At 37.3% G+C, this 144179-nt stretch overlaps 2 protein-coding genes and 1 pseudogene across 3 annotated transcripts; 1 reads left to right on the plus strand and 2 right to left on the minus strand.

Annotated features, from left to right (window-relative positions):
• Positions 1–19333: 19333 nt before the first annotated feature.
• On the plus strand, positions 19334–50173 carry PSIP1 (PC4 and SFRS1 interacting protein 1). 2 transcript variants are annotated; one of them, XM_027862769.1, is made up of 15 exons: positions 19334–19526; positions 22543–22619; positions 31788–31926; positions 33245–33349; positions 34975–35037; positions 38376–38478; positions 40028–40103; positions 42193–42421; positions 44228–44346; positions 46148–46203; positions 46710–46780; positions 47003–47104; positions 47210–47423; positions 48101–48212; positions 48652–50173. In XM_027862769.1, the coding sequence occupies exons 1-15, from the start codon at positions 19455–19457 to the stop codon at positions 48710–48712; spliced, it is 1599 nt and encodes a 532-aa protein (XP_027718570.1). In that variant the 5' UTR covers positions 19334–19454; the 3' UTR covers positions 48713–50173. The 2 variants fall into 2 exon arrangements, with proteins under 2 accessions (XP_027718570.1, XP_027718571.1); XM_027862770.1 differs by lacking the exons at positions 46148–46203; positions 46710–46780; positions 47003–47104; ... (1 more) ...; positions 48101–48212; positions 48652–50173 and adding an exon at positions 45290–45704.
• Positions 50174–51943: 1770 nt separating this feature from the next.
• Positions 51944–91257, minus strand: SNAPC3 (small nuclear RNA activating complex polypeptide 3). The gene is made up of 9 exons (XM_027862771.1): positions 90961–91257; positions 89604–89681; positions 86827–86911; positions 86112–86216; positions 83593–83742; positions 63228–63310; positions 58797–58961; positions 57005–57112; positions 51944–52312 (listed from the first exon to the last, which is right to left on the minus strand). The coding sequence occupies exons 1-9, from the start codon at positions 91239–91241 to the stop codon at positions 52165–52167; spliced, it is 1203 nt and encodes a 400-aa protein (XP_027718572.1). The 5' UTR covers positions 91242–91257; the 3' UTR covers positions 51944–52164.
• Positions 91258–95106: 3849 nt separating this feature from the next.
• Positions 95107–136261, minus strand: LOC114043829 (annotated as a pseudogene).
• Positions 136262–144179: the final 7918 nt, after the last annotated feature.

Here is a 144179-nt window from a genome sequence, read left to right on the forward strand (position 1 = left end):
GATATAGTTCTTGTTTTAATGGTTAGTCTACAGATTCTCTAGTTTTATCCATGACTGACTTTATCCATCACTGAGTAATGCATAATTTTACCTGATGCAGATCTTCCCCTTCTGTTACCTGTTTTTGATGTGCAAATCTTTACCTGCCTCTTTTACCCTCTCTAAAATTTCCATGGTATTCATCCTGCTGATGTAATTAAAACCTACCTAAGGAAGCTCAAAATGGCTACTCAGGACCCAGTAGGCTGGGTCTATACTGAGAGTATGGACCAGTTTAATAAATTGGTCTAATTAACCAGTTATTAAACTGTTTCTTCATGTTGATAAGTACGATTGGCAGTAATACCTATCAATACATCTTTGGACAATTTTTATGTCACTCCCACATCTATCTGAATTCCTCATTTTCAACAATTCTTATGGTACAATAACATTCTATTACATTTGTCAATTATAATTTGGCCATTCTCCGATCAATGAATCCAGACTTTATTTTCTGGTTCTTTACTACCACAAAAAGTGCTACAATGATTGTCCTGGTATGTTTGGGAACTTCTGTCTTCGATGAACTCAGGGTAAATGGGTCTAGCGGTGGATCCCGAGGCAATATTTTAAAAGGGAACCATAGGACTCAGAGCTCGAATGGATGTTAGAGATCATGTGGTCATCTCTCTTACAGAAGAGGAAACTTAGGCCAACAGAGAAACTCATAGATCACACAGGTACTAAGTAGCTGAACATAAATTTGAACTCGGGTCCTATGAATCCAGATCCAGGCCTCTTCCCCCAGACTATACTGCCTCCAGCTTGTTAACCTAAATGAATCTCTACTTGTTTGAATATATACGGGAGATTATTTTCTTCGGAAGGATCATAGAAGTAGTACTGGTTGAGACCATCAGACTCAAACCTCTTAATTCATAAAGAGCAAGAGGGCCAAAAGTGTGTTTTGTCCAAGTTGGAATTTGAACCCATGTCTTTTGACTCCAAATCTAGTACTCTAACCCTACAGAAAACTGAGTAAAACCCATAGAAGCAATATTGCAGCTACATACTACCTAGTCCTCCTCCAACACAGATACCTCTATAGCTATTCTAAATATCTCATGCATATATAAATATGTATGTGAATTATATGGGTACATGATCATATTTTCCTTTCCATTTGCATATATTGATATGAAGTTATAACTGAATCTCTTAATGATTTATGCTGCTCTAATTTTACATATTGTGGAATATTTAACTGCAATGAAAAGAATGAAATTCTTCGTATCAGGATTCCACTTAAAAAAAAAAACGCCATTCCCCAATTGATGGGCATCCTTTCAATTCCCTGTTTTTTGCCATGCAAAAAAGAACTGCTATAAATATTTTTGCATGTATAGATCTTTTCCCTTTTTCTTTGATCTCTTTAGGGTACAGACCTAGCAGTGGTGTTTGTTGTTGTTGTTTGTTGTTAGAACCAATGACCTCAGAAAGGTGATGTCTTGACTTGCAAGTGAGTTTAAGTGAGGCAGGTGCAAAGTGACCAACCTCACAACCTCCTCTCCTCCAGAGTCATCAGATATAGATCAGGAGGACTGGAGGTGGCTCTGAATGCATTGGGGGACCTAAGCCTTTTTAAGCTAAGGTCTTTCCCAGGTCTCAGTTTGTCTGAGGCAACACCCATTCAGTGATTAAGGCTAGGTAAGAAATGATGCAAAAAATGGCCTCTTTTATCTAATAAAAAAAAAAAAAATCAATCTAGGAGGGGAAGATCCTCAGGGTTTCTGACCAAAACAGAAACAATCGTTATTTACACTCAACTCTGAGCCATCAAAACCCAAACAGTGACCCAGTAAGGCTTGGGCTGGTACCTATTGTTGGCCAATAAGTGAGAGCCAGAGTGATTTGGGTTTAAGGCGTGGTTTTTTTTCAAAATGATAGAATAAATAAGTAGGGAAGAGAAAAAAAAAAGAAATCTACCCTGTAAACCCAAAGATTGTGAGGTTTCAGTGATCAAAATTTATATAACTTTGGGCAGAGCACCCACAGATAAGGAATGATTCCCTATATGGATAGAGGGAGAGGAGGGAGAGGAAAGAAGGAAGGAAGGAGCAACATTGCCCAACTGGAACTGGCCAGTTAAGCCCCAGTGGGGCAGCTACTACTACTCTGTCTTGCTACAGACCTACTAATGATACTGCTGAGTCAAAAGGTATATAGCCCTAAATTGCTCTCTAGAATAGTTGGATCAGTTTACAACTCCACCAACAATACATTTGTGTCCCAATTTTTTCACATCCCCTGCAACATTTGTCATTTTCCTTTTCTGTCACATTAGTCAATCTGATAGGTATGAGGTGGTACCTCAGGGTTGTTTTAATTTTCATTTCTCTAATCAATAGTCATTTAGAGCATTTTTTCACATGACTATAGAGAGCTTTGATTTCTTTGAAAACCAACTGTTCATATCCTTTGATCATTTCTCAATTGGGGAATGACTTACATTCTTATAAATTTGACTCAGTTCTTTATATATTTGAGAAATGAGACCTTTATCAGAGATACTTGCTGTAAAAAATTTTTTTTTATATATAAGATATCATCAAGGCCTTGTATGAGCAGAAACATAGTTAGAATGAGGGATGGCAGATGAAGAGCCTGAATCTTACACTGGTACTCATATAATTTCTATAAACTACAGCATTTGTCATACCAAAGTCACTTTCAAATGAATGAGTCTGCATCTCTGCTACTGCTAAGCTAAGTCAGGCAGGTTGTCTAGTCTCTTTCATCTAAAAGTAGGAAAGGATAGACATACACAACTGAAAGAGAATCAACATGCACTCACAGGCCACATGCCCTGTTGGAATATGAAATCCTAAAATCTTTCCTCACCATGGGCTCAGTCTTTTGCTCCTCACTTGAGCACAGCCAAGCAGGAATGAGGACCAATCTCACTTTGGATGGTTACTGCTTTTTAAATGCACCCCAGTTCCAATCAAATCAACCAATCAAAAGACCATCTCTTGGTTAGCACACCAGAATCAGTTATTGAAAATCTGTGCATGCTCCAAATCAAGGAGCAGAGCATTTCCATTACATGTCATCATGCCTTTCTAGAAGCAAGCTTGTATCTTCCGTGTAAAGAACACATCAATTAAGTGCACTGAGCATGTTTACAAACCTTCAATTATATGTATATGTATTAATCATATATTTCTAAAAATACAAGAAACTTCTAAATTTATACATCTGCATTTCATGTAAGCCATCTTAACCTTCTCTGTATCATTACAATTTTAGGAAATGTCCTACTAGACTGGAGGTGACCTTTGGTTCTCAAAGGCTATACCAATAGACCAGAAGTTTTCTAACATATTGGAAAGGCTTTGAGTATGGCCTGGCAGCAGACTATGTCTATTTTTCATAGAACCAACCTAGTTAAGTAGAAAAATACCCATTCCCAATAGGCTGGATGCTTGGTGAGAAACCTTTTTCCATAGCAACCCATGAAACAAAGAGAAATGCAAAATTATCCTTAGTCCTCAGCAGCCAACTTAAGCTTTGGCAGAGTCTCTAGAGGGTGCTTCTGCTGGCCTGGGTCCAAACGGTCATTCTTTTATTTTTAAGTCTTTCTTATTTTATTTTTTTTCTCAATTACATGTAAAAAATTTTTAATGTTGGTTTTTTAAAAATTTGAGTTCTAAATTCTTTCCCTCCGTCTCTCCTCTCCCCCCTCCCTGTGAAAGCAAGCAATTTGATATAGATTATACATGTGCAGTCATGCAAAACTTATTTCCATATTAGCTCCGTCGCAAAAGAAAACACAGATAGACAGCTGGCCTTGAACTAAGCCAGAAAGTCCTCTTAGGGTCACATACTGGCTGTGTGATCCTGGGCAAGTCATTAACCTCTCAGTGAATGGATGAATGAATGAATGAATGAATGAATGAATGAATGAATGAATAAGAAAGAATTTAAGTGCCTATGTCGACAAAGCATTATTCTATGTGCGAAGTATACAAACAGAAAATGCTCTCAAGGAGTCCATATTGTCATGGAGGAGAACACAGATATATACAATTTCAGTTGCAAGTGTGGAGAGTGACAACTTTGGTGCTTCCATAGCAACCTCTAGGGGAGCTAAGTCATAGACTGAGGAGCTCACTTCCAATAAAGTATGAACAGGGAGAATTTTTAGTGATCTGCACTGAGTCTCTTACTATTCTGGCACAGTTAAATAATTGCTATCTATACTTAAAATACAAGTTGGTATCCCTTCTCCAAGAGAAGTTAAAGGGGTTCAAGTACACTTTTCTGCTCTCTTGGTTATCTGGGACAATGTTTTTCTCCCATTAAAACTAACTCACTCTCTCTCTCTCTCTCTCTCTCTCTCTCTCTCTCTCACTCTCCTCTCTCTCTTTCTCTGTCTCTCTCTCTCTCCTCTCTCTCTTTCTCTGTCTCTCCTCTCTCTCACACACACCCACATACACACACACACACACACACACACGGTTTCTATTGTGAAAATCAAGAAGAAAAAGTATCTGAAGAGGTAGAGATGAATGCACACTTAGGCAGGGGGTAGGAGGTCAGAAAAAATGTCACACAAGGGAGAAAGGAATGAAAAAAGAACCACTGAACACTTGGATCTAAGAAACAAATTGGAGTATTTTACAAAGGGGAAGTATTTAAGAGTAAGTCGAGATTGAAAAAAAGTCCTAGTCCTCCCTTATATTGGTTATGTGACCCAGAAGTCTACAAAGAGGAGGGAACAGGATGCTCTGAGGAGGAAGCAACTGCTTATTTTATTAAGAATGGAAATGGGAACTCACAGGTACTGACTGCCAAGTGAAATATTTAAGAAGGGTGAGAGAAAGAAGAAATGATTAGTGATAGTTGGAGACTCTTTGCTGGGAGGTACTAAGGCAGCTACCTATTTATAGATCTGATAAAACAAAGAAAGGTCAGCTATCAATCAAAAGGTTAGGTGTCAATCAATAAGCATTTCCATTTAACATTTTAATTTATTATTTATTTATTTTTAACATTCTTTTCTTTTTAAATTTTGATTTTCAGGTTATCTCCCTCCCTTCATTTCCCTCCCTTACACTCCCTCACCATTCACTAAGAAGGCAAGCAATATTCCCCAATTGATAAATGGTCAAAGTATATGAACAGGCAGTTCTCAGACGAAGAAATTAAAACCATCTGTAGTCATATGAAAAAATGCTCTAAATCACTATTGGTTAGAGAAATGCAAATCAAAACAATTCTGAGGTACCACATCACACCTATCAGATTGGCCAAGATGACGAAACAAGAAAATGATAAATGCTGGAGAAGATGTGGGCAAATTGGAACACTAGCATTGTTGGTGGAGTTGTGAAATGATCCAACCATTTTGGAGAGCAATTTGGAACTATGCCCAAAGGACTATAAAAATGTGCATACCCTTTGACCCAGCAATACCACTTCTAGGGCTATATCCCAAAGAGATCATACAAATGGGAAAAGGACCCAAATGTACAAAAATATTTATAGCAGCTTTTTTTGTGGTGGCAAAGAATTTGAAATTGAGAGGATGCTCATCAACTGAGGAATGGCTGAACAAGTTGTGGTATATGAATGTAATGGAATACTATTGTGCTATAAGAAATGATGAGCAGACAGACTTCAGAAAAACCTGGAAAGACTTGTATGGTCTGCTGCTGAGTGAAGTGAGGAGAACTAAGAGAACGTCATACACAGTAACAGCCACGTTGTTCGATGACTAATATTGATAGACGTAACCCTTCTCAGCAATACAAGGATCTAAGACATCTCCAAAGGCCTTGTGATGGAAAATGCTATCCACATCCAAATGGAATTTGAATGCAGATCAAAGCACACTATTTGCTATTTTTTTCTCTTCTGTTGAGTTTTTTTTTCCTCTTGCTGGTGGTTCTTCCTATTAGTTCTAATTCTTGCAACATCACTAATGTGAAAATATGTTTAATAGGAATGTATATGTATAGCCTATATCAGATTGTGTGCTATCTTGGGGAGGGTGGTGGGGAGGAAGGGGGAGAAAAATTTTAAACTGAAAAGTATATGGAAGTGATTGTTGATAAATCAAAATAAATTAATAAAAAAATGAAAAAAAGAAGGCAAGTGATATAATATCAATTATATGTGGAAATCATGCAAAACAGATTTCTATATTAGCCATATTAGAAAAAAAAACAAGAAAAATGAAGAAAGTGAGAACATTATGTTTCCATTTGCACTCGGGGCTCATCAGTTCTCTCTCTGAAAGTGGATAGAATTTTTTCATTATGAGTCCTTTGGAACTGTCTTGGATCAGAATAGCCAAGTCTTTCACAGTTGATCATCATTACAGCATTGCTGTTACCCTGCACAGTGATATCCTGGTTTTTCTCACTTCATTTTGCATCAGTTCCTATAGGTCTTGCCATGTTTTTTTCTGAAACCACCCCACTCATCATTTCCCACAGCATAATAGTACTCCATCACAATCATTTGCCACAGCTTGTTCAGCCCATTCCCCAATTGACAAGCATTCCCTTGATTTCCAATTCTTTGCCACCACAAAAAGAGCTGCTATACTTATAAGTCCTTTTCCTTTTCCTTTGATCTCTTTGGGGGTACAGACCTAGTAGTGGTATTGCTGGGTCAAAGGATATGCCCAGTTTATAGCCCTTTGGGCATAAATCCAAATTGTTCTCCAGAATGGTTGGACCAGTTCACTACTCCACCAGTAATTCATTAGCTTACCCATTTTTCCCTCAGCCCCTTCAGCATTTGTCATTTCTGACAGCTTTGAGGTGGTCCCTCAGAGTTATTTTAATTTGCATTTCTGTAATCAATAGTAATTCAGAGCATTTTTTCATATGACTATAGATAGCTTTGATTCCCTGTTCTGAAAACTGCCTTTTTATATCCTTTGACCATTTATCAATTGGGGAATGGCTCTTATTTTTATAAATTGACTCAGTTCTATACTTAGTATATATTTGAGAAATTAGGCCTTTATCAGAGAAACTTGCTGTAAAAATGTTTTGATAATACTTCATTGTCTAGGGTACCTAATTAGATCTATTTTTTTTTCAACAAGAATTTCTTAAGCATTTACTATTTTCCAGGCATTTTGCTAGGTGCTATGAGATACAAATAAAAAGAATGAAACAATTCCTATTCTCAAGGAGTTTATATTCTAATGGTGGACACAAGGGATGACAGAATTAACTGAGAATTATCAAGATGGATGGCTCTTACCTACTCCTAGTGATTTCTATGGGCACAAATAGTACTGCATTATGAAGTTTGGAGCAAGAAACCAAGCATGTTAGGAACATAGTTGGGTGTTTTCATCACTGCTTCCTATGAAAGCAATATCCTAATGCAAGAGAGTAAATTTGACTTTATTTCTATAAGTGAGACTTGATTCATTCAGACCCGTGACTAGAATATAGCTTTTGAAGGGCGTGTTATTTTTAAGGAAAAAAAAAACAAAAACAAAAACAAAGCCATAATGGGGCAGGGGAGGGATTGTACATTAAAACATAGGTAAGAAAATCCAGAAACCAGGGAAGGAAGTATAGTAAATATATTCTCAGAGATCCTTCTTGGTTGAACTCCCTCTATTTCCAAGAATCTATTATTTCTGTATTTTTAGAAACTGAATGCCAGCTCTTGGTTTTTGATACATACTATTTACAAATAACAGGTAAATTTATTCCTATGCTTTTCAGTGTTTTTTTTTTTACAGGAACAATATTTTCTGAAATACTTTTCTGTATTCATTCATATAATGATGTGATATCTATTTTGTTATTAATATGATTATAATTTTCCTGATATTCAACCAACTTTGCATTCATGGTATAAATCCCACCTGATGACTTCCAGCTAAGATGGCTCCCTGAATGAGAGGCAGACCATATGTCTCCAACATATGAACTGAAGTAAAACCCTGAAATTTACAATGAACCAAATAAGGATCAAGAAATCCAATGAAAAAATTTAATAAGTGATTATTTTCACTCCAGAACTTCACAAGAAAGTCAGCCAGAAGCCCAAGGGCAATTGAAAAGTCAGCTGACAGGCCAGACATATATGTGGTCTGTTAAGTCTTTGTGTTGGGGCAGCAAGAGTAGAGGGCATAGAACGATCAAATGAGCAGCGGCTCCAAGGTCGGAGGAGCTGGTTCATTTCTGACTCTCACTATCTTAATGGTATTTGTCAAGTTATGCAGCCTCCTTGAGCCTTGGTTTCCCCATCTATAAAATGAAGACACTGAACAAATGGCCTGTGAAGGACCTTCCAGTTTCAGATCCATGACCCCATTTGCCAGACCTGCAACAGTAATCATTCTTAAGCAATAGAAAATAGTGGTCTGGTATTTGATGAATCCAGTAACACAGCTGGGAGAAGGGCTCCCTCACTGCCACAAACAACTGGGAAAACGAGAAAGTGAGTGGACATAAACTAATTTTAGATAGACATATTATATTATAAACCACAATAATCCAATGACCCATTCCACTTTTGGGCAGCTATAATTGTTAGGAAGTTTTTCCCTGACGTTGTGCCTGTTTCCCTGTTTGCACCTTCCCTACATTGTTCTTGGCTGTGCCCTCAGAGGTCAAACAGAATAAGTCTAATTCTTTCTCTACAGAACTCTTGAAATACCTGAAGACAGCTATCCTGTCCTCCTAAGTCTTTCATTCTTCAAATTAAAACATACCTGTTCATTGAACCCATCCTTATATGTCATGGACCCCAAATGGGATTTATACCAAGAATGCATATAAGGATGTCATGGACCCCAAAAAGGTCTTTCACCATCCATATAACCCTCCACTTCTAAATGTTCACCAACTCTTTAATGATCCATTCTAGAATTTTCCCAAGAATCAAAGTCAAGCTCACTGGTCTATGGCTTATTATAGGCTCCATTCTATGACCCCACCCCACCCCACACACCTTTTTTTTTTTATTTGGGACGTTCATTATTCTTCCAATATTGTCATAGTTCTTCCATTTTCCGTGATCTTCCAAATATTATCAACAGTGGCTGAGCAATCATATCTGTCCTTTTTTTTTTTTGGTGAGACAACTGGGGGTAAGTGACTTGCCCAGGGTCACACATCTAGTGAATGTTATGTGTCTGAGGTCGGATTTGAACTCAGGTCCTCCTGACTCCAGGGCCAGGGTGCTCTATCCACTGCACCACCTAGCTGCCCTGATTCTGTCCATTCTTTTAGCATCCAAGTATGTAGCTTGTCTGGATCAGATACCTTGAATTCATCAAGAGAAGCTAGGTATTCTCTTACTCTTTCCTTACCCTGAGTAGTATCTGCTAGGTGTTCTCTTACTATTTCCTTACTTACCTGTTAGCCATATCTATTGTAAAGGTCCTTATCCTTTGAAGAGAAAGCAGGGGAAAAAAAGGATTCTGTTTTCTCTCTATTGTCAAATATCATTCTCATTCATATCAAGCAAAAGGTTTTATTTCTTTTTGATCTTCCTTTTCTCTCTAGCTTTTAAAAAAAAATACTAGCCCTTTTTTGGTTGTCCTTGGTTTTTCTTGCTACCTGGTCCCTTCATAAAGGCTTGCTGATTGATTCTATGATTCACAATCATTCAGCATCACTGGGAGAATATTTGTATTACAAAGCTAGACCTTTGCAACAAGGAGTAACTTAGAATCATTGAAAAGTTTACACAATATTCCAAATATGGTACAGTTCAGTCTTCTCCTTCTTCTCAGTTCTGGGTCCAGACCCAGTTCATTTACCTTTTGTAGCACTTTTCATGTATAAAATGGAGCAACTCAATTGCTATTCATCCACCCCTATCTTGTCATCTGAGCAATACATTTGTGATCCATTTGGGTTTTCCTGTGTGTATAGCTAGGTTATTTCTTTCAAGTGACTGGTCTGAACTGAAGAAACTTTGTAGTGTTCTGGTGCTTGGTGTCTTTAGTACCATATTATCTAATTTTTTTCCCTCTTAACCCCATACCACTGAACCAAAAAGAAAAAATAAAACTCTTGTAACAAATATGGATAGTCAAACAAAACAAATTACCATATTGACCAATGTCCACAGATGTGTCTCATTCTGCATATTTAGTCCATCACCTCTTGGTCAGGAGGTGGGTAGCATTATTCATTTTTAAAAATACATTTTAAAAATACATGTAGTTTGTTGCTGTATCATCAAAATTTCTTCCAATTTACCCATTCTGTCTCCAAAAGCTATTCCCTAAAACAAGGAATAATTTTATGGAGGGGAAAAAAGAAGAAAAATTAGCAAAACTGATTAATACATCAGAAAAGTCTAGAAATGTAAGCGGTGTTCCACAAGTGGATCTTCTACCTCTTCAGAGGGGTGAGGAGGGATTATCTTCTCACATCTCTTCTTTGGTGCCATTGCTTGTTCTTTGTAATTTTGCAACATTTACTTTTGATGGTTTTGAGGCTGTTCTTTTCATGTACTTTGCAATCATTGTGTATGTTGTTTTCTTGTCTCTGCTTAATTCACAATGCATCAGTTAATGCAAATCTTTTCATTCTTCTCTATTTCCATCATCTCTTTTCTTTTATTTTTTTCTTTGCGTGTGTGTGTGTGTGTGTGTGTCTGTGTGCGCATGCGAGCGCACAAGACACAATTGGGGTTAAGTGACTTGCGCACGGTCACACAGCTAGGAAGTGTCAAGTGTCTGAGGCCAGATTTGAACTCAGGTCCTCCTGACTCCAGGGCTGGTGCTCTATCCACTGAGTCACCTAGTCACCCCCATCATCTCATTTCTTACAGAATATTACTATTCTATCAAATTTATGTCCCACAATTTGTTTATCTATGCTCCAAATAATGGATATCTACTTTGTTTTAAATTCTTTGGGTTTTTGTACTCTGAAATCATAGTCAAACATTACATTAAACAGAGTTCTTGGGTCTTTCTAAATCACTTCCTTTTATGAAGATAAGAGGACCATTTGTAAGACCTTAAAATTAAGGCATTTCTTTTGTGTTTGAATTCTGTGGAAAATATTCTCTGTAACAGTAGCAAACACCTAGGAAGGCAGCATTGCACAGAGGAAAGAATGCTGGTTTTGGAGTCAAAGAACTTGGATTAATTTCTACACTTTGATACATTCTACTTGTGTTATAAGCTTAGGCAAATCACTTGGCCTTCCTGAGCCTCAGTTACACCTGCAAAATTGGGAGGTTGAACTGGATGCCTTATGAAGTCCAATAGAGCTGAAGATCTATGATCCCATGATCTAATATTTCCCTTGGTGCTATTTATGCCTTGCTTAACACTTAGAAGAATTTTGAACAAAGCTAACTCTGTGGTATGACCATTGAATGGCTTTAATATAAGCATGACAGAAACTTTAAAGGTACATTTTATATTACTGAAACAATTAAAAATATACAAACACAGGAAATTTTATGTTCTCTGCATTTCTTGGTCACTTGAAAATATGTCGTTATACAGAATCACCTATGAAAGTCTGTCTGTTTTGCATATTTGTTACAAGGATTTGCTTTTTTTTTCCCCCAGTGGGTAAGTGATATGTGTTTGGAGGGGATTTTTGGGTAGCAAAAAAGAAAAAAGAAGTGGGTATTGAAGCATCCTTTTGAAAAATCTGAAGAAAATAGAAGGAAGACCAGCAAGAAGAACAGATAAGCAGAACAGCTTCAAAATTTACAGGCTGAACTTATTATATACTTTTAAAGAAAAGCCATAATAAAGTACATAATAGAGATCTGCAGTTTCATGTGCAATAATACTATGTAAATGGGAATGCCCATTTTATTTGAAGTTTGTTAAATTCAGAATAAAAAGTAAATTTAAAGAAAAACTTTTTGTCTGATGTTCATTCATAGGAAAAGGAATTGTTAATTTTGTCTTTGTGTATCCAGTACTCAGCACAGCAGTTCACACACATAGACACTTAAAAAATGCTTGTGTCCTCCTTTAAACTTCATAATAAATGCTCTTAGGGTGATCTGGGTTCAATGATTTCATACCAAACTCTTTGCAGACTCATTTTCTCAATTGATTTTCAATGTTTTGCAAGGCAGAGACCTCTTGTGATCTGCTTGTAGTCCCTTTTCACTCATACTCTCAACTAGCATTACCCTTGGCTACAGGGACTCTTCCTTTGGCAAGGAGATAAAGTGTTGGTTGGATGATGCTATTTTAGTTTTTCATTTTGTAAAGTGTTTTATATTATTTTTCTATGATGTAATAAGTACGATCAATATTATTTTTTCCACTTTTAATTTTTTGTAATTTCCTGTTCAGATTTGTTCAGAACTGCTTTTAATTACATACAGTGTTTTCTCATATTCATCCTTTTTTCTAAGGACAGCATTAACTTAACCTTTCCTCTCCCCATTTGAGAATATGACTGCACAAATATAGCTAATTTAGAAATGATTGCTATGTCAATACTAAGTCAATACAAGTATAGTCAACAAGGTTTTCAGTCACTATACCAATAACTGGGGACACACACAAAATAAAAAAAAAATAAAAACAAGGTCTTTGTCCTCAAGAGGCATATATTTTAATGGAGAAGACATGTAAATAACTAGGTACATACAAGATATACATACAGAGTAAATGGAAACTAATATGAGTAGAGCTCTGGGCCTAGAGTCAGGAAGATCTGAGTTCAAATCCAGCCTCAGATGCTTACTAGCTGTGTGACCTTGGGCAAGTCATTTAACCTTTGTTTGCTTCAGTTTCCTTGTAGGTGAAATGGGGATAACAGTGGCATCTATTTCCCAGGTTATTGTGAGGATCAAATGAGATAAAAATTATAAAGTGCTTAGCAGAGTACCTGGCACATAGTAGGCACTTTATAAATGTTAGCTATTATTAATCAAAAAGAGGAAGCAAGAATAGCAGAGTGGTGGGGAGGGCTGGGAAAGTCCTCCTAAATAAGTTGGGCTTTGAGATAAGTGTTAGAAAGAAGCCAGAGAAACCAAAAGGCGGAGGGGTTTGGGGATAAAGCATTCTGGGAATGGGTGACAGCCAATGCAAAGATGAGATATAAAGTGTGTGAGAGAAACAAGAAAGTGCCAACAATATCATACATGGAGGGGAATAAAGTGTAAGAAGATTGGAAAGGTAGGGAGAGGTCAGGTTGTGAAAGGCTTTAAAGGCCAAATGGAGGTATTTATAATTGATCCTGGAGGTAACAGAACTCATTGAGCAGGGAGGTGACATGCTCAGACCTATGCTTTAGAAAAATAACCCTTGGCAGCTGAGGGGTGTCTATATTAGAGTGGGAAGAACTACACCAAGGAAACCAATTAAACAGCTATTTCAATCACATAGTTAAAAGATGATGAGGGCCTGAATGACACTGTGCTGAATGAATAAAGAAAAGGTGATTTATAGGAGAGATGTGAAGGTATAAGCAATAAGATTTAGCAACAGATTGGATATGTGGGCTGAGTGAGAGGAAGGAGTCAAGGATGACACTTGGGTGGCAAACTTGGTTGACTGGGAGGATGGGGGATGCCCTCTACAGTAATAGGGAAATTCAGAATGAGAGAAGGTTGGGGGAAAAGGAAATGTGTTCTGTTTTGGATGTGTTGAATTTGAGATAGCTGTGGCACAGCTGAAGATATATGACAATAGCTCAGGAGACAGACTAGAGCTACATATATATCGAGGAATCATCTGCATAGAGATGATAATGGAACCCAAGGGAACTAATGAAATCACCAAGTAAAAAGGGAAAAATGGAGAAGAGAGAGAATAATTCTCCGGACAAAGTCTAGGGAGAAACTGTGGTTAGTGGGCATGGATTAAAACATGGATTAAGAATCCATGACATGGATTAAGAAACAGCAAAGGAGACTAAAGAACAAGGACAAGTAGTAAGAAAACTAAGAGACACTGGCAGGCAAGCAATAAGCATTCCTTAAGCACTTACTCTGTGGCAGTCACTATTCTGAGCGCTGGAGACATTAATACAAGTAAAGGGAGAGAGTATCCCTGCCCTCAAGGAACCTACTTTCTAATGGGAGAAGACAATACATAAAAAAGAGGTGAAAAGGGAGGTATCTGCTTGGGGAGATGATGCAGAAGTCTTGGAGAGTGAGAAGCAAAGCTTGGAGGGGAATCATCCACGGGGGAGGCTGCAGAGAAACTAACCAAAGAGAGAAAGGGCACAAATGGCAGAGGTTCCTGGATGAGCACTGCCAGGCTGGGAACGCAGCTATGGAGGCAATAGTTCAGGGTAAGAAGTATAGCTGGGAAAGGAAACTAGAGAGGAGAGTGTCCAGGAGGAGGTGATCAATGGCATCAAAGCCTGCAGGGGTCAAGGAGGATCACAATTGAGAAAGGGCCATTGATTTAGCAGTTCAAAGATCATTGGTAACTTTGGAGAGGGAAGTTTCAATTAAATGAGGAAACCAGATTGCAGAGAGTGAGAGTAAAGGCGTAGAGGAAGCAGAGGCCCAGTCAGTCAGCTAGCATTTATTTAACACCTACTATTTACCAGACACGTTAAGCACTAGCAATACAAAGAAAAGTCTCTATGCTCAAGGAGCTCATAGTCTAATTAGAGGAGACAACATGGAAACAATTATGGACAAACAAGATATATACAGGATAAACTGGAGATAATCACCAGTTGGAAGGCACTAGCATTAAGGGGAAGTTTAACCATAAAAGGAAGGAGAAACAGGATAATAGCTAGTGAGGACGGTAGGGCCAAGTGAGTGTTTTTTGTTCTTTTTTCCAAAGGATTGGGAGACATGAGTATGTTTCAGCAATAGGTTGGAACCTGTAGGTTAGGATTTTTAGATGAGAAAAGAGAGGATAATGAGGGTCATTTGATGGAATAATAGGGAGGGTATGGGATTAAATCTACACCTAGAGAGTTTGACCTTGGCTAGGAGAAAGGCATGTACTTTATGGAATTAATTTACTTTTTCTTCTTCTGTAAGTTATTTGCAAATAGGCTGCAAATACCTTTGTATTGTTCTGTTTACTTAGGCTCTGTGAGCACAGTAAGGCAAGATGACCAAGTATTTCATGAAATGATGTTTCTTCTTGCCTTTGGATGCATGACACTGTAATGGGGATAATCAGGAGAGCTCCTCTGATCTGCTGGATCTTTGGCCACTTTTGGTGAGACTGTGCGTTCTGGCTCAGTGTGAAAGGACCTGCCAATTTGGGGAATAATGAAGCAAACAAGGTAGTTCCCACCACAAAGATGGCAGGGGACATCTACTTCAGTTTCAAAGCCAGAGAAGGCTAACGCTCTTCTTCCCTATCTTCCAGAGCATGTGGCATGTAACTCTCTTATCTGGGACTTTGTATGAGGTTGGGGGGCCTTTTCCATCCCTGGCAGTTACTTAGGTTTCAAGGAACCTGCCTAGATGAGCTTGAGCTCTGGTTGCCTCTTCTGCTTTGTTTCTTTCCTTGAGCGTAAGTAATGGAACAACAACCCCAAGATAGCCATTTCAGCTTCAGAGACAACCTTGTGAGTTCAAGAGGTCAAGTGGGAGTTCCTCCAATTATTAACATTCAATGAGGTTTAATATAGGGTGACTATGGTCACCAAAGGTGATTTTTTGGTCACCAAAAGTGACAAAGGCACTTTTTATGGAGAAAAGAATACAAAAGGAAGAGTGAACCTCTCTTTTAAGGATCCCAGAATATCACAGGTTATTCTTAATGGGATCTATGGCTATGTAGAAGAGATCAGAAATCTGTATAGGAAAAACCAAGCTGATGAATGACTATGACCATGACATGCAATTGGAAGGGCAGTAGTTTAGCCCAGATTAACAAGAGGAAGAGAATAAAGTTACACTGCATTTTGGAAATTGTGCCATGTTTTCAACAATCCCAAGGTTTTCAACATATCTTTTCAAAAACAAATATTCTGGCAATGCTATGGTTTTGAATGCTAAATCTCTGAAAAATCAGAATTGTAAGTAATCAAAGGGCAATGTAGAAATACATGGCAAAAATTTTTTTAAATTTGTAACTAATTTTTTTTAAACTTGTAACTTACATCCAACATTGACCCATGGCCCAGAAATGATATTGAGATATTATCCACATCTATGGTTTGAAAAGGAGATGGGACAGCCCTATTGCAAGAGTAAGAATAACAGATGGACATCCTGAGGGTACTACTGATGGCTACAAGATGTAAAGTGTTCTAGAAGAAATTGGAACCCTTGGACTAGAAGATCTCTTTAGGTCTCTTTCAGTTCTAAATGGTGAAGCATAGCTCTGGTTCATTAGAACCAAAGATTAAGATTCAACAAAGTCCTACTAAGCATTTACTATATGCAAAATACTGTGCTTCAGGCAATAGAATCCATCCAGAAGTGATCAAAGAGTTTATAATATTAAAAAGATGAATAACAAGTACACGAATAACTAGGATACATAGGGAGATAAATTGGAGGAAGTAGGCCAGGTAAACTGCAATGAGACTTTTAAGGAGACATCACTTTCAGTAGGTGATTAATTGCTTTCTGAGAGTAGGCATTCATTTCCAACATTTTTATTTTATTTTAATTAAAAATTTTCCCCCGATTGCATGTAAAAACAATTTTTAACATTTGTTTTGAAATTTTTGAGTTCCAAATTCTTTTCCTCCCTCCCTGCCTGAAAAAGTAAACAATTTGATATAGCTTATACATGTGCAATCATGCAAAACATATTTCCATGTTAGTCATGCTGTGAAAGAAAACAAAGACCAAAATATTCATGCTCGGTCACCTGCAAGCACACACATGCAGACACATACACACACACACACACACACACACACACACACACACAGAAAGAAAAACAGTATGCTTTGAACTGCATTCAGATTCCATCTGTTCTTTCTCTAGAAGTATATAGCATTTTTCATCATTAGTCCTTTGGAATTGTCTTGCATCATTATACTACTGAGAATAGCTAAGTCATTCACAGTTGATCATACAATATTGCTGTTACTGTGTACAATGTTCTCCTGGTTCTGCTCACTTCATCCTGCATCAGTTCATGTAAGTCTTCCTGGGTTTTTCTGAAATCATCTTGCTTGTCATTTCTAGTACAATAGTATTTCATTACAATTATACACCACAATTTGTTCAGCCACTGTGCAATTGATCAGCCATCCCCTCAATTTCCAATTCTTTACCATCACAAAAAAACTGCTATAAATATTTTTGTACAAATAGGTCCTTTTCCCTTTTCTTTTTATCTCTTTAAGACCTATTAGTGGTATTGCTGGGTCAAAGGGTATATACACAGTTATAGGCCTTTGGGCATAGTTCCAAATTGCAATTCACAATTCAAACAGTGCATTAGTGTCCCAAATTTCCCACATCCCCTCCAACACTTATCATTTTTTTTGTCATATTAGCCAATCTGATAGGTGTGAGGTGGTGCCTCAAAGTTGTTTTCATTTGCATTTCTCTAATCAATAGTGATTTAGAAAATTTTTTTCATTACTATAGATAGCTTTGATTTCATCAGAAAAATCAAAAACTGCCTATTCATTATCTTTTAACCATTTAGCAATTGGAGAACGACATGCATTCTCATAAATATGACTCAGTACTCTATATATTTGAGAAATGAGGGCTTTATCAGAGACACTTGCTGTAAAATTCCCGCCCCCCCCCCAGTTTTCTTTCCTTCTAATCTTGGTTGCATTGGTTTTGTTTGTGCAAAATATTTTTAATTTAATGTAATCAAATTATCCATTTTACATTCCATAATGCTTTATCACTTGTTTGGTCATAAATTCTTCCCTTATCCATAGATCTGACAGGTACAACATTTCTTTTAAAAGTAAATATAGGAATTTGCTAGAAAATTAGAACGTGCTCAAAATATCTTTTTAAAAATTGGTGAACGTAACACTTTTGAGTTTAGTAAGGCTTACTGTATTTTTTTTAAACATTTCATTAGCAAAGCCAATGCAGGAGTGAACATTTGGAAGGTTCCCCCCGCCCCAACCCCAAATCTAGCTAAATTTCCTAGTCTGTCATCTGATTATTTTGGAGTAGCTAAAGGAAAATCTCTTCTTTCAACATTGCTGGCGCTGGCAGGCGGTGCAGAGGAGTCCAATCGGACAGCCATGGAACCGCTTCCATCTCCCTTGGCGAAGATAACCAGGCTCCATTCATAGCGCTCGGCCGGCTCGCTGCCCCGGCTCGCTGCCCCGCCTCCTCCGCCCTGCCTCCTCCCGGCCTAAGCAGCATCCCCAGGGCGGATGCTGCTAATCCAAGCGCAGCTGCAAGGCCTCCTGCCCGCCCAGAAAAGCCTCGCGAGCACGCGCGGCCAGAGCCCGCCAGATTCTCCCTCCCCAAAACACAGCCCCAGAGGCCTGAGGCCCGGATGCCCGCCCCCAAACCCCAGCAACAACAATCGCAGATTCCCTCCCCGCCTTTTAGAGATAGTACACACCTACACACGCACGCGCGCGCACAAACACACACTCACATTCGCACGTAGAAAGCCAGCAGCTGCGGGGAGGAGGTGGAGGACTCAGCCATTCAGAAAGCATCTGGAGGGGGAGGCATTCTTGCAGTCTTTGTCCCCTCCTTCCTCTGCTAGCGCAGCCGAGCAAGACTGATCTAAAAACCGCCTGCTATTCTCGGGGGGCCCCCCAGAGCTTCTGTCTCCGCAGCACGAGGCCGCCCCGCTATCCCCTTCGTCTCCTCCTGTTCCATCCCCCCTCCTTTTCGCGCGCAGTTGGTCCGGCCCGGGCGCTCGCAGGCGCGGAGTGAGAAGCGCGCGGGAGCCGCGGCGGCAGTTGCGTCTCGTGGGCTGAGGGAGGAGGCGCGGGCTGCGGCATCTGGTGGCGCAGCTTCCCCTCGCGTGGGCGCCGGCGCCGAGGAGGCGGTAACCGCAGCAGCGGCGCGAGGCCCAGGCAGGTAAGCTGAGGCGGCGGAGCTGGTGCACCCGCCTGCCGCGGCCTGGCTTGCGGATTTAGGGAATTTGGGGGAGCGGTCGGCCTTAGGCGAGGCGGTTAGCGGCGGCCTGTGGGGGCCCGGGCATCGGGGTGAGGAGGCAGCTCCTTGGTCTCTCCTGGCTTTGACTCTTTCCCGCCGTGCCGCTCCCGGGGCCTGGCACGGCCCCCTCTTTGCCCAAGAGCGGCTCTGGGGAGACAGGGCAGGAGCTGGGGGCGCCTCTTCGGGGCTAGACAGCATCTGCGGGCCTCACGGCGCCTGCCGGGGTCGGGGAGGCCGCCGCGCATTTCCCGGGAAGGGGAGGGGTGGTGCCGGCTGCCCCCCGCGGCGCCCGGGCCTCGGTAACAGCTCTCTTTCCGTCTTCTCGCAGGCGTATCCGGAGGCTGCGGGCTCCCCTCGCAGCCCAGACTGACGCTCCCTCCGCCCCCTTGCAGCGCCTCGTCACAGCCGCTTATCCCTGGGGTTGGGACCCCCAGCCCCGCGGCCCCGAGATGACTCGCGATTTCAAACCGGGAGACCTGATCTTCGCCAAGATGAAAGGTTACCCCCATTGGCCAGCCCGAGTAAGTGCCTGACTGGTCCCGCGTAGCGGTCCTGCCTCCCAGGCTGGGCCCGCCGTCCTCACGCCCATTGCTTGTGTCCTGGCCATCCTTTTTATTTTTTTTTTCTCCTCGAGTTTCTTGTTGAACAAGCTTCTGTCGAATATGTAGAAAACTAGGAGCCTCATTCTTTTTAGCGACTTCGTCACTTCGGTTTTTTTTTTTTTGGTATTTTTTTTTTGTCTTTTTTAAAGTAACTGAGGATAGGGGGGTTTTGTATTTGCTGGTTAGGTTTTTTTTTTTAATAGAAACAGTTTATTAGTATTTCGTCTTACTGGCCCTTGTTTTTTTTCTTCTTCTTGGGGATGAGCATACAAAATAAAATGAGTTTTAATTAGCCTTCTTTCCAAGGCTGCTAGCTTCCCTTTGTGCTATACTTTAATAAAACATTTTTTCCACATTATGATCAGTTTTGGGATTTTTACAGAAGTATAGTTGTGTCTTCAGACATTTAGTAGGGTGAACTTTGAAGCAAGAAACCGATTTTTTTTTTTTGGCTACGGATATTCAATCTAATGAAGGTGTTTTGTTGCTACTCCCAAAACCCAAAATGCTCACATCCAGATTGTTAGCACACCAGGCTATCCATTAGACATTTTGACTTTGTAGAAGTAATCTTGAGCAGAAAAAAACCTTAAGGCCAAGAAAGCTTTTTAGCTACTTGGTGGTGGAAAGGAAGTACATAAAAATGAAATTGTCATATTTTGAAATGCATGGTAGTACTTGTCTTTTAAGTACTTATATTTTCTACAGCTAATTTTTATTTTAGTAACTTGTTGAAATAAATTTTATTCTGAGGTTTGTTTTTTTTTAACGATTCCCATTTTAACATTTTTCAAAATAATTCAAGACATTTTTTCGTCCCGAGAGTGACAGAGTTCACGGACAATTTTATATATTTGTTAAACAGAAGGATGAGGTGAGAGGTCCAAACTTGTGATACCAGCGGTGCAAGGAATTTACTGGTGGAGAAATTCATACAAGTGCACATCTGCAGCTTTTCTGCAGTTTTAGTCTTAGACTTAGAGAATTACCTAGGGGTCACATAGCTGTCCCGCATGATGCCAAAGGTTATGTATCAGTTAGACCATGTTGTCTTATCAACAGAATGATACATATGGTCACAAAGAGTCCAATTTTAGCAGTTTTTTCTTTTTCCGTGGAGTGTTCATTAAGGTGTTTTGTTTTTCTTAAGATTACCTCTCATTTTTACTCTGTATATCTTCTTTATTATGTAGTTGTTTGTGTTTGCATGGTGATTTTCCATTAGAATGTGAGCTCCTGGAGGCCAAGGACAATGTTTTTGCCTTTCTTAGTATCTCCAATACTTAGCACAGTGACCAGCACATGTTAAATGCTTAATGAATGGTTGTTAACTGACCAAAGGGTCCTCTGCACTTGGAATTTTTTTATATCGTTGAATAAGTAGTTTGTTGTGAAGTATGACTTCTGTAAGTTATTTTGCTTATCTGGTGCGTTGCCTTTTTTACCTGGCCTTCAATTGTAGTAACATTTATGTAGCACTTTAACGTTTGCAAAATGCTTCACAGATATTACCTTATTTGATCTCACAACTGCCATAGGTGGTGTTATCCCTCCATTTTACAAATGAGGAAACTGGGACTGAGAGGTTAAGTGACTTAGCCAGAGTCACGCAGATAGTGGCTTGATGTTGGATTTGAACACAGCGCTTCTTGACTCCAAACCACCTAGCTTACTTAGCTCAGGTCCTGTTTCTTCTTCCATAAACCCTCTGTTGCCTTATATTGTTGCTATTATCCCTTTTCTCTGTCCTTCCCATTTACTCCTAACACTAATTGTCTATATCACTCCTGGAATTTAGAGATCATTTAATTTAATACTCATAATTGGCAATGGAGACTAAAGTGTTATAAGAGGTTCAGCCATTGTAGCAGAAACTATTAAATGATTGTTTTTTTTTACCTATCCCATGCTTTGTGATAGCATGTTTCTCTTTCCAACTAGGTTCTAAGCTCCTAGGATAGAAACTATGTATTTCATTGTGTCTGGTGTGCAGAGAGAGCTGGATTTCGAGTCTGGAAGACCCAGGTTCAAATCCTGCTTCTAACAGTTGCTTGTGTGACTTTGAGCAAGACACCTAACAGGTGGTGTAGTGGATAGAATGCTGGACTTGGGAGTCAAAAGAACAACAACAAAAACAACAAAAAAACCACCCAAGTTCAAATCAGACACTAGCTGAGCAAGTTACTTATACTCTTTTTGCCTCCTCTTTAAAATGGAGATACAGCACCTTCTCAGGGTTCTTGTCAGGATCAAGTGAGATAACATGTGTAAAGTGCTTTGCAAACCTTAAAGCCATATATAAATACTAGTATTTATCTGACTCGGGCATTGCTATATCTGAGGCTGTTTCTTTATTATCTCTGCCACCCTGCCTCTTATGTGCCTATGTTGAAGTATTGTGAATTCTAAAAATAGACATTCATATCCAATTGAAACTGTAAGTCTATAGCCAAATAGAAATTATTTTTGAATTATATTTATTAGATAACTGCAGTTTGGTCTTTTTATTGCTGGATCAGAACTGTTCTTTTGAGTCCATGTTTTCCAAATACCCAAAAACAAAAAAAGTGCAGTATGATCTCACAGGTTGACAATCCTAGTGTTAAATTCTTTGTGCTGACTTTCACCACAAGACATGTCTTTGTTCACCAGAGGTGCATTAGGGACTTTTTCATATCTGTATTTCAAAAAGAACTTTTTGTATAATGTAAGTAAATTTGGATACACATACGTTACATATATGTTTTGATACAGGGTAGAATGTCATTACAAATGTATCCTGAATTTAATAAAAAGCTCTTCAGAAGCCCTTTTAGTATTTTTGACATTATGGTTTTATCTGAGTAGATGTTGATCTCTTCTGAGTGATAATCTCATGCTCATAGAAGTTAAGATGTAAAGATCTTGATTTTTTTTAAATCTTTTTTTCTTTTAGGTAGATGAAGTTCCTGATGGAGCTGTAAAGCCACCTACAAATAAACTGCCTATTTTCTTTTTTGGAACTCATGAGACGTAAGTTCTCTAGGTTAAAATTTATAAACTTACTTAGCAAGACTTTTAGATGTGAAATAGACAACCAAAGAAGGATTAATTCAAGGAGGAAATATTTTAGATAGCCAGTATAAAACAATAAAAACTTATTGTTGATTGTTGGAAATATTCTCTCAAAGTTTTACTATGATTGTTTGGGTTACAAGCTTTAAGACAGTGTACATATCAGGTGAGATTGATATTCATTAGTTTTGGGTCAGTAGCTGACTTCCTTGCCAGTGAAAAGTAGAATTTATCTCTGAATGTTTTGTGATAACATGGTTGTTTTTCCAACTAGTTCTAAAATTTTTTTTTTTTGGCTGGAGAGGCCTAGTCCCTGTATACATAACTGCAAGGTGGGGGTGGGGGTGGGGGTGGGGGTGGGGGTTAGGGAGAAGGTGCTTATCGCCTTCAGTTGGTCAAACCAGCATGACTGTTCAGGTGGCTATCAGGTGGATGACCTAGGATCTCTGTATTTAATGTCCTTGACATGCAGTGGAATGCTGCTCCTTTGCTTGGACAGTTTTGAATTTGAATAAAAACAGCTGTCCCCTGCTTTTACTGCCCCTAAGAGCTGCTGTCTACCATCTAATGTTGCCTCTTCTCCATTGTTCTTGCTGTCATAGGAGCTGTTTGGCTTTGCTTCCATATTTTACACTTGGGACTTGGACTCTGCTATTAATGCTATTTCAACTATTTTGTGAATCTTTTGCTTTACTGTTTTTATCTTCCCTTTGTGCCAAACAGTAATGCTTTTGAGGATTAACAATTAGGATCACTTTGATATTTTTATACCTGAATATCTGTAATGCTGTCTTGATTTAGAACATTTTTCCAAATGAAAGAACTACCAGAAAATACATTGATAAATGATTTTACAATACTGAGAGGTAAAAAGAAAAAAAAAATCTAAATTGCAGGAAAGGGCATTTAAAATTCTATTTTAATTTAAAATATACAAAGCGATACTAGTATTTGGTATGACTAAAGTAAACTTATAGCAAATAGAATTTGGTGTTACTAAATAGTTGGTGGGTCAGGTCAAATCACTATTTATTCTCCAAATTACCCACTCCCGTTTTGTGCACTGGTTTCCCTGGAGATTTTTTGAATAGCTGTTTAGATGTTGGACTGACTAATTTTCGTGTACTTTCAGCCATTGAGTCTTGGGGTCAGCAAACAGAAGAACCATAGCAGTGCTCCTTTAAATATTATGTCCTATGTAATATGAGTTTTGGAGCTTTGGAGGATAGTAGAACGGGAAGTTAGGTAAAATTTATACTAGGGACATGTGTTTGGTAAAAAATAGAGGGAAAGGGGGCAGCTAGGTGGTGCAGTGGATAGAGTACTGGCCATGGAGTCAGGAGGACCTGAGTTCAAATGCTGCCTCAAACACATAACACCCACTAGCTGTGTGACCCTGGGCAAGTCACTTAACTCCATTGCCTAGCCAGAAAAAGAAGAATAAGAGTGGAGGGGAAAGCAAAACAACAGTTATTAGTTTGACTTTTGCATATTGTCATGAGGTTATTAATAGCCTTTCTTCAGAAATCATAACCAGAAAATAATTCATTATGCAATGTACATAAGTAAAAGGCTTATGATATTCAGATATATTTTTGATGATTTTGAAGGTTAAAGCCTTGCACCTTGAACATAGTTGGGAATAAAAGTGTTAGCACCTGTTCTTGTCTCCCTTTATAAACTTACAATTTTGGTTATTGTTCCTCTGAATTGTGGCCAATTAACCTTGACTCTGTTGTCTTTGTATGGAAATATAATCTCAAAAGATAAGTTTTTAAATTGTATTGCAAAGTGAACGTATTCATATTCCAAAATGACTTTTATCGGTGGATATGCAACTAGCATCATATTTGATTTAGAAGTAGTTGTAATACAATCAGGTGTAAGGCAAATCTTGAAAGTTTAATAGTCTGTCTTCAGTTCTCTCTTACATATGTGAAGTCAAAGCCACCTGGATTTTGAATTCTGATTTGGGGGGGGTGTCCTATTTTTTCCCCCCACTTAATATTTTATTTTTTCCAATTATATGTACAGATAGTTTTAAACATTCATTTTTTGTAAGATTTTTGAGTTTCAAATTTTTCTCCCTCCCTTATCTCCTTCCTACCCAAGTCAGCAATCAATCTGATAGTTTATACATGTACAATCATGTTAAACATATTTCCACATTAGTCATGTTGTGAAAGATCAGAACAAAAGGGGAAAACCGCAATAAAGAAAAAAGAAACAATAAAGAAGTGAAATTAGTATGCTTCAATCTACATTTAGACTTTATAGTCCTTTCTCTGGATGTGGACTAACTTTGTGACCTCAAGCTCAGTCATTTTACTTTAATGGGCCTCTCATCTATAAAATAACCAAATCTGAATGAAAGATTTGAACTAGATCTACTTCCACTATCCCTTCAAACTCAGTATCTAATTGTGCGACCTAAACAAGTAGTCCTGTAATTGTATTTTGGGGTCTAGACCTGTGATTTCTGCAGTAACCCATTACAAATGGAGGATCAGCAACTGTTCTGCAACAAATAAGAGTGTTTTGCTCTGGCCACTGGGAGGTTAAAGGACTCTGAAGGTCAGATCATTATATCATTCTGTTAAATATCACATATTTGGGGTAGATTTTGAAAAGTTAATGCTCTAGTAACTTTCTTACCTTAGCATTTTCTAATTCTGTATTTGTTCATTTTTGGCAGTCTTAACGTGCGTAGTATGGTATACTCATTTATTATAGGAAGACTCTTTTTGGGTGTAAGGATGAGAATTAACTTTTCTTTATAGCTATTTGGTTTTATGCTTTATTTATAAGTAAATTGAATCTTGGAAGAATCAGCATAAAGGGGAGTGGACAAATGGCCCTATTCACTGGGGTTTTTGAAGTGATTTCCTAGCTTAGGGAAGAAGCTTGTCCTTGGGCAGCTATCCTAGTAAAATAAAACAGGGAAATACCTTTTGAAGTTATTTTCACTAAATGAAATTGTACTCTAATAGAAGGAACTCCAATATTTAGTCATTTATTTTTTATGGGTATTATATTTGACAATAACATGGCAGATTGGGGAATTTTTTTTCATGGCATTACTACAAACGCATACTACCTGTTACTCTGGGCTCAAATGCTCTGATAATGAATATAAGAAGTTGAAAATTTAGCAATGGAAGGATCATTTGGTTTGCACATATGGCAGTACACTGACACCAAACTGAACTCTTCATGGGTGATTGATTATTGCAGTAAGCTTTAATTTTAAAATAAAATTTTATTAAAAATTAATTTAAGAGTTAATAGAATTTGTCTGATTCTGCTTTATGGCCTACTTGGTAAATGCTGATGTCTTTGATTTTTCCTTTTGTTTTCAATTCATATATCTAATGTCCCTTATTCCCCTAATAATTTTAGTCACATGCAATTCCATTGTGTCAAGTAAACTTGAGAATGTTTAGTATTTATTCATGTTCACTAGCTGTGTCACAAATTCAATAACTTGAGTTTCACTAAATCACACAAAACTTTCAAGTTTCATCAGTGAGAAACATAATTCTTGATTACGTGTTCCAAGAATTGTCTGCTCTTGTGCAGCTTTTCGTTTTGCTGCTTTGGTTTGCATGTAAACAGATTTGCTTTATTAAAAACTAGACACTGATAATCAATACTTGATATAGGTAATTATTTGCATTTAAATTTATGTCAACAAAAAGAATCCTAATTGTGTAGATAACTCTTGAAGGTCCTTATCAGGATTCTTTTTCATTCTTAACTCACATTTTTCTTAGGTACTTGATCTCATCAGCCTCTGCTTTGTATTATTTCAAGATGATCTATTCAATTTTCTTAATGCCATATGGTAATTGACTATTATAATGTACACAATTAAAATGTAATCTCATTAGACTGCAAGCTTTTTGCTATTAGGGATTATTGCTGTTATTTTTTTTTTCGATTGTATCTCTAAGCACCTAGCAAGTATTTGCCACATGGTGGGTGTTAAATGTTTGTTGATTGAATTTACTTAATCATTTCCCTATTGTATTGTTGGATACCTCGTTTGATTCCAGTTTTTTGTTGTAACTATGCCTCCAGTTTCATTTTGATAACATTTTCAGGTTTATTCCTAATAATAGAATTACTGGTGTAAAGGGTATAATTATTTGGTAACATTTCCTGTATAGTGCCATATTGCTTCCCAAAAAAAGATACTGAATGTTTTTAATTCCACCAGCTGTTAGGAGTCATTTCCCTTATCATTTTGATAAAAGTAGTCATAAAATGTGCTTTCTGGAATCTTAGATATAGGAAACTAAAGATAATTTATGAAGGTGCTGCATTTCAAAAGTTAAAAATTAATGGGTATATAAATCTCTAGAAGAATCTCAATTTTTTCCTCAACTATCAGGATTTAAACGATTCTAGATGTAAAATTATCAAACTGGTGCAATAACGAAGATACCTTGCGAGTAAGATTTGCTTATTAAGGTGTATAAAAGAAAAGAGGGATTGGGCAGTTAGTTTCAAAAAGGCAATTTCATGGTCTGTTTATCTCCTTTGGAGAACACCAGAAATACAATGTTGCAAAATGTCTCAAAGTAATTGTTTGCTTAGGTCTATGAATGTTGGCTCTTAGGTCTGTGATAGTGTCCTGCTTTTGTTTTCTTCAATTATACAAAAGGGTAGTAGTTCCTTAGCACTCCCCAACCCCTCCTTAATTCAAATGTGGTAAAGAATAATCAATCATTCCAATGCCATTTATTAAATTAGTAGCAGTGTTGAAAAGTGATTTAGACTGCCAGAACTGTGAGGGTTTGTTTTCTAGTTTCATTGGTGGGTGGGGCAAGTTTTTGGATACAGATGATAGCAGGGGTTCTTAATCAGAGGTCAGTGAATTTTTATAAAAAATTTTATGAACTATTGCAATATAATTGGTTTCATTTGTAATCCTTTTTGAATTTTAGTCATTTAAAAACATCTATGGGTTTCACCAGGCTGCCAAAGTAAGGATCCATGCCATAAAAAAAGTGAAGGATTACAGTATCCAGTTTCAGTTCTAACCAGAGTGAAATAGTGAAATTAACTTACCTCTTTTTGGGCTAGAATGAGTCCCTAATAGTGTAGCTATACCCTGATTTTATTCATTCAATTAATTTCCTACTTTTTAAAAAAAAGGGATAATTTATCATAATTGCAGCTAGTTTTAGTATAAAAATCATAGTACTGTTTTCTAGGAATACTGTATTATCTTAGCCTTGTTACTATAGTAATTCGTGTTTATTGAAGAATTTATACTGTATTATTTGAACAAAATGGAGAAATAATTGTCCAGAGAGCATGCCTACATAAGGTAGGTGATTGTTTTAATGGAATTAGGGAAAGTACATTGCTATAAGTAACCAATATTTGAGTCATGGTTTTGAACTAAAATTTGTTCATAAAGAGACTTCAAAAATGGAGCACAGTTCTGTTTTAACATCTTCATAAATTGATAACAGATCTTTTTAAAGTATGAGGTTCCTATTATGTTTAATTTATTCACAGAAATTTTTAAATTTAATTTTAATTTTTAAAAGTAATTTATTTTTAGTTTTGAACATTCACTTCCATACGCTTTTGAGTTTTATATCCCCCCTAAGACTGCATGGAATCTGATTATAGGCTCTACATATACATTCCTATTAAACATATTTTCACATTAGTCATGTTGTAAAGAAGAATTAGAACCAATAGGAGGAACCACAAGAAAGAAGAAACAAAACAGAAGAGGAAAAAAAAAGAGGAAATAGTATGATCGAAATAGTATGATCGATAATAGATCGAAGGATCTGCATTCCAACTCCATAGTTCTTTCTGTGGATATGGATAGCAAAAAATTGTAATTTTAGGGAAGCTTATTAGTCATGTATTTCAGATATGTTGAATTCCTGCTCCACTGATGAACTCAATAGTTGATCACATCAAATGAACTAATGAACATATCAACTTAGACCTGGCCATAGTTTATATATATTTATATATAGTTTAAATATCCTAGTTTTATTCAGATACTTAGGTGGTATACATTTCTTGTGGGAAGTAGTCAAATCTTTTTGTGTTAACAACAAACTGTTAAAGAAGAGTCATTCCCAAATTTTCTCTACTGAGAAGGTAAAGCCAACCAAGTATTTCTGCTCCTGTGATTTGATAGACATAGATATATATTCCAGGTTGCAACCCATCCAAACCTACCTATCCTTTTCTCCATGTTCTTCAGGAAATCTGCCTTAGTAGGATATGTGCCCAGTATGCTGGGGTCGTTTTCTAGATCCTTTGAATTTGTATGGATATGAGTAGAACCTATGGGTTCCAATTCTCAGATCACTGGGTGGTGATTTAAAAAAATTGGTTCCCTCCCACATTTTTTAACATGTCATTAAACTTTGCCTTGCAGTGAAGGACAGTTAAGCATAACTGAAAGATAATCTTTATAGTTGGCATTCTTTACTCACATTCCCCAAACTCCTTTGCCAAGAGGGGAAAATGGTGTGACCTCCACAGTTTCCTGGAACCATGATTGCACTTTGAAATTAATCTGAATTCAGCTGCTGTTATTGTAGGCATAAGTGGTTATTCATTTAAATTGTCTGTATTCTCCAGATTTTGCTCTCTCCATTTTATATCACGTCGTGTAAGTCTAACCATGTTTTTCTTTATCATTTCTTAAAGAACAATTTATTATATTCATATACCACAGTTTGTTCAGCCATTTCCTAATTTGGGACCATAAACCTTTTTAAATTTTCTAGCACAGAGAATGCTGCTCTGAATATTTTGATGTGTTTATAGGTAACATTTCTTTCATTGACTTCTTCAGAGTGTATCTCCAGTACTGGAATAGATGGATCAAAGGATAGCAACAGTTTACTGACTGGATGTGTATTTTCAGAGTAATTGGAACCAACTCATAACTACCTACACATCTTGTAAACTCTGATGTATTTGTAGGCCTTTTCTAATTTGCTGAAATCTAAAAATTTAACCCTATTAATATGCAACAACAAAATTCTGGGGCAGTATCCTGTGATTTTCAGCACATGACATAGGATAGATTTAGAACTAGACTTCAGAAAACATCTGGTTTAAACCCCTAATTTTATAAATGAGGAATCTGAGGCATAAAGAAATGATTTTCTCAAAGTCACACAAAGGTAGTAAGTGGCAGCACTAGCATTTGAACCCAGGGTTCCTGACACCAAATCCTTCACTCTTTCTGCTCTATCATACCTATTGGTGTCATGTTATTTAGGTATTACAAATATAATAATTCTGTGTATTCAGAGGAAATTTCATATTAAAACCTATTTTAATTGCTTTTAATTTAAAAAAATCTCATGAAAAGTAGTTCTAATTATAAAATCACATTTAAGAATGCCACAGTTCTTTTAAAATGACATTTAAAATAAAATTCTCTGATAAAGCAATGCTAAATTGATAGCTTTTATTGATACTTTCTGCTTTTTTTTTTTCTTCTTTTAACTGGGTTTCACTTCAACAAAATGACTTTGTTCCCTGGGCATTTAATTTCTCCTGAGTTTCTTTTTCTTCACAGTTAGTCCTTCTCATTAAAAGTGAAAATGAAAACATTCAAATTTGATGTCTATAGAAATCTATAAATACGTGTAAAAAGTGGATGAATTTGATTCTTTGCCTGTAGTGGTTGTGGTCACTGTCAGTACTGGTAATTTAGAGTGCTATATAACCTCTTAGGTCATATCATGACTATGGCTTTGTTTTTATTTTTTACATTAGAAGGAGCAAATTTGTCAATTGATACAGAAATTTTATTATAATTTTACTTTGAAATAGAAAATTTCAACCTATCTCGTTTCTTTGCCATATAGATTTTTAAAAATGAACTTAGAGATAGTGTTGTCCTTTGAAGGGTAGACTTAATTCCTGTCCTTTTAGTATTAAAAGTATGTGCTTCAATTCAACAATTCTGCCAAAAGATTACCCTTTTTGTAAGCTGGCATTTTGTAACAATTGCATCAAGGGGAATGCTTTGATAAGCTTGGTAAACAGGTGAAATTTCAGTTGTGATGTTTTATATTTGCTCCTCATAAAGCACACATACACATGGTACATGTTTCTTAGTGAAATAGAAAGATTCCTCAAAAATTCGTAGAAGGGTAACCATGTCTACTGAAATGCAGTCAACAGTCTTGTTTATGGGTCTGAGTTAGTAATACTGGTGAGATCAAATAATTTTTATGGGAGCTCAAAAATATAGTAAAGTCAGGCAGAGTTAAGAGACTTAAAATTTTAGCCTTTCAATTTCAAAGGGTCATAATTTAGTTTTAGTGACATTTCAGAGTCTGGTGTGGTTATATCTAAATTACATTTGAAACTTTTGCTCTGATGAAATATGAATATGCTGCTTGTAAGCAGAATTCTTGATTACTTAGGCTTTAGTAAAATATGCTTTTGAATGGATTTGTAAAATACTTTTAGGCACTAAAGAACTGTTTCCTATTATAGTAGGTTCGTATAGTAACTTTCTAGTGCTCATTTAGTAACTCTTAAGTCCCATGTTTCTGCTGTATTTTACATCTTATATGACATTTTTTTCTTTTTTCTTTATTCTTTTAAAATGTAATAAAACAGTTTCATCTAGTTATTTGAAACCATCTTCCTGGGAGAGGTAGTAGAATGCTTTAAATTTTTTTAAAATTTAGGGGCATCTAGGTAGGGCAGTGGATAGAGCACCTGCCCTGGATTCAGGAGTACCTGAGTTCAAATCCAGCCTCAGACACATAACAAGTGACCCTGGGCAAGTCACTTAACCCATTGCCTAGCCCAAAACAAAAAAAATTTTTTTAATTTGTTTTCATTTTGCAATTAAAGAAGTGAATAGTTTCTATGTACAAGTTGTATGGGAAGAGAGAGTAAGATTTATACACTTTAAAAATTCAGAAAACAAATGCAATGATTGTAGAGAAAGTAATTCAAATTAGCGTAAGCAATTCAAGACTAGGGGAGAACTAGTTTGAATTGAGTATAAAGTTTGTAGGAATTAAATAGATCTATGCAAATTCAGTTACTCATTTTGTAATGTAAAACAGTCATTTACGTAAAATATCTCTTGTCCATTTTTCACAGTGCTTTTTTGGGACCAAAGGATATATTTCCTTACTCAGAAAATAAAGACAAATATGGCAAACCTAATAAAAGAAAAGGCTTTAATGAAGGATTATGGGAAATAGACAATAACCCCAAAGTGAAGTTTTCTACTCAACAGGTAAGTAATGGTTACTTAAAATTTAATTCTATTGTTATATTTAATGCATCCTGGGGATCTTCCTGGGCTCTACCAGAAGTCATAAAGTTACAAGACTTAAGACAGCCCTGACTTAAGAATTACAAATGATTCTTGCTTTGGCCTTTGGGGAAAAAATACTTTTGAACCTCTTTTTCTCTTTCTACCTTTCTAGGGGAAAGGTATATCAGGATTTAAAAAACTAGGGAGAGGGGCAGCTAGGTGGAGCAGTGGATACGTTATGGGCTCTGAAGTCAGGAGGACCTGAGTTCAAATCCAGCCTTAAACCAAACACTTTACATTTACTAGTTGTGTGCCTCTGAGCAAGTCACTTAACCCCAATTGCCTTCTAAAAAAAAAAATTAAGTAACTAGGGGGAATCTGGATTTTGCAGGTTAGATTTACTAAGCACATTTAGGCTGTTAGGCATCTTAAATTTAAATTCTGAATTACTAATTTAGGGTCTTCACTGCTTTTATGTACATGGAGCCTTCATTCACTTTTGACTTAAATATTTTGTATTTAATCTGGTGCACAGAATTTTTGCCTTTGAGTTTAATGTAGCTAGACTTTCTCAACTAGGTGGCACAGTAGATAGAGCACCAGCCCTGGAATCAGGAGGACCTGAGTTCATATTTGTCTTCAGATACTTAATGGGCAAGTCACTTAAGCCTGATTGCCTAGCAAAAAAAACAAAAACAACCACCACAAAAGAGTTCATTACCTTCTCAAAGTTCCAGTGTTATCATAGGCTTATGTTTTCTTCCTGGTCAATTTGTTCTTAGGACTCTGGAGAATGTTTTATCTGCCCGTTTATGGAGGTTTACAATTCACAATAAATTTTGTGGGGTGAGGAGGGTTGCTTTTGCACACATACTTGTTCCTATTCAGCTGTATGTCGTTTATTAGGTTTCCAAACCGAGGTGACATACTTTTTCTTCTTAATGGAATGAAATGACTCGGTCTTCTTGTTTGGAATCTTTTGACAATTTGTGGAAAAATTACTAACCTCTATCCAGTTTAGAATATTAGGATTGGATGCTTTGTGTATATTTGCTTCTCTCTAATTCACTTCTACCATAAAGGATCATTCCTTATTATAAGTAACAATTTTAAGAAATATAATTTACAGTTAATCCAAATTGAAAATGCAAATACTACCTCAGCCTTTACCAAGGAAATAGAGAACTAAAGGCTACAGCATGTTGTGTGAATAGCTTGAAATGCATACTAGAAATTAATGTAATTACCAGACCTTGGAGAATGAAAACTAAGGAGGCCTCCATTCAATGTATTACAGGTATCTACAAAACAATCAAATGCATCTTCTGATGTTGAGGCTGAAGAAAAAGAAATTAATGCTTCAAAAGAAGATACTGACCATGAAGAAAAAACCAGCAATGAAGTAAGTCTAAATTTTTTGAGACAGGGAAAGAATTTGATAGTAGAAAAGTAGAAATTAATATTTGCAAAGGCCAGTAGTGCTTAAGGAAATACTTAAAAGATTTTAACAACCTCAGCAGCCAACCAGCCCAACCTATATCTGAAAAAAGAATCTAGCCCACAACATGCCCAACGAGTGGTTCATCTAGTATTTGTTCAAAGATCTCCAGTTACTGAGAACCCAGCATCTCCCCAAACTACACATTCCACTTTTGGCTGTTTTTGTTTTTTAATTTATTTATTTTTAGTTTTCAACATTCACTTCCGTGAGCTTCTGAGTTTTAAAATATGAAACCAAAATTTGAGTGAAAAGATGTTTACATTTTAAATTTTTTTGAGAGCATAACGTTGTGTATGTATTTCCAGAGACTAATACAGTACCTTGCACATAATGAGTAACTTGTAAAAGTATAATGAGAAAAAAAGGAAGTTTAGTTCTTGTTCTCGACATCAACTATTTCATGGTAACTTTTGAACATTTGATGTATATATGCACTAATGGGAACCCTCGGTCCTTTTTGGAAATCAGCTAATTAGAGTTGATCACAATTTACAGAGTAGATGTGATCTTGAGAAATTAATTAAAACTGCACAAACTGAATAATTTTATTGATGTATCATTATAAAATCTGGTTTATTGATGAGTATCATAAAATCTGGCATATTTCCATAAGACACTTAGCATTCAAACTATGAAAAAGTTTGACTCAACAAATTTTTTAAAAGCAAAACTTTTATAATCCTACTTAAAGAAAAAAGTAATTTTCTTCTGAAAATGTTACATATCAAAAGAGTATTTTGGTTTTATCTCAATTATGTAATGGAATGTCAAAATACATTAAAAACCACTTAGCATTGTAACAAATAGAATAGTTTTCATGACTCATTTAAGATTTCTAAATGTCATGCTAAATTTAGAGCTGGAAAGGGACCTTAAAAGTTAACTAGATCTATGCCCTCATTTTATATATGAGGAAATTGAGGCACAGAGAGAGATTAAATGACTTGTCAAATCACACAGGTAGTGGGGGGAGGATGGTTTTGCTGAACTGCCACTTAAAAGTGTGACTCAATTTACAAAAACCTTGTTTATGAAAATGTCTTTTAAAAGGAAAAAAGACAAAGGGGATGATTAATTAAAATGTTTACATAACCCCAGCCCATTTGAAAGATTGGGGGAAGGGGGGTCCTTCCTCCATTTCAATAATATACAATTATGTATAACCTGAATTAATTTGGGAATAGGTATCTTTTAAGCAAGGTTACACCTTTTGTAACAGTTGAAATTCAGTATACTAAGCAAAAATGTGACTTCATGAAAATTAAATTCTAGCTTTCATTTCAGTAGTAAGGCTTTTTTCATATGATTTCCTATTATCACATGGTAGTTCTAGGCACTTAGAAAAAGTTCATTTCAAGCACTGGGTTATTCTTTTATGTTATAACTTCGAATGTTTTAATGTTCGTGATTTAGAAAAGCTAAAAACACTTACCAGGACTTAAGTAAATACATCTTTGGTTCTGATATATAATATATTTTTAGGTCTCCGTATCTTGCACTAATATTTTATTTTATTTGTTCTTTAGGATGTGACTAAAACAATGGACATAACCACTCCAAAGGCTGCTAGAAGAGGAAGAAAGAGAAAGGTAATATGACTGAGGATCAAATAGATTTTTTTAATTATACTGGAAGGGAACATTGGTTTAATTTCTTTCTGTTTTTGATTCAGCTTCTAACTTATCCTTCAAAGTTGATTTTTGCAGGGGCAGTTATGTAGTTTCATATTATCCAGATTCATTTTTCCTTCTCAATTTTTTGGCTGTTTCTTTGCACTTCCAACTCACAGTGGGCAGGGTAGGGAAATGAGATAAAACTCAGCAGTTTTAACACTTGTTTTCAGTCCATTCAACAGCACTGTTTTAGGGTGTCCACTTAGAATGTAGAATGTTGTTTAATTGTAGACACTGCCTGAAATGACATTTTGGGATCATCTTTGAATTTCAGTTATCCAAGTTGTTTCTGCCTTCTAGTACATGGATATTTGACAGCTGGCTGTACTTAAAGTAATTGGAGGTATTTGAATGGCTTTTTATAATTCTAGAACTAATTATATCACATCTGTTTCTGTGAACCCTGTAATGTATATGAAGGTTTTTATGATCCATATGGTTATAATAACTTTAATCAAGATTTATAGCTTTATTAATATTAATCAAGCCATTTGTTGCATTCAGACTTTTATTTTAGTATATTCTATTTTCTTAGTTATATCTTAGCAGTTTGAACTAAAGCAGTGCAGTTTATGAGAAGAAATTTCACCATACCCTATGAAACAAAAAAAAATAAATTTATGCATTTGTGAATTTTTTTTAATGTCTGATTTGTTAATGATGTGCTGAGAATAAAAGAAAAACCCAATGTGAATGATGGAATCAGTTGATTAAATAATTCAAGTACTCACCACATTCATTCTATTTCAAGGGGAACCCAGTGGAATTTAAAACAATCCTCCTTGTTCTTGGGGTGCTTGCAATGTAGCAATGAAGTAACTGCCAAAATATTTTTGCAACAGCATTCAAAAAGGGCGTGATTTTTGTTTTAATAGTTACTGTTTCAGTGCCAGGAGTGTGAATCTTGTTTTCAGGGATAGATTATTCCAATATCATCAGTGAAATCAGCTAAAAGGAAGGAAACAAGTAGATTAATCTAATTGGTTAATTTTATATTTTGAACTTAATGAAGCTACTTTTGGTCTAGTTTTGTATTAGTAACAGCAATACACATGGATTTAAGTTTTATGTTTCTGTATGTTACGTCCCTGTCAAGCAGCTGTGGGAGCTGGAAAAATGTCTGACAGCTTTCCAGCAGCTAATGATGTATCTTCAGAAATGTTGGCCAGATAACCTGAATTTTTTGAAATGTTCTTCTGTTAAAAATTTTTAAGCTTTTAAAATAGGAATGCTTTTTTTGTTTAAAAACAAATCCACAGAGACAGTGTGAAATAGTGGATAGGGAGTTGACCAAGACTGTTAAGTTAAAGAGGTTTCCCCAGCTGTGTTGTTCCTTATGCCAATGAAATCACACATCAAAAATCCACAGTACAACACAGACATTTTATAAACTTCCAGCTCAAACATTAAAATCGTATTTATTACACCATAAAATAATGCTATCATTTTGAAGTACTTTTGTCAGTCGATCATAAGTTGTGGTGTAGCAATCATGAGAGGGCTAGTTCTAAATTAGGTAGTATTTTACCTAACAGATGCTTGATTTGAGTTCTCAGACTTGCAGGTGCCTTTAAAGATAACTGTTGGTAACAGACTTGGCTGGCTTAACCATACTGTCTCTGAGCAAGTTTACATACAAAGAACAGACTGACTGAACTTCAAAAATGGAAATGAAGTTGTGGAGATAGGGTTAATCTTAATGGAAGAGGATTCTTTAGTTGGATATTTCATAACTATAGTTTTTCTGAGTAGTGATTTAAATCTACCTTCCTGAGAAATTTTCTTTAAAAGCATATTGAACACAAATGCTTTACTCTTTGAAGTACTTGGCTCTCCTATAGCTAGGGTTCTATATTCCTGATTTAAAGAAAATTCTTTACTAGTTTTATTAATGTTTCAAAATATGTTTCAAAACATAGTATATGACAACTCTTGCTCTTGCATCAAAATTGTCCTAAGATTTTTTTTTTGGAGGTGGGGTTGGGGGGGGGGAGTGTGGGGGTGCAAAGGTTAATGAAGCTACTGCATCAAGCAGTCTGATGGTTGATCTCTCTTCGTGCCTGTGCCTCCAATACTATAATATTGGGACAAAAAGTTTTTTGAGCTGAGCCATGATCGGTAGCAATTTCACATGAAAAGTTTCAAATACAAAATATTAATCTACTTAAGACTGCCTAGTCTAATATCTAGGGCGGAAATGATGAATTAGCTTCTTGTATTGTCTGAGAAGATGGCTAGAAAAGGCTGTATTATACTAATCTTAAAACTTAATAATCTGACTCAGTTTAGATTTTTCATGGTTTGTAACATTTACCTTTGAATCTTAAGAAGCTTCAAGAATTTTCTTTAAAGGGGCTGGGGATTTAAAATTTTTGTTTTTATTGTGACTTTAAGGATCATTTCCAGGTAAATATTTCTATTAGTTTAATTTTTATTTAAAAAAAATTCATTATTTTTCCTTGATTACATGTAAAAACAATTTTCATCATTCATTTAGTATGACGTGATAGGGGGAGTATCACTTGTTGACTGAAATGAAAGCAAGTGTCTAGTGAATTGATACCTCCTTTACCTACTCTGCCCATTTTGAATTGGAGACTTTTTATCAGTCAATAATCAAAGAAAATCCAAATAAGTTCTTATGAGGTAAAGAAGCAGGGTTGTTCCTATGCCATAAATCTCTTTTCAAAATGTTTTTTAATTTTAACAAATGCTAAATTCCAGGTAGAGGTTCGTACAAATTAAGATGTCATTTGTTTTCTAATCCATTTATGGGTTAGACCTTTTCTCTCAGGTATAATTAATTAGGTGACAAATTACTTAGCCAACAGATATTAATTTGTAATAAGGAAGGGGTATTTTAATAGCTTAAAAAACTTGCCTTTTTGCTGTGAATACTTGATTGAATATTTCCTCATTTGTAAAATTTAGGGTATCTGAGTTCAATGAAATTCCCCCTTTGTTAGGGGGAAGTATGTGCCTTGGTCATAATTCTTCAAAATCCAATAAAAATAAATAGCATAGATGTTTGTGTAATATTTCGTTTAAAGCAGGCTTAGTATACTACTTCACAATAGGGTATGAAAGAAAGTACAGAAGTTCTGTAGAAGCCAGTCATATTTAAATGTAAGCAGGATGAGGAGTGGCAGAAATATTTTATGTCAAATATGTTTGTGTCATACTATATGTGGATTAAACTTTTTAAGACTACTCTTGGGGAATAAATTCAACTCTACTAATCTTTTGTGATCCAGGCAGAAAAGCAAGTAGAAAGTGAGGAGGTAGGAATAGTGACCGCAGCAACAACAGCAACATCCGTCTCTCCAAAAGTGAGTCCTAAAAGAGGAAGACCATCAGGTAGGTTTATTACATTTTTTTTTCTTTTTCGTGAGGCAATCAGAGTGAAGTTACTTGCCCAGGGCTCTGAGATCAGATTTGAACTCGGGTCGTCCTGATTCCAAGGCCAGAGCTCTACAGCCTTGTTTATCAAGTTCACTACCTGAATCCAGTTTTTAGTATTTGTCTGTGGTACAGTTTATGGTCGAAGCATTTAAAAATGAAAAATTGTTAATCTAACTAGGTTAAAACAAATAATGAGGTGGTGAATGTAGGGGGACCAAAGTGCCATTCGAAATGAGTTTTGCTCTACATCTGGGAATTGGTAAAACTAATAACTTTAAAGGCTATGTCTTACAAATATGTATAGTTGTATGCCAGATTTTTTTAAAAAGAATATTTTATATACTTAGCTTCACTGTGAAGCTGTAATTCATTATTATCCTCAGATGTTCGGTAATGTTCACCTTTTTACATTAAATGAAATAATCATTGTGATATCGAAAAAAACAAGCCACTCAAAAAATATTATGATATCGTTCTTGTTAATGTGTAGTATATGTATTAGATCACTGCTATTTGAGATCATAAGAAAATATGCAAGAATACTATATAACAAAATAAACCAGAAATAAAAATGGACTGACATAGGAAAGTTAGAGAAATTGTTAAAAGTCAGGGCTCAAAGAAAGTTTTACTACATGACATTTATTAAAACTAGAAACTTTATATTTTAATTCCTATTCCAACATTTAATGCACATCAAAGGTAATATCTAAATGTTATCTATCTTTGGAAATGAAGTAAAAACACTTTCATATTCTCATTAGAGGTATTAACTAAATGTATTATAATTGGTGCATGTGTATATACACACGTGCATAAACAAATATACATGTTATAGATATTGACATTGTTAATAATTCAATATCCTTAAATATTGGAGTAGGTAAACACTGTCACTCAACCTCAATAGAATACATGTATAATTGAAAGAAAAACACTGATCAGAAATGTGAGCATCCAAAATCAGTAGGAATGTACATCATTGCTAGGTTAGCAAGAAACTTAGTGTACTCACTTATAAAGGTCTTTTTTTTTTCTTTTCTTTTTGCAAGTAGGAAAATGATTTCCATTCTACCATGTTTTTTTGATAGTGTATAATAATTTTTCAGGTTATTTACAAAACTTTCAGTTCTTTTATCTGAAAGAGAAAAATTACATGATAGCCACTTAATGCTATTACCATTGCTTTTATAAAACATTTATCTCCAAAAGGTACTGCATTTTAGTGCCTGTGAAACAGTAATAGCCCTGATAGAGAAGCAGTAAAGTACAAATTCTGATTTAAAAAATTCTTCACTTCCATTAATCTTACCTTTATATATAAAAGTCATGTTCAAATTGAAAGAGATATTGTAAAAAAATTCTTTTAAACTATCCACCAGCAATATTCCATAATGAATAAAATTAACAACCAACTAGTACTGTACTTTTTCAGTTAGATTGTAACTCAAAAAGGGAAAGCTTGTGGTTATGAACTAACATAGTCTTTTTATGTGAACGTTAGCTACAGAAGTCAAAGTTCCAAAACCAAGAGGGAGACCCAAAATGGTGAAACCGCCTTGTCCTTCAGACAATGACAAGTAAGTTTATTTTGAACATTACTGATGTAATGTAATATATTTTTTAAAAAAATTAATATGCTTATATTTTGAATTTCTTCTGGTTCTCACAACAGAGCGATTATTACCTTGATAAATTGTACAGCTAACCCTAAAGTCTTGTGCTTTGGGAAGAAGAAAAATTGCTGAAGGGAATTTTGCTAAGAATCTGTTGTGCTTTCAGTCCATCGTAATTATTATTCTATTATTCCCTTAGCCCTAAGCACTAAAGTGATACATCGGTTGGAATGTAGAAACTATAGTATGTATAAAATGCAAAAAGCGTGAAAAGCAGGAAAAAAATAGTTTTATGATAATCTCACTTTTTACCTAAGCAAGTAAAATAAAAACTAGCTTTTTTGTACAGGCATTGTGCTAAATACTTTACAAATATCATCTCATCTGATCTCCACAAAAATCCTGAGAAGTAGGTACTTTTATTACCATTCCATTTTACTGGTGATGCTTGCCCAGGGTCACAAAAACTAGTAAATATTTAAGGCTTGATTTGAATTCTGGTCTTCCTGACTGTAGACCCAGTGCTTTATATGCTGTGTCACCTCGATGTTCGTTTTCCTTTAATGTTTTTGAATATTTGGTGTAGTAGGAAATTCATTGAAGTACTTTAGAATAGTCCAAAAAGCAACAATTGAAGTCTAACTAAGTGTATGTTGTACAAAATTGCTTATCTATAAGGAACGTATATTGGTAAATTGAGATCAAATTAAAATCAGTAATGTTGTTACTTGCTTACTTGAACTGGGTAATTTTAATTTGTCGTACTTTGATAGATTCATAAGTACCTTTCAACAAAATAATTGAATAGCCTTTATGATTGCTTAAAATAGATGGAATATCTGAAAAACACAAATAGGCAACAATTAGAATATTGTTTCTCCAGTCCTTTGATCTTAAACACATTTCAGGATAGTGACTTACTAGCCCATTTATTCACATTCTATTTTAAAGGTATACTTTTTTGGTACACAAAGCTTATTTTTTATTGCTATGAATATAAGGTTCAGTTAATCACGTGTAAATGAACTCTTTTCCTCACTTCATTATTATTCAAGTAAAAGGTTCTGCAGGACATAATACCCTTTACCTATTCATAGGTCTTACGTTTCATTAGAAAAAAGTTTTAAATTTTCTTTAGGCTATCTTGACTAGTGGGGAATAGCTTAAATTTTAGAGAATATCTCCAAGGTTTAAAGCTCTTGAGTAATATAGGAATCTGTTGGTGTTACCATGATTTACAAATAGAAAATTACTGTAATCAGATAATAGAAATAAGATTTGGAGTTACAGTTATCTGGTTATAGTTTTCCTTTGTTACTCAGATTTTGGTAATAATACTTTACTGCTTCTGGGTAATATATAAGCTATGGACTGTATACTGGAACCTAATTTAAAACGTGGAGTCAGTTTTACCCAACAAATTTGGTTTGGTCGGGCAGAGATCGTGTTTTATTATTATTTATCTGCATTTTGGATAAATGTTTATTATTACAAATTTGTTGAACAAAATAGATCAGAATAGCTTGTCTGTAAACTTCAGAATGATGAATTTTATACAGGAGATCGGCTTGAATAATGACTTGATTTCTCTAACTTTTGTTTCAATTTTTTTTTCCCAAACATTAATGCCACTTTATTTGTTGGTGAAGTGCTTTGAGTTGATGAAGAGCATGCTACATTCAGCTCACAAATTCATTTAGCACCTACAATTTGTACAGCAACTGTTAACATGTAATTTATTTGCCACCTAACTGGTGATAGCTTCATAAGACATAGGTATGCTAAGAAACCTTATTTCTTTAGTTAGACTTTCATCACACAATGCACTTTTTTACCTATATTTAGGAGGAAAAGGTTATAAAGAATACTTGTTTTTGTTTGAGCGGGATAGCCCATTCAAAATTATAGTTCATACTATGAAGTGAATAAAACATGTAATTTGTACTACTTACTAGTAAAATCATTTGTCATTGAAATGATTCTTAAGGTTAGGGAATTTTGATATGTCATTAACATTGATTTCACATCAGCTAATTTTATACTGTTAATATAGTATTGCTGAAGAGGATAAAAGTAAAAAAAAAGGTCAAGATGAAAAACAACCAAAAAAGCAGTTGAAAAAGGATGAAGAGGTCCAGAAGGAAGAAGATAAGCCAAGGAAAGAGCCAGACAAAAAGGAAGGGAAGAAGGAAGTTGAGCCAAAAAGAAAAACTACAACAAAAGCAGGCTTCGCTTCAACTTCTGATTCTGAAGAAGAGGGTGAAGATCAAGAAGGTGAAAAGGTAGGCTTACTTTTTTAAAAAAGTATTTGCCTCCAACGGATATTCTATTAAGTGTCTTTAAAGTCCTTTTTTTATTTAAAAACTTACACTGCAGCACAATTTTCATGCATTTGAATTGCATCAAATATTTTTAAAATGCTCTTTGCTGATTGTTTCTAATTCCAGCCTATCAAAGGAAAATCATCTGAGATTTATTAAGAGGAATAATGGGATTTTTAATGGTCAATCTACTTTAAACTTAGACCTTGTTGCTATGAGAATGAGTTGTAAACCAAAAAAGTAGCATAGCATGGCATAGTGGATGGAGTATGGCACTTGGAATCAGAAGTAACTATTAGAATTAGTAATTATGTGGTACTTTAAGGTTGGCAAAGTGCTTTACACATGTCAACTATAGAAAGACCTAGAATAAAATCCTTTGATATTTGATAACTCTACAGGTGGGTTGAGGATGGACAACCATAATCCCCTGACTGGATTTATTTTTTTTTTTCTTTTTTGTTAGGCAGTGGGGTTAAATGACTTCCCAGGGTCACACAGTTAGTAAATGTTATGTGTCTGAGGTCACATTTGAACTTAGATCCTCCTGAATCCAGGGCTGGTGCTCTATCCACTGCGCCACCTACTTGCCCCCCTGACCGAATTTCTTAGTGACTATTTCCCATCCATAGTAAATTAGAACAGGGGCTGTTAGCTAAGAGGTTTGCTTTTAAAAAATATATATAAAAAAAAAAAGCATTGAGTTGCAGTGGGGCTGAGGGGTGGGTGGTAAAATTTTAAGACAATGTCCTACCAATGAGAGAAGAGACTTAAAAGAGATAGAAAAAATAGTATTAAAAAATTGGGGGGCAGCTAGGTGGCACAGTGGATATAGAAGAGTCAGGAGGATGAGTTCAAATTTCACCTCAGCCACTTGACACTTACTAACTGTGTGACCCTGGGCAAGTCACTTAACCCCAATTGCCTCAGCCAAAAAATAAAAAAAATAAAAAAAAAAAAAAGAAGGGACCTTGATTAATTTGGGAGAAGTGGCCAGTCCAGACTTCATATGAGGATCTTCAATGAGGGGAGAAACTCTCTATTTAACAAGAATAATATGAGAGACTTCAGTCAAATACTGTATTAAAATCTAGGGTAAGGATATCTACAGCCTTCCTCTGCTCTACCAATCAAATAGAATTTTGTTATGGAATTGATATTGGCATAATCCATCCTTTTTCTATAGCTCTTTTTCCCTAAAACTTTAACACTGTTAAGGCAATATTTACAGTATGTATAATATATCGAAACTTTGATTTTTAAATGACTTGTCCAGAGTCACACAGCTAGTTAAGTGTTGTGTGTCTGAGGCCAGATTTGAACTCAGGTCCTCCTGACTCCAGGGCCACTGCTTTATCCACTGTACCACCTAGCTGCCCTCAAAATTTAACTATTGTATTGTGAATTATGAAATTGACATCATTCTGGGGTGAATTTTTGTTCAACATGGGTCAGACCATTAGTTTGGAATATTTAAATTGGCATAAGATCTTGCTTTGAAAAAGTAAGATTTTCCTAGCTTTGTGTAATTAATTTTTTGTAATTAATTTTTTGCAAATGTTAAATGCCACTTGTCATTAGACTTGTCAAGAATCATAATGCTTGCCATGTCATAGAGGGACATGTGAAAAGAGCACAGAGGCTAAATGTATCTTACCATAAGGTTTGCCTGGCTATTTTGGCTATTTGTTTGGTGATTGAGGTAGTGAAGACAAATAACTGGTAGTTAACTAGAAATATTCCATTTTAATTGTCAAAATGAAACAGAAGAGAAAAGGAGGAAGAAATTTTCAGGCTGCTCATAGAAGGAATATAATAAAAAGTCAACATGAGAAAGAAGCAGCAGACAGAAAACGCAAGCAAGAAGAGCAAATGGAAGCTGAACCGTAAGTTTTTTTTTTTTTTTAATAGCCTACATGTTTTCCTCTTGTCTAGAGATGGATATTTAAACAAGGGCGGCCATGTTAGCTCTCACAAGTATGACTTTCCCCCTTGTATTATAATACAGCTCTCATTCTTTTTGGTCTTTTTTCATTGTCTGTACTTCAGTTGTATGTTCAAAATAGGAAGAAACTTGTCCATTTTTGCAGTGACAGGAAGCTGGCATTCAGTTAAGTTTTAAGCCTATCAAATTTTGTTAGATTATAATGTTAGTAACAGAACATTCTTTTTCTGTTATTATTCACTGATGTGTTTGGGAGCACACAATAGAAGCATCTTTGGTTATTTCTTTTCACTACCTCCCACCACCCTTGGCAAATAATAAATATACCAAATTATTGGAAACCTCAAGTCTTGAGCCAATAAAAACTTCACTTATTCATAACTAGTGGGATTCTAACTAGGATGGTAGTAATTGCAATCTTGATCAAAAGCTACAATCCTCAGAACATTTGAATATGTATAGAAACCCAAAAGCTGAACCTTCACCATAGAAATTATATCCTACTGTATTAATGGAAGTAGAAAAGATTAATTAAATTGGCAATTATGCCTTTGAAAACATGAACAGTAATCCCAAGTTCATTTTATATGTATTTAAACCTTTTGGACCTGTTCTCTTATTATTTACTTAAGCCCCACTGATGTATCATTTTTTCCTCAGGAGTTAAATATTTGTAGACTATTCAAAAATTGAGTCTAAACTTTCTCACTGTCCTCATTATGGCTTTTTATATGTTCTCTGAATACGATGTCTTAATTCTTATGTGTTTCTTTTTTATCCTTATTACACAACTTTGTAAATAGCTTTTTGTTTTTGTAAAGCATTTCAGATGGGGAAGAAATAATGCATTATGCAAAATAAAGTTTATTGTATTGTATTCCCAGCCAAACAGCTTGTAATCTACAATAAAAAAATATTGGGGGCTCAAACCATTAATCCAGTTTCTACCAAGAGAATGCAAGTGGAGCACAGGAGATGAAGAACTTAAGACACTCAGATGACTGAATTTATTCCCCCGATGGAAGAATTTTGTTCCAGATTGCTAAATTTAAAAAAAAAGTTGAGGACTTGACGAATGGGCATTAACATTTTGTTGAATTAAAACGTCACAGTGTTTCTTAGGGTATACAGCACTACATGTTAAGGAGAGAACCTAGGTATTGAAATTGGCATAATCGGATCTAGTAGCCCTGAATGTTTCTTTTCTGTTGAAATCTTGATAAAGTCATAGATTTGTATAATGACAATGTTCAAGTACATTTTAAAATAAAGATTATTTCTAAAAGCTGTTTTTAGATATCTCTTTGTTCTTGTGTATTTCAATTGGCTTATAATGTGGAATGAATTTTAAGGTACTGGATTTTTAGTGAAGTAAGACTAAAATATGTTCAGATTTTTTAAGAAACATCTGATGTCTCTGATTTAGCACAATTGTTAAATCAGATTACTGGATTATTCCCAACTTGGACACCATTTAATTTTTCTATGCAACTTTAAATCTCTCAAACCCCCTTAACTGATTAGAATAAATTGGAATTGAAAAATTATTACAAATACAGATTTTTGGTGAAAAATGGTTTGAAGTTTGCTTTTAAGTGATCATGTTAGACACTAAAAATGAAAGAAATGATGAGCACCTGAAAATATAGGGACTTTATTTTAATAAAAAGTATTAACATTTTTAAAACCTTTGGTGTTACAAAGTTGCAAGGTTGTAAAATATTTCTATTGACATTTGATAGGCAGAATAAAGATGAAAGCAAGAAGCCAGAAGTTAAGAAAGTGGAGAAGAAACGAGGTTAGTAGATGGAACCTCATAATAACACTTATTTATCTTAATATGCAAGGTTGACAGTTTGATGTGTTACTTGAACACACTGAAAAACTCTGTTCTCCTTTGTGTTCTTAATGTTTTTGTGTAAATTGAAATATCAGGGTCATTTGGGATTGTGTGAATCTTAAATTTCTCTGGCTCTTGTTACAATTTTATTAAATGATTTGTGAGTGATTTGTTATATGTACATCTACTAGTGGAAAACAGGTGTTCTCATCAGCCAAAGTTAACACTAGAAATAAAGTCCTTAGTGGAAGTAGACATTGCTCATTCTGTGTGTGATTGGTAAATGGGTTTCATCACTTATAAGAATGAGTTGTTAATTTATAGAGGCTTCAGATTAGAATTTGCTCCAAGACCAAAGTAACCACTGAGAAGTTAAGTTATAATTAAATCTTACTTTTAAAATTATGAAGTATTTTCATGAAAACTCAGATGTTGATTCACCTTATTTTCTAAATATTTAATAGAAACATCAATGGACTCTCGACTTCAAAGGATACACGCAGAAATTAAAAACTCCCTCAAAATTGATAATCTTGTAAGTTTATGATGATTATAAAATAGAAGAAGCATGGTATCTGCTGTAGCTTGATAATTTGTCGTAATATGAAGGGTTTTAGATAGGTCTGGAAGTTTACAAAAAGTCTTTTAAATATCAAAGAAAGTATTTCCTGTTAGATTTTTGACTGTTTGCTTTAACTGAAATTTTACATGTTCAAGGGGAAACTCAGAATGCTGAAACTTTTCTTTTGTTAAAAAGGATGTAAACAGATGTATTGAGGCCCTTGATGAGCTTGCATCACTTCAGGTCACCATGCAACAAGCACAGAAACACACAGAGATGATTACAACGTTAAAGAAAGTAAGCTTTTTGTCTTTTTTTTCCCTTGAGTTTAGCTCTAATCATTATACTTTGAATGTTATAGATAGATCAATATGATTACTAACATTTCTTTGTCCTTTCCAGATAAGGCGCTTTAAAGTTAGTCAGGTTATTATGGAAAAGTCTACAATGCTATACAACAAGTTTAAGAACATGTTTTTAGTTGGTGAAGGAGATTCTGTTATTACACAAGTGCTGAATAAATCACTTGCTGAACAAAGACAACATGAGGAGGCCAATAAAACAAAAGAACAGGGAAAGAAAGGTCCAAATAAAAAGCTAGAAAAGGAACAAACAGGTATGTAGTGATTCCTTATCTGTGGCCCAGATACTGTTAAATTTACTTTAAACTCTTCAAGTTACTTGTAGTTTACTAGTAAAGCTAGATGATATAATACAATAGTGGTGGCTGCACAGATCGGAGAGAATGAACTGAGCCTTCTACTGGCTACTAGATGGAGCTTTGTTCTTTATTATATTTGTCCCTTGTTATATCTACAGCTGTATGTTATCTCAAGGTGAGTCTGTCTGGTTCTTCTCTTTGATTTCTTTAGCCACTACCATTATTTTGTAACCATCCAATAGTTGGAGAAAATGATATTAAACACCCTTTTTTTTTTTCAATCTCATTTTCTCCAGCCCCCCCCCCCCCACTTTCTTAAGATTTTAATGAACCATCAGCATTTGGCTGCAGGATGAATATTGTAACTATTTACACTCTGACTTGGAGAATATACCCATAGAAAGCAATTTTGGTGGGCAAGAAATAATAAGTGCTTGCTTATGAACAAGAATTTAAGAATTGTGTGATTGCAGCCAGCCACTTTATTTCCTATATAATTATATATGTAAATTTATTTTTAAGCTTCTCATAAGTATATGTAATCTACTCAGGTTATTTTAAAAAACTTAATATTGATTATAATTGTAGTGTTGAGTTATGGATAATGTAACTAAGGTATTTTATTTCAAAAGGTTCAAAAACTTTGAATGGTGGATCAGATGCTCAAGACAATAACCAGCCACAACACAATGGAGAAAGCAATGAGGAGAGTAAAGATAGGCATGACACCACCATGAAGAAAAAGTGAGGAAATTTATTGGCTTTTTAGTATAGAATGTTTTACCCCCAAACTCCTGTTGTATATTCATGTTCTTTACTCATTTTCTTTGTTTTGGTTTGTTCCTTAAAATGGGAACAGCTCCAAATTCGACTTAAGGCTGCTCACTTAAAGCTGAAGGGATCTTGAATCCAGGTTATGAACTCTACGTCTTCCACAGAATACACATGGTTCTTTTGTCTCAGTTGAGCATATAGAAATGGGACAGTTTGTCTGCTGCTCGTGGTCTGCAAGTTGGTCACAAGTAGCTTGGTCATAACTACTTGAATTCTAACAACTATGCTATAGGATTTTTTTTTGTTTTCATAGACTAAAAAGTTTGGTAGTTTAAAATAACATCTAAAATGTTTGTGTGTTATCAGTATGTATGAACTGATCTTTGCTTCCCCCCCCTCTACTTTTTAGAACATCCAGTGAAGAGAGAGAGCCTGAAAAAATTCCAAAGGACTCAGGAGTAGAAAACTAATTTTGAAGAAAGGATTGTCACAATTTTTTCATTTAAAAATTTGAGTGCTGAAAGTTTTAAATAATTTTTATAAGCATAGATTTTTGATGTTTAAGAACTAGTTTTAAGGGGAAACATTCCCTTTATATCTTCGTTTTAAAAGTAAACATTCTTGCTGATTGTATTTGTGCAGTATTAACCGCTATATACACAGTAAAAGTGTGTGTGTCTTTGGGGGAGAAAGATCCATTTAGGAAATGTTAAACTGCTTTTATTTTTTAAGAGTTATAGTTGTAGTATATTTTTTGATTATTGTATGTTAATGTGTAGTTAATGGTGGTCAAGAGTTACTTTTTTTAACTGCCACCTTCGCCATGTTCCTAAATACCTTGGTATTTTTTTGTGCATAGTTTTTAAAATCTTGTATTTACTGGATTGTCTTTTCACTGTTTGTGGTTTTTGTAGAAGTTAAGCATTTTTATAGTAGCTAAAATGTTACTTCTATATAAGAATACTCATTCACTCCCTTTTATAAGAAATTAGTATTAATCTTGCAAACTCCATTTGCCAGGTTTTCCTGCTTTGAAACAATCTGAAGTTGTGATGCCTTTTTTTTTTTTTTAAAGCAGTTGGGTAACACAGATGGCAATTTGGGAAGTAGTAACTTGTTTTTTTTAACAGGCAAAAATCACGTGTATGTTTTCTTTCTTTTTTTTTGTAGTAGTTGGGCATAGCTTTATGAATGAAGCTGGATAAATAGGCTTACTAATTACTTTCTAATAAGTGGCAATCTATTAAGTTAATGGTGGTTACTGGGAACAGTCAAAACTATGGAATTCTTGTCACCTTACCATTAGGTAAGACTGGAGGCACTTAAAACAAGGGAGTACTACCTTTATGGAACAAAAGGTTACTAATAAGTGCTCTGATATAGGTATTCCAGATTTTAACTAAATAGCAATTTTGAAGAGAAAAATTGACTCAGTTAACTCAGTTAACATGTAAATATGCCCCCTAAAATAGAAAACTTCATGGCACTTCATGTTGTACAAGTATGAATGAGGAGAAATTACTGGTAAAGTATGAAGCATAATATTAGTTCAGTAGTTTAAACAACAGCAATACTTACAAATACAGTGTTTTAGGTTGTACACTTTTGACTACATACGTATATTTCAGGAATTCTCAATTCTTTTAGAAAGCATGTCAAATTTTTTTTTTTGTAGACATTTCCACAATTGGAGCTTGAATAAACTGGTTAACTTGTGTAGATTTAGAAGATGTACTTTCAAGAGACAAAAAGGTACAAATGAGAATACCACCTATAATATTGCTTTGTTGGTTGGAATACTGCTATATATGCCAGTAATATTAGCAATTTGCTCCTAATTTAATTTTTTTAAAAATCAGATTTATTGTAGTTAACTGAAAGTGTCAATGTAAACTTAACCAATTTTGATTAAAGAATTTTGTCAATCTGAATTCATTAGTATGTTGTTTGTATTCCACCACAGCTTACAGAAATTGCGCAGTAAGGGGAGATAGATAAAATAGAGGCTAGAATTATGCTGGCACATGTGCAACAACGTATCCTAGATCCTGAAAACTGACAGCTTGTAGTTGATTTCAAGTCATTCAACTTTTTGACTGCAAATGCATAGGAAATTTATTTCTGAAATCTTCACTTAAACTGAATGAAGTTACCACTGTGCATTTTTTAGACTTTTCTTTGTTGCATCTTAACTTACTTACTAACTTTTTGTAGCCCAAAGTTACAGAACAAAAAATATCCGAACGAGTGGTAACTTGGTACAATTATTTATGTCAAACTTCCATTACAATACTGTTACATGAAATACCAATTCTTGGCATTTTTCAGGGTGGGAAGTAAAAAATACACAACTCAAGTACATAGTAGTAAAGAGTACACAGGTATTGAACGGTGGAAAAATTGTAAATGTGACAAAACTAGAGTTTATATGATTACCAACCTTTTTACAAATGTATGATGAACTTCTCTTAAGCATAGTCATAACTCTGAGTACAGATGTTGCTCCCAAAAATCCAGACGTAAAATTCACTTTTATTTTTTTTAATGTTAACCTGGAAAAAAGAAAATGGAAAATTTGCCATATTTTTCAAAACTCAAGATGCCACCCATAGATTTTTCTTTTTTGGCTAGGGTCACACAGCTAGTAAGTGAATTCAGGTCCTCCTAAATTCAGGGCCATCGCTTTATCTACTGTGGTAGCCTAGCTGCCCCTTAGGTTTTTTCATATTAAAATGTTGACACAGACATTTCCATATACAAAGAAAGAAAAGAAAGGTGAAACAATGTGATGAAATTTCCTTCCCAGAGATATTTAGTATCAGGGTATTTTTAACCTTTTTTTTATGGCAATTGGGGTCAAGTGACTTACCCGGGGTCACACAGCTATTAAGTGTCAAGTGTTTGGTCTGAGGCCAGATTTGAACTCGGGTCCTCCCGACTTCAGGGCTGGTGCTCTACCCACTGCGCCACCTAGCTACCCCTGTATTTAATGTTTTTTGTGTCATGAACCCCTTTAGCAATTTGATGAAGCCTATGGATAGTGCATATTAAAATACACAAAACACAACACTGGCCAAGTTACAAAAATGCAATGACTGATATGGAAATGTGCATCAAATCTGCTTACTGTGGGGGGAGGGAGGGAAGAGACACAGGTGGCAAGAGAAGTAGAATGCAAAACATTAAACCCATGGTTTTTTAAAAAATATTTTAGCCAGAACCAACAGCAGTTTACTACATAGTAGTAATATTTGGTTTCTATCTTCAACATTGATATGCCCAGTATCATTTAATCTTAATCTGAATTCAAGAACATTAACATCATCAAATCTTTGTGAAAATCAAATGAAACTGCACTGACAACCACCACTAAACCATTGCTTCAAAGAAGTTCTGCCATTTACCTTCCAAGTCAGTAAAACCAATATTGACAAATTTTTGAAAGTAAGGACAAATTACTGAGGCACTAGAAATTCCACTATCTTAAAACATCAACGACACACCCCCATGTCTTTCACATAATTGACACATAATTTACCTTTGCTTTCTCTTTAGGTCCATCCAGCTCCTTGGGTCACATAAGTAATGTTAAGTGGGTCTAACTTTATTACTTCCAACTTGAACGGAATGACTAAAGCAGAGATGTGGGTTGCCTGGAACCGCTATGTGGTTAGCTCAAAGAAAGAAAAATATAACTAGAATAATATTTATGAATTTACTATGAATTTAATATACCATATACCCAAACTTAAGCTTCAGAAAAAAGCTACCAAATAATAAAACTTAACAGCTAAATCAGTTATCAAAATAGTCAAATAGATTGCTTTTGCCTAAGACGCTCCTGGCATTCAGAAAGTGACAGTCTGACAAGTACTGCAACTATTCCAAACAACCCATTGTTTGTAGTGTCACTGTGTTGTCTTCAGTTAAAAGTTCCAGGGTCAACATAAGGATAAGCAAGGAACTCCCCCAGTTTGTTGCCTTCAGAATCATAATGGAGCATTCGGAAGCAAACATCACAGAAGAAACATGGATCCTCTGGTGCAAAGCAGTCGTTGTTGGTTACCCATCTGTAATTTAAAGAAAAACTTATTAGTTTTATTTCACTTTCACTCACATGTAAAAAAAATTGAGGGAATATGGCAACATCCCTACCACATCTTGATACTCTACCACATCCTCTTACTAGCAAAATGTTTTTTCTACTGCTCTGATGAAGCACCTACATGTCAGGGTGGACACAGAAAACTAGAGTCAATAAACGAGTTCAAATTTTGTCTTCCTCATCTACAAATATGCAAAATGGGGAAAATAATACCTACTTCTAGGATTTTTGTGAGGATCAAATGAGATATTTGTAAAGTGCTTTACAAACCTTTAAGCACTATATAACTGCTATTGTTACTATGTTGCTCTATAAATGAGTTTGATTAGTAGCATTAGAGAAATTAATTTCAACCTATACACATTTAATCACGAACTTATAGTAAATATATCCCATCAATCTGACTATAAAAGTTTAAAACAACCCAATTTAAACTACCACACGAATCCTTTTTTACATGTCCCCTTTATTTACTGTAAAGTAATTAATTTTATGAGTGAATATGTATCACATCATGCATAGTTTACTCCTGAAGGGAAAAAAATGTGGGGCCAATGTGTGGATTCAATATCGTGTAGAAACATGAGATCTAAATAATGTTTTTTAGTGGTGCTTTTGCACTACAGCAATAAGCTCATTGTAAAACTGGGAGCCTGGATGTATTTAGAAAACCCATAAAATTAGAACCTTTAACCTAGATTTAAATTCGATGTACAATACTGGAAGCATGACTCATATTTAATTGAAGTTATAGAATGTTGTGAAATTATAGAATTTCACATGGTGAAGCACAGATGCATTCACAGATCAAAAATCTTTTAATAAAATAATGAACATGGGGGCAGTTAGGTGGCGCTTTCCATAGAGCACCAGGAGTCAGGATGACCTAAGATCAAACCAGGCCCCAGACACTTACTAGCTAGCTATGTGATCTTGGGTAACTCACTTAACCCCCTCATTGCCCCCCCCCAAAAAACAAAAACAAAAACAAAACCTGGGAATTCCTTGTAATTTTAACAGGTTCATTCTAAATAAATAATCATTCTAAAAACAAGCTATAATTCTGTAATAAGATGATTCTGTAGAGTCAAAATGCCTTATTGAAAACAAACAGGTGGAATCAAGACAGTAACAGGCAATCAAGATAGGCAAAAACTTAAAGGAGAGGGATGCACTGGGAGAAGTGGGAAGGGAGAGGTGGAATGGGGAAAATTTTCTCACATAAAAGAAGTGTCCAAGGAAGGGCTTTTACAGTGGAGAGGAAAATGGGGCAGGGGGAGTAGCAGGTAAGTCTTGAGTCTTACTGCAACTGACTCAAAGAAGGAAGGATATATACACACAGTTGGTTGTGTAGAGAAGTGTTAACTTCACCCAAGACAGAATGAGGAGCCAAAGAGGATTAGAGGAAGGGGCTGGGGGTTGGAAGATGGTAAAAGAGAGGACAGATTAAGGGAGACCATAGTTAGAAGCAAAATATACTTCTAAGGAGGAATAGGATAAAAAGAAAATGAGATGGAAGAACATCTACAGTAATCATAACTGAATGTTATAATAAAATAGCAGAATCCAACAGTATATTTTTAAAATAGTTTTCAACATTCACTTCCATAAGATTTTGAGTTTTAAAATTTTTTCCTCTTCCTCTCCTCCTCCCTCCCCCAGACAGAATGTAATCTGATACAGGCTCTACTTAAAAATTCATATTAAATATATTTTCATTAACTCATGATGTAAAGAAGAATTACAACTAATTACCAAACCAAACCAAACCAAACAAAACAGCAGAAGAAAAGGAGAACAAATAGTAGGCTTACATCTGCATGCCGACTCCTAAGTTCTTTCTCTGGATGTGGATAGCATTTTCTGAGATGAGCTAAGTCTATCAAAATTACTCACTGCACAACATGGCTGTTACTGTGTACGGCGTTCTGATTGTGCTCCTAAGACTTTCCAGGTTTTTCTGGTCGGCCTGCTCATCATTTCTTATTAGCATTATATTCATTATCCATTACATTCATATACCACAACTTGTTCAGTCATTCCCCAATTGATGGGCATCCCCTCAATTTTCAATTCTTTACCACCACAAAAAGAGCTGCTATAAATATTTTTATACATGTAGGTCCTTTTCCCGTTTTCATGATCTCTTTGGTATTCAGACCTATAAGTGGTACTGCTGAGTCAAAGGGTATGCACAGTTTTACAGCCCTTTGGACAAAGTTCCAAATTGCTCTCCAGAATGGTTGGATCAGTTCACAACTCCACCAACAATGCATTAGTGTTCCAATTTTCCCACATCTTCTCCAGCATTTATCATTTTCCTGTTTTGTCATGTTAGCCAATCTGATAGGTGTGATGTGGTACCTCAGAGTCGTTTTGATTTGCATTTCTCTAACCAATAGTGAATTAAAGCATTTTTTCATATTACTATAGATAGTTTAATTTCTTCTTCTGAAAACTGTTCATATCCTTTAACCATTTATCACTGGGGAATGACTTGTATTCTTACAAATTTGACCCAGTTCTCTACATATTTTAGAAATGAGGCCTTTATCAGAGACACTGGCTGTAAAAACTGTTTCCCAGCTTTCTGACTACCTTCTAATCTTGGTTGTATTGGCTTTGTTTACGCAAAAACTTTTCAGTTTAATGTAATCAATATCATCCATTATGCATTTCATAATGTTCTCTACCTCTTGTTTGGTCATAAATTCTTCCCTTCTCCATACATCTGACAGGTAAACTATTCCTTGCTCTCCTAGTTTGCTTATAGTATCAGCCTAAATTTATATCTAAATCATGTACCCATTTTGACTTTATCTTGGTATATGGTGTAAGATGTTAGTTTATGCCTAGTTTCTGCCAGACTCAACAGTATATTCTTTACAAGAGAAATAACTGAAACAGAAAGACACATAGAGTTAAAAATAAAGGGCTGCAGTAGAATCCAATATGCTTCAGCTCATGTAAAAAAAAAAAAACAAAACAAAAAACAAACAAACGACACAATCTCAGACAAAGCAAAAATAGAACAAATTAAAAGACACACAATCAGGGAAACTTTTGTGCTAAAAGGTACCACAGACAATGAAGTATTATCAAAAAATTTTACAGCAAGTTTCTCTGATAAAGGCCTCATTTCTCAAACATATACTGAGTATAGAACTGTGTCAAATGTATAAAAATAAGAGCCATTCCTTATTATTAAATGGTCAAAGAATATAAACACGCAGTTTTCAGAAGAGGAAAGCAAAGCTCTCTACAGTTATGAAAAAATGCTCTGAATCATTATTGATTAGAAAAAGGCAAATGAAAATAACGCTGAGGTTATCTATCAGAAATGACATGCTAGAGAGGATGAGGGAAAAATAGGTATATTAATGAACTGTTGGTGGAGTAGTGAACTGGTCCAACCATTCTATAAAACAATTTAGAACTAGGTCCAAAAGGTTATAAAACTGTGCATACCTTTTGACCCAGTAATACGACTAGTAAGTCTGTACCCCAAAGAGATCAAAGAAAAAAGAAAAGGACCTACATATACAGAAACAGCAGCTCTTTTTGTGGTGGCAAAGAATTAGAAATTGAGGGGATGCTCATCAATTGGCAAATGGGTGAATAAATTTTGGCATATGATTGTGATGGAGTACTATTTTGCTGTGGCAAATGATGATGGGGCAGGTGGCAGAAAAAACATTGCAAAACCTATATGAACTGATGCAAAGCAAAGTGAGAAGAATCAGGATATCGCTGTGCACAGTAACAGCAACGTGGTAATGATGATCAACTGTGAAAGACTCAGCTACTCTGATCAATACAATGATCCAAGACAATTCCAAAGGAATTGTGACAAAAAATGCTATCCACCTCCACAGAGAGAACTGATGAACTCTGAGTGCAAACTGAAGGATAATTTTCTCACTTTACTTTCCTTGCCTTTTTTTTGGGGGGGGGGGGGGGTTGGGGCACTTTTGCTAGCAAGGAAATGTTTTGCATGATTTCATATGTATAATTGATATCACAGTGCTTGAATTCTCAGTGGATGGGGGAGGAGGTGGAAGGGGGAGAGAGAATTTGGAACTCAAAACTTAATAAGAGTATGTTAAATATAAATAATTTTTTTCAAAAAAAGATAAACATTATACTTAAACAAAGTCCATCAGAATTCTCAAACTCCAAAAGCACTTCAGTGGGAGCCAGTGAACATGAGTTCTAATGCAGGCGTGTCAGTAACTTGCACTACTACAATGTGTAATTCTCAAACTCCGGACCTCAGCTTCATTCTCTCAAAAATTCTGGGGCTCTCCTAATGATCTACGTTTTCTTTTAATTCTAGAAGTGTAAGATGCCATTTTACATTGTTCTCCTAGGACTAAAATGGAAATTCTGTTCCCCTTTTGAAGTCTTGCAGTGTTTCACAATCTCATCTATTCTAATTCTAATAGTTTTCCCACTGCTGTGTTGACTACTCAGAATTTACACTATGTTATTAATCAGAAAAATAAATTTAAAGCACCCAAAGCAGAACAAATTAAATACTCATTTTTTTCCCATGTACAAAAGGCATTCCATTTCCCCCCAGAGGGTCAGAAAGCTAATGAATGTCCCCAGTAAAACCACTCATCTTACGTTCTGAGAAAGATTAAGGATTACTTACCTGGCTGTGTACATTTTACAAACAAAACATTTCCTGGTCCATAACCAGTGCTTCTTGGTGAGTAGGGGATAAAGTGTCTTATCCAAGCAGTCATCATGATGTACAAGCCTTAAGGAAGAATACATTAGGGCATTATTAAGACACAAAGTGTAATATAACCTACCTTCACATTCTCATTTGTTGCTATTCACATTACTCATCTACTAATTAGCACTAATATATAAGACAGCTTCCTATAAATATAAATTATTAAGTTAAGAATATAAATGTTATGATGGTAGGTGGGATCCTCAATGTTTGCCCGAAATACAATTTCTATAAAACCTGAGTGCAGACTATGATTGTATTTTTACAAAGAGTTAAATAAATAGTAAACTGATGTGGACAAAAAACAGTAATGGTAAAAATTAAGGGAAAAAATCTTTAGAGTATAAAAACAATTTTCAGAGCAAAATACATAATTTATTAAGCAAATGCTTAATAAATGCTAGCTGAATTGTTCAGCTGAATCTCATCCAAACTCCTGAATCTCCTCTAAAATCCCTGACATATCATCCAGTCAGCGCTTAACTGCTTCTGATGAAAGGTGCTCATTACTTTAGTGAGGAAGGTCATTAAATTTTTTATTAAAAGCCAATATATCACATCTAGTAACAACATCTTCATTACATCAAGTCGATATATGTCTCTGTCAGACTTCTACCCACTGGTCCTATTTTTGCGTCATAACTATACTGATATATCCAATCCCCTTTCCATATAAGAATCCTTTGTGTATTTCTCATGCATTCAAAATGAGAACCCTGCAAAATCCCTAAACATCAAATATACAATTAAATTCAGTATGTCTTACTTATAAATACAGGAAACTAAATAATACATTTTAAAAAGATTTACAATAATAATTAAAACACTGGGAGCAAACCAAAATAGGTTATCATACAAGTGTTTTAATTAATTAGGATTTTAACATCTTTCAATTAAAAGTAGCACTCAACTTCTAAAGAGGTTGAGTTCTAATAGTCAATTTTAATTTGTCTCATGGCAACTCATAATACATTTTCCAGAGAAACAATTACATAGGGTAGTTAGTAATAACCAAATTTTCAGCCCAACCAACATTAGCCTATTTCACTCATAATGAAGCTAAATTACGGGACTAACATTATCTTAACCATTATAAATCTGCTTCCACTGAAAAATGAGTATGAAGTTTCAAGTGGAAATACAAAAACACATCTCCCTCTCCTGCTCTGCATACAGCTGCAGTGACCAGTGACACCAGCTATCTGCAGGAAGGAAAAACACAATGGCAGAGTACAACAGGAGCACAGGCTGGTGGAGGTGAGGAGAGATGGCAACCTTAGAGGTCAGGGTCACTTAAATTGTTCCCACTGGCTCTGATAAGCCCAGGCAGGGATAGACCTAATGTTTCCAGATTCCTTAACTCCCAGAGACGGGCAAAAGGTTGCAGTTTTCACAGCAATCCCAAACAGTGCTAAATTGGAAAAAGGCAGTAATGGTGGAGGTAGGTAGCTAGGGTCTTGCATATAGAGACATTGTAATTTCAAGTGTTAATAAAAGGAGTTCCTCTACTTGTGCCATAGGTAATAGCTAAGTGAAACATATAACTAATTCCTAAGACTCATCTTAGTAAATGTAATCCTTTCAATTTTTTTTTTTACCAGAATTGAGGTAACCTATAATGATGTTAAAAGTTTTTTTTTCCTATTCTGATGTATGTTCAAAAAAGAGAAAGGAAATACAGCATAAGCTTAATATTTCTATATACCTTATATCTGTGATAATGACAACATGCTCACAGTCTCCCTGGTGACAATACAGGTAAGGAAAACCCAATTTAATGTACAGGTCATTGAAGGTGAAATCTTCCATTTTAGCAGACCGGAACTTCCCATATCCTCGATCATGGGACTCTGACCATTCAATAATTGTTCTGAAAAGAAATGGGAGTATATAGGATCAACCATGCTGCCCAAGAAACATAAAAGGATAGAGGACTTTGGCAAGAGTGTCATGTTGCACTGCAACTAACACCACCACCACCCAGTTAACTGGGTTTGTCAATTGTCAATTCTAGATGGAAGTCATTGTAGCTAAAGACATGATGAGGTTTCAATATCCTTGTCTTTCTTTTACTCCTTTAATTGGTATGGCTTTACGAAGATCCTTCTTTGGGATGGTATGAGGAAAATTTAAAAAAACTTACACAAGTATAGGATTCTGACTAAATTAGTTAATAGAACACTAGTCCATTATTTATATAATGTCCACTGGTAAGTATAGCAAAGTAATAATAATAATGACAGCATTTACAAAGTACTTTAAGGTTTGCAAAGCACTTTGCAAATATCTCATTTTATTGTTACAACACTGAAATGTAGATGCTTTCATTATCCCCATTTTATATATGAGGCAACTGAGGCAGAGAGAAGTTAAGTGACTTACCCACTAGTTAAGCTAGTAAGTATTGGAGGTCAGATTTGAACTTGGGTGTTTCTGACTCCAGGTCCAATGTTCTATCCACTGTGCCACTTAACTGTTTCCTCAAGTTATAAATAAGTAGTCTTACATCATGCTTTAAGAAACTTCTAATTTCTCCCCTCGCTGTTAATGACTTTCTTCTGCTTACTCATACTTTATCATACATTTTATATCTATGTATCACAACCCTCTACTAAATTCCAAGTTAGAACTTACTTAAAGGCAAAGAACGAATCTTAACTTCTTTTTCTAAAATACCAAGGACAATAGTCTGCACAATAGGCATTTAATATGTAGAATTTAATTTAAAAAATAATTAATTGCAGAAAATGGCAGAGTAAAAGCAATAACTTGCTGGAGCACTCCCCTAAACCCCTCCAATTACCAGTAAAAAATGACCCTAACAAATTCTAGAGCAGCAGAACCCACAAAGAGGCAGAATGAAACAAACTTCCAGTCCAAGACAACCTGGAAGGTAGACAGGAAAGGTCTGTGGCACCACAGCACAAGATGAGCTAGCACAGACTGGGACCCTGCAAACCTGCAGTGGGACTCAGGGGACTGAATCACTGGCAGCTGTGGCAGTTTCTACATTTCTCAACCTACAAACACGAAACACAACTTGAAAGGTCAGTGGGAAACATCTGTTGGACCTGGGTTAAAGAGGAGCACGGTCCAGCTCCAGCCCCAGCACAGCCCCGGGAGGGGGAGACAGGCGGGAGTGGCAGTGGAAGTGGCTGCTTCTGGAGCTCTCAGCCCACAAACAGTAAGGGGATTGATTGCACGACTGATCAGAAAGAGATTACAGGGGTCTCTCTGCTGGCACTGAGGCAGGATTCTGTTGCTTTGCCCACTCTTGGATCTGGGTCACAGTCCTGGGTGGCAGTCCTGGGGCGAGGAGGAGCACTAGCATAGCAGAGCTTGTGGCAGCAGGGGAGAGGGAACCCTTCTCACACTTCAAGGGCAGAAAAGAATGCTTGTGGTCACTCACAGAGCAGAGCACAGGCCAGGAGATGAGTAAACATCTCTCCTTAGATCATTCCACCTTGGAAGAACTGAAAACTTACAGGTCCCTAGAAGTATCTCTGAAAACAGCTGCACAAAACCCCTGAAGCTTGGGACAGTACGGCTTCCATACTGGAAGCAGAATCCTACCTTAACAAAGAGTTAAAAAGTCAAATAATTGGGCTGGGAAAATGAACAAACAATGGAAAAAAATTCAGACTACAGAATCTCACATTGGTGACAAGGAAGATGAAAATATACATTCAGAAGAAAACAACAAAGTCAATACTCCTACATCCAAAGCCTCCAAGAAAAATATGAACTGGTCTCAGGCCATGGAAGAGCTCAAAAAGGATTTTGAAAATAAAGACAAGTAAAGGAAAAACTGGGAAGAGAAATGAGAGTGATGTAAGAAAATCATGAAAAACGAGTCAATAGCTTGCTAAAGAAGACACAAAAAATACTTAAGAAAATAACACCTTAATAAGCAGACTAGGCCAAATGGCAAAAAAGGCAAAAAAAAGCCAATGAGGAGAAGAATGCCTTAAGCCACATTTGTCAAATGGAAAAGGTCAAAAGCTCACTGAAAAACATAATTCCTTAAAAATGAGAATGGAGCAAATAGAAGCTAATGACTCTATTAGAAATCAAGAAATTAAAAAAAAAAAAGAAATCAAGAAAATATAAAACAAAATCAAAAAAATGAAAAAATAGAAGACAATGTGAACTATCTCATTGGAAAAAAGACTGACCTGGAAAATCGATCCAGGAGAGATAATTTAAAAATGATTGGACTACCTGAAAGCCATGATAAAAAAAAAAAGGGCCTAGACATCATCTTTCAAGAAATTATCAAGGAAAGCTGTTCTGATATTCTAGAACCAAAGGGTAAAAAAAAAAAATTGAAAGAATCCACTGATCACCTCCTGAAAGAGATCCCAAAAGGAAAATTCCCAGGAATATTACAGCCAAACTTCAGAGTTCCCAGGTCAAGGAGAAAATACTGCAAGCAGCGAGAAAGAAACAATTTAAGTATTGTGGAAATACAATCAGGACAACACAAGATTTAGCAGCTTTTACATTATGGGATCAGAGAGCTCAGAATATGACATTCCGGAGGTTGAAGGAGCTAGGATTAAAACCAAGAATCATCTATCCAGTAAAACTGAGTGTAATCAATAAGGGGGAAAAATTGACATTCAATGACATAGAGGAATTTAATGCATTCCTGAGAAAAAAATCAGAGCTAAATAGAAAAACTGACTTTAAAATACAAAACTCAAAAGAAGCATGAAAAGGTAAACAGGAAAGAGAAATCATAAGGGACTTACTAAAGCTGAACTGTTTATATTCCTACATGGAAAAATATTTGTAACTCACGAGATCTTTCTCATTATTAGGGTAGTAGGAGGGAATATATATAGACAAAAAGTACAGGGTAAGTTGAATATAAAGGGATGATATCTAAAAAATAAATTTAAGGGGTGAGAAAGGAATGTGCTGGGAGAAGGAGAAAAGGAGAGGCAGAATGGGGTAAATTATCTCATATCAAAGAGGCAAGAGAAAGCTTTTACAGTGGAGGGAAAGAGGGGAGAGTTGAGAGGGAATGAGTGAACCTTATTCTCACTGGATTTGGCTTAGGGAGGGAATAACATACACACTCAATTGGATATGGAAATCTATCTTACCCTACAGGAAAGTAGGAAGGAAGGGGATATGAGGTGGGAGGTGATAGAAGGAAGGGCAGATTGGGGGAGGGGGGGTAATCAGAAGCAAACACTTTTGAGGAGAAATAGGATTAAAGGAGAGAACAGAATAAAAAGGGGTGTGATAGGATGGAGGGAAATAGAGTTAGTCTTTCACAACATGAGTATTATGGAAATGTTTTGAATGACCATACATTTATAACCTATATCGAATTGCTTACCTTCTCAATGAGGGTGGGTGGGGGTGGAGGAAAAAGAGAGAATTTGGAACTCACAGTTTTAAAAACAAACGTTAAAAATTGTTTTTACGTGTTACTGGGAAATAAGACACACAGGCAATGAGGTATAGAAATCTATCTTACCCTACAGGAAAACAGAAGGGGAAGTAGATAAGAAAAGCGGGGGGAAGTGACTGAAGGGAGGGCAGATTGGGGAAAGGGGGTAATCAGAAACAGGAGTCTTGGGGTGAGGGGAGGGGAGAGATGGGGAAAAATTTTGGAATTCAAAAATCTTGTGGAAGTGAATGCTGAAACCTAAAAATAAATTTTTTAAAAATTACATACAGTTTCTTGCCCTGAGTAAATACAAAGGAATCAAAGTCAATTCATTTTACTACCCCATGATAAAGAACAGCTTGGTGATATGTTTTAATGGTATAACTAAATTTTTTTGATTTGTTTGCAAGGCTGCAATATAAAAGCCTATGAGTAAGTTAAAGAAAAGTTTCTGTTTTTAAAGATATTTGCAGAAGTTAATATAAATCTGCCCTAAAATAAATATTCTCTATACCTCCCTGGTAGGACAATTCCTATTCTGGTTTGATAAACGCTTACGACTAGTTCAATGCTCTGATCACAGAATTTTCAAAAAGTTAGGAAGTTAAAATTTTTATCCAAATTATCTTAGGTAATCAAAATAATTCTTATCCAAAAGTCTTCATTTCTAGCTTACTTATATTGCCTCCACTTTCAAACTGGAAAAAAATAGATTTTATCAAAAATAATTACCTGCTCAAATCTCTGCATTCAGGGTATCTTCTATCATTGTAAAATGTTCCTTCAAAATAGAAGAAAGCTGACTTGTAAAGATCCTATAAGAAACGATATAAGAGAATTGAGGTGGGAAAATGTGCCATTAATAATTACACAGAAAGCATGTACTACTGTCTACATTAAAATGTGCCATAGTGTTAGCCACCAGTATGGTTTTAAAATTATATAAAACTAATTTTATGGGAACTCAGTATATATGCAAGGTTCTACCATTTTCAGTTTATTATGCTTTCATTTTAGTTGTTATACTCTGATTTTAATTCATGTTTATACTTACATTTGAAGTGGTTCATAAAAGAGATTCCCTTAAAACCAGCATACTCAATCTCCTCTTCCTTTTTTATATTGTATGTACATACTTCAATGTCAAGATACTGTGATGGAAAACCTAAACGTTTTCATGCTAACAACCTTTTTTTTCCTTGTGAAAACCAGCATGAAGTTTCAGAAATCTTCTGCTGCTATTTATCTTTAGCATAATTATAAGAGTAATATTCTGTTGCATTTGTACAATGCTTTTTCTTTTTCTTTCTTTTTTTTTTTACATTTTTAAAGTGCTTTCATAGATAAGATTCCACTTCGACCCTATTTTAGTGATGAGGGAACTAGGGCTGGTCAGATGACTTGTCCCAAGTGTCCCAGTGGTGTTCCAGCTGGTATCAACACGTAGGTCTCCTGACCCTTCAGAGTCCATATGCTTTTTACTACAATGGTAACTAGAATATGACTAGTTTCTATCTATACCTAATCCTGGGAGTTCACCCCAATAAGTCCCTTCATATGACTAACCAACCACAATGTTACAGAGGATGAAGTAAAGAAATTCTAAAAAGAACTTGGCAAGATTCTCTAAACCAAGCTGTACTTGTTGATTTCAGTGCAAACAGTGTCACAGGAAAGAAAGAAAAATGTGAAACAAAGGTTGGAAGACTGAGGTCAGTATTAAGAAATGGAGCTTTGTAGATTATTCAGAAGCCTTATATGATAAATACTTTCTTTAAAAAGAGTCCAAAGCCACTGAAGCACCAAACATCACCAAAAATGAAGCTTAATAGTAAAAAATAAATTTTTCTTATCAACTTTTTATTTTTCTCCCTCCCATTTCCTTTCTCCTCCTCTAAGAAAAACAAAAACAAAATCTTTGACTGTGTATAAATACAGTCGAGCAAAACAAAGTCCTACATTGGCTACGTCCAAAGGATGTGCCTTCTTCTGCATATTAGTCCATCACCTCTCTGCCAGGAAATAGGTAGCATTCTTCATTATCTATCCTCCAAAGAAATGTGAAAATTCCCTCCTCAAACCAGGAAACAAATAAAGCTTAAAAAAAAAAAAGACAACGACTCTGATAATCACTATTTTTTCTCCAAGAATTTCAGCCTATGTGAACAACAGCCACCATAACTATGAGACTGAAGTGAACCATAAGCCAAGGCCAAGGCTGGGTTAGAGTGTAATTTCATTTACAAAACACTGAGGGGAAAAAAAACAAAGAGATCCCAACTAACAGATGATGACATTCCATTTCATGGCCCTGTCTTTCTTCTTTGATAGAAAAATAAACATATGGTGTATATTTGTCGTTGCTTAAAAGAAAAGGTTTTCAGACATTTCATCTTCACCTCAACCTTCCTTCCACCCACCCTGAACCAAACATCTTTGTAATTCTCATTGTCTTTCTAATCACAGGGCATTTATTTCCTTTGTCATATACTTGTTCTTGATGTTTTAGATATTTTTGAAAAAATAAAGTATTAAGTATCAAAAAAAAAAAAACCAAACTGAGAGGTGAAGGTTGATGGCCAACTATAAACAGTATTCTTATGAAACAGTGAAAAATAGAAAGGAAAAATGTCTTGGGATAGCTTGACATGAGATCCAGCTTAGCCATATCATCCCAAGAGTATTTAGAGATGACACTAGGAGAAAAACAAAATGTGTGAATCCAACAGATTACCAGCATTTCTGGAGAATTCTACTGCTGTTATCACTGACAGTGGGACTACCACAATTAGGACTTTTTAAAATTTTTGGTAAATAGTATTTTATTTTATCCAACTACATGTAAAGATAGATTTCAACATTTACTTTTTTAAATACGATTTCAAGTTCCAAATTTTTCTCCCTCACTTCTATTGCTCCTCCCTCCCCAAGACAACTAGCAATCTTCTATAGATTATACATGTGCAATCATGGGAATGTTTTCACATTAGTCAAGTTGTGAAAGAAGAAGCAGAACAAAGGGAAAAGGCACACACAAAAAAAGTGAAAATAACATGCTTAGATCTGCGTTCAGACTCCATAGTTCTTTCTTTGGATGTATATATCATTTTCCAGCACTCTTTGCCTTACTTCTCCAAAAGTCTCATGATAGAAAATGCTATTCATATCCTGAGAAAGAACTATGAATTCTGAATGCAGATCGAAGCATACTATTCACTGCTTTTTTTTTCTTTTTGTCTTGTTTCTTCTTTCTTGTGGTTCCTCTTCTAATTCTTCTTTACAACATGATTAATGTGAAAATGTTTAATAGGAATGTATATGTAGAGCCTGTATCAGATTGTATGACGTCTTGGAGAGAGAAAAAGGGAGAGAGGGGGAAAAATTTAAAACTCAAAAGCTTATGGAAATGAAATGTTGAAAACTTTCGTCTTTTGCGTAACAGAATTAGAATTAAAGTTGTGGTGATTGCATTATTTTCCAAATAAACACACAAAATGCAAGTTATAACCAATTAGTGGTCAAGTCCAACAACAGATCTTAACAAGCAAGTGCTGGCAGGTGAGCATGTCTCACACTGTTTGGAAGTACAGCATGTGTTGGCAGGAATATGTGCACGTAATGACTTGTTTACAAGACTATAGTATATGGTTACATGACACAATATTGCATCATCAAAATCTCAATGCAGGAAAAATACCACAAATTTACAATAAATTAGGATGTCATTTTTAAAAATAATATTTTATATATTTTTTGAAATGATGCAAGGAAAAAAAAAACCCATTAAAGGGTAAAGAAAGTAGATTTCCAGAGGGGCAATGAGTAAGTTTTTTTTTGAAAAGGGGGTGGTAGGTCAAATAAGTTGGGGAACTTTTGTCTCAGATCACTGTATTGCTGAGAAGACCTAACTCAATCATAGTTGATCATAGCAGCATTACTGTTACTGCATACAATGTTCTGGTTCTGCTCACTTCACTCAGCAGCAACTCATGTAAGTCTTTCTAGGTTTTTCTGAAATCTACCTGCTCATCATTTCTTATCGCACAAAAGTATTCTATTACATTCATATACCACAACTTGTTCATCCATTCCCCAATTGATGGGCATCTCCTCAATTTCTAATTCTTTGCCACCACAAAAAGAACTGCTGTAATTATTTTTATACATGTAGGTCCTTTTCCTGTTTTTATGATCTCTTTGGGATACAGACCTAGAAGAGGTATTGCTGGGTCAAAGGGTATGCACATTTTTATAGCCCTTTGGGCATAGTTCCAAATTACTCTCCAGAATGGCTGGATCAGTTCACAACTCCACCAACAATGCACTAGTGTCCAATTTTCTTGTATCTTCTCCAACATTTATCATTTTCCTCTTCTATCATATTAGCCAATCTGATAGGTGTGAGGTGGTATATCAGAGTTGCTTTTTAATTTGCATTTCTCTAATTAATAGTGATTTAGATAATTTTTTTTATATGACTACAGATAGGTTTAATTTCTTCATATAAAAACTAGCTATTCATATACTTTGACCACTTATCAACTGAGGAATGACTTGTATTCTTATAAATTTGATTCAATTCTCTATATAGTTGAGAAATTAGGCCTTTATCAGAAACACCTGCTGTAAAAATAGTTTCCTATCTTTCTGCTTTCCTTCCAATCTTGCTGGCATTGGTTTTGTGTGTGCAAAAACTTTTCAATATAATATAATCAAAATTATCTATTTTGCATTTCATAATGTTCTCTATCTCATTTGGCCATGAATTCTTCTTTTCTCCATAGATCTGACAAGTAAACTATTCTTTGCCCTCTCAATATGCTTATAATATCACCCTTTATGTCTAAATTGTGTACCCATTTTGACCTTATCTTTGTATACGGGGTGAGAAGTTGGTCTATGCCTAGCTTCTGCCCTATTTCCAGTTTTCCCAGCAGTTTTTGTCAAATAGTGAATTCTTATCCCAGAAGCTAGAGTCTTTAGGTTAATCAAACGGTAGATTACTAGTCACTTACTACTGTCTTGTGTACCTAATCTATTCCACTGATCCAGCCCTCTATTTCTTAACCAGGACCAAACAGTTTTGAAGATTGTGCCTTATAATACAGTTTCAGATCTGGTACAACTAGGCCACCTTCCTTTGCATTTTTTTTCCCATTAATTCCCTTGATGTTCTTGACCTTTTGTTCTTCTAGATGAATTTTATTATTTTTTCAAGTTCTATAAAATAAATTTTTGTTAGTTTGATTACTACAGCACTAAGTAAATTAATTTAGGTAGATTTGTCATTTTTATTACATTAGCTCAGCCTACCCACGAGCAATTGTTATTTTTCAATTGTTCAGATCTGACTTTGTCTGAAAAGCGTTTTGTAATTGTGTTCATATAGTTTCTAGGTTTGTCTCAGCAAGTAAACTCCCAAATATTTTATATTGTCTACAGTAATTTTAAATGGAATTTCTTTATCTCCTGCTGCTGAACTTTGTTGGTAATACATAGAAATGCTGATGATTTATGTGGGTTTACTTTATATCCTGTGACTATGCTACGGTTGTTAATTATCTCAAGAAGTTTTTTAGTTGATTCTCTAGGATTCTCTAAGTATACCATCATAACACTTGCAAAGAGCGATAGTTTTGTCTTATTGTCTACTGTAATTCCTTCAATTTCTTTTTCTCCTTTTATTGCTAAAGCTAAAATTTCTAGTGCAATACTGGATAATAGTGGTGACAATGGGCATCCTTTTTCACCCCTGATCTTACTGGGAAGGCTTCTAGTTAGTTTATCCTCATTAATGATCATGCTTGCTGATAGTTTTAGATAGATACTACTCATCAATTTAAGAAAAGCTCCATTTATTCTTATGGTCTCTAGTGTTTTTAATAGGAAGGGGCGCTGTACTTTGCCAAAAGTTTTTTCTCTATCCATTGAGATAATAATATAATTTATGTTGGTTTTGGTGTTACTGATATGGTCAATTATGCTAATAGTTTTCCTAATACTGAACCAGCCCTTCATTCCAGGTATAAATCCCACCTGGTCATAGTGTTATTATCCCAGTGATAAATTCCTGTAATCTCTTTAATATTTTACTTAAAATTTTTGCATCAATATTCATTATGTAAATTGGTCTCTGTTCTGGCTTGTCCTGGTTTAGGTAACAGCACCATATTTGTGTCATAAAAAGAATTTGGTAAGATTTCTTCATTTATCTTTCCAAATAGTTTATATAGTATTGAAATTAACTGTTCTTAAAAAAAATTAATTGTTCTTAGTAGAATTCACTTGTAAATCCATCTGGCCCTGGAAATGTTTTCTTAGGGAGTTCACTGGCGCCTTGTTCAATTTCCTTTTCTAAAATGAGGTTAAATAGCTCCTAATTATTGCTTTAATTTCCTCTTCATTGGTGGTGAATTTACCCTCTTCATTTTTGATACTGGTAATTTGGTTTCCTTTTTTTAAAAAGAAAATTAATCAAGATTTGTCTATTTTATTTGTTTTTTCACAAAACCAACTCTTAATTTTCTTTATTGTTCAATAGTTTTCTTACTTTCAATTTTGTTAATCTCTCCTTTGAGTTTCAGAATTTCTAATCTGGTATTTAATTTGGGATTTTTAATTTGTTCTTTTTCTAGCTTTTTAAATTGCATGCCCAATTCACTGATCTGCTCTTTCTCCATTTTATTCACTTTAGAGATATAAAATTTTCCCACGCACTGCTCTGGCTGCATCCCATAAATTTTGGTATGTTGTCCCATTATTGTCATCCTCTTGGATGAAATTATTGTTTCTATGATTTGTTGTTTGACCCACTCATTCTTTAGGATTAGATTATTTAGTTTCCAATTAACTTTTAATCTATCTTTCAATGGCCCTTTATTTCATGTAATTTTTATTGCATCATGATCTGAAAAGGATGCATTTAATATTTTTAACTTTCTGCATTTGACTGAGGTTTTTATGCCCTAATACATGGTCAATTTTTGTGTAGGTGCCATATACCACTAAGGAAAAGGTATATTCCTTTCTATCCCCATTCAATTTTCTCCAAAGGTCTATCCTATCTAACTTTTCTAAAATTCTATTCACTTCCTTATTTCTTATTTATTTTGTGGTCAGATTTAGGGGAGGTCCCCTAAATTTAGGTTGAGGTCCCCTACTAGCATAGTTTTGCTGTCTATTTCTTCCTGTAACTCACTTAACTTCTCCTCTAAGAATGTGGATGCTATATCACTTGGTACATGTATGTTTAGTATTGATATTACTTCATTGTCTATAATACCTTTTAGCATATGTAATTTCCTTGTCTCTTTTAATTAGATCTATTTTTGCTTTTGCTTTGTCTGAGATCAGGATTGCTATCCCTGCTTTTTTTTACTTCAGCTGAAGCATACTATATTCTGCTCTAGCCTTTTACCTTTACTCTGCATGTTACCTATAAACAACATATTGTAGGATTTTGGTTTTTAATCCACTCTGCTGCTTCTTCCATTTTACGTGAAGTTCATCACATCTACCTTCACAGTTATGATTACTGTGTATTTCTCTCCAACCTACTTCTCTCTCCTCCTTTCACCCTGTCCCTCCCCACCAGTATTTTGCTTTTGATGACTGCCTCCCTCAATATTTTCTCCCTTCTCTTAGCCTCCCTCTTTCTTTTCCCCTTCCCCTCCTGCTTCCCTATAGATTAAAATAGATTTCTATACCCAACTGAGTGTATATGTTATTTCCTTTTTGAGCCAAATCCAATGAGAGTAAGATTCAAACAATGCTCACCCTCTCCCTTCTTTCCTTCTACTGTAATAGTTCTTTCATGCCTCTTCATGTAATTCTTTTAGAGGTCTGATTTAACATTGTTTCGGAGGGAAATCGGAAGATGTCAGGCAACTTCCTGGCTCTCTTTGCTCTCTTGGCTCCACCCATAATTAGGACATTTACACCTCAGTACATCATGTGCTCACAGAGAAGGTACAAACAAGCACTCAAGGACATGAAATATGAAGAACATCTTTGACTAGGACCAAGTACATACAGAGAAATCTGTGTAGGAAGTCACAAAATTTTCAATGTACTAAGATCAACTTTCCAAGACTTTTCAAAGAAGGGAAGATACAAAATAAATGGAAAACAAAGCAAATGTTATTAACACTGCCCTAAGGTAAGCCTGAGGGGATCAGTCACTACTAACCAATGATGCCTTTTTATCTCTATAAAATCTTTACAAGAATGAGCCATATTAAAGGATCACTGATTTAAATCTGAGAAGAAAACAAGCAGTTTTGATAAACTATTTTCTACAACAAATTCAATCTTCCTGGTCACACAAACAACTGAAAAATAGAGAGACTATAAGATCTTGTTATTTGTTAATTACAAAAAAGTATGTGATTCAGAAAAAAAAAAACTTTAAACATTCTCTTCCAGCAAGGTGTCTCTTATACTAAAATTAAGATCATATTAAATTCCTTGAGAGATGAAACCTCAGAAATAACTTTGTTTAATGATTCTCTAATTGTTTACTTCTTAGTGCCCCAGGCAATCTTCTATAGACTCTATGTGGAAAAACAAAGGGAATTTCTTCATGGGGAGTTCCCAAATATTATATATATGTATGCTTATGTGTGTATCTATATCTACATATATGCAGGCACACACATATACACGTGTGCGTGTGTGTGCGTGTGTGTGTAGGAATAAAACAGGGATAAATGTTCACCAAATGTTTTAGCTAAATACAGAAGCCCAAATTATGAACTACAAACTCCAAAAGAAGGAAAGATTTCCAAAAACATGATGAGGTCCCCAAGATGTTCCTTTCTGGACATTTTGCTAATTGCAACACAACCCAGAATACCTGAAGGACTCCCTCAATGAGACTGAAAGTCTCTTATACAAAGAGACCAACCTAACAATCTAAAAGGTAAAAAATCAAGCGAGAATATTTATCATTTAGACTATGACAGAGAAGGATTTTTATTCTGAATTTATCATCAAAAAAGATCATTTCCACATACACAGTAAAACAGAAAAGGGATTATATATGAAACTAAGAATCTCTACTTGCTTTTTCTTTTTAGGAACATAATAAATTCAGTATGTACACATTACTTTCAAAGCTGTCCTGATTATCTATGATTCATTCTGCCCTGCCTTCTGTTTTTATTTGTGCTTTTTAAGATAATCCTTCGATGATATTTTTTTCCTTTCGCTGTCCTCAGCCTACCTCTCATTCCCATCTCTCCTCCCCCAGAGAAAGAAAAACCCTTGTAACAAATAAGCATAATCAAACAAAATAAATCTACTAATTTACAATGCCCAAATATATGTCTCATTCTCTTTATTGAGCTTCATTAGGATACTGGGTTTATGGTTGGTCATTGTACTGATCCTCTAGAGTTCTTAAGTCCTTTAAAGTTATTTGTCTTACAATGTTGCTGTTACTGTGTAATTTAACTCTTGATCAATTCATATAAGTCTTACCAGGTTTCTCTGAAAACATCAACTATTTCTAAACGCTGATTTTTTTTAAAAATTGTGAGTTCTTGATAGAGTCTGAATACAGACTTTTTTACTTTATTTTTCTTGGGTTTTTTTTTTTTCTGTTTTCTTTTACATGACTAATAAGGAAATGTATTTTCCAGGACTACACATGTATAACCTACATAAAATTGCTTGCTCAATGAGGGGGGATAGGGACGGAATTTGGAACTCAATTTTAAAAATGAATGTTAAAAATTGTTTTTAAATCTGGCCTCAGACACTTGACACTTACTAGCTATGTGACCCTGGGCAAGTCACTTAACCCTATTGCCTAGCCAAAAAAGCAGGGAAAAAAAAAAAAAAGTTTCCTGTGCAGTTGAATGAAATTATGCTATTATATCTCATTCCATAGTTAATAATACATTTATAAAACAGACTTAGGTTTTTTTAAAGCTATTTTAAGTAGATCTCCATTAAAATCTTGCTCTGAAAAAAATTGTGAGTTCTGAATTCTCTTCCTCCTTCCTACTCCTCCCTTACCCACTGACAAGGCAAGAAATGTGATATCAAGAAAAATATATTTACATATTAGCCATGTTACAAGGAAAAAAGTAATAAAAATAAAGTTAAAAATTATGGTTCAATCTGGACTCAGATTCCTTCAGTTCTCTCTTTGGAGGTGGATAGCATTTTTCATCACAAATCCTTCAGAACTGTCTTGGATCATTGTATTGATCAGGATAGCTAAGTCATTCACAGTTGATTATCATACAACATTGTTGTTACTGTGTACAATGTTCTCCTGGTTCTACTCACTTTACTTTGCATCAGTTCCTATAAATCTTTCCAGGTTTTTCTGAAATCATTCTGCTCGTCATTTCTTACAGCACAATAATATTCCATTGCAATCATATACAGCCATTCCCCAATTGATGGACATCCCCTCAATTTCCAATTCTTTGCCACCACAAAAAGAGTTGCTATAAATATTTTTGTACAAATAAGTCCTTTCCCCTTTTTTTTTGCTTTGTTTTGGATCTCTTTGGTTTTTGTTTTGTTTGTTTTTTTTTTTGGTGAGGCAATTGGGGTTAAGTGACTTGCCCAGGGTCACAAAGCCAGCAAGTGTCAAGTCTCTGTTCTGAGACTGGATTTGAACTCAGGTCCTCCTGACTCCAGGGCCGGTACTCTATCCACTGCACCACCTAGCTGTCCCTGAATCTCTTTGTATCACAGACCTAGTGGTACTGCTGGATCAAAGGGTATTCAGTTTTATAGCCCTTTGGGCATAGTTCCAAATTGCTCTCCAGAATGGCTGGATCAGTTCACAACTCCACCAACAATGCATTAGGGCCCTAGTTTTCCCACACCCTATCCAACATTTGCCAATGGTGTGAGGTGATACCTCAGCTGTTTTAATGTGCACTTCTCTAATCAATAGTGATTTTGAGCATTTTTTTCATAATACTACAGAGAGCTTTGATTTCTTTGTCTGAAACTGCCTGTTCATATCCTTTGACCATTTATCAATTGGGGAAATGACCTGTATTCTTATAAATTTGACACAGTTCTTTATGTATTTGAAAAATGAAGGCTTTATCAGAGACATTTATAAATTTCCCCCCAGTTTCCTGCCTTCCTTTTAATCTTGGCTACACTCGTTCTGTTTATGCAAAAACTTTTCATTTTCGTAATCAAAATTACCCATTTTATATCTCACAATGCTCTCTTGTTTAGTCATAGATTCTTCCCTTATCCATAGATCTAATAGGTAAACTATTTCGTGCTCCACTAATCTCACCTTTTATGTCTAAATTTTGTACCCATTTTGACCATATCTTGGCATATGGTGTAAGATATTTGTCTATACCTAGCTTCTGCCAAACTGCCTTCCAGTTTTCCCTGCAGTTTTTGTCAAATAGTGAGTTCTTGTCACAAAAGTTTAAATTCTGGGGTTTATCAGACACAAGATTACTATGGTCATTTCCTACTGTGTACTGTGTACCTAATCTATTCCACTGATCCACCATTCTGTTTCTTAGCCAGATTGTTTTGTTGATCAATACTTAGCAGTACAGTTTGAAATCCAGTACTGATAAGCTGCCTTCCTTCAATTTTTTTTCATGGATTCCCTTGATATTCTTGACCTTTCATTCTTCCAGATAAATTTTATTTTTTTTTTCTAGCTCTATAAAATAATTCTTTGGTAGTTTGATTGGTACAGGACTATTTGAGTAATAAGTAAATTAATTTAGGTAGAATTGTCATTTTTATTATATTGGCTTGGCCTACACATGAACCATTAATATCTTTCCAATTGTTTAGGTCTGTCTTTATTTGTGCGAAGTGTTTTGTAATTGTGCTAATTTAGTTCCTAGGTTTGTCTCAGCAGGTAGCTTCCCAAGTATTTTATACTGTCTACAATAATTTTAAATGGAATTTTTCTATCCTTTGGTGTTTGACTTTGTTGGTAATATACAGAAATGTCGACGATTTATGTGGGTTTATTTTACATCTTGCAACTTTGCTAGAGTTATTGTTTCAGCTACTTTTTAAGTTGATTTTCCAGGATTCTCCAAGTATAACATTATATCATTTGAAAAGATTGAGTTTTGTTCTTCACTGCCTATTTTAATTACTTCAATTTCTTTTTCTTGTCTTACTGCTATAGCTAGCATTACTAGTACGATACTGAATACTAATGGTGACAATGGACATACTTGTTTGACCTCTGTTATTACTAGAAGGCTTCGACCTTATCCCCACATATATATATATATATACACACACATATGCTTCCTGGTGGTTTTAAATATACTACTTATTTTAAGCAAAGCTTCATTCATTCCTGTTGAAGAAATTAAAACGATTCTGTCTCAGTTTATAATTGATTCTATTCTGTTAATGGCCCATTTTTGATTGCTCAAGTCACATTTCTTTGTCTCTGTGCCTATGTTCAGTTCTCCTGCTAACTGTTCCTCTATTCTTGCCTCAAGGAAATCTGTTATCATTGAGGGATACAGGGAGTTGGTCCATTCTCTCTAACTTTGCAGGTGGACTCAAACAATGAACATTTCTTCATTAGTTACATGAACTCAGCCTCCCCTTTGAGTTGGCTAAACAAAAACCTGTTATTCCTCATTCCTTCAGATCCTAGAAAATTCCATGACATCTTTTTGCTATCTTTGAAGTCCTACAAGCTGATCTGATATATTTCTACAAGATATACTATCCTTCCTTGCCTCTCTTTTTACAATTAAGGAGGGTCTTTCTCTGAGCTAGGGAGTCTGCTATCTCTGACCCACTATTAATGACCTCAGGATGCAGATGGGTCCCATAAATCAATTGAGCATTTCTGGTGCTAGCCTTCTCTTCTTGTATAACTAATGTTCCTACCACCATGATGCTGCCTACCCTGTAACCAACTGCATTTTCTTCCCCACCTACTAAACTCTGTACTCCTCAAACTATATTAAGAATGTTGAGCCCTACCTCAGGATCTGTTCAGTGTGAGGCCATTGATTCAATTTATTGGTTACTGTTAGCCTAACTAATAAATTGATCATGCTCAGACCACTGTTTATCAGTTTACCTTAATTTTCAAATGTAACAGTATGCTCTCTAGAATTTTTAATAGGAATGAAAGTTGCATTTTGTCAAAAGCTTTTCCTGCATGTAGTGAGATAATCATATGATTTTTGTTGTTTTTGTTACTGATATGGCCAATTATACTGAGAATTTTCCTAATATTGAACTCGTCCTGCATTCCTGGTATAAATCACACCTGGTCATAATGTATGATCTTTGTGATATATTGTTGTAATCTCCTTACTAGTATTTTATTTTAAAAATTTGCATTAATGTTCATTAAGGAAACTGGTCTGTAGTTTTCTCTCTCTGTTTTGGCTCTTCCTGATTTAGGTATCAGAACCATATGTCTGTCATAAAAGGTATTTGGTAGGACTCCTTCTTTGTCTGTTTTTCCAAATAGTTTATATAGTATTAGAATTGTTCTTTAAATGTTTGGTTGAAGTCACTTGTGAATCCATCAGATCTCAGGAATTTTTTTCTTAGGGAGCTCATTTATGGCACATTCGATTTCTTCTTCTAAGCTACGGTTATTTTAGTACTCTATTTCCTCTTCTGTTAATCTGCGCAATTCACATTTTTAAAAAAATGTTCATCCATTTCACTTAGATTGTCAGATTTATTGGAATATAATTGGGCAAAATAATTCCTAATGATACTTTAATTTAATCTTCATTGTTGGTGCATTCTCAGTTTATAATTGATTCTATTCTGTGTTACCGGTCCATTTTTGATTGCTCAAGCCACATTTTTTTGTCTCTGTGCCTATGTTCAGTTCTCCTGCTAACTGTTCCTCGATTCTTGCCTTTAAATTTTTGATACTGGTAATTTAGTTTTATTCTTTCTTTTTTAAAAATCAAATTAACCAGTGGTTTATCCATTTTATTGTTTCCCCCCCTAAAATCAGCTCCTGTTTTGTTAAGTGTAAGGTTTTTTTTAACTTTCATAATTTTTTTAACTTTCATTTTTATTAATCTCTCCTTTTTTCAGGATTTCCATTCTGATGCTTAGTTGGGGATTTTTTTTTTAGGCAACTGGGGTTAAGTGACTTGCCCAAGGTCACACAGCTAGTAAGTGTCAAGTGTTTGGTCTGAGGCTGGATTTGAACTCAGGCCCTCCTGACTTCAGGGCCAGTGCTCTATCCACTGCGCCACCTAGCTGCCCCTTGGTTGGGGATTTTTAATGGGTTTTTTTCCCCCAGTTTTTTAAACTCTATGCCCAATTCCTTGATCTGCTCTTTCTCTATTTTATTAATATAAGCATTTAGAGTTATAAATTTTCTCCTAAGTACGGTTGGGCTGCATTGCACAAATTTTGTTATGTTATTTCATTGTTGTCATTCTCTTTAATGGAATTGTTTATTGTTTCTATGATTTGTTCTTTTACTCACTCATTCCTTAGAATTAGATTATTTAGTATCCAATTAATTTTAAAGCTATGTTTTCATGGCTCTTTATTGAATGTAATTTTTATGGCATTATGGTCTGGAAAGGACACTTCTAATATTTTTGCTTCTCTGCATTTGTTTGTGAGGTTTTTATGCCCTAATAAATGGTCAGATTTTGTGTGAAGGTGCCATGTACAGCTGAGAAAAAGGTATACTCCTTTCTTTTTTGTAGTTAAATTTATCTAGTTCTGAGGGGAAAAGTTAAGGTCCTCCACTAGCATAGTTTTACTATTTCCTCCTGGAACTTGCTGAACTTTTCCTTTAAGAATTTGGATGCTATGCAATTTGGTGTGAATATATTTAGTACTGATATTACTTCACTGTCTATGGTACCTTTTAGCAAGAGGTGGTTTCCCTGCTTATCTCTTTTAATTAGGACTATTTCTGCTCATGCTTTGTCTGAGACCATGATTGCTACCCCTGCCTTTTTTACCTTAGCTAAAGCATACTAGATCATGCTCTGTATTTTATATTATGCTCCTTATTATGCCCTTATTTTAACTCTGTGTGTCTTTCCGTTTCAAGTATGTTTCCTGTAAACAACATATCATTGGATTCTAGTTTCTAATCTGTTCTGCTATCCACTTCCGTTTTTAAGAATAAGTTCATCCCATTCCCATTCAATTACAATTACTGTCAATTTCCCTCCATCCTAATTTTTTCCTGTTTATACTTCTCTTTTTTTATCCTGTCCCTACTCAAATGTTTATTTTGCTTCTGACCACTGCTCCCTCTTGATTTGCCCCTCCTCTTATCATTATCCCCCAATTCTTCTCTTATCCTCTTCCCTTCCTACTTCCCCATTGGGTACAATAGATTTCTATACCCAACTAAGTATGTATGTTATTCCCTCTTTGAATAAATTCCAGTGACAGTGAGATTCCAGCACTGCCTGTCGTCCCACCTCCCCAATTTTCCCCTTCTATGTAAAAGCTCTTCCTTGTGTGCCTTTTTTTATTTTTTAATTTTTAACATGTGTTTTTAAAACTTTGGGTTACAAATTTTCTCCCTTCCTCTCTCCCCACCCACCCTCATCGAAAAAGCAAGCATCTCAGTACAGGTTATAGATGTGTAGTCAGGCAAAACACTTCCACAGTAGTGCTGTTGTGAAAAACTAAGTATATTTCCCTTCATTCTATCCTACCCCCCATTTATTCTATTCTCTCTTTTGACCCTGTCCCTCCTCAGAAGTGTTTGCTTTTAATTATCCCCTCCCCCAATCTGCCCTCCCCTCTATCAACCCCCTGCTCTCGTCCCCTTCCCCCCCTTATTTTCCTGTAGGGTACGATAGATTTCCATACCCCACTGTGTATGTTATTCCCTCTTTAAGTCAAATCCTATGAAACTAAGATTCACTCATTCCCTCTCACCCTCCCCCATTTCCCCTACACTGTAAAAGTCTTTTCTTGTCTGTTTCACGTGAGATATTTTACCTCATTCTACTTTTCCCTTTCTCCTTCCAGTATAATCCTCTCTCACCCCTTAATTTTATTTTCCAGATATCACCCCTTCATCTTCAACTCACCCTGTGCCCTCTATCTATCTATACATACATATAATTTTTTTCCCTCCCACTACCCTAATACTGACAAAGGACTCATGAGTTACAAATACCACCTTTCCCTGCAGGAATGTAGACAGTTCAACCTTAGTAAGTCTCTAATGATTTCTCTTTCCTGTTTATCTCTTCCATGTTTCACTTGAGTCTTGTTTGTGTGCCTTTTTTTCATGTAAGATAATTTTCCCTATTTTTCCTCTCCCTTCTCTCAGTGTATCCCTCTTTCTCATCCCTTTTTTTTTTTTTTTTTGGAGATCACCCCATCACAGTCAACTCACACCTATACCCTGTCTATGTACACTACTTCTAATTGTCCCAATGATAAAGTTCTTAGGAATTAAAAGTATTATTTTCCCACGTAGGAATGTAAACAGATTAACCACATCAAGTCCCTTATGATTTCATGTTTTCTTTTTTATGCTTAAGTCTTGTGTTTAAATGTCAAATTTTCTATTCAGCTCTGATGCTTTCGCCAGGAATGTTTGAAAGTTTTCTATTTATTGAACATTCTCAGTTTTACTGGGTAGGTAATTTTTTTTATTGTAATCCTAGCCTCCTTTGCCTTCCAGAATATCACATTTCAAGCTCTCTTCCTTTAAACATGGAAGCTGCTAAATCTTGTGCAATACTGACTGTGGTTGCATGATATCTGAATTACTTCTTTCTGGATGCTTGCAAAATTTTCTCTTTGACCTGGCAACTCTGGCATTTGGTTACAATATTCCTGGAAGTTTTCATTTTGGGATCTCTTTCAGGAGGTGATCAGTGGATTCTTCCCATTTCTATTTTACATTCTGGATCTAAGATATTGGGGCAGTTTTCCTTGAAAATTTCTTGACATATGATGTCTAAGTCTTTCTTTGACCATGGCTTTCAGGCATTCCAATAATTCTTAAATGGTCTCTCCTGGAACTATTTTCTAGGTCCCTTGTTTTTCTGATGAGATATTTAATTTTCTTCTATTTTCTCATTCTTTTGACTTTGTTTTATTGTTTCTTAAGTCTCATGGAGTCATTAGCTTCTACTTACCCAATTCTAATTTTTAAGGAATTATCCTTTTTAGTGTAATTTTATACCTTTTTCCATTTAGCCAATTCAGTTTTTTAGAATTCTTTTCTTCAGTGAGCTTTTGTACCTCTTTTACTATTTGGCCAATTCAGTTTTTTAAAGTGTTATTTCCTTTAGTACTTTTTGGTGGCTTTTACCAAGCTACTGACTCTTTTCATAATTTTTTTTCATCACGTTCACTCCCCCTCCCCCCCAGTTTTTCCTCTACATCTCTTATTTGATTTTTTAAATCTTTTTTGAGCTCTTCCAGGAATTCTTTTAGGGTTTTACATTCAAATTTTTTCTCCCTTTGAGGCTTTGCTTGCAGATGTTCTGACATCAGTATTTTTTCTGAGTTTGTGTCTTGATTTTTCCTGTCACCATAGTATATTTGTACAATCAGGTTCTTTTTCTGTTGTTGTTGCTCACTTTTCCAGCCTATTTCTTGACTTTGAACTCTATTTTAAAGCTGGACTCTGTTCCCAAGGTGGATAGGGGCACTGTCCTAAGCTTCAGGTTTTTTGTGCTGCTGTTTTCAGAACTAGTTCCGGGAATCTGTAAGTTTTTGGTGCATCCAAGACAGTATGATCCAAGGAGAGGTGTGGTTACTACTCTCCTGGGCTGTGCTCTGGCTTTTACTCAGGAAGGGACCTTGCTCCTCTGTAGCTACAAGCTCTAGTGCTCCTCTCTGCCTTGGAACTTTGACAATGACCCTTATTCCTCTGCAGCTACAAGTACTAGTGCTCGTTAGCTCTGGAACTGCAACCAAGGTCTCTGCTCCCTTGTGAAGGACCACAAATACTCTTCTCTACCCTGAAACTCTAGCTAGTGCCTCTACTCCCCTGTAGCTGCAAGTGCTAGTGCTCCTCTGTATGCTGACTGGTATGGAACCGATTAAGTATATTAATTCAGGCAGTATTTCCTTTTGGTACAGCCTACCCATGAGGAATTACTATATCTCTAATTATTCAGGTTAGTATGACATACTCCTAAATTAGAAGTCCACGAAATTAATCTATCAGTATATAGCTTCCTCTTAGACAGACAATACAGATGGATGTTTAGCTGGGCCCAAAATAGTATAGGAAGAGAACTAACTAGATTACATATGGCAAACTACACAGCACTTTCAACAATCCCAGATAATCCACAACATAAAAATCCATCTTTTTAACATCAGTATTCCCCTAGTGATGTCATATGGCTATGAGTTATGGAAAACCACAATCCCCAAAAAACCCCAAATCTCAGGTGACTTAAAGTGAAATAGAGAAACATCATTAGGATACAGCATATTAACCAATGATGATCTGTCCACAAGTGAGAGCATAAAAGATATCATCCAGAAGATCTATAGTTGGAAAAGTAGGTCAATCACATAATGAGAGTAAGGAATGAAAGACAGAATTCAAATGCTAAAACTTTTACCAGTGACTTTTTTTTCCCGAAAGTCCAGAAGACCACCAGCACATTGGGTATATCCTCAATGGAAGACTTAAGAGAGGACATGGATAAAAATAAAAATGGATGAGAAGGGTATGAATGGATCATGAGCTGTATTACTGCAGGGAGTGAGGATTCATGGATCCAGTGAAGTACTACTACTCTCACCTCTGTTCCTAGCCCTTCTCTTCCTATCAGTCTTCTTTCTAGTTAATAGTAATTTAAGCAAAGAATCAAACTGAGGAGTTTTAACAAATAATTTTGGATAAAATAACAAAAAAGGATGGTTAGTCTATAGATATCTAGTTCACTATTTACATACTTCAAAAGATTTGTGATTTAATTGATGTAGGCACTCTTCCAGGAGACACAAGTCTCAATTACTCCAAGACTTAGCAAAATAGTTTCATGAGCTACTGTAGCTAAAACAGTTTTCATTTAGGGGTTAACTGTCCAGTGGTATCCCCTCCCATAACTTAGCTAGACTGCTCCTCAGATTTCAAAACTGCACTCTAAGCCTTTCCAGCTTGGTAGGTCTTGTTTTACCCAAAGTCTACTGCTGTTCTGGTACAGCCTCCGTGAACTCAAGGTCACTGCACATCGGGATGAGGAACTAGATATAAAGGCACGAATTACATAAATTGGCCAAATGTCTTCTTTAATAATTTCAATAAATTTAATAATGCATTATTTGATATAGCCGTCTACTGAAATTCTTCTAAGAAAAAACCCTGAGTTTAAATCTTGGAAGAAATAAATTAACTCTTAAATTTAACAGAAATTTCCCTAATTACCACTTCTGTCTATTTCAAAATATAATAATGTATTGAAGACATATAAAATAGGAATAATCTTCTCACTAGTGAATTTTGCCATTTTCAATGATTAACAACAAATTGTTCCTTCTTATTGCCTCTTTAATGCATATTTATCATGAAGTTATACCAGACTTATTGCTATACTGTATCTATAATGAGCAATGAGTTCCCTCCGTAACATACTAATAGCTTCACCTGATTAGCTAAAAAACACTTCCTACAGTATATCATGTGAATGAAACAGGACACTAACATGATATTGATAATGCAGTTAAAAGTTAATTTAACTGGTAGGGAAGGAAATAATGACAGAAGAGAGGAATACTACTTTGTGAAATTCGGTAGTCCCTTTCTTTCAAGCATTGACTACTGGCTAAACATTAAATGCAATGTGCTAGGAGAGATACAAAGATATCTAAGACTATCCTCAAAGAGTTCATAATCTATTACAGTGGTTAAAACACAGGTATAAATAATTATAAAACATCAAATAACAAGTACACAGAAGACATACAAAGTATTATCAACAATCCAAGCTTCATAAAGGTGGCCCCTAAACTGGGCACTGAAAGATAAGAATGCTCTCTGGACCTTAGTTTCCCCACCTGTAAAAAAACGGGTTGGACTAGATAATCCTTACGGTTGGTTCTCTTTAGCTCTAAGATTCTATGACTTCCAAGTCTGGTCAAAGCATGTATATGTAGTACAAGAAAGGGAGTGAGATCATTGCTGTGTTTGAAAGATGAGTGGGACCAATCTAGACTGGAGAAGAAACTGGAAGGAAAACAGTTATGAGGCTATCCATCTGGGGAATGAACTAGGAAGACAGCAATGAGAACAGAAAGAGAAATATGGATATGATAAGAGATTGTCAAGGCAGACAGATTAGAACTTGATAACTGATTGGAAATGAGGAGTAAAAAAAAAACCAAGAAGTCAGAGAAGACTAAGACTAAGAAGTCATTCCTTTACAATTTCAACTTACGTTTTTCACGGTAACAAAAATGATGATTCATGTTTTTCAAAGTACTTAAATATACACATTACTGAGGTGGAAGTTACAGAGTGGTACTCTGTAAGAGGCAGCAGGGGACCTAGGTTCAAAGTTCAGCTCTGAAGCTCACTCTCCTTGTGACCTTCAGCAGGTTATTGACCCTCTTCATTCCAGGTTTCTCATCCGTTAAATGAGGGGCTCCGTGAGGGTCTCAGATCCCTCCCAGCTCGAGATTTACGACTATGATACCCAAACGTGATTAAGTTGGGTAACCACACAGGACATATGTTAATATCTCAATTTGCTGGTGAGGAAACTGAAGATTGAAAGTTTAAGTGACTTTCCAAAGATCACATGGATAATAACTGGCAGACCTGGGACTAGAGCTGGTCTTCTGATTCATAAACTGGTGCAGTATCCTTAGGGCAAAAAAGGTCAAGTTCATTCCTCCTCCTCTTCTAAAGGCAAGTTAACAACAGACAAAGCTCATTTCCTTCATTTTACCGATGGTTTTGAAATTTTGCTCATTTTTTAAGAGCCTTTGTTTGTATTCCACAGCATTTGCATTTTCTATGAAACACTCAAGAAGGCTAACTTGAAAAAAAATCACTCTCTCTATATATCCACATAGTGCATTTGATGGAACATCTGTCTAACATTATAAACCACAACTGTATATGTACTACTTATATCAATTGCCTAATTTTTGTGAAAAATCACCTTACCTTGCTGGTGTGCTCTGGTGCCTGGTCAGGTGTGCTGCTGAACTCTCCTCCAATCTGAAGGTCACTGGCACAGCAAAATGAATCTCTGAGCTCCGTGAGCTTTTGACTGCCCAACACTAGTAGGGTTTGATAGGGTTTGCGTTCTTTATGCTACAAATCAAACAGCGAGACAAAAATCAGCATCAAAAGGGGAAATATGCCTGCGCCAGGATTAGGGACCTCTCTGCACGCATGGTATACTGGAAACAGTGTTGGACTTAAAAGTAAAGACAGACCCACGTTCAAATCCCATTTCCAACACTTAAAAAGTTATGTTGGCAGCTAAATGAGTTGACCTTATGCAAGACATTTAACCTCTTTAAACATTTTTTTCTTCTTTGCAAAACGGAGAGGCTAATCTTCTACGTATCTCACAGGATTGCTGTAAGGAAAACATTTTGTAAACCTTAAGATATTATATAAATGAGATTTTTTTTTTTTACCATGAGTAGTGAAGTAGATACATATAAGCTAGAGATTACTGTATTTAAATGGAGCAATACTGCTGTCACTGCCACTTTAAATATATCTATACTTCTACCTTTTTTTTTAACATGCTTTTGAATTTATTACATCATTCTGTCCTTAAAACACCCCCAAGGTAGAAACAACAGATATCATCTTTTATCACTTAATGTAATATTAAGGAAAATACAACCATTTTTATACATGTTAAGTGTATGTGTGTATACATATATATTTCTCTCTTTCTTAAGCAGAAGAATTTTTAAAAGTAGGACACTGGTTGCTTAATGACAGAAAAGCCTTCTCTGCAAGAACCCTATCAGTAGATCCAGGTTCAATTTCCAATTAACGTAACCTAGCTTTTCTGTTTTGTTACAGGCAAAGATGTATTGTAGTGGAAAAGAACACTGAACTCAAGAGTAGAATAAATATGTCCAAAACCTAGTTCTGCCACTTTCAGCACACTTAAGGAAGTTGTTTCATGTGTCAGGTTTTCATTTTCCTCATCATTAAAACAAAGGGATTAGATGATCTTTAAGGTCTAGTCCTGCTCTAATATTCAGTGATTTTGTGAAAATTATGTGTCTATTCGTGAGTCCAACAGTTTACGGAGAAATTAGGTATGAATACTAATTTAATGAGGCTGACCTTCCAACCAGGAGATTATCCAACATTCCATTATATTCAAGGTTCTTCCTCATAAACACAAAACCTTTCAATCCAATTCAACAAGCATTTCTAAGTTTTTGAGCCCATGTGGACATTCAGAACCAAAGACAGCCTTTTTAACTCTAAATAGTATTTGGTAGTATTATTTCTGGATCCTGTAGAATGTGAAACAAAGGGAAAGAATAATAAAGGAATTCCAGCTTTTCCAACTGCTTATAGCGCATGTGAAACTAGATTTCTTAAGAGACATTTCAAATTCCAAAATATAGCTCAACTTTTGCCCCAAATCTTGCCCCCTACTGAACTTTCTGCAGAGGACATTCCCCGGTCTCCCAGGTTTATAACCTTCATGTAACCCTTGATTCCTTGCTCCTCTTCACATCAAATCAGTTTATCAGATCCTGCCATTTTGATGTCCACATTTCTCACATCTAACTCTTTCTGGCTTCTTACACAGCTACCTCCTTAATTTAGGCGTTCATTATCTCTTGCCTAGATGGCTGCAATGGCCTAATTGGTCTCTCTGCCTCAATTCTCTTTCCATTCAAATCTATCCTTCACACAACTGTTAAAATTATTTTCCTCAAGAACAGATCTGACCATATCAATCTCCTACTCAATAAACTCCAGTAATTCCCTGTTACCTCTAGAATAAAATATAAATCCTTCTTTCAGTTTTTTAAGCTGTCTTTAAAATTCTTGGTCTCATCTTACTTTTCCAGCCTCATTATACATTTCTCCCTCTTCCCACACTTTGCCACCAGCCAAGCTGACTTTCTCTCTGTACCTCACACACAACACTCCCTATTCCATTCCCATGCCTTCATATTGTTGCGCCTTCTCCCACCCCACTCTGTCCTGGAAGGTACACCGTCCCCCTTTGCCCTCCACTACAAAGAATCCTCTACTTCCTTCAAGACTCAGTTCAAGCAATATCATCTACATGAAGCCTTTTTGATCCCCTCAAATGATAGCATCCTCCTTCCCCTAATTACCCTGTTCTTTATTCTGTATATGCTTATACATACACATACACATGTGTATGCATAGACATGTTATCTCCCCTAACAGAATGGAAGCTCCTTGAAACCAAGGATTATTTCCTTCCTTCCTTCCTTCTTTCTTTCTTTCTTTATGCCTTTGCATTCCCAGTACCTTGCACAGTAGCTGGCACACAGCAGCTGTTTCATGTTTGTTGGTTGGTTATTATATTTGGAGGGGTTTGGGGGAGAGCTCAAGCAAGCCACTGCTTTCACTCCGCCATCTTGCCTCCGCCCCGGTTGGTTATTATAGGAAGCCAATCATGACAACACAGTTAAGAAATTTTATTAGGTTTCAGAACTGACCTTACTAAATATAACAGGATAGAAGATATTCAGAGATAAGATAAGTTCTCCTTCATTAACTAAGTCTGCTGGATTTGATGGCTTCTTTCCTATGGCATGTGACTCCTGATGGGGAAGAAAGGAAAAAATGAACAATGTCTAAATAAGCTTCTAGAATGCAAAAAGCTGTTTTGTATTTCATGACTGATGATGGCCATGATTAAATACATTACTTTAAAAATTCTGATTTATTGATAAAACAAAAGGTTTAAAGAGGATAGAAGAGAAAGTAGATGACCCTATAAATTTCCATGATGCTATAAAATCTCATCTTTTATCTGTCTAAAAATTCCTACTTTTCTTATAGAAAGAGGAGGGACATCCCTCCTGAGAGACGAGGCAGGAATACAAGACCAGGTTCATGTGGGAAACAGAAAAAGAACCAGCAACAGGGTTAGAAACAGATACAAAGTCAGTACTAAGAACAGAACCAAGGAAAGGGGAAAGCACTAGGAGCAGGGCCAAAAGCAAAGCCTGAGCAGGATAAGGGCATCAGTCACTAGGATTATATGTAATTTTTCCTCCTCCTCCTCCCCATACTGCATTCTATACATTCTAAAAAACTGCCTGGGAATTGTGAGTTAAGCATATACAATAAAAAGGCTTCATCAATGCTCAGCCACTAAGCAAGAGGAAATTATTTCATGAGCAGCGAGAGAAAAAGAAGGAATCTTACCATCTCATAGGCAAAGGTTTCTTGTCTGCAGATACGATCTACTGTTATGGTTTCTTCTCGATGCTCCAAGGCCCTCTTTCTAAGTCTATTGGAGTTTTGGAAAAATAAAACTTTAAAAAGTTCATCACTAAAATATCAATGATGTCTATGATTTAAAAATTATATGTAAAACAACATGAAGATTTTCTACAAATAAGTGCTTTAATGCCTATGTTGAGAATTTGTTGATCTCATTGAAAATTGGAAATTTTACTTAATTCTTTCCAGTATATTCAATGAAGATGACTGTGTTAAACACTTAAATGGGAAAACATTTTGTAAATATAACAAAAAAAAACACAAAAACACTACTACTCATTGCCATATCAAACTACTACAAGATCATTTTAATAGAGCTAGAAAAAATAATAAAATTCATCTGAAAAACAAAATGTCAAGAATATTAAGGAAATTAATGAAAAAAGGGAGAAAGAAGAAGATCTTAGCAGCACCAGATCTCAAACTATACTACAAAGCTGAAACCAAAACAATTTGGTATTGGGTGAAACAGAGAGGTTGATAAGTGGAACATGTTAGGTACACAAGATACAGAACCAAATGAACTCAGGAACCTAGCATTTGATAGACCCAAAGATCCTAGTTATTGGGGCAAGAACTTACTAGGTGATAAAAACTGTTGGAAAACTGTAAGAAACTAGGTAGAGGCCAACATCTCACATCATATACCAAGATGAGCTCCAAATGGATACATGATTTAGACATAAAGGGTAATATAAACAAATCAAAGAAACACGGAAATTACCCGTCAGATTTATGGAAAGGTGTTCATGACTGAACAAGAGATAGGGAGCTTCACAGGAGGTAAAATGGACAATTTTGATTACATAAAATTAAAAAGTTTTTCCAATGCAGTTAAAATTAGGTAAAAAGCAGGAGGGGGCGGGTGGAAATCTTTGTAGCAAGTTTCTCTGGAAAAATCTCATTTCTAAGATATCTAAGGAACCAAGTCAAACTTACAAGGATAAGAATCATTCCCCAACTGATAAATGCTTAAAGGATATGAACAAGCAGTTTTCAGAACAGGAAATACAAGGTATCAATATCTATGTGAAAAAATGCTCTAATAACTGCGCTAATAAATGCAAATTAAAACAACTCTGAGAGCAATGCACTCCTATTAGATTGGCTAAGTTGACAAAAAAGGAAAATGACAAATGCTGAAGGAACTGGAGGTTAAACAGGTATTTTAATGTACTGCTGGTGAAGCCATGAACTAGTACAACAATCCTGGGAACTATGACCCAAAAATAATTAAATTGTGCATAACCTTTGATCCAGCTATACCTCCATGAGGTTTATTTCCCCGAGTTCAAAGAAAAAGGAAAAGGACCCATATATACAAATGTATTTATGGCAGCTCTTTTGGCAGCAGCAAGGAATTCTTCCAAGACCCAGTGTGGGAAAAAGAAATATGGCACTAACTCTTCTCATAAAACTTACTTCATTACAATTTATTAAAGGCACAATTTTACCCAGGCAGACCCACAGAATGGAGAGGGGGAGGGAACGTCAGGGAGGTCTAATATGGACAAACTGCCATAGGAAGAGCAAAAATAGCAAGGCATTAAGCAACCTTTTAGTGACAATTTCATAATCATTAGGTTTAATTCATCTTCATTTCCTTGCCAGTCTTCAGTGTATTAGGTCAAATACTTTTCCTACGAATTCCAAAGGTCCAACTAATTAATCAAACAACACCCTACTACTACAGGGTACTATATTTAGAGTGTGAGGCAGGGTAGGAAAGATACAAAGAGGTGTGACAGAAAATCTTCCTTAAGGAGCTAGCAATCTTAAGAGTTAAATGATGATAAGAAACAGAGTATAATTCCAGACAGCAAACTATAAGAACGCTTCGGGTGAGGGAAAGGTCATCGTGAGCTGGGAAGGTGTAAAGGAGATTATACTGCAGGGCCTTACAAATGAGTAGTTTGGATAAGAGAGGGAGTAGTTTGGATGACAGAGGCAGGAGTATGTTCCAAGAGATAAAGTGTAAGCAAAGAAGAGGTGGCAATATAAGAGCACACTAATGTAGGGAGGAATAGTGGTAAATAAACCTAGAAAGGGAAATTGGGGCCAGAATATGGACGGTCTTGAATACCATCAGACTAAGGTATCTGGATTTTATCCTTGAGGTAATGGGAACCCCTGGAAGGTTTTTGAATAGGGAAGTGACAAGATGGAAGTAACACTGTAAAAATTAATCTGACAGCACCATGCAATATGAATGAGATGGGGGGAGAGCAGAAACATAAAACTACTTGGTGAACTTGCTGAAAATTCAAAATTTTCATTCCGACAGACATCTTTTTCTATGAGCGTTTGATTTTCTTTACTGAAATAAACTTTCCAAAGTAACAAAGAGATCTCTCTTTCTCTTTGGCACAACAATAAGGGTTGAATTAGGATGCTGGCAGTAGGAAAGGAAAGAAAGATGTGAGATAAATACCGATTGGATATGGGTCTCAAGGGTCTGGAGAAGTCATGGCTGATTTTTTTTTTTTTAGCCCAGGTGGTATCTGTATCATTAATAGAAATAGTCTGGAACAAGTAAATAAGAGGCTTATGCTTAGAAAACTCATCATACAAATATTTTGAAAGAAATTATATTTCTTAAATGGAATCTACCTTATACTAAAAAGGTATAACAGTATTGTGTGTAGTAAGTATCTTTACTACGTGGAAAATGAACTTTTTAAAATCAAAGTCTACCATACCCCAAAGTCACTAGGTTGGTGTCTTCAGGAATGACTTCTGGATCATCCTCCTCTTCACAGTACTTCAACTTATCCAGGCTAAAGATAGAAATGCAATAACTTAGATATTTTTTACCTATGGGATAACCATCCTTGTCTATTAGGGTGACAATGTCCTGAACAATTAATAAGTAAGGTAAAAAATTGTGATATCACAAATGAAAACTGCATTCAATGAAATATTTTTGGTACAGTTACTCTGAAATGACCACTAGATATAATTGGTAGCTTTAAAATTCTATTCATTCAACAAATCTTCATTGATTAAATAATAGCTAACAATGATGATGATAACTAACATATATACACTTACTGTATGTCAGGAACTGTGCTAAGTACTTCACTACCGTTATCTCATCTGATCCTCACCACAATCCTGGGAAATAGGCACTATTATCATCTCCATTTCACAGATGAAGACACTGAGGCAAACATAGGTTAAGTGACATGCCCAAGGTCACACCGCTGCTAAGTGGCCAGATTTGAACATGAGAACATGACTATTTTTATTCTTCTAATACTGTTAGGGGCAAAATGAGATCAACAAGTCTTTTTCTTTCTCAGAAATGTTTTTTTTTCCCCCCTTGGGGGCGTGTCAGGGAAACTGACCAAAGATATCATCAGTAAGAAAATACTAAGCAGTGCTTCAACCATAAAGAAACTCTCAAAACTGGTATCTGTGATACAATGTCACAGACTGTTGGATTCACATAGATGAGGTAATCATGGCCAGAAGGGAACTTAAATCCGACTTTTTATTTTAAGAGAGGCAACTAAGGTCCAGAGAAGTGAAAAGACTTGCCCAGGGTCACCCAGTAAATGAGATCTAAACCCAGGTCCACTGATTTGTCTCTCCCATTAAACTGTAAGATCTTTGAGGGCAGGAACTGTCTTCTGCCTCTTTTTGCAACCCCAGCGCTGAGCACAAGTGCCTGGCACACAGCAGGCTTAAACTAAATACAGGCTGACTGGTTTGATTCCAATTCCAATGGTCTTTCCATTACCCACCAACTCCTCCTCCCCAAGGGTTTCCCTTATCAGCTTTTGCTACTCTTTTAAGATATGCACCTTTCCAAGTAACAAAGGGATGATAAGTCCCCTGTGTCCCCTTGGAGTAACCCCCCTCCTTTCCTTCCCCATGTCTACTTACTCCCCCCCCCCCCCCCACTCCTCAAAGGTCTATTTCATTTACACGCCGCGGAGGAGTGGCCCAAAGGGGGGGGGTGGGGATGAGGTCTGGGCAGAGCACGGGTCCAGAACGGGACCCTCCTCCCCGCCCCCCGGCCCAGCAGCCGGGGCAGGGGGCCCGAGCACTCACCCACACACGAGGCTCAGCTCGGCCGCGGTCTCCAGGCTGCAGCCCAAGTCCTCGGCCACGGCCGCATCTTCCTCGCCGGCTCCGACCCCGTCCGGGCTGCTGGGCGCGGGAGGCTCCAAGGAGAAGTCACGGACCCCGAGAAGCCTCTCCTTCCACAGGTTCCCCACGGCCTGCACGAGAAAGGGCTTCGTGTTCAGCTCCGGGATCTCGTATTCCGGGAACTTGAACCCGCCCCCACCGCTGGAGGAGCCGCCGCCGTCGCCTACACAACCGGCAGCCATGTCCGCCCTCCTCTGCTACTCGTTCCGCAACAGCCGTGTTTCCAATCCCCGCCCCCCCGCCGCCACGCCCCCCACAGCCGGGAGCGCGGTGCGTGGTAGGATTTGTAGTCTCGAGCAGCGAGCGCCCTCACCTCTCCAACGCGGAGAGCTAACAGCTCAGCCGGGAGAGGAGAAGAGCGAGGCACTACATTTCCCAGAAAGCCTCGCTCATCAACGGAGCAGCCGCCCCTCCCTGCCTCGCCCCATCAGTCCGCTGCGGAGAAAACCTCAGGAGCCTGTCCTCAAATTGCATTGTTCTCTGCATTGGGCGGAGCTGCTGAGTGGGAGCGGTTCTCGCTGTGGGTGCTTCGGGCCAACAGGGACGTTGCGCTGGCCAACATTTATCCCAGAAAATGCTCTCGGCTTTCACTACTGGGGTCTCACCCCAGCTTTCCCACCCACAGACCTTTTGTTCTTGTAATGACTTACAGATGTTTAGAAAAAAGGTCTGGGGCGGGGAAACCTTCCTGTGAAAGGGACAGGGTCACGTTCCGTGCATCCACTCTTTGCAACGTACCTACCTGGCCAGAGTCTTGGGAAGGCAGAAGGACGTGGTTTGATACCTGACCCTGCCAGATATTTGCCCCAAAACCTGACTTTGAAGGTTGCCAATATCTAAGATCTAGACTTGGAAAAGTCACTCAGTCCAAACCTTATTTAACAGATGATGGAACTGAGGCCTAGCGATGTTTACTGATTTTCCAAGGTCACACGGTTGATAACTAACAGAACTAGACTTAAGATTTAGGCCATGTGACTCCAAATTCACCTCTGCACCACACTTGCATCTTAGAAATGACACCTAGTTAGCAAGAATTAGTCCTTAAAATAGGAAATTACTAGAGTTTCTCATACAGTCCCAAGACCAAGTTTCTGTCTCCATGGCACAGGGTGGGGTATCAAAACATACACATATGCCCCACCTCACCTCTTCTACCCCTGCCCACTCCCAAAGAAGGCACGTTTCAGTTATTCAGCTAAGTGTAAAAATTCCTTGTTAGAGCTCTGTCTCTGGGCTTCAGTTTCCTCATTTAACATGAGAGGGCTGTTTTGTTGTTGTTGTTCATCCTTCATTCATGAAGGCAACTGAGGACATTAGGAGGACAATGTCTTGACTTGCAGGTGAATTGGATTTAAGTGAGCCAGGGCTGTGCAAAGTCATTAGCTTCACTCTCTCCTCCAGAGTCCTTAGAGCCCAGTGGCAAGACTTAACGTCAGGATGACTGGCAATGGCCTAGCACACAGAAGTGAAAGGCAGTCTAAAGGAAGAGAAGTGAAAAATAAGAACATTAAAAGAAAATATGCATACTCTGGAAGCAAAACAAACAAATTTCAAATACAGAATGTATAGGGACAACCTAAGGATCATAGGTCCCTCAGAATCAATCAAGCAACATTTATTGAGCACTTGCTATGTGCTACTCATTGTGCTAAGCACTGGGAATACAAAAAGAGGCAAAAGACAATCGCTGCCTTCAAGGAGTTTGCAATACAACGGGGGAGACCACATGCAAAAAAATATACACAAGGCAAGCTATATACAGGATAATTAAGAAATAATTAAGGAAAGCACTGGAAGTAAAAGGAGTTGGGGAAGGCTTTCTATAGAAGATGGGTTTTAGTTGGGATTTAAAGGAAGCCAGTGAGGTTAGGAGTTGGAGTGCAGGAGGGAGACCATTTCAGGCAGGAGGGGCGGTCAGAGGGACTGCTCAGAGCTGAGAGATAAAATGTCTTGTTTGTAGAATGGCCGGGAGGCCAGTGTCCCTGGATCAAAGAATATGTGTCAGGGAGCAAGGTATGAGAAGATGGGAATGGTAAGAGGGGGCTAGGTTACAAAGGTTACATTTCGTTTAAATGCCAAACAGAACATTTTGTTTTTGCTCTTGGAGGGAATAGGAAACCACTGGAGTTTATTGAGTAAGGTGGTGACATGAGCAGACCTGTGTTAGGAAATACACTTTGGTATCTGAATGGAATATGGATCAGAACGATGAGAAATTTGAGGCAGGCAGACCTAACAACAGGCTATTTCAGTAATCCGAGCATGAAATGATGAGGGCCTGCACCAGAGTGGGCAGTGTCAGAGAAGAGAAGGATGTGTTTTTGAGAGATGGTGCAACTGTAAAATCGACAGACTTTGGCAACAGATTGGATGTGTCGGGTGAGAGGAATCCAGGATGACTTCTAGGTTACAAGCCTAAGGGACTGAGGATGGTATTGCCTTCAACAGCAATAGGGAAGGGGTAGCAACAGGTAGGGGTTGGGGGAAAGCTAATGAATTGTGTTTTGGACATGTTGAGTTTAAGATATCTATTGGAAATCCAGTTTGAGATGTCTGAAAGGCAATTGGAGATATGAGGTTAGAGGTCAGCAGAGAGATTGGGGCAGGAAAGGTAGATTTCAGAGTCATCAGCATAGAGATGTTAGTTAAATCCATAGGAGATGATGAGATCATCAATCAAACTAGTAGAGAGAGAGAAGAGAAGAGGCCCCAGAACAGAGTAATGAGGGACTTAACTTAGTAAGTATCTGAGGCCATATCTGAACTCATCAATACAAGTCTTCCTAACTCCAGGCCTGGCATTCTATCCACTGTGCCACCCAGCTCCCTACATACATACATATTAATTGCTTATATATCTTGCATACCAGACCCTTATCAGAGAAATTTGATATGAAGTTTTTTTTCACATTCAACTAATTCTCTTCTTATCCTAGATGCAGTAATGTTTTCTATGCAGAGGCTTTTCACTTTCAAGTAATCAAAGCTATTTATTTTATCTTTTATATTACTTCTATCTCTTGTTTGATTAAGAATGCATCTTTTATCCATAGCTATAAGAGTTACATGATCTGTTTGTCTTCTAATTTTTTTTATAGTATGGTCTTTTATATTAAGGTCATGTATCCATTTAAAATGTGTTATGGAGTGTGGTATGAGCTGTTGGTCTAAGCCTAATTTCTGCCAGAGTGTTTTCCAGTTTTCCCAGCAGTTTTTACCAAATAGGAAGTTTTTCTATAGGTAACTTATGTTTTCCACTTTATCAAACACTGTGTTATTGAATTCTATTCTTTCTGAATCCGCCTTATTTAGTCTGTTCCAATGATCTATCTCTCTATCTTTAGTCAATACCAAATGGTTTTGATGACTGCTGCTTCATAACATAATTTGAGCTCTGGAAGGGCTATTCCCCCTTTGTTTGTATTTCTTTTCATCATTCCTTGATATTCTAAATCATTTGTTTTTCCAAATAATTTTTAAAAATTATTTTACCAAGCTCTGAAAAATAGCCTCTTGATAATTTAACTGGTAAAGCATTAAAAGGATAAATTAATTTTGATAGTATTGTTATTTTTATTACATTGGTATGGCCTAGACACAGGCACTTAATTCTTAGCTATTTAGGTTGTTCTTTAATTCTTTAGGGAGTGCTTTGTAATTGAATCTATACAAATCTTTTGTGTGCTTTGGGAAGTTATTCCTTAGATATTTTGTGCATTTTTAAGTTATTTAGAATGGGATTTTTCCTTTCTATTATTGCCTCTTGTGTTTTGTTATTATTATATGGAAAGGCTGTTGATTTTTGAGGATTTATTTTGTAACCTGCAAGTTTGCTGAAGCTATTAATTGTCTAAATTAGTATTTTTGCTGATTCCCTGAGATTTACCAAGTAAACCATAATATCATCAGTGAACAAGGTTACTTTTATCTTCTCCTTACCTATCTTTATTTTTTTTAACCCTTTCTCTTGCTTTTGCTGTTGCTAGAATTTCCAGAACTATATAACAGTGGGGAGAGTAGGCATCCTTTCTTGTACCAAAGGATTCACAGCTGATGTATTTTCATAAAATTCTTCATGAATGTGGCTAGCTTCTGAACATCCTCTGTTGTGACTCATATACAGAGAAGCACAGATCCCTCCAAGAGACCTGTGCCTTTTCAAGAAGATCATGTTAAGGTGAAGAACTTTGTCAAGAAACTTCTTTTCTAAACTGCACCACCAACATGGAAAGGGACGCTCATTTTACTTCTCTTTCTCCATGGGCATACAGAGAGTCCTTGGGTTTTATCAATGACATTTGAGATTTGATTATGCTAAGCTCTTCCATACCTATAGCACCTCCATTAAAAATAAATCTATTCCACTACTCAAGCTATGATGCTGAAGAGGGTTGTATAAGGAGCTGTTCCCAACTTGAACATTATAGTATAATACGTATGAGCAGTTTTTGAGTTCAAATTCCAACAAGTTCTCATATACTAGTTTCACAAAGACCGCAGCAGAGCTAACATTCTTTTGAGTATCTGCAAAACTAACTCCAAACTTATAAACATGTAGTGACTCAGATGAAAAGTTTCAGGACATGTCACAGACAAATTCTGTTCCCTTGATATTAGTTATGAAAATTAAACTGGGCACCATGGACTGTTTCATTTGTGTAGCAATACACATAAAATGCATCCAAATTGAATTTCATATTCTTAGACTATGAACTTTCATATAATGCTCATTTCAGGTGAATATTAACTATAGCAAACTTTTTGGCCTCTTCAGTTCCTTTCACTGACCAGACTCCTGCTCCTATGTAATGGATACACCTTCCTTCTTTTAGGCCTGTCAAGTTTAAGGGTACAGAGCTCTACTGGCCAGATCCACCTTCTTGGGCACACACACAAAAATGGAAAAAACAAAACAAAAAAACTCACCTTGTAGTTGTCAGGAATATGTATATATATATATAATATATATTATATGTAATTATTATACCAGATTATCTGTTGGATCTACAATTTCAGTGGTCAGGGACTGTCTTTCTGTGGTTCATTTCAAGAACACTTATTCCAGGTCCTTTATAGCCTAACAATTCTTTCTGTATCTCTAGTAATATCAAGCTCAGGAGCTTTGGAGGTCCGCCACCTGCCACGGCATGTCCACAATGCTTTTGAGAGAGAAAGACAGTGAATTATAGGAACAGACTCTGCTTTGAGTTAAATGATTTTCTAGTATAGACCCAATTTCAAGAAAAAAAAATCTACTTTTAATATGACTTCATCCATAACTATGTCCCTACCCTCCATAGCTGATCAAAGCTAGAAGGGACCTTAGAAATCACTAAGTCCAAACTCATTTTACAAATGAGGAAACTGAGGTCCACAATGGGAAGTATTTATATGGCTAGTTTGTGACAAGCTGGGTCTGTAACTTAGGCCACCTAATACACTACATTACTGCCTACAGCCTCCATAATTTTCTGCACAAAAAAGAATAATACTCTGGAGTTATTAAAGGATGCTGATGAGAAAGTAAGAGAAGATAAATATGTTAAATTGTCTAGCTATTATGGGCTTACTAGTTGTTCAGAGTTGGCCCACATTCCCATAGAATTTTCCTAAATGGATCTATAGCAGATTGGGGAAGCCCCCGAGCCAGTTCCTACAGAAGATAAATAGGAATTGCATTCAGTGTTTTTCTAAATCCAGCCCTCTTTCCATCATACCATAAAGCCTTGCTGATCTCATTTTGAGTTCCAACAGTTCAATCAGACTTTGTAGATGATCTAAAAATATGTGATTCTGAACACCCTCTACATGTTTTTCTACCACTTGCCCTCCCCCACACCCTCTCCCACTTGTGCAAATAGTAGGAGGTCAAATGGGAGCAAGGACCATTTTTATTTTTATCTGTTTCATGAATTATCATGACCAAAGAATTCATCACCTAGTGACAACTCTGATAGTGATGAGCCTGTCCATGCTTAGTCTGAGTTTTGGATAGCAGACACAGCCTGCCATTGGCATCATGCTTAAAAATTTTTCTTGGTGGTAAGACTCAAAAATAGATGTTCTTCACTTCCATATGCCTGAAGAATCCAGGATCAACTCCATGCAGAGTAATACACTTAAGTAGAATTTTTCTCAAGATAAACTAAAATCTCCTTCCTTTAAATTTTAATCATTGCCCCTAGTTAGCTAGCCTGTCATCTAGGCAGTCCCCTTTTCAACTTCCTTTTGTGTGTTGTCTACTCTCTTTAGATTGTAAACTCCTTGAGGGCAGGGACTGACTTTCTTTTAATTGTTTTTTGGTGTTCTCAATGCTTAGTACAGTGCTTGCCTCTTGATAGGCCTTTAATAAACATTTATTGACTTAGTGACTCTTCTCTAGGCCCCAGATCCCCAGGCTCTTCAATTGATTCGTGTATGTTATAGGCCTAAATTTGCCATAGTCTAGCAGGTTCCAGGTTTTTCATATTTAAAATGCAATCATCATTAGAAATAATATAAATCCAATTAATTACTTTAATATGTAAGGTTTTATAACAGTTTTATAAGGTTTTATATTAGAATAAAGGATAATAAAGTACAACTCCCCTTCAGAAAGCCAGGAAATGGAGGTAATACTCTGTAAATACTCTAAACCTCTGAATTTATTTCTCATACCTTTCATTCCAGTTCTTTTGTATTTCAAACCATTAGGCTTGTAAAGCACCATATGAGGCCAAGCTATAGGGTAAAGGCCTTGGATAGGCTCTGGCTAAAATTGGTTGCAACTATATCATTGTATGATATAGTTTTGAGTCCTTTCAGCATCATAGTATTATTCTGAAAAATCTGTTTATAACCCTTGCGGCAAAGGTTCTCTCCTTGCACAAAAATCCCAGGTTAACTCTGGAGGTAGCATGTGCCAGGAAAGACAAACCACCACCACCATCACTACCACCATGATTACCATGTCCCTTCAGACCCTGATGGAGACAGTTCAGAACCCTGAACTAAGAAGTTTTGGAAATAGTCGTGCCTCCAAACCAATGGACTTGTTTCTAGTTCAATCATCCACATGCATGGCTTTCCACAGCCATCACTGAACAGAGAAATCACTGTGGAAAGAGGACCCACTTTCCTTATTACCTTTAGCAGCAACGGCGTCAAATAGGCACAGGAGCCCTGAGAATGGCAGCACTCCCTAGAAAGTCAAATCTCTCTCCTCCTTCAGAGACCTGTATAATTTCTATGACTTCTGGGGCAGAGGATCCAACAAGGGAGAAAAACAAAGTGTACTCCTTCACATTTTTTTCTGATCACCATTTTCTGCACCTTCTTTTCCCAGAAAGTGGTGGTCATTCTTAACAAGCCTTGCTCACTATCCTTTGGAACTCCTGAACGAGTAGTTGAATGACTCTGCTCCCGTCATAGATCAATAACTCTCCAGCAGATGGCGCATGTTGTCTTCCACTGGGGACTGTCTCTTTATTGTTGAGCCATTTCAGCGTGTGTTTGACTCACTGTGACCCCATTTGGGGTTTTCTTGGCAAAGATAGTGGAATGGTTTGCCATTTTCTTCTCCAGCTCATTGTACAGATGAGGAAACTGAGGCAAATGGGCTTAAGTGACTTACCCAAGGTCACCCAGCTAGTGTCTGAGTCTGGATCTGAACTCAGGTCTTTCTGACTTCAAGGCCAGCACTCTATTCCCTACGCCACCCATCTCTTTCGCAATTGGCAGATGTAGAACCCCTCACCTGGAAGGATGTATTGCAATTAAAAACTAAACCTTGGGGTCAGTATGTCTCTATTCTTTGAAACCTTTTTATATACCTGGGTCTCATAACGCCTGCCCTCCCACTCCAAGCTTCTCTGAAGGTGCTATGGGAATGTTTCCCTTTGGTATGATTCCAATAAGTTTCTATTTTCTATTCCCAGCTGGTTTATTTTTTTTAACCCAAGTTAAAGACAATTTTTAAATTTTACTTTCTTAAAATATTTTATTTATACCTTTTATTTTTATATCATAGTCATTTTGGAAGAAAAAAATCTCTTACTCCTCCAGCTTGAAGCTTTCCTTATGACAAAAACAATTAAAGACAAGCACATGGTGTAGTAACAGCATCTGACAATGTTTACAATAGTTTGCTCTGGCAGTAGCCTTGCTGCTTTGTGGTCAGGTATACTTCCTTATTTGTTTCTGGGACCACAATTGGTTTTTCGAGTACCCAAATATAAGACTTTACATTTATGCTTGCTAAGTTTCATTTTATTAGCCTGTTGGGTCCTTTTAAATCCTGACTCATCCAATAAATTAATTATGCCTTCCAACTTTGTGGTTACCTTCAAATTTGCTAAGTATGTTATCTCTGACTTTATCCAAGTAATGATAAAAATGTTGCATGGTAAAGTCAAATGGAAATTTCTGGAGCCCTGCACTTTCAGATAATATTGGGTGATGCAGGGGTCACCAGAAAGAGAAATTGAAGGGTAGTACCTGGGCAAGCCCATTCCCTTACTGGGTTGTCTGAGGCAGGAGGGCACATGGCAGACTCAGTTTGGGACCACACTAGCCTGTCAGTTTTCACACCTCCAGGGCTGTGCAGGTGCTGCTTCATATGGGCTCTCAAGAGCAGAATGTTAAATTTTCAGTAAATTGGAAAACACTACAAATAAGGGCTTGGTTGTTTTGTGAATTGTTTAGACTTAAAAAAGCGATGGAGAAAATGTTAGTAATGATTAACTGCTGTGGCAGTCTTGCTTCTGCTCCTGCTATTTCTTCCTTCTTTTTCTCCTAGACAGAGTTCCCATTGTAACCCTTACTTGGAAACCTCTGCTCTGCCTTCCTGTCTGAGGGCTGATCTCTACTTAAGGTTCCTCTTTGCCCAAACTGTAAAAAAAAAATCTACAAATCCCAGGATTTTATTGTTTTGTTTTGTTTTCAGTCTTCTAACCCCTCCTAGAGATTGATACAATTGTATCAATAGGTGCAGAAAAAAAAAAGCTAGAAAGCAAGAATAAATAGACCTTTCCTTAAAATGGTAAATAGTATATCTCAAAAGCCAAGAGATAGCATTATATGTAGCAGAGATAAATTAGAATCCTTTCCCATAAACTCAGGATAAAACAAGAATGTCCATTATCACTTCGGTTTGACACAGTACTAGAAATCCTAGATACAGCAGTAAGACAAAACAAAGACATTGAAGGAATAAGCATAGGGAAAGAAGAAACAAAATAATCACTTTTTGAAGATGGTATGATCGTTACTTAGAGAGCTCTAAAGAGTGAATTAAAAGTTAATTGAACTAATAATATCAGTAAATTTGCAGGATATAGACCAATCTGCACAATTCGTTAGCATTTTTATATAATACTAATAAGACTCAGCAGGAGGAGATCAAAAGAGAAATTTCATTTGAAATAATTACTGATAGTATAAAATACTTGGGAGTTTATCTGCCAAGACATATCCAGAACTATATGAATTCAATTACAAAACACTCTTCACACAGATTAAGGCAGAACTAAATATCTGGAGAAATATTAATTGCTTATGGGAAGACTGGGCCATAGTAACAAAAATGACAATGGGATCTAAACTAATTTACCTTTTTAATGCCATACCAATCAAAATACCAAAAGATCACTTGATAATGAAATTTATATGGGGGCAAAAAAAAAAATACCAAGAATCTTAAGGGAAATAATGGAAAAAAGTCAGAACTGAGGGGGCCTAGAAGTGTCAGATCTCAAACTATACTACTAATTAATATTTCTCAAAACAATTTGGTACTGGTTAAAAATATGTTGATCAGTGATATAAATTAGGTACACAACATACAAAAGCAAATGAATATAATAGTCTAGTATTCAATAAACACAAAGATTCCAGCTACTGAGATAAAAACTCACTATTTGATAAAAACTGTTGGGAAAATTGTATTTGCTTTGCAAATATTTTGTATTTATTTATCCAGCACGTCATGGGTATCAGTCATTTATACTTGTTGATTAATTGACCAACCACATTGTCTGTGAAACCTGTTGACAAACAAATGTTACAGCAATTCAATTCAATTTAACAAGCATTTATTCAGAGCCTGCCACTGCCACGTGGCACGTAGAAAGACAAAAATGGACAGTTCTTTCCTTCCAGGAGCTGTGGGAAAACAATGTATACACAGATAAATAAATTTAAAATTTGCAAAGTAAATGCAATGTAATTTGGAGGAGTAGCCCTAAGGGAAAGGGGCCAGAGGAGGCAAGAAACCAGAAAAATGTCTCTTAGGGGAATTGTCACAGCTAATCCTGGAAGCATTGGAATTTTAAAACTTTATCCAAATTTAAAATGAAAAGCTTCCCCCCCCCCCCACATTTGGGGTAATTAGGTGGGATAGGGGATAGAATGCTAGGCCTAGAGTCAGGAAGACTTTATTTACTACATCACTAAGATGTTGGCAAACAAATGGGAAGACTTTTGAGGGAACAAAGATCAAATTTAGGCCTTCTTAGATAAAAATAACCTTTTGAGGTAACTAGATGAGATAGTGATGGCGGGCTAAACTTGGAGTCAGAAAGACCTAAGTTTATATCCTGCCTCACACATACTAGATATGTGACCATGGGCAAGTCACTTGCAACTTCAGATTCCTAATCTGTAAGACGGGGATAACAATACAATTTACCTCACAGGCTTGTTACAAGCCTCAAATAAGAAAACAAGGGAATTATGCAAACTTGAAAATCCTATATGAATGCTAGCTATTTTATACCCAACAATGTTTTTTGGATGACTAGAATCTGAATGTCAAAAGTGATGGTCAATAATTTGTCCCTCAAGAAAATCACTTACCTCTCAGGGTGGTTATGAGAATCAAATGAGGTAATAATTATTAAGTGCTTAGCACAGTACAGGCTTAGCATAGTAAGTGGTATATAAATGTTAGCTACTACTACTACTACTACCACTTCCACCACCACCACCACCACCACCACTACTACTACTACTGCTGCTACTACAATTACTACTACTACCACTACTACCACTGCTGCTACTATTACCACCACCACCACCACCACCACTACTACCACCACTACCGCTACTACTAAGAAAACCTGTTCTGAGAGGGAAGAAAAGTAGAAGCAGGTCAGCCTGTTAAAGGCCTTTTCTTTAGAAATGATAGAACAGAAGCACTTAGATATATTCTTTATATGTTTTACATTTTTTTTACCTATTTATATATTGTTTTCCCCTAAGACCACAAACTCTTTGAGAACCAGGCCTATTTCACTTTTGTCATTTTGTCCTTAGTGCCTAACACAGAGCCTGGCACATAGCAGGTGCTCAATAGTATCTGTTCTCTACTAGCTTCTAGTACAGGGGTTCTTAATCTAAGATACCTGGATAGATTTCAGGGGTCCATGAACTTGGATGGATGGAGAAAAAAAAATTAAACCTTTATTTTTAGTAACCTGTAAATAAACTTTAGCATTTCCTTTAGTTACGAATTTAAAAAAAACAATAACACCATTATCCTGAAAAGGGGTCCTTAGTCTTCACCAAACTACTAAAAGGGTCTATGACACAAAAAAGTTAAAAACGTTTCAGCAGTAAGCAGGAGCAGCTCTGTTGGGGCTGTGTATCCAGATGAAGAGCAGGGGTGTCATTCATGTCCAATGGGACAGGAGTGAGTATTTTATCCAAACTGGCATTGGCTTCAGTGCTGCAGTACCCTGGTCAGACTTGCCTAGCCCTTGTGTAATTATCAGTGTGTACATTTGAAAGAGGAAACAAGAGAGGCTCTGAGAAGTCTGAGGCAGTTCTGCTGTGGTGGTCTGTGGTTTTCCTTCCTGTCTTCCCTGGTGCTCTTGTGGGTGGCCTTGGTGACTGCGCCTTTAGGAAGAGCAGTCATGAGCTTATGTGGTGTGTCTGTGTTTACCTAGAAGTCCTGAGCTATGCACAATCAAGTTCTGTGCTGTTTGGAAGCCTACATATGTTCAAGAGGGGATCTGAGTAGTGGCACATGCCCTGCATATTCCACCTTAGAAATATATAGAACTGAGTTCAATTACCTATGTCAGGGCAAGACTGCCTGGAGGTGGACCTCTTTCACGGGCTATAATAATACTTCAGGATTTCTCTGTCCTAATACAAGGGTGCCAACAGATCCTCTCCCAGGTCTTCCTCTCTCCCTCTTCCTTGGCTGAGTACAGGTCAGGGGCTACTCCGTGCTCCCAGCCCTCCTCCAATCCCAGCTCATTAACCCAAACTTTGCCTTTTTTTTTTTTGGGTTTATGGAATCCAGGATACATGTTTTATGTTTTCTTTTGAAATGCTTGAATGCTCCTCAATATTTACTCTGTGTTCCAATTAATTCCTCTACTTCAAGGACTCCCTCCTTTGCATTTTTGTTCACAGCTCTGCAGCCTTCCTGAGCCCTTCCTGAGCCCCTTTCCAGTTCTGGAGCCATCATCAAACCAATACTTCCATTGCTACTGTGAAAAGGGGATGATAATATTGTTGTTGTTCCTTCTTCATTTTCAAAGAGGATTGAAAAGGGTGTGTCAGTCTGTTGGCTTATTGTTGCATTCACCTTCCAGTAACTAGCCAAGCCAAAACACCCTTCTCTCTTCATGTGTTGTCTCCTATAAGAATTTACAAGCCTTGAGGACAGAGACTGTCTTTGCTTTTCTCTTTGTATACCTAGCACTTAGCAGAGTGTTTGGCAGACGGTAAACGGTTAAAGAATGCTCATTCATTCATTCATTCATTCATGGCTGTATGGGATGTTCAGGGAGGACTAACACCTCTGGCGTGAGGGTTGCTGAGCCCTTTTCAGGGCTGCTCAACTGCCTTTGTTTCCACCTGCCATCCAGCTCTCACCTGTGGCTCCTAGAATCTGCAGCATGTACGGTGACCACATCCCAGTAAAACATTCTCTGTAGACAGGCAAAACCAGGTCAAGGGTAACCAATAGGACTCAATAGGACTGTTGGTGAGTTAGGAGGGTGTCTAACCCAGGCATGTGAAGACTTCCCCGGGGGGGGGGGGAATGAGCCAGATGAGAACAATTTGTTCCAATGACCAAGAATTCATTTTCAACAAAAGCAATGGCCCCAAGGCATGATGACTATCTGAAGACTTATCCTCTATAGGTTAGAGTGCTTCTCCCTGTGTGAACAGTGTGTTATTAACTTGGAGGCAAAGCTGAGCCAACACACTGTTGGTAACAGTGGAGCAGAGAAAAAGTGGGCAGCTTTCAGAGATTTGGTGTACAGTACCACATTTATTCATCCGGGCCAGAATACTTGCAAATAACAGGATTGGTTGGATGAAAATGACGGGGAAATCCAGAAGCCATTAAATGAAAAACAAGAACTTTACCGATTCTACCAGCAGGATAATTCATCTATCTCTAAGAAGGTATCTCAACTAGTCAGTGCTGATGGATCCATACTGATCAGTGATAAGGACACAATTCTGGAGAAATGGGCTAAACAATTCCATAATATTACAAGGGCCTTGGAAGATTATGGTGAAATTTGGTTCCCAGAGTTTATCAGTATTGCATGCCAGTTTCATGATGTCATGCTTGCATGTGTTCTGGATAATGGATAATGCTTTCATGTTTCCTGTCATTAGTGGAGTGAAGGAGATCAGTGTGCTTGCTCCCATGCTTTTTAGCATGATATTTTCAGGAATGTTTTCAGATGCCTTCAACAAGGATGAAAACAGCATCAAGGTCAACTACCATACTGATGGCAAATTATTTAACTTGAAAAGGCTAAAAACCAAGACTAAAGTGGAGGGAAAGTTGGTGTACAACTTTTTGTTTGTAGATGATTGTGCACTCAATGCAGTCTCTGAGGCTGAGATACAACAAAGTATGGATCAATTGTCTGCCTCTTGTGCTAATTTTGGCTTGATAATTAACACCAAGAAAACAGAGATTCTCCATCAGCCAGCACTGCACTATCCATATATGGAACCATTAGTTACAGCAAATAGAGAAATTTTGAATGCTGTGGATAAGTTCACTTACCTTGGTAGTATACTCCAAGGTGGTCTACATAGATGATGAGGTTGATGCACACATTGCCAGAACTAGATCAGCATTTGGGAAACTCCAAAAGAATATGCGGGAGAGAAGTGGTATTAGGCTGCCTACCAAACTGAAGGTCTACAGAGCAGCTTTGCTGACCTCATTGTTATTTGCCTGTGAAACCTAGACAGTTTACCAGTGCCATGCCAGAAAGTTTAATTGCTTCCATTTCAATTGTCTTAGGAAGATTCTGAAGACCACTTGGCAAGATAATGGAACACTGAAGTCTTTTTTTTGAGCTGAACTGCCAAGCATTCAAACTCTACTACAAAGAGTACAACTCCAGTGGGCCAATCATGTTGTTCGAATGCCAAACATACATTTTCCTAAAAGACTCTTTTACAGAGCACTCATACAAGACAGATTCTCACAAGGTAGTCAGAAGAAGTGATACAAGAACACTCTTAAGGTCTCTCTGAAAAACTTTGGCATTGATCATGAGACATGAGAGACACTAGCACAAGATTGTCCAGCATGTTATGCTCTCATCAAAGAAGGTTCTGTGCTCTATGAGCAAAGCAGAATTGTGGTAACTCAAAAGAAACATGAGGTATAAAAATTTAGAGGCACCTCCCTCCCCAGTGGTCATACAGACTATTTGTGCCTCACCTGTGGTAGAGCCTTCCAAGATTCTATTGGTCTGATCAGCCACAACTGGACACACTGTACGTTGACCCTGACATTATGATGTCATTTTGGTCCTCTTTGAGCACAAAGGATAAACAACAACATTCATTCATTCATTCATTCATTCATTCATTCTTCCCCCAATTTAGAATGCCTTCCTTACTGACTTTGTCCTTTGAATAAAGTTTTATATCCAGGCTCATGTCCCACCTCCTTTACTGAGCCTCCCATGGCTTCTTTTGAATTCTTATTATACAGGGTGTCTCTTAACAGTCGTAGTGGTGTTTAAGCTATTAAAGTTTAAAACTAAGACTATACATAAGAGACAATGTGGTATAATAAAAACAATGCTGGATTTGGATTTAAGAGACCTGAGTTTGAATCTCTGTTCCAATGTTGACTAGTTTTATCACCATGGGCAAGCCACTTTTCCTATCTGAGGTTCAATTTCCTCATCTCTGAAATGAGTGAAATGAAATGGGTGAAAATGAAATGCTTACCTCACTGAAATTTTGGGGTTATTATACTAAAAGTGCTTTCTATTTCCTTTTTTAAAAATTAGTTAATTAATTTTTAGTTTTCTACATTCATTTCCACAAGATTTTGAGTTCCAAATTTTCTCCCCATCTCGCACCTCCTCCCACCCCAAGACAGCGTGCATTCTGAATACCCCTTCCCCTAATCTGCCCTCCCTTCTATCACTCCCCTCCTCTTCTCTTATCCCTTTCCCCTTCTATTTTCCTATAGGGCAGCATAGATTTCTATACCCCAGTGCCTATATATCTAAAAGTACTTTCTAAATCTTCATGCCCTATAGAAATGTCAGTTACAATTAATATCATCTTGTTCTTAACTTTTTTGATGAGACTCAGATAAAATGGTCCCAGGAAAAGTCATTATTGTGTTACTGTTCTTCTGCATTTTTAATATTCCAAGGGCAACTGGATAGGTAGATAAAATTACTGCATTGGGAATATGAAGACAATAATTAAGCAGCCTCTATAGCACATAACAGAGACAAATAATTGCAAGATCATTTGAAGAGAAAGACAGTACTAACAACTCAGGGGTTGGGGAAGGATTCACAGAAGGATTCACATAAGAGCTGAACTTTCAAGAAAGATAAGTATTCTGAGATGCAGAGATGAGGAAGGAGTAATTTTCAGGCACAGAGGGAGAACCTGAATAAATGCATGGAGGTAAGAGACTTAAAGTTGAGTTCAGAGAACAGTTTGTGGTCTGATTTGGCTGGAATGTAAAGTAAATTCAAATGTTTTCACCATGCATAAAATCATCTCATGTCAAAACATGCAGTACTGTACATTGTATGTAAAACATAATGTAAAAATAAATTTAGGGCTTTATTGCTTAAGAGGGAATCTCATTTTTTATTTTATCAATTGTACTCTCTATTTTATCTTTTATCTTTAAAAATGAAACAATATATCTCTCTAGGACATTTGTCATATCCTAGATATGCATAAAAATTATTTGAAGTTCACAGATGAATCAACTGAGTCTCAGAGAGATAAAGAAGAGGAGACCCATCTAATATTATCTGGCTTTTCATTGGCAGCTAATTGGCACAGTAGATAGAATGTTGACTTGGAATCAGTAAGACAAGTTCAAACATTGCTTCATACCCTAATTAGTAGGGCAAATCACAACCTCTCTCAGTCTCAATTTCCTCATCTGTTAAATAAGGATGATAATAACACCTACCTCCTAGGACTATTGTGAGAATCAAATGAGATTATATAGGTAAAATGCTTTGCAAACCTCAAAGCACTATTAATAAAAGCTACCTATTATTATTGTTGGCAGAGTTAATCCAGACGAAGTGTCAGACTAACATGAGAACTGACTTTCTGTCTTCTCTTCTCCCTGCACTCTGAAATTCTAAGTTTGGGAGGGTTGTTTTTGGAAGAACAGACAGGAACAAGGTGACCTTAGGGTACGCAGTTTTTGTTTGCTTTGGATCTTTTTGGTAAAGAACCCTCAATTCATATTTAGTCAAAGATGCCAACCCTGAACTCTATTCCCACACTGCCAGTGACCTTTTAGATATCTCAAACTGGATGTCTGGTAGTTTCAATATATTCAAAGCAGAACTTTATGTTTCCCCTCATATCCATCCTTCTTCAAATTTTCCTATTATTATCCAGGGCACCACCATCTTCCCAGTCTTCCAGGCTCTCAAACTTGGTTTCATCCTAGATTTCTTATTTGTACTCATGGCCTTTATTGTCAAATCTCATCATTTCTACCATCAAAACATTTCTTTATTTGTCCCCTTCTTTCCACTCATATAGCTACCATACCACCTTGTACCTAGAGTATGGCATTAGCCTTCTGATCTATTTTCCACTCAGCTGCCAAAGTGATTTTCCCAAGTGTAGGTCTGATCATGTCATTATCCTATATAATAAACTCTAGTGGATCTATATTACCTCCACCATAAAATGTAAAGTCCTTTGTTTGGCATTTAAAGCACTTCACAACCTGTTCCTTCCTACTTTTTTTGTCTTCTTACACTTTCCTCACCTCCACACATTCTAGGAGCCAGCTACATTAGCTTACTTGCTGTTCCCAGCACATGCATCTCTTGACTCTGTGCCTTGATGCTATTCCACATACCTGGAGTGCTCTCCCCACTCATCTCTACCTTTTAGTTTCACTGGCTTCCTTCAAGATTGATAAAACACTCTCTTCCGTAGGAACTCTTTCCCAGTCACTCATGATGCTCAGGTCTTCCCTCTGACAGTACCTTCTCTCTACTCTGTATATATGTTATTTGTACCTAGCTATTTACATGTCATTTTTCCATTAGAATGTGAGACCCTTGAGGGCAGGAGTAATGTTTTTGCCTTTCTTTCTACCTGTGTTTATTGATTGATCAACTGGTGCTTAGCTCACTGCTTTGCACATAGTGTGACTTTTAAAAAGTTCAAGGACATAATTTCTAGCTAATTAGTCATTTTATTAATAATGCTAGCATTTTAATAAAAAAGGTCAGTGGCACTCTCAAATGCCAAGGACCCTCATGGGTGTGGAGGTGGCTCGAGGCTTATATGACTTTGGAAAAGTGGATGTTCCAGAGGGTGGCAATCAACTCTGATCAGTTTACAAGTCATGAGAGAGAATGAATATTACTATAAGAGGCCAGACCTATTCCAATGAACTTTGATCATGTCATTTACTTCTATATTACCCCCAGTCTTGGGCAATCTAATCAAAGAATTTATCCCCACTCAAACCTGTGTAGAACACAATGGCCTTCCCATCTAGGACTAAATTCCTTGTAAAGTTGAGTGAGGTCTAACCAATTGAGAAACCTTAATTCAATCTCATTATCAATAATGTCCTTCAGACCCAGCAATAGCACTTTTAGAGCTATATCCCAAAGAGATCATACAAATGGGAAAAAGACCTACATGTACAAAAATATTTATAGCAGCTCTTTTTGTGGTGGCAAAGAATTGGAAATTGAGAGGATGCCCATCAATTGGGGAATGGCTGAACAAGTTGTATATGAATGTAATGGAATACTATTGTGCTATAAGAAATAATGAGCAGGCAGACTTCAGAAGAACCTGGAAAGACTTGTATGGTCTGATGCTGGGTGAAGTGAGCAGAATCAGGAGAACATTGTACACAATAACAGCCACATTGTGCGATGACTAATATTGATAAGCTTAACCCTTCCCAGCAACACACGGATCTAAGACATCTCTAAAGGCCTCATGATGGAAAATGCTATCCACATCCAAAGAAAGAACTATGGAGTTTGAATGCAGATTGAAGCATACTATTTGCTGTTTTTTTTCTTCTGTTGAGTTTTGTTTCCTCTTTCTGGTGGTTCCTCCTATTGATTCTAATTCTTACTTACAACATCACTAATGTGAAAATATGTTTAATAGGAATGTATATGTATAGCCTATATCAGATCGTGTGCCATCTTGGGGAGGGTGGTGGGGAGGGAGGGGGAGAAAAATTTTAAACTCAAAAGCATATGGAAGTGATTGTTGATAAATCAAAATTAATTAACAAAAGAATAATGTCCTTCAAGAGATTAAACTTTGAAATGAGGACTATAGAAAAAGGGGGAACTCTGGATTTCTACAAATCATTTGTTACTAATAATAATTTCTCTCAATAATAAGTACTTAGCAAACACTTCTTGATTAACTGGCTATAGGTATACTGGTGAAAATTGTTATTTAGTTTCAGTCTTTTGACACATCTAAATTGAGAGTTTTCTCAGCCCTTTCTAATCTATTATGGGAAGTGGGGAAAATGGAAGCTTGGAATATGGGGATGCCATATAAGGTGATCCAGGGCATGCATTACAGTGGAGTGACAGTTTTATGACACTTGGTATTCCAAGTGCCAAGAATAATGTCCATAATAGTAATTTAATAAGTATTTTAATTGAATGGCCAAATTCTTCTTCCTCTTCCTCCTTCTTCTTTCTCCCCTTCTCTTTCCTTTCTCCTTGTCCTCCTTTTCCTCTTCCTCGTGATGGGGTTGGGATCTGGACCTCAGAAAGGAAAAACCCTTCACTTTCCTACATGACCAAATCTCCGGTGTTTGCCTGAGGCTATAATCCCATCAACTGGCCTTTCATAGCTCTACCCAATCTCCCAATTCTCTGTTACTCCATTGTCTTACCTCCCTATGGCTCCCAGTCCCTTTCCACCCTTAATCCCAGCTAGGCTCTATTCTCCCTTGGCCATGTGATCCAGTTCCCTGGCATTCTATTACTTCACTGTCCCCCCACCTCACCCACGCCCCAAACTATTTAGCCACTCCTAGATCCCTCCCACAGTCTTTCTGTATATAAGATCTATCTTGTCTCCATTAAAGTGCTCAGATTCTTATAATCTAAGCAATAGCTCACTAATGTTCAGATTCCTTAAGAGACTGCCCAATACTACGGATTTTCTAATAAACCTTGTCTTTGGCTGAAAGAAGGCTTGGGTCGAATTCTTTCAGGCGGGACCCGTGTGTTGTGATTTTGGGGTCCCAGCACTCCTAAACCCCTAAACCTCAATGCTCCTATCTTTTTTCTTCTTTTTCTTCTCCCTCACTATGGAACGATTGGTCCAGTGTTTCTTTATTGGGTACTGATGACATGGCATTGCATACTATATTAAGCTGTTGTCTTTTGGTCCTAAAAAATGTCAGTTGGTAGTGATTTGCCACCTTTGGCCTATTTGGTCACACAGTGTGGGCACTGTTAGTCCCTTCCACACAGAATCCTTCTGAACTCTGTTTTGTGATGAGTGGTTGTAGACCAAAACAATCTGCTGCACTATTTCTTAGGGTCACAGGCAACCCAAAGTCTCTGCTCAAAAAGGCAGCTCTACTCCCTCCAGCTGAACCCCTGGCAGCTGCTTCTCAGCCACCCACCAGTTAAGCTGCATTGTTTGAAGCTGTGTTTCAGGCAATACTTGAAGGTGTCTTCTGCCCTCTCTGCTCACAATGAAGTCACTTCAGCTCGCTCTACAAAAGGAGCTTCTGTATTCTGCTGTTCACTCTCCTTTCAACACAGATGGTGGAGCTCTGACAGTGACCACTGGCAGCCTGGCTTCATTGCTTATCTTGCTCTGCCACTTGACTTGTTCAAGTGGGCTTTTAAATGACATTGTCGAAACTGCTTCATGACCTAGATGTGACATCTGTTGTAGAATCTATGGAGCCATATGGGAAGTTAACAGGCATGGACATTTACTCTGGTCTGAAGAAATGGGCCATGTTGGTGCCACAATGAGAGTCTTGCAGGAACATAGGCTTTAAAGTGGAAAAGTACACCTGTTAGGAGGAAGACAAGGCCAGGAGTGGTCACTTGTCCAAGGTGTAGCAGCTAATGAGTGACAAAATGAGGATTAGAACCAAAGTCCTCTGACTCCAAGATCAATGCTCTTTCTGCTACATTATACTGTTAGCATTAAAAATATGTGGATCTATACAAAACCAGAATGTCCTTCACTATTCTGCTCCCTTTCTCCCTACCCCAGCCCCACCCTTTACCCCCATCCTACAGTATTGTACCCATGGTGACTATGTACTTTACTTAATCCTGGTCCTAGCTCATGGAAAATGTATTTTCTCAGTATCATGTGTGAACCATTTTGAGCCCCCCATCACCTGAGAAAGGCCTAAAATCTGGATTGACTAACAAGGAGAAAGACATTTTTGGCCCACCCTGAGCTTAACCTACCATAATGCCTTGCATGCTCTGGCATAACAAACATGCTTTGCTTTGCTTTCTGAGTGAACCCAAAATACTCCTTCCTGTGTCAGCAACTCCAAGGCCAGATGAAGCTGATCAGGAGCATTCTTCTGTTTATGGCTGTCCAGGGCATGATGCCTGGAACTGGATACTATCTTGAATAATGGGACTTTTTCTTATCTTAGTATTTTATGGCCACATGTTATGTTATGTTATTATATATATTATATACGTATATAGTCATGTTAATGACAGAAGAAACAGACATCCTGGATCTATAATTTTAATTGACACCTTGACATTCCCTTAATTTATTGTATTTACAATCTATCTGACTAAGAAATTCCTTTCTCATATTATAGTTAACACATATGGAGACTATAATTTTGGCTGACACAGGCATCCTGAGCAAGGAAAGGGGGAGGGTAAGAGGGAATTACTCTGAAGATATAAGGTCCCCTTTGTCTATCCATATTTAGGTTCATTTTTCACAGTGAACCCCCATGCATATCTCTATATGCATGTTGCATCAGCTTTGAGAGAAATAAACATGCACATGCAGCCTAATTTTGTTTTTCTTTCTTCGAACGAGCTCAATAATGGTTGACACATTATAAGTATGAGGTCTCTCTTGAGGACCTATTCCTGAGCTGCAACCATCAATATCTGAAGAAAGTAGCAAGAAGGTGCCCTGGAGGGAACATATGATCATGGAATTTAGAGCCAGAAGGTCTCATAGAGATCCTGTAGTCAGTACAAATCATCCATTTTACAGATGAAGAAACTGAGGCCTGGAAATTAAGTGCCTTGTCCAAGGCTACAGAACTGGGAGAATGATAATGCAAAATGATAGAGCTAAACGTCAAAAGAAGGTTGTATATAGACAACATGGTTGTCAGCTGATGGACCAAGGCTTGTGGTGGGTGTCAGATATAGGATGCAGAGATGGAAACAGGAGTTCTAAGAGAGCATTGGATGTGGATTGACTTAGGGACATATCTAGGAACCTTAGTCATAACACAGCCAAGTTTTGTATAATTGAAATTGGCTTGTGAAGCGGTGAGAGGAGGGGAAATATTCTCTATGTCTAGATCAATCTCTATCAAACCCTCCTTCTGATGGACTTCTTGAGAGCAAGAGCTGTCTTGCCTTTTTTTTTTTTTTTGCATCCCCAGTGCTTAGCACAGTGCCTGGCGCATTTGTTGTTGTTGTTGAATTGTTTTCAGTTGTGTCTGACTTTGTGACTCCATTTGGGGTTTTTGTGGCAAAGACACGGGGATGGTTTGCCATTTCCTTCTCCAGCTCATTTTACAGATGAGGAAACTGAGGCGAACAGGGTTAAGTGACTTGCTCAGGGTCACACTAGACTTAGTAGAGTAAGTGTCTGAGGCCGGATGTGAACTCAAGAAGAGGAGTCTTCCTAACTCCAGGCCTGGCACTCTATTCACTGTGCCACCCAGCTGCTTAGAACATAGTAGGTGCTTAATAATTGCTAGTTGACTGACTGGGCAGGTGACCCTGAGTTCTTAAAGCCTATGCCTGCAAAACATTAGGTCTTGCAGATCCTATCATTCTGGAAAGGTTTTGGGAATGGATCTGGTGACAAGCTCTATGTGTCTCTTGTCCAAGAACTAGCCTCACTAGGTCTGCCAGGTTCATCACCAGAAAGTTGTCCACAGCGGGTAAAATTTTTGGTTGTAGCAACTCATGAAGATTTGTTAATAATATCTTGAGGGACTGTAATTTGCATTAGATTAAAAAAAAAAGTGGCACTGGTCATCTAGTGGATCCTTGTAAAACTAAAGTAGGATCATAGATACAGGGCTGGAAGAGACCTTAGAAATCATCTAAGTCCAATCCCCTCATTTTACAAATGAAGAAACTGAGGCTCAGAGAGGGAAAATGATTTAGTCAAGGTCAACACACATAGTAAGTGGCAGAGCAGGGATTCGAATGTAAGTCTTTTGACTCCAAATTCCATATTTTCCCCACTCTACAACACTGCCTTGATATGACCTGGAAGGAGATAAAAATAGCTGGTTGTATTTCTGTCTGTTTTCCCCACAGGAGACAAATCTCAAGCAATACGATAGATAAGGAGAGATGCTATTCATATGTGTACAGCAGACTTCCAACAGGATCCATCCTGAGCTGACTCACACTAAGGAAGAGAAAGTATGAGAAGAATGTCTTTTTAAAAGGTCTGATTGAAGAAGTAGCTTTGTTTATTGTTTTCTTTCTTCAAAGTATGACATTGACTGAATTGAATTATGAATGGTATGTACGGTAGAGCTCATTCACGTGAGGACCTCTAATAATATAGACTAAAATAGTTGGAATAAAATAAAAAATAATTACTGGATTCATGGGAAAGAAAGACATTAAGTACTTAGAGTAAGTTGGCTAGTCCTGGATACTTAGGCATCTAGGAAGAATATTTCACAGGACCTCATGTTAGTGTCATGCTCACTGAACTCTCTTATAGTGTGTTCTTTGGTTAACAAATGGCACAGTCAAAGACAATGCTATTCTGTCATATTTCAGTGGGTATGCCCTGGTAAATTCCGGACACAAAACAGTTGCTAGATAGTATCTCTCTCCAGTATTTCTTGCTCTTATTCTTGCCCTTCTCATCATCTTAGCAGTATATGACAGAACCGTGTGCTCTTCTGAATTTCTGAGCCAAATGACCCAGGGTATAATCATAATTACTTACATTTTTGTGCATTATTTCATTTGATCCTCACATCATCCCTCTGCAGTAGGTGTGACAAATATTGCTGAATTCCTAGTAGGCACTTAATAAATACTTGTTGATTGATTGATGGACTGATTTGACCTGTGTGCCATGGTATAGAAGGAGTGCTAAATTTGGATATGAGAGGGATTTGAATCCAAACCCAACTTCTCACACCTAGAAGTTATATGAGCATAGGCAAATCAGTTAACCTCTCTGGGCCTTTATTTCCCAGTTTCTAAAATGATGATGATAATTCCCAGGGTATCTCTCTTCTAGGGTTGTTGTGATGATCAAATAAGAAAGTATATGAAGTACTATTTAAATGTCAATTATTGTTGTTATTATATTACCTATGTGACCAAAGGAAAATCACATGACTTTTATTAAGCCTCAGTTTCCCTCATGCCAAAAAATGATGATAATAATAATAATATTTTCATCACTTATTTCCATGTGAAGGAGGCTTTGGATGTTACAAACAGGTGAGAAAATTGAGACACGGAGAAGTTAAATAGCTTTCCAGAGGTTGCACAGTTTATTAGTGACGGAACTTTAGGGCAAAGGTGCTAATCCAATTATCCTTCTCCTTTATCACATTGCTGCTCTTGGGCCACTGTTGTACACAGCCTTCAGCTACGCTGGCCCTACAAACCTGGAACCTGGGGAAGTTTCAGAGCCATGTAGGCTAAAGGGTTGTTTTTTTTTTTTTTTTTTTTTTTTTTTTAACCATCCCCAGAAGATTGTGTCAATCTGGAGTTACCTGCGGATGCTCTGCCCAAAGGAATATAAATTTTGATCACTGAAACCTCAAAAAAGGTCTGGGAATTTATAGGCTAGATATTTCTTTTAAGGACCATACCTTAAACCCAAATCACTCTGGCTCTCATTGATTGTCCTACAATAGGTCCCAGTCCCAGCCAATGGGGTCATTGTTTGGGCCCTGATTGCTCAGAGTGAGTGTAAATAGCAGTTGTTTCTGTTTTGGACAGAAACCCTGAGGGTCTTCCCCTTCAGACTGATACACACACACACACACACACACACACACACACACAATTTTACTTTTTAACTAGGTAAAAGAGGCCATTCTTTGCCTCATTTCTTACCTAGACAATCACTGAACGGGCATTGCCTCAGTCAAACTGAGAGCTGGGAAAGACCTTAGCTTAAAAAGGCCAAGGTCCCCCACTTGCATCCTGGGCCATCTCCAGTTGTCCTGATCCATATCTTGCCACTGAACCCAGATGGCTCCAGAGGAGAAAGTGAGGCTGGTGACAGCCCTCCCTCACTTAAATCCAATCCACTTGCAAATCATGGCATCACCTTCCTTATGTCATGATCTTCTTCAAGAAGGAAGGACAAACAACAATCTGCTATGCTGTTTTCTAGTTTTCCCAGCAGTAGTTTTTGTCAAATAGTGAATTCTTGTCCCCAAAGCTTGAGTCTTCGGGCTTATCAAACACTAGATTACTATGATCAGTTACTGCTGGATCTTGTATACCTGATCTATTCCACTGACCCACCACTATTTCTTAGCCAGTACCAGATTGTTTTGATGGTTACTGCTTTATGGTACAGTTTAAGGAGATTCTATTTTTCTGGCTTCCAGCTTCAGGAGGGATGCTACATGGTTCCAGATTCTCATGTCCCTGAAGGGATAGAAAGACTCTGGGAAGCAGCTGACATGCAGAGATGCTAGCAACCTCAGTCACGTCCCTACCCCCAGCTTACTACACTAGAGGCTTTGGCGAATTTTCCCTTGGTGAGATCAGAGACTTTCTCAGTTGAGCTGAGTTATCTCTCTCCCAAAGGGAGAACTCATTCATTTTGTGTATTGTCAGTATATATTTTCCTCCGTATACTTTCTCTGATTTCTGTTTGCTATCAGTTTGGCTGAATGGGTTTATTTGCTATTTATTATATGAGTTCATTGTGGAACTGGCATTTAGTGAGAAGGGACTCAAACTTTGGATGTATGGCTTGGGTCATTCCTTCTTCATTATGGGATAATGATTAGGAGCACAGCTTGAACCTAAAAATTATTTCCTCTAGACCAGTGTTTCATAAACTGTGGTTTGTGACTCCATATGGGTTGTATAACTGAATACAGGGGTTGCAAAAAATTTGGCAACAGTAAAAGGTTTCTGAATGCTCAAACCAAAAATTAATTCAAAATCAAACGTGTAATGAATCTGAGGGGTTTCTGGCAGCGCTGGCTCATGGTGCACCGCACAACTTCATTGCAACCTTGGTTCTGAACACATAGCATGTGCACTTTGCACTGGGCATGCCATCACGGCACGCAACACCAATGAACGCTGTCAGAAACACCTTGGCTTAGATTTGCATGTTATAAATTGTATGTATGTATGTATGTATGTATGTATGTATGTATGTATGTATAAATTTGTATGTTATAAATGTATGTTATAAATTCCAGTGTGTTTACTGTGCATACAAAATCATTAAATGAATTTTGGCTTGGGATTAAGACAGAATTTCCAACAATTTCTGAAATGGCCCTAAACATACTTCTGCCATTTTGTACTACACGTTTATGTGAAGTGGTGTTCTTAGCATTGATGATTATAGAATCAAAATATCCATCAACTCTGAAAAACATTGAAGATGCTCTATGTCCTGCAGTATCAAATATTCCACCAAAATTTAATTTTTTATGTAAAAATAAACAAACACATCCATCTCATTAGTATACAAATTTGCTTTTGTCTTTAATAAATGGTAAAATTATATGTATACCAAAGAATTGTTTTAAGATAAATTTCTTTATGATTTATTATCAGTAAATGTTTGATTTATATACTTATATACCTGGGGTTGAGTAAAAATTTCTCAGGTGTCACTTTAACCCTAATTGACTCACAAAAAAAAATTCTCGGGTGAAAAGGGGTCGCAAGTGGAAAAAGTTTAAGAAGCCCTGCCTTAGACGAACAATATTTAAGGGAGTAGATAAACATAATTCTAGCCCAGTATCCCCTCTCTCTGTGGAGAGTAGAGTGGCTGGCCTCTGACCGGGAACTTCTGCTTCTACTCCTGGCAGAGACCAAAATCTCCCTTGAAGAAGGGAAGGGGGAAGAAGTTCTAGACATACCTATCCTTGCTTTTCTGTAAGCCATATATGGACAGACTCATGTGGACAAAAGTAACCTACATGGGCAAAATTGGAGGTTTGTGTGTACACGCATACACATACACATACACATACACATACACATTCACATAGACATACACATAGACACATACAGAGACCTCCACACAAATACCCTATGTGGGAAAAAATTTATAGAAGTGGTCCAAAGCCAGGGAGAACACAAAGAGACTAGTAGCCCTGGCAGACCATACTACCTTTTTCATAGCTACTTTGCCTGAAACAGTATTCTTTTATGTTTGACCTCTGGTTGTCCCTCTGTCTTCCTTTCTCTGTTTTGGTAAGTTGCTGTAGACCTTGGACATTGTGATCCAAATTCAGCAGAGGGGAAAGATGTAGGATCCTAGTCCCACTACTATACCAGCCTAGTATAAGCCCCCCATTAACACCCCCTATAGTGTTGGAATAGCTTCATCACAGCTCTTATGGTTTCCACTTTCTTCTCTCTTGTATGCATCCTTCAAACCACAGCCAGAATAATCTTTTATGCACAAATCTGACCACATTACTCCTCTCCTCAAAAATACTTAGTGGCTCCCCATTGCCTCTCAAGTAAAATCAGATTGCTTTGCCTTGCATTTAAAGTCCCCCACAATCTGGCTTATGTTCTCTTCTTTTGTGTCATGTTACTACCCACTGTGTAGCAAGCACATGTTTCAGCCAAACTAGGCTATGCTCTGCCCCCAAGCATACTCAGTGCTTTCTTGCCTCTCTTGTCCTTTGCTCATTTTGTTCACTTAGCCTTGGACTGTTCAATTCCTATCCATATGTAAAAGCCCATGTTAAATGCTTTCTCCTTCATGAAGCCTTTTCCAATTTCTTTCACCCCACCTTAGTAATAGTGATTTTTCCCCTAGAACCTCACCTACTACTTTGTTTCACAACTTCTGTAATGCATATCACGTAATGTTGTGTAATATAGTATAATATAGTAATATAGTTCTCAGGGTTTGTCTTGTCCTCACATGTTAGATTTTATTCTGCCCTCCCCCAGCCCCACTGCCTAGCATAGTACACTGTATACCCAATAACTGCTTGATCAATATTTGTTGGATGGATGGATGGATGAATGAATGAATGAATGAATCCTAGGCCTACTTCAGACCTAGGCAGTATGGGCTACAAGAGAAGCCTTTCAGAATTTTCCAGAATGAATATTGCCCAACCATTTCTAAGCCCTTTGGGAGATGCCAAAGCAAAGTCACAACACACCAATGTACCTTTGCTCTCCTGGGAGAGCCAGGACAGCTGGTCCCACAAGAGGCTCCAAATTAAACATCTGATGCTCTAAAAGCATGAAACACCAATTAAAGCATACATAAGGGAATCATTTTGGTTCAGTTCCTTTGATGTAAAGCAAATCTCCAAAGCTCCCAGGAACAAAGCACAGGGGTTTGAATCTTCTAAAATATACCTACTTCCAACTCACCCAGGTCTGTGGTGGACTGCTTGTAGGTAAAAGAGACAAAGGATAACTGAAAGTCCTGCCCTCGCAACATTGGCAGAGAGTATGCTTCAGCTGTAGCAGAGAGAGAGCCAGAGAGCCAGAGAGAGAGAGAGAGAGACAGAAACAGAGACAGAGAGAGAGAAAGAGAGTTACACCTCTCTGCTTCCCAGGTTACCATGGAGATCCCCGGACATTCTATGTGTCTCTTCAGTTACTAGTTCCTTTCCTTAGTTTGCTAACCTAGGATCACATGCATGGTGGTTGCTCGGCTTATTTCCATACTGTGCCTATGTGTCTTTGTACTGGGACAATCTCTGCCAACATAGTAGACATACATCATCATGACATAGGAGAAAAAACCCTAACCTTGGAGTCAGAAGGCAAGATTTGGAACTCTTAGCACTTCTTAGCTGCCTGATTTTGGGCAAATTGCTTCAGTTTCCTCATCTGAAAAATGGAGTTAATAATACTTGCATTACTTCCTTCACATGAATGAAGTTACAGCTCCAGCTCCCCTCACCCCAAATTACCCACTTCATAAGACAGACAGAAACTACATTGTAAAGTCAGAATTGCTATAGAGTTCTGAGTTATCATTACTGTTTGCAGTTAAAAATGCTTCCATCCTTTTGGGAGTACCGCTTACTCCCCTTTAGGCATTCTCCATTCTAGGCAAACTAGCCTACTAGCTGGTCCCCTTATACTATATTACGTCTCCTATCTTGATGTCTTTGCACAAGCTGACCCCCGTGCCCCTTCACTTCTTCCTCTCAGAATCCTTGGCTTCCTTCAAAGCTTTCAAAGCCCACCTCAGGTGCCAGCTCCTACACAGACCTTTCCTGATTACCCCTCTTCTCCTTCAGTAATTAGTGTTGTCTTCCCCTGGAAATTACTTTGTGCTAATAACAACAATATTGTAAAGACAAACAACCTAGGAACTTGGATCAACATGATGACCAAACAGAATTCCAGAGCACGCATGATGAAAATACACTATTTACCTCCAGATAGAAAGGTGATAGACTCAGAGGGCAGACTGAGTATGATGACAATGACGGACATAGCCCATCTGTAAATTTATGTAAATTGAATTTAAATTAAAAATAAAATAATTAAATAAAATGTAAATTTACAAACATTGACTATACAAATTTGTAATGGGTCTTGTCTTCTCAGTGAGGGGTGAAGATAAAGGAGGGGGAGGGAGAGAATTTGGACCTGAAAATAAAATAAAATTTAAAAAAAAGAAAAAATTTTTAAAAATACCTTGTATTTTCTTATCCGTGTTTTTGTGGTGTCCTTCCAATATAAGGTAAGCATTTTGAGGGCAGGGAATGTTTTCTGTTTTTTTTTGGGGGGGGGAGGAATTTTGTCTTTCTATCCCCAGAGACCTTGCACAGAACCTTGCATTAAAGTAGCCATTTTAATATATTCACTGAGTTTAATCGAAATTAATTATGGACTACTGCAATAATTAATACTGTTATTTTAATTTAATAATTGCTCCCAACACTCTGTTTGAATTGGTTCTTTTAAATGAAGGGACTGAGAAAGTAAGTTTTGTGCCTTACCTGGAACTACATTTATAAGTAAGTTACACACCAGCTTGGAGTCCTCAGGTTCTGAGGATCATAGAATTAGAGTTGGAAGGGACCTGAAAGGCCATTCAGTTTCTGTGAGTTTCATGAATCTGACAGTTGGAAAGGACCTCACAGGCTATTTACTAAGGTACTTTGTTGGCCAATTAATTTTAACTAATTAGTTTGAGGTTAGCCAACAGGCCTCAACCCCGTCAATGAGGGTTAGCTACCTCATTACTTTATAGGGATGTCTACCCCAACCAGGCATGTGAAGACTTTCCTCAGCAGAATGGGTAGATGAAAATAATTTTGTTATTTAAGCACACCACGGAGTGCTTAAAGCTTGGTCAGGCATTGAAGACACCAAGGTCATCCACAGCATCTCAGGCCATCACCAGTCATCTTGATTTTCACCTTGCCACTGGACTTCAATGACTCTGGAAGACAGAGTGAGGCTGAGGACTTCGTACAACTCTGCCTCACTTAAATCCAATTCACATTTGAGTCAAGACATCACTCCATGATGTCATCAATTGTCTTTGAAAACAAATGATGAATAACAACAGCAAGCCTTAATTTGGGGCTTCCGAATTAAGGGAACACAAGATTTAGAGTTAGAGGGCCTGCATTTGAATTCTGGCTCTGTCATGTCTGTGATCTTGGACAAGTTATTTCTTTTATTTGGGCCTGAGTTTCCTCATTTGTAAAATGATTACATTGGTCTATATGATTTCTAAAGTCCTCTTCCCCCATCCTAATTAATTCAATCCAATTCAATAAAAATTTATAAAATACATAACATGTGTCAAGTACTGTGTGCCAGAGATACAAGGACAAAAATGAAAGTCCCTAACCTCAAGGAGCTTTAACTCCTACATTCCTGTGCATTTTCACTCAATAAATAGCTAGTTCCTTCCACATTTTCATACTCATCTCTTCATTTTAACTTGTATTTCTCATCTCCTGGTGCCTGCACTTGAGCTGGTTGGTGTTTCTATGGCAAGATCTATCTTAGGGAACTAGGTGGCACCATAGTGCACAGGGTGCTGGGCCTGGAGTCTGGAAGACTCATGTTCGTGAGTTCAAATCTGGCCTCAGACACTTACAAGCTGTGTGACCCTAGGCAAGTTATTTTGTCTCAGTTTCCTCATCTGTAAAATGAGCTGGAGGAGGAAATGGCCAACCACTCCAGTATCTGCCAAGAAAGCCCCAATCGGGGTCATGAAGAATCAGACACAACTGAACAACAACAAACTTTATTTTGAACTTGACCTTGCTTCTTGCCCCAGCTACCTTTTTATTTCTCTCCTTTTCACTGTCAGATTTCTAAAACAAGCAGCTGTTATCTCTACTTCATCACCATTTATTTGTTCACCAATCTTATGCAATCAAGCTTCTCACCAATATCCTGAGACCCAATTGTTAAAGGTTACCAACAACCTCCTAATCTACAAGTCCAGATTCCGATGACTTTTTTTTCAGTCTATATTTTCTCTGTCCTCAGTATGGTCCACTGTGAACCACCTCTTCCTTTGTGAAACTCTTTTCTTCTTTGGCCCTCAGGGCACTAGAAATGAACACTGCAATAGAAGACTTGAATATGACCTTCGGCAAGTTACTTAACCTCCTTGGGCCCCAGTTTCCTTACCTGTAAAATGAGGGTGCTGCACATAGTTGGTGTCTCTTCCAACTCTGAATCTATGCAAATACTTCAATGTTTCTGATTCAATGTTTCTCAGTCCTCTAACCTGACACTCTCTAAGGCCAGGCCTATCCACTCTTACGTGTTATTTATCCATGAAAGTCAATAGTTCCCATTTTCTATCAAACCATTTTCTTCCTCTTCTGAAATTCTTGTACCACTTACTTTTACACTAGACATGCAGCTTTATTGTGGGTTATCTTGTATTATTATTTCTTAGTTTAGATTGTAAACTCTTAGAACAGGACAATGAAATTTTTTCATCTCTGTATTCAAAGCACCTAGCACAGAGATTTTCACATTTTTGGATGGGACTTATAATTTCATTGCTGTAGGGAATTTAAGTTAAGGAAACTTTCTCATAAATGCAGATTGCCAATCAACAACTCTTCTGCAACTTGCAGTGTTAAACAGTGGTTTGTTTAAGAAGTTAAGTGATTTTTGAGAGATTTGAAAGGTTAAATGATTTTCCCAGGACCACACAGCAAATACCATGTACCTGCTCTATCTATTACAGATTGTTGCCTTATGTAAAGGGCTCTTAATAAATGTTAATTGAATTTATTTTTATGTGTTTGTCCTGTTTTTACCAACATGAGAAGCCACATAGATCTAGGAGAGTGGAAACACATGCAGATGCAACTGCTACAAAGAAAGAGGACAGGAGTCTGGTATCAAAACTGTGTGGGCCTTGAAGAATATCAGCATAGATGCTATATTGCCGAAACCTTGCTCCCAACTCCTACCAACTACAGACCCTGATATAGTTATCTTGTACTTCTTTTTTCCCCTTATGATCTGTAAAGAAGGTCCTCTTCTAACATGAGAAAGGAGAAGATTGAATGGTTGAGTATTTGTATTTGTTCAGAGTTACATGTGTCTTGTATTCTGAACATAGGCTTTGATAAGGAAAGATCAATAAGGGTCTAATATTCAATCCCTCTCTCTCAGCTTACTTCCCCCAACACCCTTAGAAATTTTTTTTTTTCTAAATTAGGTCATGAGAGAAAATGATAAAGGAAGTTACTTATCACTCCAACCAATCAACCCCAACTGATGCTTCAAATTAAGAGGTATAATGAGTGACTATAGGAGAGACGATTATAGAGTGCAGTAAAATTTAGTGAAAAGACATACAGGAGTGGGTATCATTAAGAAGCCCCTTTTGCTAATGGATGTAGTCACTACAAATATTGAATTGGCAGTCCCATTCAGCCATGTGTGACCCCATAGTTCAGACTCCATATTACTGGGAATATGGTGGATTCACTAGATAATAAATAAATGTCCAAGAAGCAGTTGGGATACCCACTCTGTATGCTGTGTGACTTGGAGCCCTCATGGGAAAAGAGGGTTCTATACCCCAAAGGAAGATTGGATGGAAAAAATACAGGTCTCATCAATTAATCAATCAATAAATATTTATCAAGCACCTACTGTGTGTCAGGCACATAGTGTTTTAAGCTCTAGGGATAAAAAAGAGGCAAAAGGCAGTCCCTCCCTTAAGGAATGTACAACCCAATGAGGGAGGCAATATGCAAACAAATATATATATATATATATACATATATATATATATATATATAAAGCAAGGTACATATAGGATAAATAGGAAATAATTGAGAGGGAAGGCACTGGAATTAAGAGGAGCTGGGGAGGGCTTCCTGTAGAAGGTGGGGTTTTAATTGGGACTTAAAGCCAGAGAAGTCAGTAGTTAGAGTGGGGGAGGGAGAATGTTCTGGGCATGGAGGGAGTAGCCAGAGAGAATGCCTAGAACCAAGAGATGGAGTATCTTGTTTATGGAGTAACCAGGAGGCCAGTGTCACTGAATTGAAGAGTATGTATTGGGGAGTATGGTATAAGAAGACTGGAAAGGTAGGAGGGGGCTAGGTTATGAAGAGTTTTTGAAACAGATCATTTTGTATTTGATGTTCAAGGCAATAGGAAGCCACTGGAGTTTATTGAATAGGGGGGTTTACAGACCTGCATTTTAGGAAAATCATTTTGGTATCTGAATGGAGGATGAATTAGAATGCAGAGAATTAAGGTAGGCAGACCCACCAGCAAGCTATTGCAATAATCCAGGTGTGAGATCATGATAGCCAGCACTAGAGTGGTGGCAGTGTCAGAGGAGATAAGGGGGCATATTGGAGAGATGCTGCAAAGGTAAAATCAACAGGCCTTGACAACAGATTGGAAAGGAAGGGTGAGGGATAGTGAAGAGTCCAAGATGACTCCTAGGTTGCAAGCCTGAGGGACTGGGAGGATGGTGTTGCCTTCTACAATAATACAGAAGGTAGGAGGAGGGGAGAGTTTAGAGGGAAAGATAATAAGTTCTGTTTTGGACACGTTGAGTTGAAGACGTCTATTAGACATCCAATCTGAGATGTCTGAAAGGCAGTTGGAGATCTGCTAACTTCCGACAGATGGGGGCAGGGTAGGTAGATTTAAAAATTGCCAGAATAAAGATACTGATTAAATCCTTGAGAGCTGATGAGATCACCAAGTGAAATATTAAGGGAGAAGAGAAGAGGGCCCAATACAGAACCCTGAGGGACACTTATGGGATCTGGAGGGGGTTCCACACAGAGAAGGAATGATCAGTAAGGTAGGAGAAGAATCAGGAGAGAGTGGTGTCCCAGAAACCTAGAGAGAAGACAGTATCAAGGAGGAGAGAGTGATCACCAGTGTCAAAGGCTTCAAAAAGGTCAAGATATCTGAAGAGGAGACAGGCAGCAAGGAAGAACTTACCACAGGAAGAACATAATTAATTTATCTTATCTTTGGAACCTACTGACTGAGTAAAGAGAAACTAAACCTTGATAACTTAAGTTGGAAAGTGCCAAGTCAGAGCATGAACATGACTATTGACTATCATAAAGGTTATTCATGGAGTTTACTCAATAATATAATGTAACTGCTATCCTCCGCAACCAAAATCTATCTATCTATCTATCTGTCTATGTGTATAGATACACATTTGGTATATACAATAATATATTACTTATAATATATAGTATATTACACATACAATTACATATGGACATATGTATGTACATATCTTATATACTATAATAACCATATAACATGGGATCTCATGGAATCCTTCTTGACTCAGGAACTCATTGCTCTCCTATATTTAGTGTGAGGTATTTCGAGTAATGATGAATGAGCAAACAAAGCTCAAGCTTCATCCAGTGCATCCTTTTCCAAAAGACCAGGCAATCATTATAAATCAAATTGCAAAGCATTTAATTAAGAAAGAATAACAAAGTAACAGCATCTTCTCAAGGCTACCTCTTCCCTCTCCATTCATGAAGTGGTGCAATCTCCTGTAGACTCCTACATTAGTGGGAAAGGAAAGCTTTCTAGAAAACTCATACAGATGAAAGGCTGTGCTGTGGCTGGAACGCTTCTCCTAGCTATTTCCAGGCAGCTGGCTGTGTCTCACCAATTTTCCTCTCTACTTCTGGCATATGCCTTGGTATGGTCCTAGAGCTAGGTCCTCTTGCTGTTGCTGTTCCACTTTATCTCTCTCTCTTTTTTTTTTTTTGGCTTTTTGGTGAGGCAATAGGGGTTAAGTGACTTGCCCAGGGTTACACAGCTACTAAATGTCAAGTGTCTGAGGTCCGATTTGAACTTGGGTCCTCCTGACTCCAATGCTAGAGCTCTATCCCCTTGCACCACCTGGCTACCCCTTGTTCCACTTTACCTCCAAGGCTTCTGGCCATTGCTTCTCAGCTGACTTGCTTCTGCCACCATCTATTGGAACTGTCATAGATTATACTCAGGGGAGGAACATATACTATTAACATTCTTAGGAAAGACTGCCCTGTGGTAGACAACACATTTTCATCTCTTTTGTTAGAAAGCCCTACACACACACATAGTTAAACAAGTCAGTCAACAAGCATGCATTTTTTAATTCATTTATTTATTTTTAAAAATGGAATAAAATAAGCATTTCTATAACATTGTATAATAAAAATAGATGATTGCACATGAAATTGCTAATCTGTTACATACAACTTATTATTCCTTTTAAATACATAATAAAGTTATCAAGTAAATTTTTTTCCTCTTTTCTCCCCTTTTTTCTCCCCCCTCCCCCGATGACTACCATTAGACACAAATAGGTATAAAAATGTAAAATTATTCTCTACATACTTCTATTTACCAGTTCTTTCTCTGGATGCAGATAACATCTTTCTTCATAAGTCCTTTATAGTTAATTTGGGTATTTATGATAGTCAAAATGACTTATTCACTCAAAGTCATTCTTAAAATAATATTGCCATTACTGTATACAATGTTCTCTTGGTTCTGCTCATCTTGCTCTTCATTATTGACAAATGGTCAAAGGATATGAACAGGCAGCTTTCCAATGAAGAAATCAAAACAATTTATAGTTATATGAAGAAATGCTCTAAATCATTATTGATTAGAGAAATGCAAATTAAAACAAGCATGTCTTAAGAGCTTATCGTGTGCCAGGGCCTACAATAAGCCTGTGTCTTAAGCTCTCATTTCTAGGTGTCACAAACAGTAAGTAGATTCCTTTGGCCTCTTCCCTATACTGACCATGTGCCCTCCGTCTTGATCCACCACTCTGCCGAAACAATCATTTGCCTCTTTAATGCCTAAGTGCCCCCTGGTAGTTATCTCTGAAGTCATCCAAATTTCAGTAGCCTTAAATAGATAATTTATAACACTTGCCAAGGAGGAGTAGACCCAATAAATTAATTGCTTGTACTTTGGCATTACAACAAAAAAATCCTTCTAGTGCCTTGAGCTTTACAAAATACTTTCCTCAAAACAACTGGATGACATGGTATGTAAATATTGTCAATGTCATTATGTCAAAATTTATGTAAATATTACACATTAATATGGGTAATTTAAAACCTGTCCACACTTCATTCCATGCAACCTTTATCCATGTTTGCCATAAATCTTCCTTCAGGAGGAAGGGGGCCGTAGCTGTACCAATAGACTTAGCTAAAATAAGTGAATTCCCTTCATCTGTCCCTGTCTTAGTGAGCAAGCAGTGTGGCTTTCCTCCAACCTATCACGTCAACATCTTCCACCTAGTTTCTCCAAGGGTGTGGGTAAATGCTCCACCCCTTTCCCTTTGTCCTTTTAACTCCTTTCATGTCCAGACTTTTCTCTTCATAAGTAGGCAGCTCTTCACCCTTTACATACTCCAACTCTGCTCTGGTATCCAGTATGGCCATGAAAATGATCACTATAGAGGCCCAAATAAGCCTTGAGAAACACTGCAAAGATAAGAATGGGAGGGAAGAGGGGAGGCTCTGCTCTGTTTCTGTAGCCACAACAAAAGTCCCTTACATACATCACAAATTATATCCAGTCCACAAAAAATAAACTATATAAATTTACATTAAGAAACAGATCCTGAAAATAAGCCTTACTTGACTCATCTAATTCATGCCATAGGTCTTTGGAAGTGGGAGTGGAGAGGAAGAAAACTAGTATTTAGGTTGGATGCAGGAAATTTGGGTGCAACATATAAGCTTATACAATTAGAGAAAACCATAGCACAAAATCAAGAACCAAACCTAAGCAAAAATGAATTTCTATTATTTCATTAGACTAAATGGTGCCAAATTCTATAACTTTTCATCATATGAACTATATTTTATTTATTTCATCTCCTTTTTAACCTTTCTGAACTCTCCTTCCTCATTTCCATTTTCTTTTCTAATGTGTGCTCAGCCTATGCTATAGTATGTATACATAATATGTATAATATAATATGTAATAATTATGTATATATAATACCCTAAAAAGGATATGAACATCCAGGTGAAGGATTGCATCTCTGGCTCTTACATGACATATTTTTTCTAATATATCCCAGAATATTGGTTTTTGTTCTAATATAGACCAGGATCATGGTTTTTTTCTTCTTTTTCTCAGCACTGTCAGCTTTATTGACTCATATACATTTTTTCTTTTTTTATTAATTTATTTTGATTTATCAATAATCACTTTCATATGCTTTTGAGTTTAAAATTTTTCTCCCCTTTCCTCTCCACCACCCTCCCCAAGACAGTGCATAATCTGATATAGGCTATACATTTACATTCGTATTAAACATATTTTCACATTAGCGATGTTGTAAGTAGAAATTAAAACCAATAGGAGGAACCATCAGAAAGAGGAAACAAAACTCAACAGAAGAGAAAAAAAATAGCAATTCAGCTTCCATAGTTCTTTCTTTGAGTGTGGATAGCATTTTCCATCACAAGGGAGATCCTTGTATTGCCAGGAAGGGTTAAGTTTATCAATATTAGTCATCACACAACGTGGCTGTTATTGTGTACAACATTCTCCTGGTTCTGCTCACTTCACTCAGCAGCAGACCATACAAGTCTTTCCAGGTTTTTCTGAAGTCAGCCTGTTCATCATTTCTTATAGCACAATAGTATTCCATCACATTCACATACCACAACTTGCTCAGCCATTCCCCAATTGATGGGCATCCTCTCAATTTCCAATTCTTGACCACCACAAAAAGAGCTGCTAGACTCATATACATTTTTAAAATGAAATATTTAATTGATTGAATTTGTCTTGGCCAAGAACTAAACCAAATAACTAATAATTAAGACAAGATTCAGTGTCCCAACCCTAATAACTTATCTAATATTAGTACTAGAATGGACCTTAGAGATTGATTTCTGTACATTTCTGCTGAAAAGTGAAGATTTTTATTCAAGTCACAAAAATAATAAGATAGTGACTTGATACTGGTCACAGAACTAGTAAGTGCCAGAGGTAGGATTTGAACCAGATCTTCTTAAGTCCAGCATGGGTAGCCATGAAGCCATGTTCCCTCTTCTCTAGCTTAGTACTTGTGACTAAATTCCGTTCACCTCTATAGTGAGGGAGGAGTTGCAGTAGCTACATAGAGGATAATCATAGTGGTCATAGTCATGGCTCCAGTGGTGGATAGGGTCTCAGACGCCATCAATTTCTTTTTTTTTTTTTTTTTGCTTTTTGGTAAGGAAATTGAGGTTAAGTGACTTGCCCAGGGTCACACAGCTAGTAAGTGTCAAGTGTCCCAGTCCGGATTCGAACTCAGGTCTTCCTGACTCCAAGGCCAGAGATCTATCCACTGCGCCACCTAGCTGCCCCTATCATTTTCAACCTTCTCATTTTACAGACGAGGAAACTAAGCCCCAAGAAGGCTAAGTGACTTGTCCAAAGTCATTCCAGCAGTAAATATCAGTAGCAGGATTTGAACTTCCAGATCTTCCAACCCCAGGTGCAATTGTGTGGGAGAGGAAGCCATCGAAATATCTACCCAGGGCATTAAGGGAGGAAGGGAAAGTTGCTGGACTTCTGGTAAAGGGGTACTATGACATTGGGACCCTGGTTGACAGGGTGCAGGTACCCCTTCTTACCTTTCCAGCTTTCCTATTTTTTTAATCCTTTACTTGCTTTTCCTTGGCACTCCATGACAACCCCCTATTCCAAAAATGCTCCCTCTCCTCTCCTCTGCCTCCTGGCTTCCCTGGCTTCCTTTAAGACTCAGCTCAGATCTCACTTGCTGGAGGACTTTTCCAGTATACCCTGCTCTTAGTGCCTTCCTTCTGGGATGGTGTTCCAACTATTCTATCTACGTACTTAGTTACTGAGATGTTGTCTTCCCTCTTGCAATGTGAGCTCCTTAAATGTAGGGACAGTTATCTTTGCTTTCCTTTGTATCCCCGGTGCTTAGTACTTTAACAGATCATTCCTTCTGTCACCCCTGCCTGTCCCATCACTTATTTTTAATCTCTCCCTCTCTACTGGCTGCTTTCCTACTGTCTACAAACTGGCCTGTGTCTCCCTCAATCTTGAAAAAACCCTCACTTGATCTCTGTGTCATCTTATATCTTTTCTGTCCTTTGTGTCCAATCTCCACAAAGGTCATCTCCAAAAGGTACCTCCACTTTCTCTCCTCTCATTCTCTTTTTTTTTTTGTTGTTGTTGTTGTTGAGGCAATTGGGGTTAACTTATTTGCCCAGGGTCACACAACAAATAAGTATCTGAGGCCAGATTTGACCTGAGGTCCTCCTGACTCCAGGGCTGGTGTTCTATTCACTGTGTCACCTAGCTGTCCCCTTTCACTCTCTTCTTACCCCCTTACCATCTGGCTTCCACCCTTATCATTCCATAAAAACTGTTCTCTTAAAAGTTACCAATGATTTCATAGTTGCCAAATCCAATGGCCTTTCCTTAATCCTCTTTCTCCTTGACCTCTCTGCAGCCTTTGACAAGGTTGACTACCGCTCCTCCATGATACTCTCTTCTCTCTAAGTTTTTGGGGCACCACTCTCTCTTGGTTCTCCTCCTACCTATTTGACTGCTCCTTGTCAGGCTTCTTTGTTATATCCTCATCCAGATCATGACCTCAAATTGTAGGAATCCCATATTTCACTCGGTGATCTCATCAACTCTCAAGGATTTAATTACCATATTTATTCTGACAATTTTTAAGCCTACCTATCCTGTCCCAACCTCTCTGCTAACTTCCAACCTCACCTCTCCAGCTGCCTTTCAGGCATCTGGAACGGGATGTCCAGTAGACATCTTAAGCTCAACATGTCCAAAATAGAACTCATTATCTTTCCCTCTAAACCCTCCCTTCATCGTACCTTCACTATTACTGTGGAGTGCAACACCATCTTCCCAGTTCCTCAGGACCACCACGTAGGCGTCATCTTGGACTCCTCACCATCTCTCATCATCACCACCATCCCTCCCCCACCATTATCCAATCTTTTGCCAAGGCCTATTGATTTTACCTTTGCAACATATTTCATATCCATCCACTTTTTTTCCTCTGACACTGCCACCACTCTAGTGCAAGCCCTCATCACCTCATGCCTGAACTATTGCAATAGCCTGCTGGTGAGTTAGCCTGCCTCAAGTCTCTTTCCCACTCCAATCCATCCTCAATTCAGACACCAAAGTGATTTGCCTAAAACAAAGACCATGTCACTCTCCTTACTCAATAAACTTCACTGGCTCCCAATTGCCTCTAGGAGCAAATACAAAAGGATCTGTTTGGCACTGAAAGCCCTTCATCGCCTAATGCCTTTCTACCACTCCAGTCTTCTTACACCTTGCTCCCCAACACATACTCTTTCATTTAGTGACATTGTTCTCTTGGCTGCACCATGAACAAGACACTCCATCTCTTGATTCTGGGCATTTTCTCTCTGTCTCCCATGACTGGAGTTCTCCCCCTACTGACCTCCTTGGCCTCCTCTAAGTCCCAACTAAAATCCTGTCTTCTGGGGCAGCTAGGTGGCACAGTGGATAGAGCACTGGCCCTGAAGTCAGAAGGACCTGAGTTCAAATCCAGCCTTGGACCTTGACACTTGACACTTACTAGCTGTGTGACCCTGGGCAAGTCACTTAACCCCAATTGCCTAGAAAAAAAAATCCTATCTTCTGTCAGAAGCCTTTCCTAATCCCTCTTTAACTCTAATGCTTTCCCTCTCTTAATTATTTCCTATTTATCCTATATGAGCTTGTTTGTACTATTAGTTTGCTTGTTGTCACCCCCATTAGATTGCTAGCTCTTTGAGGGCAAAGATTGTCTTTTGCCTTTCTTTGTGTCCCCAGTGCTTAACACTGTGCCTGGTACATATTAAATACTTAATAAGTGCTTGTTGATTGATTAGTTGCTTGCTTTCCAAAGTGGCTGGACTAATTCACAGTTCCACCAACAGTGTACCAGCGTACCTGACTTTCTGCAGCCCCTCCAACAATTGTCATTTTCCTTTTTTGTCATTTTTTCCAATCTGTGTCAGGTTTCAGGTAGAATCAGAGTTAATTTGGTTTGTCTTTATTTAATTGTCAGTGATTTGGAGCGTTTTTTTTTCATCTTATGGCAGCTTGGTAGTGACTGAAGAGAGCCTCTGGTTCACACATTTGGTCTCAAAAATGATTTGGGGTGTACACATATATTTTTCTTAGGTAAGGTTTTTATCTGTTGTTCCAAGATGTTAATTTTCTTTCCAAAACTCTCTTCCATAGCTCTCAGTTCTTTTTCCAATTTTCCCTCTAGTATTTTCATTTGTATTTTTTTTAAATCATTTTTTAGTTCTTTTAAAAAACTCTTGCTTTATCTCTTCTAAGAATTCTGGTTGGACTTATACCCAAGTTGCATTTTACTTTGAGGCTTTGGTTATAGATGTTTTGGAGTCATTGGCTTGTGTCTTGAGTCTTCCTTTCACCATATCACCTGGATGTAGTGATATCCTGTCATCATAATAGCTCTTTGTAGTGGGATTCTTTTTGTGCTTGCTTTTTCTTCTGCCTACTTCTTGACTTTGGACTTTATGTTAGTGTCAGGCTCTGGGCACTTCCGGGAAGAATGTCTGGGCTGAGCTTTTGTCCTCTTGGGTCTTTCTGCTACTTTTTGGGCTATTGTTTGTTGTGTTTTTCTGGAATCTTAGGGAACCTGCAAGTTTCAGTGCTCCCAAAGTGGTATTATCTGAGGTAAGGTCTGTTCTTGATCTGAGATCTGCAAATTCCTGATCTGGATTTCAGTCCATGTAATACTCCTGTTGACTTGACCCTAGTTGGAAGTTCCAGTAGACTGTGGCTAAACTCAGCTACTATTGTCTACATGGAAAGTTCTACAGGTTCAGAGGAACAGAATTGCAGGGTCCCCTTTGGTCTGGAATTCCTGCCCTGGTTATTTTGCTGCAGGTTTTAACTGGGCTGGTAATAAGAACTGAGATACCACTCCACTCCTGTCTTTCTAGCCAGTCACTGGTTTGCTCCTAAACTTGTTCCTTGACAGTACAAGAACAAGAACCCAAGACTACATCGTACCCTTCAATGCCACCCCTAGGGCTAGATCCCAATCTTCAGTCTGTCCTATATCTGTGACCTGGAACTGGGTACTGAGCAACAAGGCTGCTAGCTGTCACCTGTTTCTGCTGCCTGCACAAGGTCATGGTGCCCATAAGACTTCTTCCTGCTCTGGGACACAATTCCTTTTTAGTTTCTGTAATGTATTATAATGCTTTGGCACGCCCCACCAGATTGTCTCCAGTGCATACAGACCTTTCTGTCTGTTCCCTATGTTGACTTGGGCTGGAAATATGACCTACTGTGACTTTTTCTTAGATTCCCCAATCAAGATTCAGTTTGGTGCATTTTCTAGAGTAGACCTTTATGGAGAAGTTATCTTGACTCAGCCTCTCCACATATACATTTATAAAGTACATTTTTATTGATATCTTTTGTTTTCACATTACCTACATTTTCCACTGTCCACCCATCATGCACCTCTCCAGATGATAGGAGATAATTTCAGTGAAGGGCAGAAGTTAGCACTTCTTAGGTGGAACATGGACTCAGATGGACTTGTAGCAAGGTTATTGATTTGCCTTTGCTTCTCTTGTGAGTTTCCTTCCTTTGGCATCAACACTGTGAACATAGAAAGGTTTGTAGAGATTGTAGCAGTGGCAGCTGGCATCTCCTTCCCTGGCAGATGAGCGCTGGAGTGGGTGGGGAGAGTGCCTAGACAGTAGTGGGAGTAGCTAGTGCCAAGGGAACTTTGTAGAACTTTGAAGTTTTGAAGTAAGTAAGAGTTCATTGACCATTAGAGCTGTCAGGAAACTTCAGGATTATTTAGTCTGATCCCACATTTTACTGCTGAGGGAACTGAAGCCCAAAGAGGTTGTTTGACTTGTCCAAGATCACACACCTAGCAAGTGATGGAGTCAAGATAGAAATATACATCTTCAAATTCCAAATCCAGCATTCCTTCCACATCACAGATATTAAAGTAATTAAAGAAGAAAAGCGGGGGGATCATTCAATTTTATTATTATTTTTATCTTAGTTGAGGTACTGGATGATGAAGTTGGAATAGTTTGCATGAGGAACTTGCAATGATTTTCTGAACACTTATGAGTTTTATTTTTTTCCCCCAATTTTTAAACATTTTTATTTAAAGTTTTGAGTTCCTTATCCCTTCCTCCTTTCTTTCCTCCCTCCCTGAGAAGGTAAGCAATCAGATATAGGTTATACATGTGCAATTATGTAAGACATTTCCACATTAGTCATTTTGTACAAGAAGACTCAAAGAAAAGAAAAAAGTGAAAGAAAGTGAAAAATCCCATGCTTCAGTCTGTATTCAATATCGGTTCTTTCTCTGGAGGCAGATAGTATGCTTTATCATGAGTCCTTTGACGTTGTCTTGGATCATTGTATTGCTGAGAATAGCTAGGTCATTCACATTTCTTCATCAAACAATATTGCTGGTAATATGTATAATGTTCTCCTGATTCTGTTCACTTCACTATGCGTCAGTTCATGTAAGTCTTTCCAGTCTTTTCAGAAATCATTGTGAATTTCATTTACCCCTCCTAACTTGGTTCCATTTGCCTCTGGTAATCAAGAATTGTACAACTATTGTAGACCTGCACAACTTGGCAGTAGGTAGGGGCCAAAATTAAAATAAGTTAAACTTCTTTGGGCCACAGATAGGTTTTTAGGGGCTCCCTTTTCAAGTAAAGGTATAATTAATGATTAAACTATTTCTCAAAAACACTTTTTTAATTGGGATATAATCCAGAAACTTCAATCAGTAAACGCTTCTTTATGAAGTCACCTTCAGTAAAAGACTTCCCAGGAGCAGCAATTTCTTTAGAAATCTGAAAACTAACCTTAGTAGACACCTAATTTTCTGAGTTTACTTTCTTGAAAAACCATTGCTCCCACTGAGATTTTTCAACAATTTGGATGCTTTGATTTGTTTTTCATTGGTGTCCAATTTGCCTTTAGTCAGGATGTTCTGATTTGAAATGGCAACGGAGATTGTATTCCTTTGGAACAGCTATTACTTCTTCGAAAACACGGTGTGATATTTTGTCTCTCATGTAAGTAAACAAGTATCTATTTTTCCACTCTGGATTAAACACTCTATGTTCTGATTTGAACTTTCATTTCTTTTTTATCACCTATTTTACAAAGTCACCTCAAAAATTTTAATGTTAGAACCAAAAAGTCTCCACAGCAACTGCTCAGGTATAAAGAAGTACTGAACCGAACGTCTGACCTTGGAGAGGCTGCAGACACTCATGTAACTTGGAGGGTGGCCACACAGCAAGGGAGGAGAAGAAGCTCTCGTGTTGCCACTCATCACATAGCAGGCATCAGTTGCATTGGCGCGTGTGGCGCTCACTTTGTCCCTGTTCAACACCAGTAACAATTGAAAACACGGGGAAAAGGTACGACTCTCGCTCCTCTCAGAGTAGAGACAGACGGTCAGTAGTTGGTTGCTGTGGGTCACGTGACAAACAGGAGATGGAGCGCAGTGGCAAACCACCCACCAAGTTACATGACAGCACAATAATGACTAACGGAAGGCGGGTTAAGCGGGGCACAGAAAAGTACTCTTGCATCTTTACTTTCTTTCACATCCTCTACGTTTTTCTTGGGCCACCCAAAATCCTTTGATGGCCCGCAAGCGGCCCGCAGGCCACATGTTATAAAGGCCTGAAGTATTGTATTGTTCAGTTGCTCAACACCTTTGAGACAGCAGTCTCACACTGCCCTGTGGTGGTGGGTGGCCTCATTGCAGGCTACTGGCACATTCATGGTCACCAACTTCAGGGCACTGACTCAGTCTCTCTGTCTGACTTAAAGGTGATCCTTTAAAGGATATTCAAAACATTTTTGAACCTATAGAAGGATTGATTTATGGGGCTAGAAAACACTAGTGAGCAGTTCTTAAAGAAATTGAGTATGAGAATACTCTTCAATTCAATAGGAGACAATGAGAGAGTGCTGAATCTAGAATTGGAGGATCTGGGTTCAAATTCTTATTGTTTCCTGTGTGACCTCGGGCCAATCCCTTAACTTCTCTGAACGTCAATGTCCTTGTCAGTAAACTGAGGGAGTTGGACTTGATCAGAGGTCCTTATTCTTCTTTGTGTCATGGACCACTTTGATAACCAGTGAAGCCCATTATTCTCAGAATAACGTTTTTAAGTGCATAAAATAAAATACACAGGATTGCAAAGGAAATAAATTATATTGAAATAAAAGCATTAAAAATTAAAAAAAAAGTTCATAAACCCTAGGTTAAGAACCCCTGGACTAAACAATCTCTTTAAAGTCTTTTCTAGTCCTATAAGCACTTAATGTCTCCTGTGCACAGTGCATTGTATTTAGCACCAAGGATGAAGAAAACCCTGCTTTTAAGGAGTTTAAAATTTATAGGGGGGAAAGATGCGTACCTAAGTCCCTATGATACATGATGAGTTGAGTACAAAAGTGAGGCACAGGCAAAGGACTATGAGAAATTTGGGGAGAAAACAATTGCTGGGGGTGGGCAGCAAGGACTGGGCAAAAATAATTCATCATGGAGTGATCAAGTTCCTGGTGTTGAGCCTTTCTGAGCTTAACTTGGCCGGACAGACTCAGAATCGCACACTGGAGAGCACGGTCTCCGGTTCAGTCAGGACCTTCCTCAACTTCTAATTGTTGTTGTTGATCCTTTGCTCTCGAAGAGGACCATGACATCCAGGAGATGATGTCATGACATACAGTGAATTGGAGTTAAGTGAGGGAGGGCTGTGCAAAGTCACCAGCCCCACTTTCTTCTCTGGAGCCATCTGGGTCCATTGGCGAGTATAGATCAGGATGACTGGATGCAAGTGGGGGACCTTGGCCTTTTCAAGCTAACGTTTTTAACAGGTCTCAGTTTGACTGAGGCGATGCCCATTCAGTGATTAAGGCTTAATAAAAAATAAGGCAAAGAATGGCCTCTTTACTTTATTAAAAAAATTGATCTGGGATGGGAAGACTCTCAGGGTTTGATATAGAGTATTCAAAGGTTTACAGGAGGAGGGGAGAACTTCCACTCTTCAGTGAGGCATCTTAAAGGGTACAGAAGTAACCAAAAAAAGGGTAAACAGAAAAGGACAGTCAAAAGTCAAAAGCCAAGGTCACCTTGGTTAACATGCTTCCAACCAATTGAGAGCTGAATCTAGGATGCACAGAAGATTCTCAATTTCACTTGCAACCCAAAAATAATTGATAGACCATTTAAATATATTCATGAGCAGACTTCACAAAAGTACTTCTTGCTCTAGGCCAAAGTGGGAAACCTGCGGCTTTAAGGCCACATGTGGCCCGCTAGGTCCTTGGGTGCAGCGTTTTGACTAAATCCAAGTTTTACAGAACAAATCCTTTTATTAAGGGGATTTGTTCTGTGAAGTTAAAATATAGTTAAATGGTCACACTTGAGGACCTAAAGGGCCACATGTGGCCTTGAGGCCACAGGTTTCCCACCCCTGCAGGCTGTCACCTGTTAGTTTGACTTTTGAGGTATTGTATAAGATGCATCCATTTCAGGTTCAAGGTGTAGTGGAAAGAACATTAACCTTGGAACCAGAATATTTGGATTTGAATCTCCAAATTTTATGAGTCAATTGATGCTTGGAGAGATTTGCACAAGATTACACAGTTCTATCACTTATTACCTATGGCACCTTATGGCAGTCATTTGTTTAAGCCTCAGTTTTCCTCACCTGTAAAATGTGACAATAATACTGGTACTACTTACCCCACAAAAATGTTGTGAAGATCAAATGAAACAATGTTTGAAACTGCTTTTTAGTGTGTAAAGTTATATGTAATCATGAGTTAATGTACCGGCTGCGCCGACCTTATGCCAGCTGCGCCGAACACTCCTCCTATAAGGAGCAGGCTGCCAGAGTCATACTCACTCATCAGTCTTCGGTCCTCAACCGGCTAAACACACAGAGACGAGCCATCGGGAGGTGCCAACACCAGAGCTTTATTCAGAGGCCATCACAGCAAGCCATCACAGCAAAGCCAAGCAGGAAGGCCAGAGCAACAGAGCAGGAGCCAAGAGAGAGCGCGTGATCTGACCACCTCGTTCCTTAAGTACCTACTTAGCCCCTCCTCCCCAGCCCGCTTACTAGCCAATGATTGTAGGGTCAGATACTGGAAAGGGGCTGTCTGAGTTTAGCACACCAAGGGAGAGGGAGTGACGCAGGAGGCTAGGACCGGATACAGGAAGGAGGCGTCTGGGATTAGTGCACAGAGTACGTGACCTAGGAAGTCAGACTCAGATACCAGGAGGAGGCGTCTGGGGTCAGTGCTACACAAAGGGACCCAGGAAGTCAGGAAGGTCACAGGAAGGAGGCGTCTGGGGTTGACGTTGCATATAGGGAGGGGACTAAGCAAAGGGAACTCAGTCCTCTGCCGTCCCACCACTGCCCCTTGCCTCAGGAGCACAAGCTCCGGCTACTTCCTTGCACCCAGCTTATCTCACATAGCACTGCCCACTGCCTCAGGGCTTCTCCGTACCCAGCCCATCCCAGTTCACCACGACTCCGCCTACCACGGCCCCTGCCTCGACTTCCAAATACCCAGATTCTACCCCAATCTTGCCACAACGTCCACCTGGTAGCTGCCAACATAGACAGTCCCTCACAAGTTAACACTATTACTTTTATATCGGTAGATTCTACACAATCTGTTCCTATTACTCTTTTCCTAAGTTTTTAAGTGTGACAAATGATAATGGTTTACGTTCACATCTTCTGAGAAGTATGATTCTAGAGAATACAAAATGCAAAGCAACCCTAAATTTCTTTGCCTGAGGAGCTTATGATTGCATATTTTTATACTTGTGCTAATACATAATAATTTTTACTCTTGACTTTCGGGCAAGATTTTTAACCACCTAGGTTCAGCATACCTGAAAGGTACTCCTCCCTTCCATGTCTGCCACTAAAATTAGAGGGAGAGAAGGTAAAAGAAAGCCAATGAATATGGCCCAAGCTAAGGTTATCCCAGGACGCAATTCAGAAAAGTCATGTTCCTTTGGGTTGTGTGTTTACTGAAGAGGAAAGATCAGCTGGAAAGTGCTTGTGCTCAGTGTGGTTGCAGCCCAAATCTGAGAGAGGAAGGTAAATTAACTTGAAAGCCTTGTTAATTCTTGTCCACCCTCACTCTGCTATAAATTCCTAACAATACAAAGAACAGGGTGAACTCCTGGCTTGCTGCGTAGGTAGCTCTCAACAGGTTCTTGGAGTCCAAACAGAGATAATAAACTCTCCAACCAGAGTTACCAAATGAACTGGCAAAACTTGTCCAGTGTGAAACCCATTGGATCTTTGTGCAATTTAACCCTTGATTAACTAAGGGAGTGATTCTGGGATCTGGAATATGAAAGACATTATCATTTGAATATTCTTCGGAGGACATTTTTATGGAAACGAAGAGCACTGGCCTTGGAGTCAGGATGGACCCGAGTTTGAACCCTGCCTAGGAGGATACTTATGAGTTGTGTTGATGGGTATGGGACCTGAACCCCTAAGAATCCCTGAACTTTCCTACATATTTCAGCAGCCCAGATCTCTGCCATTTGCCTGAGGCAACTGGCCTCCCAGTCAATAATCTTTTTAACTGCCCTTTCGCTGTGGCTCTCTGGTCACTTAACTCCTTCCATTGTCTGCACCTGGCCCACCCCAGGCTACTTGCTACTTCTTAATCCTATCCAGACCTTCCCACACTCTTTCTGTATAAAAATAACAATCTTGCTCCCGTTAAATGGCACAGATTCTTAGAATCTGGACCACCTGTATGTCACAAATACTGCAGATTTGTGAGGAATCTCACCTGCCTAATTGGTGTTATAATAAAACCTCGCTACTCTGACTGAAAGGAGGCTTGAGTGGTCAAATTCTTTCCAGGCAGACCCGCCCTGTACCCTTGCATTTCAGAGTTCCCAGCACACCAAACTTCAACAATGTGACCATGAGTGAATCACTTAACCCCACTAACCTTCAGTTTCCACATCTGTAAAATGAGGATAATGACCTCCATAGTACTTATCTCACAGGGTAGTCATGAGGATTAAATGACAGAATGGCAATAAAATGATGTACAATCCTTAAATCTTCCTCTATTATTATTATGATGACTCCTGCTGGCATATCATTTTAAAAAATTATTTATTTATTTTCAGTTTTCAACATTCACTTCCATAAGATTTTAAGTTCCAAATTTTCTCCCATCTCTCCCCTCTCCCCACCCCAAGACAGCATGCAATTTGATATTAAATATATTTTCACATTAGTCATGTTGTAAAGAAGAATTAGAACCAATGCAAGAAACCGTGAAAAAGAAGAAACAAAAAAAAAAGAAAAAAGAGAGAGAGAGAAAATAATATGCTTAGTTCTACGTTCAGACTCCACAGTTCTTTTTCTGGATGTGGTGAGCATTTTCCATCATGAGTCTTTTGGAGTTGTCTTAGATCCTTGCATTGCTAAGAAGAGATAAATCTATCAAATTAGTTATCACACAATGTGGCTGTTATTGTGTACAATGTTCTCCTGATTTTGCTCACTTCACTCAGCATCGTTTTATATAAATCTATCCAGGTTTTTCTGAAGCCTGCCTGCTCATCCTTTCTTATAGCACAATAATATTCCATTACATTCATAACTTGTTCAGCCATTTCCCAGCTGATGGGCATCCCCTCAATTTCCAATTCTTTCCCACCATTAAAAGAGCTGTTATAAATATTTTTGTACATATGGGTCCTTTTCCTTTTTTTATGATCTCTTTGAGATACAGACTTAGAAGTGCTATTGCTGGGTTAAAAGGTATGCACATTTTTGTAGCCCTTTGTTCATAGTTCCAAATTGTTCTCTAAAATGGTTGGATCATTTCACAACTCCACCAAAAATGCATTAGTGTTCCAATTTTCCCACATCTTCTCCAACATTTATCCTTTTCCTGTTTTGTCATGCTAGCCATTCTGATAGGCGTGATGTGGTACTTCAGAGTTGTTTTGATTTGCATTTCTCTAATCAACAGTGATTTAGGGCATTTTTCCATATGACATATCATTTTTTAAAAAACATAAAATGATGAGGGAAAATCTACAACGATATATTATGAATCACAATGACTCTCAGTTCTGCAGTACTTTAAGATTTCCAAAGCATTTTCCTTATAATAATTCTTGGAGGTGGATAAGCCTCAACAACCAGGAAAAACATGCTTTCTAATAGGAAAATTGTGATTACAGTATCGTCGCCCAGAACCAGATGGGGTCTCAGAAGCCGTAAAGTCTGTTCACACACCCTCATTTTACAAATTTTATAAACAGTCTAGAAAGAAAAGATGAAGGTCATATATGTAGTAAGAACCAAGGTGAGATTTAAACCCAGGCCCTTTGAGGCTATAAAGATTGCATGCATATGTTAAATTCATTTGATTCTATTTCTTTTAGTCATCATAAGAGTCATCTGCTAAAAAGTTGTTCTGATTGGTCATTGAAGAGACCAAGAACTACATTGACTCTTACCCTGGATTTTATTGAAGCAACATAATTATATTGGCTATGAATCTGTCCATCTGATTGCTAGGTATTGAAGGACCTACAAATAGCTGGTCTGGTCTGCTATAAAGAACTGATCGGCATGACTAGGACGACAATATAGGATGGTGTATAATTTGTCCCTTTTAACTGGAAAAGAATAATTTCCCCCATCTTTGCCCTAAATAGAGCCAGGTTTAAAGAGATAACCTTATCAATTTCAGGTCCCTAGATAAAAAATAAAAATGCTTGCTTTCCCTGTAATCAGTCAGTAACATCAAAATGACAAAATTTTATTGGAAATTTTTTACAAAAGAATCATTCTGAATATATTGCTTACTGTCTGTTGTATTTGATTTGATTTTGGCTAGGTAGCTGCTGCATTGGAAGGGATAGATAGGAGATAATCTTGAGGTTGAGATTTTAATTTGTTCATTCAAAAATGTTTAGTGAGCACCTTCTGTATACAAGAATAGGTATTCAATTTCAAATTTAGAAACTGAAGTTCGCTTGCATACTTACTAGGTGTATGACCCTGGGGAATCAAATGCCTTGATATACAGATGTTGCTGGTATTATACATGCTATGTCGTTGTATTTGCTACATGAATTAAATATGCAAGACTTTTAGGTAACAAATGAAGCAATAAGACAGTCAACAAACAATTATTAAGTGCTTACCATGTTCCAGGAAGTAAATTAAATGCTGGAGATAGAAAGAAAACCAAAAACAGTCCCTGCCTTCAAGCTGCAATCATGTGCCAACCAATGATGGTTGCAAGTCTCCATAGGAATCTCTGTCTTAAGAAACTTCAGCTGTGCTCTTTTGCCTGTCCTATAAAAATACAGACTCTTGTCAGGCATTCAAAGCCCGGCACAATCTGGCTCCAGGCTATTTCTTTCAAGATTGATTGCACTTTATTTTCCTTCATATGCTCCGAATTCTAGCCAAACCAACTTATTTTCTGTTCCCCACCGGTGGGGAACAACTGACCCTTCCCCTAGAAAAATGTACATGGCACACTAGCAAGTTTAATTTGCATTTTTAACGTTTCTCCATCACTTTCTTAAGTCCCGACAATCAAGAAAACAATACATCAAGCCCCGGTTTTTAAGTGTTGGCTGATTTCAGAGGCACAAATGTTCACACCGAACATTTAATGATCGGCTCTCTTGAGTTGGTACAAGCCAGCTCTAGCACGCCACTGCCCATATATGATATTCTACATCTTGACTTATCAGTTTGCTTACCATGCCTGGAATGCACCCTCTCCTTGCCTCTTCCTCTTACAATTTTGAGTTTCTTCAAAGCTCAACTCAAGACTCACCAGTGACAGTAGGCTTTTCCTGGCCTCCCTCTCTCCCCTCAATTGTCAGTACCCAACTTATTTGTCTTTACTCTATATTTTGTATGTACTCATCTATGTTCAGATTGTTCTCCCCTGGGGGGAATATAAGCTCCCTGAGGGCAAGTAAAAGTTAATTTTTTTTTTGTCTCCAGATCCTCAACACCTAGCACACTGCCTGACATATAGAGCACACTCAAGAAATGCTTGTTGAATTGAATTGAATTGGAGAAGTGATATGAAAAAAGTCATCAAACCAGATTATTGACCAGAGAAAGAGCGAAGGACAGTAGAGAGCCTGGGGCCATACTCATTATCTGTGAAATATTAGAAAAACCAGGCAAAGATATTAGATATTAGAAGAACTGGCATGATGAACAAAAGCCCTATGATGCATTTGGGGAAAAACTTGGACAAGTGGATGAAAACATATGCATTGACTGTGATCTAGGCCAATGAAAGGAGTACCCACACTGAGGAAGTCAAAGATGAGGAGGAGGAGAATAGCTAACTTTTAGATGGCAGTTTAAGGTTTGCAAAGTGATTAACATAGATTATCTCATTTAACCCTCACTAAATCCTGAGAGGTAGGTCTTATCATTATTTTACAGATCATCATTTTAGACATGAGGAAACAGAGAAGGAGAGGCTAAGTGCCTTGCTTGGAGTCACCAGCTAGTGTCAGAGGTGTATTCAGATTTAGGTTTTCCTGACTCCAAGTTTCACACTTTCCTTGTTGCCTTACCTAGTGTACTCTGAGGCCGGGTTTTGCAAACCTCTCTA

This window comes from Vombatus ursinus, unplaced genomic scaffold, assembly GCF_900497805.2.
Source record: "Vombatus ursinus unplaced genomic scaffold, bare-nosed wombat genome assembly UNPS02014770.1, whole genome shotgun sequence".
Classification (NCBI taxonomy): Eukaryota; Metazoa; Chordata; class Mammalia; order Diprotodontia; family Vombatidae; genus Vombatus; species Vombatus ursinus.

Coding starts and splice junctions, on each gene's coding strand:
- SNAPC3 (XM_027862771.1), bottom strand. CDS start 91,241: ATGGCTGCCGGTTGTGTAGGCGACGGCGGCGGCTCCTCCAGCGGTGGG. Junction 89,682..90,960: donor GAGCTGAGCCTCGTGTGTGG/GTGAGTGCTCGG, acceptor TTCTATCTTTAG/CCTGGATAAGTTGAAGTACT. Junction 86,912..89,603: donor ACCAACCTAGTGACTTTGGG/GTATGGTAGACT, acceptor AAACTCCAATAG/ACTTAGAAAGAGGGCCTTGG.
- PSIP1 (XM_027862769.1), top strand. CDS start 19,455: ATGACTCGCGATTTCAAACCGGGAGACCTGATCTTCGCCAAGATGAAA. Junction 35,038..38,375: donor GAAGAGGAAGAAAGAGAAAG/GTAATATGACTG, acceptor TTTGTGATCCAG/GCAGAAAAGCAAGTAGAAAG. Junction 38,479..40,027: donor TAAAAGAGGAAGACCATCAG/GTAGGTTTATTA, acceptor TGTGAACGTTAG/CTACAGAAGTCAAAGTTCCA.